We start from the raw sequence: 144,179 nt of genomic DNA on the forward strand, positions 1-144,179 counted from the left end.
GTGCAAATAATAATGGGGAACAAGGGAAAAAAACATAAGGTCAAAAAGCACAATGGGTGCATCTAGTGACCAAAACCCGGAACAACCCTGGCCAAATCCTGACAGAATCCCCCTAGGAACGGCTCCTGACGTTCCTACCAGCTCTCTCAGGGTGGAGGGCCCTGAACTGACGAATGAGGTCAGGATCCAGGATGTCTTTGGCAGGAACCCAGGAGCGCTCCTCGGGACCGTAGCCTTCCCAGTCCACCAGATACTGCCAGGACCGCTGCACCCGGCGGGAATCCAGTATCCGATGGACGGTATAAGCCGGCTGGCCTCCAATGACACGAGGCGGAGGGGAGGTCTGTCTGCCGGGACAAGGGGAGAAAAAACAACAGGTTTTAACAATGAAATGTGAAATGTGGGATTAATCTTAAGGGATCTGGGTAAGTGTAGGCGATAAGAAACTGGGTTAACTCTCCTGGCAACCTTGAAGGGACCGATGTATTTTGGGACAGCTTGCGAGACTCCACCCGTAGAGGTAAGTCTCTTGTGGAGAGCCAGACTCTCTGGCCGGGCGCAGGGTAGGCCCGGGACGGCGACGTCTGTTGGCTTGTTGTTGGTACCTCTGTGAGGAACGCATAAGATTAAGACGGGTCTTCCTCCACATAAGCCGACAGCGTCTGACGAACTTCAAGGCTGAAGGCACTCTGACTTCTGCCTCCTGGTCCGGGAACAATGGAGGAGCATAGCCAAACTGACACTCGTGCGGGGACATACCAGTGGAGGAGGAGCGCAAGGTGTTGTGCGCATATTCGGCCCAAACAATAAAGGATGACCATGTGGACGGGTTGTCACGAGTCATACATCGGAGGGTGGTTTCCAGCTCTTGATTCATCCTCTCTGTTTGGCCGTTGGACTCCGGATGGTACCCTGAAGATAGACTGGCAGAAGCCCCCATGAGTTGGCAGAAGGCCTTCCAAAACCTTGATAGGCAAACTGGGGACCTCTGTCAGAAACCATATCTTGAGGAATGCCAAGACTCGGAACACATGATTAATTACCAACTCAGCCGTTTCCTTGGCAGAAGGTAACTTAGTCAGAGGGACGAACCTGGCCGCCTTTGAAAACCTGTCGATTATGACTAGGATAGTAGTATTGCCATGGGATGGAGGAAGTCCAGTAATAAAGTCCAATGAGATATGGGACCAGGGTCTGTGGGGAACAGGTAAAGGGTGAAGGAGTCCTTGAGGGCGGAGGTGAGAAGATTTGCCCTGGCAGCACACGGGACAGGCATTGACGAAAGTGGCAACGTCTTCTCTTATGGTAGGCCACCAGAACTTACGCTGGATGAACTCCAAGGTGCGACCTACGCCCGGATGACAGGTGAGGCGAGAGGAGTTCCCCCACAGAAGGACCTGAGTCCTCACTGCCTTGGGGACAAACAACCGATTGGCAGGACCTCCTTTCGGGTCCGGTTCGCTAGCTTGAGCATGTCTCACGGTATCCTCAACTTGCCACGAGATCGGAGCCACAATCTTAGCAGCAGGAAGGACAGGCATGTCCGTGTCATCTCAAATGGCAGGAGCGTAGACTCGGGACAGGGCATCCGGTTTGAGATTCTTCGACCCGGGCCGATAGGTGAGGATAAACTGGAATCGATTGAAGAAAAGAGACCATCTAGCTTGTCTAGAGTTCAACCGCTTCACCTGCTGGATATACTCCAGATTTTTGTGGTCCGTAAGCACTTGAAACGGGTGAGAAGCCCCCTCGAGCCAGTGTCTCCATTCCTTCAATGCCATCTTAACTGCTAGGAGTTCACGATCCCCCACATCGTAGTTCCTCTCAGTCGGGGTAAGCCGGTGTGAGAAGAAAGCGCACGGATGAAGCTTCTTGTCTTCACCCCTCTGAGACAGGACAGCTCCAACACCAACCTCTGATGCGTCTACCTCCACCACAAATGGTTCATCCGTAGTCGGTAGTATCAGGATGGGAGCAGAGAGAACGCGCTGCTTGAGTCCTTGGAAGGCCGTCTCAGCTTCTCTTCCCCACAAAAACCTTGCATTGCCACCCTTGGTTAAAGCTGAGAGAGGGGCTGCCACCAAGCTGAAGTTCTTGATGAACTTGCGGTAAAAGTTTGTGAAGCCCAGGAAACGCTGGACTTCCTTAACGGATTTGGGGGTGGGCCAATCCGCTACCGCCCCTACCTTCCTGGGGTCCATTTGGACTCGACAGGGTTCCACTACAAATCCCAGGAATTGTACTAGGGATGAATGGAATTCACATTTTTCCGGCTTAACGTACAGATGGCTGTCCAGGAGGCGTTTGAGTACTTGTCTGACATGCTTAGTGTGTTCTTGAAGGGAGCTCGAAAAGATGAGGATGTCATCCAAGTAAACGAACACAAATATGTTAAGCATATCCCTAAGCACATCGTTTATGAGCGCATGGAACACCGCTGGGGCGTTGGTCAGGCCGAAGGGCATCACCAAGTATTCATAGTGACCAGTAGGCGTGTTGAAAGCGGTCTTCCACTCGTCACCAGGTCTGATCCGCACAAGATGGTATGCGTTCCGCAGGTCAATTTTAGTGAAAACAACTGCTTCCTGGAGCAGCTCGAAGGCTGTGGCCATAAGGGGTAGCGGGTAACGGTTACGGACGGTTATGGCATTGAGTCCCCGGTAGTCGATGCAAGGACGTAATCCACCGTCTTTCTTGGCCACAAAGAAAAAAACCCTGCTCCCGCCGGGGAGGTGGATGGACGCATGAGGCCTGCTTCCAGAGCGTCCTTGATGTAGGTATCCATAGCAGCTCGTTCGGGTGGAGATAGGGAAAAGATCCGACCCCTGGGGGGCAAGTGCCCGGAAACAGGTCGATGGGGCAATCGTAAGGTCTATGGGGTGGTAGCATGGTGGCCCTCTGTTTGCTAAACACCAGTTTGAGGTCATGGTAACACTCGGGAACTCGGGTCAGGTCGATGGATTCTAAAGACTCGGGAGTAGAACTCGGGGAATTCTGGAAAATACAAGTAGCTTGGCACGTAGGACCCCACTGCTTGATAGTGCCCACAGACCAGTCGATGTGAGGGTTATGGCTGTGAAGCCAGGGGTATCCAAGGACGAGAGGGAACTCGGAACAGGAGATCAAATGAAAGTTCATCAATTCCTGGTGTTGTGAAACTGAAAGTCGCAAGGAGGTAGTGACATGAGTAACAAGTCCAGATCCCAAAGGGCTTCCATCCAATGTAGTGACCCTCATGGGTTCACTTAGAGGTTCAGAGGAACGCCATTCTCCTTCGCCCAGACACCATCCATGAAGTTACCTGCGGCTCCAGAGTCTACCAAGGCTTGAAGGTGAAGCTTGTGGTTGTCCCAGGAGAGGGTGACTGGAATGAGCAGACGGGAGTTGGACGGATGGGAGGAGGTTATGTTTCCCGTTACAGTTCCCCCGGTCTGTACGGGACAGAGCGTTTCCCTGGAGCCCGGGACACGTGGAACGGAAATGGCCCGGTTTGCCGCAATATAGACAGCGTCGCTCCCTCATCCGGCGGTCTCTCTCCGCCTGGGAGATGCGTCCAATCTGCATGGGTTCCGATGGAGCCAGCGAGGATAAAGGTGGGGACTCGGAGCTGGGACTTATAGGGGCTAGAGGTCTACGGTTGAGTTCTCTCTCTCTCAGACGCTGGTCAATGCGTGAGGCCAACTTGATCAGGGACTCGAGATTGTCCGGTGGTTCCCGAGTGGCCAGTTCATCTTGGATAGTGTCGGAAAGGCCTTTCAGAAAGCACACCGTGAGCGCCTCGTTGTTCCAGCCACTTACTGCTGCCACCGTGCGGAACTGGATGGCATAGTCCGTCACGCTGCGCCAACCTTGGTGGAGAGTCAGGAGCTGTTTGGCTGAGTCAGAACCACTGCTTGGGCCTTGAAACACTCGTTTGAATTCCTCAGCAAAGGCAGAGTAGCTGGCACAGCAGGAACTATGGGCATCCCACACAGCAGTAGCCCAGGCCAGGGCTTTTTCCGACAACAGGGTGATGATATAAGCGATCTTAGACCGGTCGGTGGGAAACGACGAGGGTTGTAGCTCAAAGGAGAGAGAACATTGGGTGAGAAACCCTTTACAAGCACTTGGATCACCTGAGAACCGTTGGGGAGGTGGAAGACGAGGTTCAGCCAGGAGGTTAACTGCCATGGGTACGTGAATCTGAGGTACTGGGACGGGGTAAGACGATCAGATATTTGCTTAATGGAAGTCAGCATCTCCGACAGAAGATGAGAATGTCTAGCCATTAAGGCCTCTTGCTGAACCAGGGCGGCTTCGTGGCGTTGGACAGTCTCCTGGTGGTGGGACAGCATGGCAAAAAGGTCCTGGGAACTGGCTGCCTCTGGGTTCATTTTTGGCTCTGTGTTTCTGTCAGGACCCGGTTACGAACCTGGGTCTCCAGAGTGAGAAACAGTCACTTAACCAACTGAGCCACGAATAGTCAGCAGAACCCAGAAGATGAGGCAGACACAGCAGTACTTAAGACGGTGTATTTAATAAAGTAAAAAAAGGAGAAGTCCTTAAATACAAAAATGGCAAATCCAAAAGGTGGTAGGAATAGCACAAAAAGCCTCAAGAGATACTCAAAAACAAAAACAGAATTCCACAAGAGCATCCACCGGAATCGACAAGAAAACACAGAACACTAGGGCTGGGTGCTAACATACAAACACAGAGCACAGAACTGAGGGAAACTAAGGGTTTAAATACAATCAGGGGAAACGAGGTACAGGTGCAAATAATAATGGGGAACAAGGGAAAAAACATAAGGTCAAAAAGCACAATGGGTGCATCTAGTGACCAAAACCCGGAACAACCCTGGCCAAATCCTGACAGAGGATTGATTCCAAACAACGTTTGCCATGTTTGTCGATATTATGTAGTTAATCCGGAAAAAGTTTTACGTTGTAGGTGACTGAATTTTCGGTTCGTTTTTAGCCAGACGCAATGTAGAAAACGGAACGATTTCTCCTACACACAGACGCTTTCAGGAAAAACTGCGCATTTGGTATGTAACTGAGAGTCTCCTCATTGAAAACATCAGAAGCTCTTCAAAGGTAAATGATTTTATTTATTTGGTTATCTGGTTTTTGTGAAAATGTTGCGTGCTAAATGCTACTCAAAATGCTATGCTAGCTTTGCATACTCTTACACAAATTAGTCAATTTCTATGGTTCAAAAGCATATTTTGAAAATCTGAGATGACAGTGTTGTTAAGAAAAGGCTAAGCTTGAGAGCAGACATTATTTTCATTTTATTTGCGATTTTCAGAAATCGTTAACGTTGCGTTATGCTAATGAGCCTGAGGCTTTAGTCACAAACCCGGTTCCGGGATGGGGAGTTTCAAGAAGTTAAAGGCCAAGCTATAATTTGTATTTTTTTATTTCACCTTTATTTAACCAGGTAGGCTAGTTGAGAACAAGTTCTCATTTGCAACTGCGACCTGGCCAAGATAAAGCATAGCAGTGTGAACAGACAACACAGAGTTACACATGGAGTAAACGATAAACAAGTCAATAACACAGTAGAAAAAAGGGTCTATATACATTGTGTGCAAAAGGCATGAGGAGGTAGGCGAATAATTACAATTTTGCAGATTAACACTGGAGTGATAAATGATCAGATGGTCATGTACAGGTATTGGTGTATTGGTGTGCAAAAGAGCAGAAAAGTAAATAAATATAAACAGAATGGGGATGAGGTATGTAAATTTGGGCGGGCTATTTACCGATAGACTATGTACAGCTGCAGCGATCGGTTAGCTTCTCAGATAGCAGATGTTTGAAGTTGGTGAGGGAGATAAAAGTCTCCAACTTCAGCGATTTTGCAATTCGTTCCAGTCACAGGCAGCAGAGAACTGGAATGAAAGGCGGCCAAATGAGGTGTTGGCTTTAGGGATGATCAGTGAGATACACCTGCTGGAGCGCGTGCTACGGGTGGGTGTTGCCATCGTGACCAGTGAACTGAGATAAGGCGGAGCTTTACCTAGCATGGACTTGTAGATGACCTGGAACCAGTGGGTCTGGCGACTAATATGTAGCGAGGGTCAGCCGACTAGAGCATACAGGTCGTAGTGGTGGGTGGTATAAGGTGCTTTAGTAACAAAACGGATGGCACTGTGATAAACTGCATCCAGTTTGCTGAGTAGAGTATTGGAAGATATTTTGTAGATGACATCGCCGAAGTCGAGGAATGGTAGGATAGTCAGTTTTACTAGGGTAAGTTTGGCGGCGTGAGTGAAGGAGGCTTTGTTGCGGAATAGAAACCCGACTCTAGATTTGATTTTAGATTGGAGATGTTTTATATGAGTCTGGAAGGAGAGTTTACAGTCTAGCCAGACACCTAGGTACTTAGTCTGGTTGACACCTAGGCTGGTTGAATAGGATTTTAACTACGGGATCGGTGTCCCTGTTACTTGACGGTTGAGCTAACGTAGGCTAAGGGAGGTTGTAAGTAACAAGAACATTTCCCAGGACATAGACATATCTGATTTTGGCAGAAAGCTTAAATTCTTCTTACTCTAACTGCACTGTCCAATGTACAGTAGCTATTACAGTGAAAGAATACCATGCTATTGTTTGAGGTGAGTGCACAGTTATGAACATGGGAAGTTATTAACTTCTTAGGTCGGGATCCTATTTATAGCCTCAAGCTCATTAGCATAACGCAACGTTAACTATTCATAAAAATCGCAAATGTAATGAAATAAATATATTTGCTCTCAGGCTTAGACTTTTGTTAACAACACTGTCATCTCAGATTTTCAAAATATGCTTTTCAACCATAGCTAAACAAGAATTTGTGTATTGATAGCTAGCATAGCTAGCATAGCTATAAGCCTAGAATTCAGCCAGCAACATTTTCACAAAAACAAGAAAATCATTCAAATAAAATCATTTACCTTTGAAGAACTTTAGATGTTTTCAATGAGGAGACTCTCAGTTAGATAGCAAATGTTCAGTTTTTCAAAAAATATTATTTGTGTAGGACAAATCGCTCCGTTTTGTTCACGTTTGGCTATGAAAAAAACCTGTATCCAGTTATAGCCTCAAGCTCATTAGCTTAACGTAACATTAACTATTTATGAAAATCGCAAATGAAATGAAATGAATGTGCTAGCTCTCAAGCTTAGCCTTTTCTTAACAACACTGTCATCTCAGATTTTCAAAATATGCTTTTGAACCATAGCAAAACAAGCATTTGTGTAAGAGTATTGATAGCTAGCGTAGCATTTAGCGGGCAACATTTGCACAAAAACCAGAAAAGGATTCAAATAAAATCATTTACCTTTGAAGAACTTCCGATGTTTTCAATGAGGAGACTCTCAGTTACATAGCAAATGTTCAGTTTTTCCTGAAAGATTCTTTGTGTAGGAGAAATCGCTCCGTTTTGTACATCACCTTTGGGTACCAAAAAAAAACGAAAATTCAGTCATCAAAATGGCGAACTGTTTTCCAAATTAATTCCATAATATCGACTGAAACACGGCAAACGCTGTTTAGAATCAATCCTCAAGGTGTTTGTCACATATTTCTTCATTGATATATCGTTCGTGGATGTCTACTTTCTCCTGTGAATCGCTTGGAAAAAGACGTTCAGTTGAAGATGACGCACCAATTTCGACGGAGGACACCGGGCGGACACCTGGCAAATGTAGTCTCTTATGGTCAATCTTCCAATGATATGCCTACAAATACGTCACAATGCTGCAGACACCTTGGGGAAACGATAGATCGGGCAGGCTCATTCCTTGCGCATTCACATCCATATAAGGAGACAATGAAAAACAGAGCCTCAAAAATCCTTCTCATTTCCTGTTTGAAGTTTCATCTTGGTTTCGCCTGTAGCATCAGTTCTGGGGCATTCACAGACAATATCTTTGCAGTTTTGGAAACGTCAGAGTGTTCTCTTTCCAAAGCTGTCAATTATATGCATAGTCGAGCATCTTTTTGTGACAAAATATTGCGCTTAAAACGGGCACGTTTTTATACAAAAATGAAATAGCTCCCCCATAGATGTAACAGGTTAAAAAACAAACAGAAATGCAATGGTTCATTGGATCAGTCACTTTGCACATACACTGCTGCCATTTAGTGGCCAAAATGTACATTTCACCTGGGCTGGAATAATACATTACGGCCTTTCTCTTGCATTTCAAAGATGATAATACAATAAAAATACAGAATCTAATCTGTTATGTTCTACTACATTCCTTTCACATTTCCACACACTTCAGTGTTTCCTTTCAAGTGGTACCAAGAGTATGCATATCATTGGTTCAGGGCCTGAGCTACAAGCAGTTAGATTTGAGTATGTCATTTTAGGGGAAAATTTAATAAAAGGGGTGGATCCTCCTTAAGAGAAGGTTAGGGTTGTTTTATTGGATTAATTAGGATCCCCATTAGCCAATGGCGACAGCTAGTATTGTTGAGGGTTGAATATAAACATCATTTGACATGTTTCTATGAACTTTGCGGATACAATTTGGATTTTTTGTCTGCCTGTTGTGACTGTGTTTGAGCCTGTGGATTACTGAAGAAAATGCGCGAACAAAATGGAGGTTTTCGGATATAAAGAGAGACTTTATCGAACAAAAGGAACATTTATTGAATAAATGAATGACTTCTGAGTGCAAACATATGAAGATCATCAAAGGTAAGGGATCAATTTTATTTATATTTCTGACTTGTGTAACTCTTCTACTTTGCTGGTTACTGTTTGTTCTCAAATAATTGTAAGGTATGTTTTCGCGTAAAGCATTTTTGAAATCTGACACATGGTTGGATTCACAAGAAGTTAATCTTTAAACCTATGTTTTATAGTTGTATTTTTTTCAGAATTTTTATAATGATTATTTCTGTATTTGAATTTGGCGCTCTGCAATCTCACTGGGTGTTGGCCAGGTGGGACGCTAGCGTCCACATACCCTAGTGGGGTTAACTGACTTGCCTAGTTAAATAAAGGTAAAAATAAATAAATAACAACCATTGAATCTATATGTTTTGACAGTTTAGTTTCCTCAACTTGTTCAACAGCCACACCATTTATTACCAGATTCAGCTGAGGTCTAGCACTTAAGGAATGATTTGGAATGATGCTCTTAGTTTTAGAGATGTTCAGGAACAGTTTATTACTGACCACCTCTTCCAAAACAGACTGCAACTCTTTGTCAAAACCTCTTACAGCTCCCCCCTACTTTGTGCAATTTCCGCCTGAAGAAATACCCAAATCTAACAGCCTGTAGCTGAGGCACAGAACCAAGGATATGCATATTCTTGGTACCATTTGAAAGAACACACTCTGACGTTTGTGTACATGTGAATTGAATGTTGGAGAATATAACACAATAGATCTGGTTTAGATAAAACAATGAAAAAAACATACATTTTTATTTTTATTTTTGTATCATCATCTTTAAAATGAACAAGATAAACAAACATTCAGATTGGATGATGGGGACAATTTCAGTGAAACATATAAGAGGGCAACAGTACTTGTGCAAAGTTTCAGAATGATAACTTCCAAAATGAGTGTGCTACATGACATTTATCCAAATGTACCCAAGTGGCCAAATTGGTGAAGGTATACATTTTGAAACAAATAACTATATACAAAATACCAAAATGGTATTCTAACACACCCCCCCAAACAATTGAGAAAAATAAATGAAAAAAAAAATCATTTGAAAAAAAAAATAGAATTATTGATTAAAAAACTATATTAAAAAATATGTATATACATTTACAAAATAACATGGGTAACGGGTGGAGATCACAGTGGTTGTAGACGGGTGCAACAGGACAGCACCTCAAGAGTAAAAATGAACAGTTTAGGGTTCCATAGCCGCAGGCAGAACAGTTGAAACTGGAACAGCAGCAAGGCCAGGTGGACTGGGGACAGCAAGGAGTCATCATGCCAGGTAGTCCTGACACATGGTCCTAGGGAGAGAGAGAAAGAAAGAATTAGAGAGAACATACTTAAATTCACACAGGACACCGGATAAGACTCCCATTCGGAGTCAGTGTCACTGTGAAAGAAAATGTTCAGTTAGAATAGTTTCACATATGAGCCCTGTATAAACAGGTATAATAAACAGATATATAGAGAGAGTACAGAGAACATGAGGTTGAATATATTATTATGATCTGCTTGATCTACTGTCTCTATGATATTATGACATTTCAGCTAGATCTACTGTCTCTATGATATTATGACAGACCAGCTAGATCTACTGTCTCTATTATATTATGACAGACCAGCTAGATCTACTGGCTCTATTATATTATGACAGACCAGCTAGATCTACTGTCTCTATTATATTATGACAGACCAGCTGTATCTACTGTCTCCATTTCACTTTGGCCATTGATGTGGTCCTGCCCTCTCCTCAACAGCCTCAAATAGGCTATTTCATGTGGGTTGGGGTGGGGCGGCAGACCCACGCATCTCACATTTCATGACATTACATGTTTATATGTTGCTTCTAAAATTTAAAAAAAATCACAAATAATATTTTATATTATTAATTTCAAACAAGGGCATTAGCAGGGAGTACCAGTACATATACAGGGAGTGCCAGGTAATAACATGGCTATATTATAGGGAGTGCCAGGTAATAACATGGCTATATTATAGGGAGTACCAGGTAATAACATGGCTATATTATAGGGAGTACCAGGTAATAACATGGCTATATGCAGGGAGTACCAGGTAATAACATGGCTATATGCAGGGAGTACCAGGTAATAACATGGATATATGCAGGGAGTACCAGTACTCAGTCGATGTGAAGGGGTACAAGGTAATTGAGGTGGATATGTACTGTACATGTCCTGGGAATATCTTGGAAGCTTATCGTTGACATAATATGAAGAAAGGAAACACACAAGGCATGACTACAACATTGTTTGGCTAATAGAGTCAGTCAAATCAGGCACTTGTGAGTGTCAGTGATGTAGTGACGTAGATCAATAAGTCACCCTGAGTGGCGCAGCGTTCTTAGGCACTGCATCTCAGTGCAAGAAGTGTCACTACAGTCCCTGGTTCAAATCCAGGCTGTATCACATCCTGCCATGATTGGAAGTCCCATAGGGCGGCGCACAATTGTCCCAGCGTCGTCTGGGTTTGGTCGGTGTAAGCCGTCATTGTAAATAAGAATTTGCTCTTAACTGACTTGCCTAGTTAAATAAGAAAAACACTGTGATTACCTTTGTGCAAAGGAAGTGAAGTCTCCTCCCTGAAAATGGAAACTCTAAGCCAAAAAAAGTACATTTTTTGTTTTCCTAAATTTTTTACGATATATTTTTTAGTCTGCACACAGGCTTGAAAGTCAATGCACCAGTTTAAGCATCGCCTTTGCATAATCCTGATTTGTCCAAATCAATGAGGTAAACCCAAAACCAGGAACTACTGCTGCATGTAATCACACAAATCTACATGAGCAGTGACAGATGTTCACCGTTTCAACTGTCCACGAGAAGTGTTTAGCTACACCTGCAATAATATGTGATTTGACTTCGATATCTTACATTGGAAAACAGGACAATTTACTATTCAAATCTTCGGGTTCAAATTTCATGAAGATTTACAAAATGACAGAATAATGGCAGTTAGTTTAATCTGAAACAAAAAATACTAATGAATAATCAAATTGTCTCATCAGGGAGAGACAGCTGAGTGGCTGTGGTTCACTCGGAATGTCCCCATGGGCCCTGGTCAAGAGCTTAGTGTCCCCATGGGCCCTGGTCAATAGCTTAGTGTCCCCATGGGCCCTGGTCAAGAGTAATGACTGTCCCCATGGGCCCTGGTCAAGAGCTTAGTGTCCCCATGGGCCCTGGTCAAGAGCTTAGTTTCCCCATGGGCCCTGGTCAAGAGTAATGACTGTCCCCATGGGCCCTGGTCAAGAGCTTAGTGTCCCCATGGGCCCTGGTCAAGAGCTTAGTGTCCCCATGGGCCCTGGTCAAGAGTAATGACTGTCCCCATGGGCCCTGGTCAAGAGTAATGACTGTCCCTATGGGCCCTGGTCAAGAGTAATGACTGTCCCCATGGGCCCTGGTCAAGAGTAATGACTGTCCCCATGGGCCCTGGTCAAGAGCTTAGTGTCCCCATGGGCCCTGGTCAAGAGTAATGACTGTCCCCATGGGCCCTGGTCAAGAGCTTAGTGTCCCCATGGGCCCTGGTCAAGAGTAATGACTGTCCCCATGGGCCCTGGTCAAGAGTAATGACTGTCCCCATGGGCCCTGGTCAAGTGTAATGACTGTCCCTATGGGCACTGGTCAAGAGTAATGACTGTCCCTATGGGCCCTGGTCAAGAGTAATGACTGTCCCTATGGAGCCTAGTCAAGAGTAATGACTGTCCCCATGGGCCCTGGTCAAGAGTAATGACTGTCCCCATGGGCCCTGGTCAAGAGTAATGACTGTCCCTATGGGCCCTGGTCAAGAGTAATGACTGTCCCTATGGGCCCTTGTCAAGAGTAATGACTGTCCCTATGGGCCCTGGTCAAGAGTAATGACTGTCCCCATGGGCCCTGGTCAAGAGTAATGACTGTCCCTATGGGCCCTGGTCAAGAGTAATGACTGTCCCTATGGGCCCTGGTCAAGAGTAATGACTGTCCCTATGGAGCCTAGTCAAGAGTAATGACTGTCCCCATGGGCCCTGGTCAAGAGTAATGACTGTCCCCATGGGCCCTGGTCAAGAGTAATGTACTATATCATGAATAGGTTGTAATTTGTGATGTCTCCTCTAACAGAATGCAGAAGCAGCATAATGAGGTTTTCAGCAAGTACCTTCATTCAGGGTGATTTAGCCAGTCAGCCGACCTACGTTTAGAGCATATTGACTGTTTAGAGAAAAACTTGATATGAGTAGAAACGCAATAGTCTGATGGAGGAGCAGCTTAGTGATCACACCAGAGCCAATGGACACATCCCTAATAGTACCCTATTCCCTACATAGTGCCCCAAGTTTGACCAGAGCCCTATTCGACAAGGGCCCTATAAATGGAATAGGCTGCCATTTGGGATTCCTTCCAATATGTATCCCTGAGACGGCCAGAAATCTGAGGATGATAGGTTTAATGTACATTATGTATCTGCTCTACTCAGCACCACGGTCAGCAATCTGGACAGAGAACCCTGTGGCCAAGTGTCAAACCAGTCAGCAGTGTGTCTGATCCCTCCGTATTGATACACATGAAACATGAGACAAGTGACACATTGTCTTTTCAGTGGCAGAAGGTTGTTTTCCTTTTGTTACTGTAAATACAGTATAGACTACTGATCTACATAGAAGCAGACAATAAGTTTGAATCTTAAGTAACCTGCATACACATTGTTTGAAGTACAAGAGACCAACATACTGTAGGTACTGTATTAGGTCAAAGCTGTGTGCTGTAAAACCGTGGTAGAGCGTGGGTGGAATAGGCATTGTGATGCTCATGTGAATTTCCTTTCTTTTCTTTGGCTGAAAAATATGTTATCATTGTCAGAAATGTTAGAAAAGATAGTTCCGTAATGGACAGAAATGGGCATGTGAGAGCGACTACATTTTTTTTTTTAACTGTTCCATCTACAAGCTCAGTCAAGAAATCTGACATGTTTTAATTCCAATGGTCACTTTATGGAAGCTATAGTCTTGTTTTAATCTGACGTCTAGAATTTGATCTAGGTGGACACAATGACCCTGAACTTAGGGCTAGGCCCCTTTTTTCTCAATTTCTTGTCTGAATGGCGTGCCCAAAGTAAACTGCCTGTAGCTCAGGCCCTGAAGGTAGGATATGCATATAGTTTGTACCATTGGAAAGAAAACACTTTGACGTTTGTAGAAAAGTTCAAATAATGTAGGATAATATAACACAATAGATGTGGTAGGAGAAAATCCAAAGAAAAAACAACCAGATTTTTTTTGAGAGAGAGACCATCCTCTTAGAAATGCAAGAGAAAGGTCATATTGAAAGTTGCTCCCTGGATGCAATTCCTTTGGCTTCCACAGGGTGTCAGCAGTCTATGTTCAAGGTTTCAGACTTGTAACTTCAAAAACAAATAAGAAATACCAGTTTTAGTGGAAGGACACATTCTTGGAAATGTGTGTATGCTCGCTAGATGAAGACAGAAAGCATCTGCTAAAATTGGTTTCCTATTGAACATACTTGTTTCCGTCTGAAATATTATAGTTTGATTACATTTTAGGGGATCTGAGGAGTCAATAGAAACATATTTTGACTTGTTTAAACAAAGTTCAGGGGTAGATTTTTGGATTCCTATCTGCTGAACGAGTGGATTACTCAAACTCAGAACAACAGACCTTGTCAGCTCGGGGATTTGAACTAGCAACCTTTCGGTTACTAGTCCAACGCTCTAACCACTAAGCTACCCGCCACCCCAACAGTGCATTAGAATTTCAACAAATTACGCAATCTTATACTAGACGTTAAGAATATTTTTGGAGGTTAAAACAAACTTCAACAAATTACACAATCATATACTAGACGTTAAGAATATTTTTGGAAGTGAAAACAAGCTTTATTCACCGATCCTAAGGATTTTAAAATAAAGGTTCTGCGCCCGGTTCCCCAAAAGTATCCTAAGGCTAACTTCATCGTTAGAACCTTCATAGAAGCATCGTTAAAGCATCATAGAAACCGTGTTTCCCAAAACCATTGTTTCTGAAGTTGCACTTGAAAAAGCTTGTTATTTACCAACTGCCTCAGACTAGTCAAAGAACAGCGAGTTCGTTGTCAGCATTGCCGTGGGACGATGTTTAGGGGTGCTGCGATCTTTTCGGCGGGTGCTGAGATTTCTTTGTCATCGGGTGCAGAATTATTATTTTTAGCCTGTGTCGGTCCACTAATACAGGACTTGTAAAGGCCCAGTGCACTATTTCTGGGATTGTTTTATTTTATTTTTGTTTTATTATAATTACTTTTTTATATTTTTTATTCAGCGGCTATGGTAGTTAGATTAGTATTTTCTTTACAGTGTAAAAAGATCTCTGTTAAACATAGAATCAAGATGTTTATCTGTCTCTTTGTGACCGCCGATAACTTCACAATGAAGTTGACGACAAATACAAAGTTGGCATCAGACTTGCCTCTGCCGAGAGCCTCCAAATCACTAAGTCTGCCCCTGCTTGGAAAGAAATGAATGGAATGGTATCAAAAACATTGTGTGTTGGACACCATTCCATTCACTCCATTCCAGACATTATTAAGAGCCATCCTCCCCTCCCATCTCTGCTGTCAGTGGAAGGGCCTTGAATACCAGCAAGTCCAACAGGCTACCACTTGGCTGAGTTTGACATTTAACAGAGACAGAGGCTCAGCCCAAGAGAAGAGACAGAAGAGGTTCAACTCTCCCTTTGTGTTCTAGTATAAAGCTGTGGTATCCAGTGATATGAGGTAACTGGGGCAGTACACTATAACACAATCATCCTGGGCTTCAAACCTCAATTACCATGGAGGGATGTAATGTCCCTAGAGAGGAGACACCAGAGAGATGTAGTGTCCCTAGAGAGGAGACACCAGAGAGATGTAGTGTCCCTAGAGAGGAGACACCAGAGAGATGTAGTGTCCCTAGATAGGAGACACCAGAGAGATGTAGTGCCCCTAGAGAGGAGACACCAGAGAGATGTAGTGCCCCTAGAGAGGAGACACCAGAGAGATGTAGTGTCCCTAGAGAGGAGACACCAGAGAGATGTAGTGTCCCTAGAGAGGAGACTCCAGAGAGATGTAGTGCCCCTAGAGAGGAGACACCAGAGAGATGTAGTGTCCCTAGAGAGGAGACACCAGAGAGATGTAGTGTCCCTAGAGAGGAGACACCAGAGAGATGTAGTGTCCCTAGAGAGGAGACACCAGAGAGATGTAGTGTCCCTAGAGAGGAGACACCAGAGAGATGTAGTGCCCCTAGAGAGGAGACACCAGAGAGATGTAGTGCCCCTAGAGAGGAGACACCAGAGAGATGTAGTGTCCCTAGAGAGGAGACACCAGAGCGATGTAGTGACCCTAGAGAGGAGACACCAGAGAGATGTAGTGCCCCTAGAGAGGAGACACCAGAGAGATGTAGTGCCCCTAGAGAGGAGACACCAGAGAGATGTAGTGTCCCTAGAGAGGAGACACCAGAGCGATGTAGTGACCCTAGAGAGGAGACACCAGAGAGATGTAGTGTCCCTAGAGAGGAGACACCAGAGAGATGTAGTGCCCCTAGAGAGGAGACACCAGAGAGATGTAGTGCCCCTAGAGAGGAGACACCAGAGAGATGTAGTGTCCCTAGAGAGGAGACACCAGAGAGATGTAGTGTCCCTAGAGAGGAAACACCAGAGAGATGTAGTGTCCCTAGAGAGGAGACACCAGAGAGATGTAGTGTCCCTAGAGAGGAAACACCAGAGAGATGTAGTGTCCCTAGAGAGGAGACACCAGAGAGATGTAGTGTCCCTAGAGAGGAGACACCAGAGAGCTGTAGTGCCCCTAGAGAGGAGACACCAGAGAGATGTAGTGTCCCTAGAGAGGAGACACCAGAGCGATGTAGTGACCCTAGAGAGGAGACACCAGAGAATCCCGGCAGACAGAAAGAGACGGCAGTTTAACAACTGTAGTAGAATCCCCGTCTATCCTCTTTCCACTATCCTGACTATTGAGAAATTAACCAGCTGACAAACATATAAACAACTGACTAACACAGCCTCAAATGTAATTCCTAAATGTATTACAAAAAGGGTTCAGAGATGTGTGCCAAGTGTTACACATGAATGACAGTAGCTGATGGTGTCAGCTTAGCTATAAAGGCTGTAGGGACACCATCAGCTTAAAGGACTGTAGGGACACCATCAGCTATAAAGACAGTAGGGACACCATCAGCTTTGAAGGCTGTAGGGACACCATCAGCTTTAAAGGCTGTAGGGACACCATCAGCTATAAACACTGTAGGGACACCATCAGCTATAAAGTCTGTAGGGACACCATCAGCTTTAAAGGCTGTAGGGACACCATCTGCTATAAAGGCTGTAGGGACACCATCAGCTATAAAGACGGAAGGGACACCATCAGCTTTAAAGGCTGAAGGGACACCATCAGCTATAAAGGCTGTAGGGACACCATCAGCTATAAAGACTGTAGGGACACCATCAGCTTTAAAGGCAATAGGGACACCATCAGCTTTAAAGGCTGTAGGGACACCATCAGCTATAAAGACTGTAGGGACACCATCAGCTATAAAGTCTGTAGGGACACCATCAGCTTTAAAGGCTGTAGGGGCATCATCAGCTATAAAGGCTGTAGGGACACCATCAGCTATAAAGGCTGTAGGGACACCATCAGCTTTAAAGGCTGTAGGGACACCATCAGCTATAAACACTGTAGGGTCACCATCAGCTATAAAGGATGTAGGGACACCATCAGCTTTAAAGACTGCAGGGAAACCATCAGCTATAAAGGTTGTAGGGACACCGTCAGCTTTATAGGCTGTAAGGACACCATCAGCTATAAAGGCTGTAGGGACACCATCAGCTATAAAGACTGTAGGGACACCATAAGCTATAAAGGCTGCTAGGACACCATCAGCTATAAAGACTGTAGGGACACCATAAGCTATAAAGGCTGCAGGGACACCATCAGCTATAAAGACTGTAGGGACACCATAAGCTATAAGGCTGCAGGGACACCATCAGCTATAAAGGCTGTAGGGACACCATCACCTATAAAGACTGTAGGGACACCATCAGCTATAAAGACTGTAGGGACACCATCAGCTATAAAGACTGTAGGGACACCATAAGCTATAAAGGCTGCAGGGACACCATCAGCTATAAAGGCTGCAGGGACACCATCAGCTATAAAGACTGCAGGGACACCATCAGCTATAAAGACTGTAGGGACACCATAAGCTATAAAGGCTGCAGGGACAACATCAGCTATAAAGGCTGTAGGGACACCATTAGCTATAAAGGCTGCAGGGACACCATCAGCTATAAAGACTGTAGGGACACCATCAGCTATAAAGGCTGTAGGGACACCATCAGCTATAAAGACTGTAGGGACAACATTAGCTATAAAGGCTGCAGGGACACCATCAGCTATAAAGGCTGTAGGGACACCATCAGCTATAAAGACTGTAGGGACAACATTAGCTATAAAGGCTGCAGGGACACCATCAGCTATAAAGACTGTAGGGACACCATCAGCTATAAAGACTGTAGGGACACCATAAGCTATAAAGGCTGCAGGGACACCATCAGCTATAAAGGCTGTAGGGACACCATCAGCTATAAAAGCTGTAGGGACACCATTAGCTATAAAGACTGTCGGGACACCATCAGCTATAAAGACTGTAGGGACACCATCAGCTATAAAGGCTGCAGGGACACCATCAGCTTTAAAGACTGTAGGGACACCATCAGCTATAAAGACAAGGGACACCATAAGCTATAAGGCTGCAGGGACACCATCACCATTGAGGCTGTAGGGACACCATCACCCATCAAAACTGTAGGGACACCATCAGCTATAAAGACTGTAGGGACACCATCAGCTATAAACCACTGTAGGAGACACCATAAACTATAAAGGCTGCAGGGAATACATCAGCTATAAAGGCTGTAGGGACACCATTAGATTTAAAGGCTGCAGGGACACCATCAGCTATAAAGACTGTCAGAAGGGACACCATTTGCTATAAAGGCTGTGGGACACCATCAGCTATAAAGACTTAAATGTAAATGTAAATATAAAGGCTGCAGGGACACCATCAGCTATAAAGGCTGTAGGGACACCATCACCTATAAAGACTGTAGGGACAACACCAGCTTATAAAGGCTGCAGGGACACCATCAGCTATAAAGACTGTAGGGACACCATCAGCTATAAAGACTGTAGGGACACCATAAGCTATAAAGGCTGCAGGGACACCATCAGCTATAAAGGCTGTAGGGACACCATCAGCTATAAAAGCTGTAGGGACACCATTAGCTATAAAGACTGTAGGGACACCATCAGCTATAAAGACTGTAGGGACACCATCAGCTATAAAGGCTGCAGGGACACCATCAGCTATAAAGGCTGCAGGGACACCATCAGCTTTAAAGACTGTAGGGACACTGATCAGGCCCTACACCCAAACAAGGGCAGGTACATCCACCTCTAAAGGCCTGCTCGTGACACCCTACCATTGAGGAAGTAGGGACACCATCAGCCTATAAAACTGTTCGACTGCTCATCCCTTTAATGGTGGAACAAACCATCACCTATAAAGACAGTAGGTACATCATCACCTATAAAGACAGGGAAACCCCAGCTTTAAAAGGAATACCTAGGACAGGATCAGCTATAAAGACTGTAGGTACACCATCACCTATAAATGATTTAGATGACACCATAGCTTGTAAAGTGGCTGTTCCACTGGATGTCAGAAGGTGAATTCACCAAGACTGTAGAGACACCATCAGGATAAGAGCGTAGGGACACCATCAGACTTAAATGTAAATGTAAATGTAAAGGCTGTAGGGACACCATCAGCTATAGAGACTGTAGGGACACCATCACCTATAAAGACTGTAGGGACACCACCAGCTTAAAAGGGCTGTAGGGACATCATCAGCTATAAACATCAGCTATAAAGACTGTAGGGACACCATCAGCTATAAAGGCTGTAGGGACACCATCACATATAAAGACTACAGGGACACCACCAGCTTAAAAGGGCTATAGGGACACCATCAGCTTTAAAGACTGTAGGGACACGATCACCTATAAAGACTCTAGGGACACCACCAGCTTAAAAGGGCTGCAGGGACACCATCAGCTTTAAAAGGCTATAGGGACACCATCAGCTATAAAGACTGTAGGGACACCATCACCTATAAGGACTGTAGTGACACCATCAGCTATAAAGACTGTAGGTACACCATCACCTATAAAGGCTGTAGGGACACCATAAGCTTTAAAAGGCTATAGGGACACCATCAGCTATAAAGACTGTAGGTACACCATCACCTATAAAGACTGTAGTGACACCATCAGCTATAAAGACTGTAGGGACACCATCACCTATAAAGACTGTAGGGACACCATCAGCTTTAAAGGCTGTATGGACACCATCACCTATAAAGACTGTAGGTACACCATCACCTATAAAGGCTGTAGGGACACCATCAGCTTTAAAAGGCTATAGGGACACCATCAGCTATAAAGACTGTAGGTACACCATCACCTATAAAGACTGTAGTGACACCATCAGCTATAAAGACTGTAGGGACACCATCAGCCATAAAGACTGTAGAGACACCATCAGCTTTAAAAGGCTGTAGGGACACCATCAGCTATAAAGACTGTAGGGAACCCATCAGCTATAAAGACTGTAGGGACACCATCAGCTATAAAGACTGTAGGGACACCACCAGCTTAAAAGGGCTGTAGGGACAACATCAGCTATAAAGACTGTAGGGACACCATCAGCTATAAAGGCTGTAGGGACACCATCAGCTTTAAAGGCTGTAGGGACACCATCAGCTATAAAGGCTGTAGGGACACCATCAGCTATAAAGGCTGTAGGGACACCATCAGTTATAAAGACTGTAGGGACACCATCACCTATAAAGACTGTAGGAACACCATCAGCTTTAAATGGCTGTAGGGACACCATCGGCTATAAAGACTGTAGGGACACCATCAGCTTTAAAAGCTGAAGGGACACCATCACAATTGATGTATGGATGACTCATAATGAAGACTGGGTTCGTGTAGATAACCAACAATTTACGACGTTTGAAATGAGACTAACGTGAGGTAAAATATATAAATCATTAATCAGAAGACTATTGATCTGATATGAAAATATCTGAAAGGTTATATTGGGAAATTATAACTTTGTAATCTGAATACTTTCCTTGGTGCCCTGACGTCCTAGCTAATTGGGGCGGCAGGGTAGCCTAGTGGTTAGAGCGTTGGACTAGTAACTTGAAAGTTTGCAAGTTCTAATCACCGAGCTGACAAGGTACAAATCTGTCGTTCTGCCCCTGAACAGGCAGTTAACCCACTGTTCCTAGGCTGTAATTGAAAATAAGAATTTGTTCTAAACTGAAATAAAAAATTAAATAATTATATAATTATAGTTACATGATTCATCAGTTTAATTGAGTAACTAATTACAGAGAATCTTTGATAAAAACATAGTCTTCAGTTCAATGATAGTAAAGACATGACACAGGTCTATAGTGTCAGGATTTGGCCAGGGTTGTTCCGGGCTTTGGTCACTAGATGCCCCCATTGTGCTTTTTGACCTTATGTTTTTTCCCTTGTTCCCCATTATTATTTGCACCTGTGCCTCGTTTCCCCTGATTGTATTTAAACCCTTAGTTTCCCTCAGTTCTGGGCTCTGTGTTTGTATGTTAGCACCCAGCCCTAGTGTTCTGTGTATTCTTGTCGATTCCGGTGGATGCTCTTGTGGAATTCTGTTTTTGTTTTTTGAGTATCTCTTGAGGCTTTTTTGTGCTATTCCTACCACCTTTTGGATTTGCCATTTTGTATTGAAGGACTTCTCCTTTTTACTTTATTAAATTCACCGTCTTAAGTACTGCTGTGTCTGCCTCATCTTCTGGGTTCTGCTGACTATTCGTGGCTCAGTTGGTTAAGTGACTGTTTCTCACTCCGGAGACCCAGGTTCGTAACCGGGTCCTGACATATAGAAACCTGATATGAAGAAAATGCAGTTTATTTCAGAAGAACAGAATAGCATACTCTGACTTGTCCTTATGCTAGGTCCTGATCTGACTATGCCATGTGGCTGTGGGTTACACTCGTTCATTTAGCAGACTAGATTTGCTTAGAATTCTATGGCATTATTTTATCTTAATGAAGAATACAATTGAACAAAGCCGAATAAAATAGAAAGGATATTTTCTCCAAATGATTTCTGAGGGAGTTCTGCTATTCTGTGTTGATCGGATAACAAAAAAACAGGTACAACTATATGCTTCATTAAGAGCTTTTTATTCAACTTTAGTAGTGATACAAATGTTGGGCTGTATGTTTGATGTTTAATACATTGTAAGGCTGCATGATGCAACTCTAATGGTGATTTGAAAAAAGGGGCATGAAAGTCATGAGCTCTGCTTTGTTTTTTGGGCAGGCTGTACACACCTCATCAGTCTCTCATTTACTATTTGACAAAGGCTGTAATTATCGGTGGCATTCACTTTGTGGGGCCATGCCTTTAGTGGCCAGTGGATGTTGTGTCCTTGGGATGAATCTAATAATTATAATTCCCTTCTCCATGCTGCGTGCTCCGATGCACCTCTTACTCACATGGCTCTCACAGATATCTCAATTCTTATTAGACAGTGCCCATTTCGTGATTGGGTCCTGGGTTCTCACTCCTGGGCTACAAGTGAAGACAGACACATCGGGGACCCAACTGTGGGCGTTCCGAGGCACATATTGATAAAGATATTGATAAACGTATTGATAAACGTATTGATAAACATATTGATAAACCTGCAAGATGAGTATTCCTACTCAATAGCAAAAGCACTAGCCAATCAATTTGTCAATCTCCTTTCCCCCATAGTACAAAGTTGTCCTTATTCTATTCTGTGCTAGAAATAAATTTTCCAATCATAGTCTGGGACAGTTGTGAGATGCGATAGATCCCAAATGAATATAACCATTAACATTAAAAAAAACTTTTAAAGGCAATGAGGATGACAACAGCGCTGAACGTTTAGCTTAAAATGTTGATAAACTATTAGGCTAATTCCTTCACATTAGAAGCAGAGCAGCGCAGACACAGCAGTAGGCCATAAGCGCACATTTTTCAAAATGCTATCAATTAGCGGACAAACAACATTATCAAAAGTGACCGCAAATGTGATTATGCATGTAATGCTTTTATTATAAAGGTGCATTGAACTTCCAAAAAACGTCAAAATCACGCGCTGCCTATGTATACCAGTTTGGCTCTACAAAGCGAACTAATGTGCTTAAAAAAATGTAAGTTAATTGACCACTTTAGTTGTTAAACAAACCTTATTAAAACATATAGGCTAGGCTACAAACGGTGTGAGACTATGATTTGAAAAAAAGGAATGCAATGTTTCTTGCCTTATTGCACACAAGGATAATATATAATTCACTGGTGATATTATTGTCACCCATCAGACAATCCTTGATTTAATCTTCTCTTTACATACCGTATGCTAAATAACATATTTGTGAAGTTTGTTTTCATTTAGAATGGACCATTGTCATGCCCCTGTCTCGAAACAGGGACATGGGGAAGACACATGTCCTCTATGCACTTAAATAGCTAAAAGAGGACACTTTTCCCCTTGTTTACTTTCATGCCAGTGAGGTAGGCTATACTCCTGTTGTAAAGAGAAGCAATGTACTTAATATTAGGAAAGTTAAGAAATAAGTACAGTAGGCCTAGCCTATAGAAAGCTGATGGGATCTTTCTCTTTTATTAGATGCCATCAAAACTGGGTGGCTACACAATAATCTAAAATCTAAAATATATTTGGATTTGTTTAACACTTTTTTGGTTTCATCATGATTCCATATGTGTTATTTCATAGTTTTGATGTCTTCACTGTTATTCTACAATGTAGAAAATAGTAAGAATGCAGAAAAACCCTTGATTTAGTGGGTGTGTCCAAACTTTTGACTGGTACTGTACATATCCCAACCAGAAGGCATGGATTACAGGCAACATCCGCACTGAGCTAAAAGCTAGAGCTGCTGCTTTCAAGGAACGGGACACTAATCTGGACGCTTATCAGAAATCCCGCTATGTCCTCAGACGAACCATCAAACAGGCAAAGCGTCAATACAGGACTAAGAATCCTACTACACCGACTCTGACGCTCGTCGACTGTGGCGGGGCTTGAAAATTATTACGGACTTCAAAAGGAGAACCCAGCCGCGAGCTGCCTGGACCCTTGTCGGACACTATCAGAGCCTCCCAGGATGGTGATAACCAATCAGATTAGCCATCTCAACCCCCGCTGACTCTCTTTACAGATGATTGTGAATCCAAAATGGCACCCTATTCACTATACAGTGAACTAGTTTTGACTAGAGTCCAGGTTCTGGTCAAAAGAAGTGCACTATGTAGGGAATAGGGAATAGGGTACCATTTCTTTGGCGCGCTTCAGACTCCCAGTGTTGTGTTAATATGATGATGGTTTGTTTTATTGTGTCCCAGAGTAGCTAATCATGCTACAGCAATGAGGTACTGAAGCCCTGTACACAGTCTACTTATACAACATTTGACACTGGTTGTATTACAACAGAGAGTTTAGCTGAACAAAAATAATTACAATAGTGTTATGGAGACACCACACTATATACAGTATAATCTGCAGTCTGTTCTATCTGATATATCCATATACAGTATAATCTACTGTCTATTCTGTTCTGTTCAATTCGGTTCAAATCTATTCTGTTTTATTCCGTTCTATTCTATATTCATCTTCAGTCTATTGCATCAAAACTGGAGTGTGTACCATGATCACTGAACAGGGGAAGATAGAACATGATCACTGAACAGGGGAAGTGTTAATACTAGTCCTAAATCCTCTTCTCTACCTGGCGCTAGTCTAAATCCTCTTCTCTACCTGGCGCTAGTCTAAATCCTCTTCTATACCTGGCGCTAGTCTAAATCCTCTTCTCTACCTGACGCTAGTCTAAATCGTCTTCTATGCCTGGCGCTAGTCTAAATTCTCTTCTATACCTGGCGCTAGTCTAAATCCTCTTCTATACCTGGCGCTAGTCTAAATCCTCGTCTATACCTGACGTTAGTCTAAATCCTCTTCTCTACCTGGCGCTAGTCTAAATCCTCTTCTCTACCTGGCGCTAGTCTAAATCCTCTTCTATACCTGGCGCTAGTCTAAATTCTCTTCTATACCTGGCGCTAGTCTAAATCCTCTTCTATACCTGGCGCTAGTCTAAATCCTATTCTATACCTGACGCTAGTCTAACTCCTCTTCTCTACCTGGCGCTAGTCTAAATCCTCTTCTATAACTGGCACTAGTCTAAAACCTCTTCTATACCTGATGCTAGTCTAAATCCTCTTCTACACCTGGTGCGAGTCTAAATCCTCTTCTATACCTGGCGCTAGTCTAAATCCTCTTCTCTACCTGACGCTAGTCTAACTCCTCTTCTATACCTGGCGCTAGTCTAAATTCTCTTCTATACCTGGCGCTAGTCTAAATCCTCTTCTATACCTGGCGCTAGTCTAAATCCTCTTCTATACCTGACGCTAGTCTAAATCCTCTTCTCTACCTGGCGCTAGTCTAAATCCTCTTCTCTACCTGGCGCTAGTCTAAATCCTCTTCTCTACCTGGCGCTAGTCTAAATCCTCTTCTCTACCTAGTCTAAATCCTCTTCTATACCTGCGCTAGTCTAAATCCTCTTCTATACCTGACGCTAGTCTAAATCCTCTTCTATACCTGGCGCTAGTCTAAATCCTCTTCTATACCTGGCGCTAGTCTAAATCCTCTTCTATACCTCGCTAGTCTAAATCCTCTTCTCTACCTGACGCTAGTCTAAATCCTCTTCTAAAGCTGGCGCTAGTCTAACTCCTCTTCTCTACCTGGCGCTAGTCTAAAGCCTCTTCTACATCTACGCTCTAACAGACATTGTGGTCTTGTCCATTCATATCACTTTCAGCCATGCGTCTAAATTGTGTCCCGTTGTCCGTCCACTGTGTCCTCATTGTGACAAGATTTCCTGGTCCCTGCCTGTATTCAAATGATTTGACCTACTGTGTATTCTTTAAAAAAAAAGTTTGAATTTTTATTCACATTTTGATGCCTTACGACAGGATATTGATGATTTAAATGGTTTTACTGTTCATCTTCAAAAAACGCTTTATCCAATCCTAATGTGGAATATAGTAACTTTCAGTCAGATCTCATGTTGACTTTCAGTCAGATCTCAAGGTGACTTTCAGTCAGATCTCAAGGTGACTTTCAGTCAGATCTCATGTTGACTTTCAGTCAGATCTCATGTTGACTTTCAGTCAGATCTCATGGAGACTTTCAGTCAGATCTCATGGTGACTTTCAGTCAGATCTCATAGTGACTTTCAGTCAGATCTCATAGTGACTTTCAGTCAGATCTCATGGTGACTTTCAGTCAGATCTCATGGTGACTTTCAGTCAGATCTCATAGTGACTTTCAGTCAGATCTCATAGTGACTTTCAGTCAGATCTCATGGTGACTTTCAGTCAGATCTCATGGTGACTTTCAGTCAGATCTCATAGTGACTTTCAGTCAGATCTCATAGTGACTTTCAGTCAGATCTCATGGTGACTTTCAGTCAGATCTCATGTTGACTTTCAGTCAGATCTCATGGTGACTTTCAGTCAGATCTCATAGTGACTTTCAGTCAGATCTCATAGTGACTTTCAGTCAGATCTCATGTTGACTTTCAGTCAGATCTCATGGTGACTTTCAGTCAGATCTCATGTTGACTTTCAGTCAGATCTCATAGTGACTTTCAGTCAGATCTCATGGTGACTTTCAGTCAGATCTCATGTTGACTTTCAGTCAGATCTCATGTTGACTTTCAGTCAGATCTCATAGTGACTTTCAGTCAGATCTCATAGTGACTTTCAGTCAGATCTCATAGTGACTTTCAGTCAGATCTCATGTTGACTTTCAGTCAGATCTCATAGTGACTTTCAGTCAGATCTCATAGTGACTTTCAGTCAAAAATCTCATAGTGACTTTCAGTCAGATCTCATGTTGACTTTCAGTCAGATCTCATAGTGACTTTCAGTCAGATCTCATAGTGACTTTCAGTCAGATCTCATAGTGACTTTCAGTCAGATCTCATAGTGACTTTCAGTCAGATCTCATAGTGACTTTCAGTCAGATCTCATGTTGACTTTCAGTCAGATCTCATGGTGACTTTCAGTCAGATCTCATAGTGACTTTCAGTCAGATCTCATAGTGACTTTCAGTCAGATCTCATAGTGACTTTCAGTCAGATCTCATAGTGACTTTCAGTCAGATCTCATGGTGACTTTCAGTCAGATCTCAAGGTGACTTTCAGTCAGATCTCATGGTGACTTTCAGTCAGATCTCATAGTGACTTTCAGTCAGATCTCATAGTGACTTTCAGTCAGATCTCATGGTGACTTTCAGTCAGATCTCATGGTGACTTTCAGTCAGATCTCATAGTGACTTTCAGTCAGATCTCATAGTGACTTTCAGTCAGATCTCATGGTGACTTTCAGTCAGATCTCATGGTGACTTTCAGTCAGATCTCATAGTGACTTTCAGTCAGATCTCATAGTGACTTTCAGTCAGATCTCATGGTGACTTTCAGTCAGATCTCATGTTGACTTTCAGTCAGATCTCATGGTGACTTTCAGTCAGATCTCATAGTGACTTTCAGTCAGATCTCATAGTGACTTTCAGTCAGATCTCATAGTGACTTTCAGTCAGATCTCATGGTGACTTTCAGTCAGATCTCATGTTGACTTTCAGTCAGATCTCATAGTGACTTTCAGTCAGATCTCATGGTGACTTTCAGTCAGATCTCATGTTGACTTTCAGTCAGATCTCATGTTGACTTTCAGTCAGATCTCATAGTGACTTTCAGTCAGATCTCATAGTGACTTTCAGTCAGATCTCATAGTGACTTTCAGTCAGATCTCATGTTGACTTTCAGTCAGATCTCATAGTGACTTTCAGTCAGATCTCATAGTGACTTTCAGTCAAAAATCTCATAGTGACTTTCAGTCAGATCTCATGTTGACTTTCAGTCAGATCTCATAGTGACTTTCAGTCAGATCTCATAGTGACTTTCAGTCAGATCTCATAGTGACTTTCAGTCAGATCTCATAGTGACTTTCAGTCAGATCTCATAGTGACTTTCAGTCAGATCTCATGTTGACTTTCAGTCAGATCTCATGGTGACTTTCAGTCAGATCTCATAGTGACTTTCAGTCAGATCTCATTGACTTTCAGTCAGATCTCATAGTGACTTTCAGTCAGATCTCATAGTGACTTTCAGTCAGATCTCATGTTGACTTTCAGTCAGATCTCATGTTGACTTTCAGTCAGATCTCATAGTGACTTTCAGTCAGATCTCATGTTGACTTTCAGTCAGATCTCATAGTGACTTTCAGTCAGATCTCATAGTGACTTTCAGTCAAAAATCTCATAGTGACTTTCAGTCAGATCTCATGTTGACTTTCAGTCAGATCTCATAGTGACTTTCAGTCAGATCTCATAGTGACTTTCAGTCAGATCTCATAGTGACTTTCAGTCAGATCTCATAGTGACTTTCAGTCAGATCTCATAGTGACTTTCAGTCAGATCTCATGTTGACTTTCAGTCAGATCTCATGGTGACTTTCAGTCAGATCTCATAGTGACTTTCAGTCAGATCTCATAGTGACTTTCAGTCAGATCTCATAGTGACTTTCAGTCAGATCTCATAGTGACTTTCAGTCAGATCTCATGGTGACTTTCAGTCAGATCTCAAGGTGACTTTCAGTCAGATCTCATAGTGACTTTCAGTCAGATCTCATGGTGACTTTCAGTCAGATCTCATGGTGACTTTCAGTCAGATCTCATGGTGACTTTCAGTCAGATCTCATGGTGACTTTCAGTCAGATCTCATAGTGACTTTCAGTCAGATCTCAAGGTGACTTTCAGTCAGATCTCATGGTGACTTTCAGTCAGATCTCATGGTGACTTTCAGTCAGATCTCATGGTGACTTTCAGTCAGATCTCATAGTGACTTTCAGTCAGATCTCAAGGTGACTTTCAGTCAGATCTCATAGTGACTCGGCAGTATTTACATTGTTAACTTTATTAACTGTATTTACAGTATGAACAGTAGCCTAGTGGTTAGAGCGTTGGACTAGTAACCGGAAGGTTGCGAGTTCAAACCCCGAGCTGACAAGGTACAAATCTGTCGTTCTGCCCCCTGAACAGGCAGTTAACCCACTGTTCGCAGGCCGTCATTGAAAATAAGAATTTGTTCTTAACTGACTTGCCTGGTTAAATAAAGGTAAAATTAAAAAAAATGTAAAAAAAATTAAATAGTGACTTTCAGTCAGATCTCATGGTGATTTTCAGGCTTCCGGTATAGCTAGAAGCGAGGCCGAGCCAGTACTGGGGGTGACTGAATGTATAAGTGAACAGCCAGTGGCTGTCTGGATCTGAATGTGAAGACTAAAAGGGTTTCTGTACATTTGCTGGTGTTTCTCCCTCACTCCCTACTTTTGTCCCTATCTCCATCCCCAGCCCCCTGTCGGTCTGCCTCTCTCTCTCCAGACCAATCTCTTCATACCACTAGTTGTTAAAGTCCCCTGTATGTCTGCCTCTCCCCTCTCTGCCCTCCAGACCAATCTCTTCATACCACTACCTGTTACTTATCTGATTGCAGAGACCCTCTTTAAGCAGTGAATGCTGCTCTGCACAGATCATACTGTATATCATATTACAGTCTCTACCACTATCTCCTCTCTCCGAGCCTTAACTCATACTGCAGAACATAGCTTCAACTCCTACAGTACTGTAGCAGAACACAGCCTCAACCCCTACAGTACTGTAGCAGGCAGAACACAGCCTCAACCCCTAAAGTACTGTAGCAGAACACAGCCTCAACCCCTACAGTACTGTAGCTAGTAGAACACAGCCTCAACCCCTACAGTACTGTAGCTAGCAGAACACAGCCTCAACCCCTACAGTACTGTAGCTAGTAGAACACAGCCTCAACCCCTACAGTACTGTACCTAACAGAACACAGCCTCAACCCCTACAGTACTGTAGCAGAACACAGCATCAACCCCTACAGTACAGTAGCTAGCAGAACACAGCCTCAACCCCTACAGTACTGTAGCTAGTAGAACACAGCCTCAACCCCTACAGTACTGTAGCTAGTAGAACACAGCCTCAACCCCTACAGTACTGTACCTAACAGAACACAGCCTCAACCCCTACAGTACTGTAGCAGAACACAGCATCAACCCCTACAGTACTGTAGCTAGCAGAACACAACCTCATCGCCTACAGTACTGTAGCTAGCAGAACACAGCCTCAACCCCTACAGTACTGTAGCTAACAGAACACAGCCTCGTCCCCCTAAAGTACTGTAGCAGAACACAGCCTCAACCCCTACAGTACTGTAGCTAGCAGAACACAGCCTCAACCCCTACAGTACTGTAGCTAGCAGAACACAGCCTCAACCCCTACAGTACTGTAGCTAACAGAACACAGCCTCAACCCCTACAGTACTGTAGCTAACAGAACACAGCCTCACCCCCTACAGTACTGTAGCTAACAGAACACAGCCTCAATCCCTACAGTACTGTAGCTAGCAGAACACAGCCTCAACCCCTACAGTACTGTAGCTAGCAGAACACAGCCTCAACTCCTACAGTACTGTAGCTAGTAGAACACAGCCTCAACTCCTACAGTACTGTAGCTAGCAGAACACAGCCTCAACCCTTACAGTACTGTAGCAGAACACAGCCTCATCCCCTACAGTACTGTAGCTAACAGAACACAGCCTCACCCCCTACAGTACTGTAGCTAGCAGAACACAGCCTCAACCCCTACAGTACTGTAGCTAGCAGAACACAGCATCAACTCCTACAGTACTGTAGCTAGCAGAACACAGCATCAACTCCTACAGTACTGTAGCGGAACACAGCATCAACCCCTACAGTACTGTAGCTTGCAGAACACAGCCTCAACCCCTACAGTACTGTAGCTTGCAGAACACAGTCTCAACCCCTACAGTACTGTAGCTAGCAGAACACAGCCTCAACCCCTACAGTACTGTAGCTTGCAGAACACAGTCTCAACCCCTACAGTACTGTAGCTTGCAGAACACAGCCTCAACCCCTACAGTACTGTAGCTAGCAGAACACAGCCTCAACCCCTACAGTACTGTAGCTAGCAGAACACAGCCTCAACCACTACAGTACTGTAGCTAACAGAACACAGCCTCAACCCTACAGTACTGTAGCTAACAGAACACAGCCTCAACCCCTACAGTACTGTAGCAGAACACAGCCTCAACCCCTACAGTACTGTAGCTAGCAGAACACAGCCTCAACCCCTACAGTACTGTAGCTAGCAGAACACAGCCTCAACCCCTACAGTACTGTAGCTAGCAGAACACAACCTCAACCCCTACAGTACTGTAGCTAGCAGAACACAGCCTTAACCCCTACAGTACTGTAGCTAGCAGAACACAGCCTCAACCCCTACAGTACTGTAGCAGAACACAGCCTCAACCCCTACAGTACTGTAGATCGTAGAACACAACCTCAACCCCTACAGTACTGTAGCTAGCAGAACACAGCCTCAACCCCTACAGTACTGTAGCTAGCAGAACACAGCCTCAACCCCTACAGTACTGTAGCAGAACACAGCCTCAACCCCTACAGTACTGTAGATCGTAGAACACAACCTCAACCCCTACAGTACTGTAGCTAGCAGAACACAACCTCAACCCCTACAGTACTGTAGCTAGCAGAACACAACCTCAACCTCTACAGTACTGTAGCTAGCAGAACACAGCCTCAACCCCTACAGTACTGTAGTAGATAGTAGAACACACAGCAGCAGTGAAGGCTGGCAGACTTTGCTCAGTGAACGACCCGGCTTGAATGTCAGACACAACTTGTTGACAGCTCCAGTATTTAGCTGTTGTCTTGTCCAGGGTGGTAGGTATTGGAAGGGACAGGATACTGTCACTGGGAACAGCAGCACACTGCTTTAACCCTTTCAGTGGCAATGAGGAGCAACAGTAATGGCTGGCAGGCAGTGCCTATTGAAAGACCCTTTCTATCAGGGAATTTCTGTCAGACTGCAGTTCCACACCTGCTGTTTGTATTCAGTACAGGCTGGATCCCAAATGGCACCCTAATCCCTATAGTGCGCATAACTTTTGACAGGTCTTGTTTAAAGTAGTACACTACAGTGCCTTCAGAAAGTATTCACACCCTTTGATTTTTTCCACATGCTGTTGTGTTACAGCCTGAATTTAAAATGGATTACATTGAGTTATTGTGTCACTGATCTACACACACATGAAATATCTTCAGTCAATATATTCAACCCCTTTGTTATGGCAATCCTAAATAAATTCAGGAGTAAAATGTGCTTAGCAAGTCACATAATAAGTTGCATGGACTAATTCCATGTTCAATAATAGTGGTTTAAATGATTTCTGTACCCCACACATACAATTATTAGTAAGGTCCCTCTATCGAGTAGTAAATTAAAACATCTTCAACTACAAAGACCAGGGAGTGTTTTAATGCTTGGCAAAGAAGGGCGCCTATTTTTACCTGTGTAGAAAATTATAGAACATCCCTTTTGGCAAGTTATTAACTTTGGATGGTGTATCAGTACACAGTCACTACAAAGACACAGGCATCCTTCCTAACTCAATTGCCGGAGAGGAAGGAAACTGCCCAGGAATTTCACTATAAGCCCATTGGTGATTTTAAAACTGGTACAGAGTTTAAGGGTTGTGATATGAGAAAACTGAGTATGGATCAACAACATTGTAGCTACTTCACTAAACTAACCTAATTGACGGTGAAAAGAAGGAAGCCTGTACAGATTTCTTTTTAAATCAAAAACATGCGTCCTGTTTGCAACAAGGCACTCCATTAATGCTATAAAATGTGTCAAAGACATGAACTTTCTGTCCTGAATACAAAGAGTTATGTTTGGGGCAAATCCAATACAACACATCACTGAGTACCACTTCATATGTTCAAGCATGGTGGTGGCTGCATCATGTTATGTGTATGCTTGTCATCGGCAAGGACTAAGGAGTTTTTGTTTAAATAAACAAAAACTGAAAACAGCTATAAGTACAGGCAAAATCCTTGAGGAAAATTTGGTTCAGTCTGCACTACACCAGACACTCGGATACAAATTCCCCTTTCAGCAGGACAATAACCTTAAACACAAGGCCAGCTCTACACTGGAGTTGTTTACCAAGACAACATTGAATGTTCCTGAGTGACTGAGTAACACTTTTGACTTAAAGTGGCTTAAAAATCTATGGCAAGACTTGAAAATGGCTGTCTAGCAATGACCAACAACCATCTTGACAGAGCTTGAATAATAAAAATAACTGATAATGGGTAAATATTGTACATATAAATATTGTAAATATTGTACAATCCAGGTGTCCAGAAGCTCTAAAGACTCAGTAATCGCCACCAAAGGTGATTCTAACATGTATTGAATGAGGGATGTGAATACTCATGTAAATCAGATATTTCTGAATTTCATTTGCAAACATTTCTAAAATCCTGTTTTTACTTTGTTATTGTGAGGTATTGAGTGTAGATGGGTGAGAAAAAACTAACATATTTAATACATTTTCAATTCAGGCTGTAACATGGTGAAATGTGAAATATGTGGCGGCAGGGTAGCCTAGTGGTTTGAGCGTTGGGCCAGTAACCGAAAGGTTGCTGGATCAAATCCCGATCTGACAAGGTAAAAACATGTTGTTCTGCCCCCTCACTAGGTTATATCATTGTGAATAATAATTTGATCTTAACTGACTTGCCTAGTTAAATAAAGATTGCATTTAAAAAATATAAAGGGTGTGAATACTATCTAAAGGGGTGTGAATACTATCTAAAGGGGAGTGAATACTATCTAAAGGGGTGTGAATACTATCTAAAGGGGGTGAATACTATCTAAAGGGGGTGTAAATACTATCTAAAGGGGTGTGAATACTATCTAAAGGGGTGGAGATAGTGTGGTGGAGAAATCAGAATTAGATCATTAAGATGTCTTATCTGCAGAATATGCTCATGTGATTCAACTGTTGAACTCTCGTTATTAGAATGTTTCCTTTCGGACCCTTGTGATGATGGCTGTACTTCCACCCTCATATGGGCCTGTCACCTTGGGCCCAGAGAGTGGAGCTGTCAGGCTTCTCCATCGCATGTCCCTGTTGCTATGCCGAATATCAGAAATAGAATAGGGCAAAGGAGGTCAGAATGTTGCCTTCTGTGAATACGTGTCTATACCTATTGCAAATCATGTGAAGGGATGGCGTGAGTACTAATGGGAACCGGGCACTTGTCTCCACAATGTCTGTACGTCAGTCACACCCTTCTTGGGCCTTGGGGGAGATTGTCCTCTACCCTGGTTCATTTTTAACAAGGTGGAAACTAAGTAACAACAAATTCACTTTTAAGATCTTAGTACTGAAAAAAATATATATCTTTCTTCCTGGAGCCTAAGGTCTGGCACAGGATGTGTGGGTTTAGTGTCTGGAGCCAGTGTACGTCATCTCTGAGGTTGCACCTATCCTGAGGTAGTAGATAACCCAGAGGCTCCACTCCACTCAGTGGGCTCTGACTCTATCCACTCTGTGTGCATATTGTGACGGCTCCCGTACTAATAAGTACAATAAAGATTTTTGATCAGGTATAATTGGTGATTGGTTCTGGCTCACCTCATTTGGTAGTTAAGATACTATCTAAAGGTGTGTGAATACTTTGCAAATACTCTCTAAAGGGGTGTGAATACTGTCTAAAGGGGTGTGAATACTACCTAAATGGGTGTGAATACTATCTAAAGGGGTGTGAATACTATCTAAAGGGGTGTGAATACTCCCTAAAGGGGTGTGAATACTGTCTAAAGGGGTGTGAATACTATCTAAAGGGGTGTGAATACTATCTAAAGGGGTGTGAATACTCCCTAAAGGGGTGTGAATACTATTTAAACAGGTGTAAAAAAATCTAAAGGGGTGTGAATACTCTCTAAAGGGGTGTGAATACTCTCTAATGGGGTGTGAATACTCTCTAAAGGGGTGTGAATACTCTCTAAAGGGGTGTGAATACTCTCTAAAGGGGTGTGAATACTCTCTAAAGGGGTGTGAATACTCTCTAAAGGGGTGTGAATACTCTCTAAAGGGTCGTGAAAACTACCTAAAGGGGTGAGAATACTTTCTAAATGGGTGTGAATACTATCTAAAGGGGTGAGCATACTCTCTAAAGGCGTGTGAATACTATCTAAAAGGGTGTGAATACTATCTAAAGGGGTGTGAATACTATAGAAAGGGGTGTGAATACTCTCTAAAGGGGTGTGAATACTCTCTAAAGGGTCATGAAAACTACCTAAAGGGGTGAGAATACTTTCTAAATGGGTCTGAATACTATCTAAAGGGGTGTGAATACTATCTAAAGGGGTGTGAATACTATAGAAAGGGGTGTGAATACTCTCTAAAGGGGTGTGAATACTATCAAAAGGGGTGTGAATACTCTCGAAAGGGGTGTGAATACTCTCTAAAGGGGTGTGAATACTATCTAAAGGGGTGTGAATACTCTCTAAAGGGGTGTGAATACTATTTAATCGGGTGTAAAAATGTTCTAAAGGGGTGTGAATACTCTCTAAAGGGGTGTGTATACTATTTACACGGTTGTAAAAAATGTTCTAAAGGGGTGTGAATACTATCTAAAGGGGTGTGAATACTCTCTAATGGGGTGTGAATGCTCTCTAAAGGGGTGTGAATACTATAGAAAGGGGTGTGAATACTCTCTAAAGGGGTGTGAATACTATCGAAAGAGGTGTGAATACTATCGAAAGGGGTGTGAATACTCTCGAAAGGGGTGTGAATACTATTTAATCAGGTGTAAAAATGTTCTAAAGGGGTGTGAATACTCTCTAAAGGGGTGTGAATACTATTTACACGGTTGTAAAAAATGTTCTAAAGGGGTGTGAATACTATCTAAAGGGGTGTGAATACTCTCTAATGGGGTGTGAATACTCTCGAAAGGGGTGTGAATACTATAGAAAGGGGTGTGAATACTCTCTAAAGGGGTGTGAATACTATCTAAAGGGGTGTGAAAAGAGGTGTGAATACTATTGAAAGGGGTGTGAATACTCTCGAAAGGGGTGTGAATACTATCGAAAGGGGTGTGAATACTATCGAAAGGGGTGTGAATACTCTCTAAAGGGTGTGAAAACTACCTAAAGGGGTGAGAATACTTTCTAAATGGGTGTGAATACTATCTAAAGGGTGTGAATACTCTCTAAAGGGGTGTGAATACTATCGAAAGGGGTGTGAATACTATCGAAAGGGGTGTGAATACTCTCTAAAGGGTCGTGAAAACTACCTAAAGGGTGAGAATACTTTCTAAATGGGTGTGAATACTATAGAAAGGGGTGTGAATACTATCGAAAGGGGTGTGAATACTCTCGAAAGGGGTGTGAATACTCTCTAAAGGGGTGTGAATACTATCGAAAGGGGTGTGAATACTATCGAAAAGGGTGTGAATACTATCAAAAGGGGTGTGAATACTCTCTAAAGGGGTGTGAATACTCTCTAAAGGGTCGTGAAAACTACCTAAAGGGGTGAGAATACTTTCTAAATGGGTGTGAATACTATCTAAAGGGGTGTGAATACTATCTAAAGGGGTGTGAATACTATCTAAAGGGGTGTGAATACTATCTAAAGGGGTGTGAATACTTTCTAAAGGTGGGGGGGTACTAATGCTTACATATTGACACACACACACACACAAGCAGACAGACAGACAGACAGAGAGGCAGGGGTATGTTGGGGTGCTGGACGAGTAGCCCTGTCAATAGAGGGATTGTGTCGCTGCAGCCAAGAGAATCCCAATACCACATGAAACTGCGGAGACTCAACTAGCAGGATTTGGATCATCTCGCTGTGGTTCCCTGACACTTGTAGGTTGATGGGGTGGTATGGTGGGTGACCCGGCCTATAGAGCGCCTCGCCCAATGCTTCAACATCCATGGGAATGGAGAAGGGATGAGTGGGGATGCCCAGCCCGACGCCAGGGTAACGTCCATAAGACTCACATCGGCCCCCGATTCGATGAGCACCTGGAGAGACTTGGACTGGTCACCCCACAGCAGGGTAGCATGGAGAGGGGGCGAGCAAGGGGAGAAGAACAATTATCTTTATCTTTTGTCTTCTCTCCTCTTGATTTGGCTTGTCTTTCTCTTATCTTTCTCTTGGATTATCTTCTCTTGTTTTCTCTTGTCTCTCTCTTCTTTTTTCTCATCTCCTCTATTGGCTTCTTTTCTCTTCTCTATCTTGACTTGGCTTGTTATCTCTTCGCTCCTCTCGACTTTTCTCTGCTCTTCACTTGGCTTCTCTCCTCTCCTCTTCTCTCCTCTCCTTTCCTCTAGGCTTATCTTCTCTCTTTTCCTCTAGGCTTGCCTTCTCTCTTTTCCTCTAGGCTTGTCTTCTCTCTTTTCCTATAGGCTTGTCTTCTCTCTTTTCCTCTAGACTTGGTTTCTCTCCTTTCCTCTGGACTTGGCTTGTCTCCTCTCCTCTCCTCTTGTCTCCAGTGTTATCATAATGAAGCAAAATTTGAAATTGTGTTTTTTTACATTGGGTAAAAGTAGAGACTCAGCTAGAAAATTATATATCATACACCACAGTTGAGGAACAATGGGAGCGTAATTCTGCTTTGAAAGTTGCTAAACTTGTACCCTCACTTTTGAGAAAATGGCCCTTGAATGTTTTGGCACAGCAGCTCACTGTGACCATTTTACTCCCCCTAGCAGAGCTGGTTAGGCTGTTTTAATGTTACCCAGAAGGCATTTCTGCACTTCTGTGAGATAGTGATGAGCGATATATGCCTAGTTTCCTGAAACGAGTCACATACAGTTACAATGTGCCATATGATATACATATAATCTGATCTAAGACATTTTCTGAAGGGCCCTTAGAAGTTGTATTGGGATATGCATCTTTTGATCACCTGGGTTTGTCTTTGTAATGCTGTAACTCGAGCCCCTCCCAGTAGGCTATGGGTGGTGTTAGCAGAGGATCAATCCCAGAGGTACTGTCTGAGGTACTGACTGTCAGACAGAGAGAAAGACAGCGGTAGTGGCAGTGGTGGCAGTGGTGGTCTACCTTTTGGGAGAAATCTAAGAGGAAGGAAACATAAACCAAACTGACAGTACATTCCTGTGGCGTGTGGATAGTACACTGGGATTCATCCCAGATGACACCTACTGTACAACCTTTATAGAGTACTGCTCCCCTTTATAGAGTACTGCGTCCCCTTTATAGAGTACTGCTCCCCTTTATAGAGTACTGCTTGCCTTTATAGAGTACTGCTCCCCTTTATAGAGTACTGCTCCCCTTTTATAGAGTACTGCTCCCCTTTATAGAGTACTGCTCCCCTTTATAGAGTACTGCTCCCCTTTATAGAGTACTGTACAACCTTTATAGAGTACTGCTCCCCTTTATAGAGTACTGCTCCCCTTTATAGAGTACTGCTCCCCTTTATAGAGTACTGCTCCCCTTTATAGAGTACTGTTCCCCTTTATAGAGTACTGCTTCCCCTTTATAGAGTACTGCTTCCTTTATAGAGTACCCTTTATAGAGTACTGCTTCCGCTTTATAGAGTACTGCTCGCCTTTATAGAGTACTGCTCCCCTTTATAGAGTACTGCTCCCCTTTATAGAGTACTGCTCCCCTTTATAGAGTACTGCTCCCCTTTATAGAGTACTGCTCCCCTTTATAGAGTACTGCTCCCCTTTATAGAGTACTGCTCGCCTTTATAGAGTACTGCTTCCCCTTTATAGAGTACTGCTCGCCTTTATAGAGTACTGCTCCCCTTTGTAGAGTACTGCCCTTTTATAGAGTACTGCTCCCCTTTTTATATAGAGTACTGCTCCCCTTTATAGAGTACTGCTCCCCTTTATAGAGTACTGCTCGCCTTTATAGAGTACTGCTTCCCCTTTATAGAGTACTGCTCCCCTTTATAGAGTACTGCTCCCCTTTATAGAGTACTGCTCCCCTTTATAGAGTACTGCTCCCCTTTATAGAGTACTGCTCCCCTTTATAGAGTACTGCTTCCCCTTTATAGAGTACTGTTCCCCTTTATAGAGTACTGTTCCCCTTTATAGAGTACTGCTCCCCTTTATAGAGTACTGCTCCCCTTTATAGAGTACTGCTCCCCTTTATAGAGTACTGCTTCCCTTTGTAGAGTACTGTTCCCCTTTATAGAGTACTGTTCCCCTTTATAGAGTACTGCTTCCCCTTTATAGAGTACTGCTCGCCTTTATAGAGTACTGCTCCCCTTTATAGAGTACTGCTCCCCTTTATAGAGTACTGCTCCCCTTTATAGAGTACTGCTCCCCTTTATAGAGTACTGCTCCCCTTTATAGAGTACTGCTCCCCTTTATAGAGTACTGCTTCCCCTTTATAGAGTACTGCTCCCCTTTATAGAGTACTGCTTCCCCTTTATAGAGTACTGCTCCCCTTTATAGAGTACTGCTTCCCCTTTATAGAGTACTGCTTCCCCTTTATAGAGTACTGCTTCCCCTTTATAGAGTACTGCTTCCCCTTTATAGAGTACTGCTCCCCTTTATAGAGTACTGCTTCCCCGTTATAGAGTACTGCTCGCCTTTATAGAGTACTGCTCCCCTTTATAGAGTACTGCTCCCCTTTATAGAGTACTGCTCCCCTTTATAGAGTACTGCTCCCCTTTATAGAGTACTGCTCCCCTTTATAGAGTACTGCTTCCCTTTCTAGTACTAGTGTGTACCATTAAGGACACAACATGGGTTCTTATAGTGAATGTCTCTGACTTGTTTTCCAATGCAGAGTAAGAGAGACATGGCTTGGTCATCTTTACCTTAGAGACAGCCAGAGAGACAGAGATCCAAACAGACAGTCAGACAGACGTCACTGTGTTCGTGGTCCCCCGACATGATTATCAGTCCTCTGCCTGTACCTGTCTGTCCCTGCCTGTTACGCCCTGTCTGACCCTGTCTGTCCCAGAGGGCATCGGGCCAGCCTCACCATGGCACAAAGACACCAGAGAAACATGAATGGTTGAGTTGATAACAAAGGAGACAGAATTACTCAGGCAATCAGATGTCACTTCTTCAAAGGAATCATTAAAATAAACTTAGAGTGGTATCTGGACAAAAACATAACCCTCCAAGACTCTGAGAATTATGGTAATATGATGGCTATGAATATGTCCTGGATGATCCACACACACACACACACACACACACACACACACACACACACACACACACACACACACACACACACACACACACACACACACACACACGCACACACACACACACAGTCTACAACATGTTAATCACTGAAGAGGAATTATCAACAGAGACGTAGTCTGAAGTTGAGCTGTGCTGTTATAATTCAGTCATTTTATATCAGTATATATTTGACCCGCTTCTATTTTTCTCTTCACATCAACATCAAGAATCCTAATTGGGTCCAAGCTTTGAACAGTGAACTATAAAGCCCTAATTGACCTGCTACGGAGCTGTATCTACAAAATAAAGAAAGGAAACCGTTGCAAACTGCTACTCATGTTCCCAGGGGATTCTATTATAACAACAGTACATTCCTAACAACGTTTCCACCCTTAGGTCTTCATCCATAACCCACCCGTAGGTCTTCATCCATAACCAACCCGTAGGTCGTCATCAGGCATCTACATCCCACCCGTAGGTCTTCATCCATATCCCACCCGTAGGTCTTCATCCATAACCCACCCGTAGGTTTTCATCCATATTCCTCCCTTAGGTCTTCATCCATATCCCACCCTTAGGTCTTCATCCATAACCCACCCATAGGTCTTCATCCATAACCCACCCGTAGGTCTTCATCCATAACCCACCCGTAGGTCGTCATCAGGCATCTACATCCCACCCGTAGGTCTTCATCCATATCCCACCCTTAGGTTTTCATCCATATTCCTCCCTTAGGTCTTCATCCATAACCCACCCTTAGGTCTTCATCCATAACCCACCCTTAGGTCTTCATCCATAACCCACCCTTAGGTCTTCATCCACATCCCACCCTTAGGTCTTCATCCACATCCCACCCGTAGGTCTTCATCCATATCCCACCCTTAGGTCTTCATCCATAACCCACCCTTAGGTTTTCATCCATATTCCTCCCTTAGGTCTTAATCCATAACCCACCCGTAGGTCGTCATCAGGCATCTACATCCCACCCGTAGGTCTTCATCCATATCCCACCCTTAGGTTTTCATCCATATTCCTCCCTTAGGTCTTCATCCATAACCCACCCTTAGGTCTTCATCCATAACCCACCCTTAGGTCTTCATCCATAACCCACCCTTAGGTCTTCATCCACATCCCACCCTTAGGTCTTCATCCACATCCCACCCGTAGGTCTTCATCCATATCCCACCCTTAGGTTTTCATCCATATTCCTCCCTTAGGTCTTCATCCATAACCCACCCTTAGGTATTCATCCATAAGTTGATACCCTTAGGTCTTCATCCATAACCCACCCTTAGGTCTTCATCCATAACCCACCCATAGGTCTTCATCCATAACCCACCCGTAGGTCTTCATCCATAACCCACCCTTAGGTTTTCATCCATATTCCTCCCTTAGGTCTTCATCCATAACCCACCCGTAGGTCGTCATCAGGCATCTACATCCCACCCGTAGGTCTTCATCCATATCCCACCCTTAGGTTTTCATCCATATTCCTCCCTTAGGTCTTCATCCATAACCCACCCTTAGGTCTTCATCCATAACCCACCCTTAGGTCTTCATCCATAACCCACCCTTAGGTCTTCATCCACATCCCACCCTTAGGTCTTCATCCACATCCCACCCGTAGGTCTTCATCCATATCCCACCCTTAGGTCTTCATCCATAACCCACCCTTAGGTTTTCATCCATATTCCTCCCTTAGGTCTTAATCCATAACCCACCCGTAGGTCGTCATCAGGCATCTACATCCCACCCGTAGGTCTTCATCCATATCCCACCCTTAGGTTTTCATCCATATTCCTCCCTTAGGTCTTCATCCATAACCCACCCTTAGGTCTTCATCCATAACCCACCCTTAGGTCTTCATCCATATCCCACCCTTAGGTCTTCATCCACATCCCACCCGTAGGTCTTCATCCATATCCCACCCTTAGGTTTTCATCCATATTCCTCCCTTAGGTCTTCATCCATAACCCACCCTTAGGTCTTCATCCATAACCCACCCTTAGGTCTTCATCCATAACCCACCCTTAGGTCTTCATCCATATCCCACCCTTAGGTCTTCATCCATAACCCACCCTTAGGTCTTCATCCATAACCCACCCTTAGGTCTTCATCCATAACCCACCCTTAGGTCTTCATCCACATCCCACCCTTAGGTCTTCATCCACATCCCACCCGTAGGTCTTCATCCATATCCCACCCTTAGGTCTTCATCCATAACCCACCCTTAGGTCTTCATCCATAACCCACCCTTAGGTCTTCATCCACAACCCACCCTTAGGTCTTCATCCACAACCCACCCTTAGGCCTTCATCCACATCCCACCCGTAGGTTGTCATCCATATTCCTCCATTAGGTCTTCATCCATAACCCACCCTTAGGTCTTCATCCACAACCCACCCTTAGGTCTTCATCCACATCCCACCCGTAGGTTTTCATCCATATTCCTCCCTTAGGTCTTCATCCATAACCCACCCTTAGGTCTTCATCAGGCATCCACATCCCACCCTTAGGTCTTCATCCACAACCCACCCTTTGGTCTTCATCCATAATCCACACTTCGGCCTTGGATAGGGAGCGTTGCTGCACAGCTATTTTCAGGTCTCTGCAGAGATGTTCAATCGGGTTCAAGTCCGGGCTGGGCCACTCAAGGACATTCAGAGACTTGTCCCAAAGCCAATCCTGCGTTTTCTTAGCTGACGGTCGTTATAGTGTTGGAATGTGAAGCTTCTCTCTAGAGCAGGTTATCATCAAGGATCTCTCTGTACTTTGCTCTGATCATCTTTCCCTCGATCCTGACTAGTCTCCCAGTCCCTGCCGCTGATAAACATCCCCACAGCATGATGTTGCTACCACTATGCTTCACCATAGGGGTGGTGCCAGGTTTCCACCAGACATGACGCTTGACATTCCGGCCAAAGAGTTCAATCTTGGTTTCATCAGACCAGAGAATCTTGTTTCTCATGGTTTGAGAGTCTTTAGGTGGCTTCTGTCTGGCCACTCTACCATAAAGGCCTAATTGGTGGAGTGCTGCAGAGATGGTTGTCCTTCTGGAAGGTTCTCCCATCTCCACAGAGGAACTCTAGAGCTCCGTCAGAGTGACCATCGGGTTCTTGGTCACCTCCCTAACCAAGGCACTTCTCCCCCAATTGTTCAGTTTGGCCGGGCGGCCTTGGCGGTTCCAAATTTCTTCCATTTAAGAATGATGGAGGCCACTTTGTTCTTGGGGACCTTCAATGCTGCAGAAATGTTTTGGTGCCCTTCCCCAGATCTGTGCCTCAACACAATCCTGTCTCGTAGCTCTAGGGACAATTCCTTCAACCTCATCGCTTGGTTTTGCTCTGACATGCACTGTCAACTGTGGGACCTTATATAGACAGGTGTATGCCTTTCCAAATCATGTCCAATCAATTAAATCTACCACAGGTAGAAACATTTCAAGGATGATCAATGGATACAGGATACACCTGAGCTCAATTTCGAATCTCATAAGCAAAGGGTCTGAGTACTTATGTAAATAAGGTAGTTGTTTTTTATTTTTTATACAATTGCAAAAATGTCTAAAAACCTGTTTTCGCTTTGTGACTATGGGGTATTGTGTGTAGATTGCTGAGGAAATGTTTTAATTTAATATATTTTAGAATAAGGCTTTGACGTAACAAAATGTGAAAAAGTCAACATGTCTGAGTACTTCCCGAAGGCACTGTATATAGGGGCTCAGTGACATCACTTCCTGAAACGGGAGATACAAATATATACAACAGGTTCAAAATATCTGTCACAATTACACATGGAACCAGGAAGCAGGTGCAGAAGGAGAGTTTAATAACAATGATGAAAGGCAAATTAACAAACAGGAGATGTGTACTGAACATGAAAACAAACCAATACTGTGTGATGACTGAGGCTTCTGAGGGCCAAATAAAGGGAAGGTGATCAAGGTGATGATGAAGGTGTGCGTAATAATGGAGAGGAGGACCGGTACTTTGTGGTCCGTGTCATCGAGTGCTGGAGAGGGGGAGCGGGTGTAGGCGTGACAATATCAACATTCAATATATCACAATATATGATCATACACAAGGAATGTGAACAATATTTAAAGTAATATACAATATTCAATTTGGGTTAAAAAAATAAAAAATTGCACAATCATGTTGACATTTTGGAACCATAAAAACGGTTTGAGGTCAAAATGAAATAAATAAATAAATGTAAAAAATCTTGGTTAAGGCCAAGAGGAGAAAGCGTGTTACATTTACATTTACATTTAAGTCATTTAGCAGACGCTCTTATCCAGAGCGACTTACAACAGCCTGTGGATCCAGAAAGATTCCCTTTGAAGAAGTTTCCCCCCAATACCCCCCCACCTGCATGACATCTTGACCATTCCTATTCCAGTGTATCTCTGAGAGCTAATAGAATGTCCAGCTGGTACAAAATGAACCAGATATTTTGTCTCCCCTGTCTGTATATTGCTGCGATGCTCACTGATCTGTGTCTTAAGGCTTCTACTTCTATTTCAACTTACGTTTGTACCCTGGTGTACATTTATTTTGCAACGCTCGCAAATGCAATGCAAGCGGTGTGGTCAGCATGTTAGACTTGCTTTGAATGAAAATGACAGATCTACAACTCAGATGTGTGGATTTTTTTAGGTCGCCCAAAAAAAGTTCCACATTGCAGTTTTAAATAACTAAAACATAGTCTTTGCATCTTCATGCCGCGTTGTTTAGACATTCCTAAAATCAGTTCAGGAGAAAAATGTGTTTTAACATATCACATAAAAGTAGGGGTTGACATGATTTTTAAATGACTAACCCTTCGTATGTCCTCCATACACACAACATCTGTAAGGTCCCTCAGTCAACTGTTGCATTTCAAGCACAGATTCAAGTACAAAGACCAGGAAGCTTTTTTTGAAAGCCTCAAGAAGATGGGCAGTGATTGATAGATGGGTAACAATAACAAATCAGACATTGGATATCTCTAGTTAAAGGTACTGTCATCCATCTAAACTGAGCTACAGGACAGGAATGAAACTGCTCAGGGTTGTTATCATCAGGCCATTGGTGATTTTAAAATGACTACAGAGTTCAATGGCCATGATGGGACTGAAGATGGATCAACAACATTGTAGTTACTGTGAAAAGAACACAAAATATTCTAAAAATACATACCTGGTATGCAACAAGGCACTAAAGTAAAACTTCCAAAAAGATACATGATAAAGGAATACACGTTTTGGCCTAAATGCAAAGCCTTCTGTTTGGGGCAATCCAGCACATCACATCACTGAGTAACTGCCTCCTCGTTGTCAAGCATGGTGGTGGCTGCATCATGGTATGGGTATTCTTGACATCGGCAAATACAAGGGAGTTTTTCAGGATAAAAAGAAACAGGATATTACTAAGCACTGGCAAAACCTACAGCAAAACCTGCTACACCAAACGGGTGATTGTGGAGGCCATGTCATCTGATGAAGCGCTCCATCACTCTCCTTCCTGGTCAAATAGCTCTTACACAACCTGGAGGTGTGTTTGGTCATTGTCCTGTTGAAAAACAAATTATAGTCCCACGAATCCCAAACCAGATGGGATGGCGTATCACTGCAGAATGCTGTTGTCACGTTCTGACCTTAGTTCCTTTGTTTTTGTCTGTGTTTTAGTATGGTCAGGGCGTGACTTAGGTGGGCAGTCTATGATTGTTTTTCTATGTTGGTTTTTGAGTTTGGCCTAGTATGGTTCTCAATCAGAGGCAGCTGTCAATTGTTGTCCCTGATTGAGAATCATACTTTGGTAGCCTGGGTTTCACTTTTGGTTTGTGGGTGTTTGTTTCCGTGTGAGTGTTTGGGCACCACGGTACTGTTTTGTTTTGTTCACATATAGTTTATTGTTTTGTTCCAGTGTTCAGTTTATTTATTAAAAAGACATGAACACTTACCACGCTGCACCTTGGCCCACCTCTCTATCTCCAGACGACATCCGTTACAGCTGTGGTAGCCATACTGGCTAAGTGTGCCTTGAATCTGTTAATTACTCCATCAATCTGCATCATATGTCAGGTTTATCTAAATCAGGGTAATCTCACTCAGATTTATCTACAAAATAATTTAAATGTTCAAATCGGTTTACCAGTGCAGTTAGATTAACAAGAATTTAAGCTTTCTGCCAATATCAGATATGTCTATGTCCTGGGAAATGTTCTTGTTACTTACAACCTCATGCTAATCGCATTAGCTTACATTATCTTAACCATCCCGTGGAAGAGTGTGCAAAGCTGTCATCAAGGCAAATGGTGGCTTCTTTGTAGAATCTCAAACATAAAATATATTTAGATTTGTTTTATACTTTTTTGGTTACTACATGATTCCATATGTGTTATTTAATAGTTTTGATGTCTTCTCTATTATTCTACAATGTAGAAAATAGTACAAATAAAGTAAAACCTTGGAATGAGTAGGTGTGTCCAAACCTTTGACTGGTACTGTACATCTTTTTTTTTATAGTACAACTGATCAGTAGCACTTGAAGTCCCCAGAAGACGGGGACATTTTGTTTGTCCCGGCAAGGTCAAATGCTATTTCTAGGAGGTTTAGGGTTAAAGTTAGAATTAGTGTCACGGTTAGAATAAGGTTTAGGGTCAGGGTTAGGAGTAATGGTTAGGGTTAGGGGTTAGGGAAAATAGTATTTTGAATAGGACTGAATTGTGTCCCCACAAGGTTAGTTGTACAAGACTGTGTGTGTGTTTGTGTGCAAGGAAATCGAAAGATGTTGACTCACCCTACTTGCAGACACCAATACTATCCTCCTCTCTTTCATGTTGGCAAAACGGTCTATGTCTCTGACATGCAGTACACTTTTAGTTTTTGTTGCCATAGGCTACCTAGCTAAAATTCTTGCTAGCCTAACTTCCTCAAGTGGGCAACAATGAACCAGCTAAGTTAGTTAGCTAGCTAGTTAATGTGAGCCTACTGGGCTACATCTTGGCTACATATTGAACTTCAATCTCAGGCCAGTGGCACAATATATTCATTAATGGCTAGATCAGAATCGCCATCATAATCATTGGCCTGGACAGATAAGGAAGTCAAAACCACAAGTCCAAATCCCCATATCCATCCATGGTTTAGGAAAGGGACGATTTAGCCAGCTAGCTACTGCAGGACATCAACACAAGCAGACCAAACAAACACGTTTTTCTGACAATGATGTTTTGCTTAGGATGTGATTTGATTGGTCTGGTCTCCCTTGGGGGGGTGTTTTGCTGCGCTAGGACAACCCATAGCTGAGCTCAACTGATTGGCTAATTATTGTATTTATTTTTTATCAAGGGAGACCAAATGCTTACTGGCATCAATCGATCAAATGCTTCAGCGGTAACATGTCATACTCTTTTGGTCCAGACAACATCATATACATGGGCTACACATATTGAGACAGAGGGGCGCTGTTTCCCTTGCTAAGATGATTTCTCTGGTGATGTTCCTGCCAGTTGCGAATTAATGGAAAACTATGAAAACACAAAGATAGAGATGAAAGCATTGAGCTAAAGGCTGCTGATTTAAAGGAGGCTAATCTGGGCGCTTATAAGAAATCCCACTATGGCCTCAGACAAACCATCAAACAAGCAAAGCGTCAATACAGGATTAAGATTAAATCGTACTAGACCGACTCTGAAGCTCGCCGGATGTGGCAGGGCTTGAAAACTATTACGGACTACAATGGGAAACACAGCCACGAGCTGGCCAGTAATGTGAGCCGACCAGACGAGCTAAATGCCTTTTATGCTTGCCTCGTGGGACTTATGTTGGTAGCCATGAAGTGCATTGAAAGGTGGTCATGGCTCACATCAGCAGCATCCTCCTGGACACCCTAGACCCACTCCAATTCGCATACCGCCCCAACAGATCCACAGATGATGCAATCTCAATCACACTCCACACTGCTCTTCCTCACCTGGGCAAAAGGAACACCTCTGTGAGAATGCTATTCATTGACTACAGCTCAGCTTTCAACACCAACAATTGGGAACAACACATCTGAAATGCTGATCCTTAACACTGGGGCCCCTCATGGGTGTATACTTAGTCCCCTCCTGTATTCCCTGTTCACACACGACTGCGTGGCCAAACATGACTCCAACACCATCATTAAGTTTGCTGACGACACAACAGTGGTAGGCCTGATCACTGACAACGATGAGATGGCCTATAGGGAGGAGGTCAGAATACTGGCAGTGTGGTGTCAGGACAACAACCTCTCCCTCAATGTTAGCAAGACTAATGAACTGAGCGTGGACTACAGGAAAAGGCAGGTTGAACAGGCCCCCATTAACATTGACGGGGCTGTAGTGGATCGGGTCGAGAGTTTCAAGTTCCTTGGTGTCCACATCACCAACAAACTATCATGGTCCAAACATACCAAGACAGTCGTGAAGAGGGCACGACAAAACCCCTCCCCCTCAGGAGACCACCATGGCATGGGTCCCCAGATCCTCAAAAGATTCTACAGCTGCACCATCAAGAGCACCCTGACCGGTTGCATCACCACCTGGTATGACAACTGCTCGGCATCTGATCGTAAGGCGCTACAGAGGGTAGTGCGAACGGTCCAGTACATCACTGGGGCCAATATTTTCTGAAATATTCCAAGCTGTTTAAAGGCACAGTCATCTTAGTGTAGGTAAACTTCTGACTCACTGGAATTGTGATACAGTGAATTATAAATTAATTATAAATGATAAATTAAATAATCTGTCTGTAAACAATTGTTGGAAAAATGACTTGTGTCATGCACAAAGTAGATGTCCTAACCGACTTGCCAAAACTATAGTTCGTTAACAAGACATTTGTGGAGTGGTTGTAAAACGAGTTTTAATGACTCCAACCTAAGTGTATGTCAACGTCCGACTTCAACTGTAAACCTCATTATTGTTTTTCTTATTGTGTTACTTTTTTATTATTACTTTCTTTTTACTAAATATTTTCTAAACTCTTCTTGAACTGCATTGTTGGTTAATTAAGGGCTTGTACATTATTTAATCATTTTAATTAATTTATTGGTTAAATATTTGGGGAAGCCTGATTCCATTTGGCATCCGTGAATACACACCACTGCTAATGATATTGATACCTTATTTTTTCGCAAACCCCTTAAAAGCTCTCGGGGGAAAATAAACACACACATACACACAATTCACTATTGTAATTCACTATGTGGTTGGTTCCTTGAAGCTCACTGCTTTCTGACGAGGGAGTGTCACTGGTCAACGAGACCAAATTGGAGTTTTGTCTTTTTTCAGCTGCAATTTTACCAAAACGTGAAATGTTTTTTTTTTTTTCAGTACAAGTGGCAGGAAAGGTAAACCCGCGGGCGCCTGCGTTAGTGGATTTTTTTAGCAGACATTTGGAGAGTGTCTAGTGGATGAAAGAAGAAAGAGAATAGCGGATGTTTTTTTCCAGATCAAATGGATGTTAATGGAATTTATTTTTGGAAGTTAACGTATTTTACAGAAAATGAGATGGAACCTAAATATAACTTCTGAATAATACCCAGACTGTAACGACGTGTTGATCCCCAATCTGCATTGTTTTTCTTATTATGTTATTTTTCATTGGCCTGCAAACCAAACGGAAACTCAATCATTTTCTTATATAAATGCATTTATTTATAATATTTTTAGTTGAAAAGCTGCAGGTTTGGCCAATATTTTTGTGTGCGTGAGTTATGGCCGCGCTCCCTCCTGTTGGTGTCTGACCGAGATCATTACATGGGAGACTGAGAGATCTAACCGGTGCGGCGCTGGGACATCAAGAGGGGCAGGGGAACGAGTGGAGATCCGTTTTTCGGTGTGATCGGAGGTCCCTGTTGCGTGATGACGGGGATCAGGATTTGGGTTGTCAGGTTTGTGCTGCTCCCTTTGCTCGCACCATGCACCTTGCTGTTGTGCGTTCTGATTCCAGTGTGTCTCTCCCACCCGCAGCCTTGTCAAATCCTCAATCGGATTGGGCACACGGTGCGCGTGGGGGCCCTGCAACTGCAGCCGCGGCTCTTCAGCCACGTTTCCACCTTCAGAGGCGGTAAAGAAGCCCCTGTCCCGGTTGATGAATGGGATATACACGGCGGCACGAGGGAAGCAGTGGAAAGACAGTTGGAAAATATTACCAAAAGTGTCAATGAACACGATTTACGCAGCCTAGGGACTAGGGCGTCGATAAACAGCCAACACAAGGACAGGGGGGGTAAAAGTAAGAACATGTACAAACAGAACGAGAGTGAGAGAAGTGTGTTCATGCCGAGGGACTCGATCCTATTAGCCACGGAGACGTTGAATCGCATGGCCGGTCTGTTACCATATAACCTCTCACTGGAGGTAGTGATGGCTGTGGACGCGGGGCTCGGGGAATTACCCACGTTCTCCTCCTCTACCCCGGTCTGTGAAGACCCCATGTCGTTTCTGCAGAGTGTTTGTCATACTGTTATAGTCCAAGGAGTTTCTGCTATGGTGGCTTTCCCTCAGACCAGGGACGACATGGTGAAGTTGGAATTCATCGCGTCAACGCTTCAGATTCCTGTCATCAGTGTTGTCCAGAACGTATTCAAACGGCAGAGTAAGGTAAGGCAGATAATGTCTGTTGGTTTAACCACTGATGTAATATTAGCATAATATTGTCTTTGTCGTGTGTGGTGTATGAACAGAGCTCTCAAGTTTAGAAAGTACAACCATGGACAGTTGAAGAAGGAACGGTGTGCGTTTGTTAATTCAGCATCACGGACAGCACTCCTCGTGCTGCTTTTGGAATTTCAACTCAACGAGTAAATGTTTGTATTTTTTTATCAACTTGTCATGTGTAACGTGGGCAGCTAAATTCACACTCTATAAACAATCTATCCCACAAATATCACGGCATCTACACACACACACACACACACACACACACACACACACACACACACACACACACACACACACACACACACACACACACACACACACACCTTTTATTTTTTGCACTAGCACTACACAGCTGTATAAAATAATCAAAGCTTGAAGATGGACTAGTTATTTGAATGAGCTGTGTAGTGCTAGGGGCAAAAACCCTGGGGTCTCTCTATCAGTCTCTATCGCAGCATCATGGCAGCATAGTGGTGAGATCTACACCCCCTGGGATCTCTCTATCAGTCTCTATCGCAGCATCATGGCAGCATAGTGGTTAGATCTACACCCCCTGGGATATCTCTATTAGTCTCTACCCCAGCATCATGGCAGCATAGTGGTTAGATCTACACCCCCTGGGATCTCTCTATCAGTCTCTATCGCAGCATCATGGCAGCATAGTGGTTAGATCTACACCCCATCTGGGATGAGATCTCTGTTAGTCTCTACCCCAGCATCATGGCAGCATAGTGGTTAGATCTACACCCCCTGGGATCTCTCTGTTAGTCTCTACCCCAGCATCATGGCAGCATAGTGGTGAGATCTACACCCCCTGGGATCTCTCTGTTAGTCTCTACCCCAGCATCATGGCAGCATAGTGGTGAGATCTACACCCCCTGGGATCTCTCTGTTAGTCTCTACCCCAGCATCATGGCAGCATAGTGGTTAGATCTACACCCCCTGGGATCTCTCTGTTAGTCTCTACCCCAGCATCATGGCAGCATAGTGGTTAGATCTACACCCCCTGGGATCTCTCTCCCAGTACCTGCTCATGATGCTCGGGTAGAGACAAACGGAGAGAGGCATTTTAATAGCTATACACTGCCACCTGCTATGTTTCAACAGCACAGCAAAACACTACCTGCTCATTAGGCATTTTAATAGCCTTTTACTGCATGTCAATGAACATTGAACAACAACTAGAACAGTGGTCTGTTGTTTGATGTGTCCCACATGGCACCCTATTCCCTACATAGTGAACTCCTGACCAGGGCCCATATCTACATTGTGAACGACTGACCAGGGCCCATATCTACATAGTGAACGACTGACCAGGGCCCATATCTACATAGTGAACCACTGACCAGGGCCCATAGCTACATAGTGAACTACTGACCAGGGCCCATAGCTATATAGTGAACTACTGACCAGGGCCCATAGCTACATAGTGAACTACTGACCAGGGCCCATAGCTACATCGTGAATTACTGGCCAGGGCCCATAGCTACATAGTGAACGACATAGTGACTGACCAGGGCCCATAGAATAGTACTGACCAGGGCCCATAGCTACTGACCAGGGCCCATATCTACATAGTGAATGACTGACCAGGGCCCATAGCTACATAGTGAACTACTGACCAGGGCCCATAGCTACATAGTGAACTACTGACCAGGGCCCATAGCTACATAGTGAACTACTGACCAGGGCCCATAGCTACATAGTGAACTACTGACCAGGGCCCATAGCTACATAGTGAACTACTGACCAGGGCCATAGCTACATAGTGAACTACTACATAGTGAACTACTGACCAACTACATAGTGAACTACTGACCAGGGCCCATAGCTACATAGTGAACTACTGACCATCATAGTGAGTGAACTACTGACCAGGGCCCATAGCTACATAGTGAACTACTGACCAGGGCTCATAGCTACATAGTGAACTACTGACCAGGACTCATAGCTACATAGTGAATTACTGACCAGGACTCATAGCTACATAGTGAACTACTGACCAGGACTCATAGCTACATAGTGAACTACTGACCAGGACTCATAGCTACATAGTGAACTACTCTTTCATTGGTTTTTCTTTATTTGTACTATTTTCCACATTGTAGAATAATAGTGAAACCATCCAAACTATAAGATAACACACATGGAATCAGGTAGTAGCCCCAAAAGTGTTCAAAATAAATGTTTTATTTGAGACTCTTCAAAGTAGCCACTCTTTGCCTTATTGACAGCTTTGCACACCCTTGGCATTCTCTCAACCAACTTCATGAGGAATGTTCTTCCAACAGTCTTGAAAGAGTTCCCACATATGCTGAGCACTTGTTGGCTGCTTTTCCTTCATTCTGCGGTCCAACTCATCCCAAACCATCTCAAATGGTTTGAGGTCGGGTGATTGTGGAGGCCAGGTCATCTGATGCAGACCTCCATCACTCTCCTTGGTCAAATAGACCTTACACAGCCTGGAGGTGTGTTTTGGGTCATTGTCCTGTTGAAAAACAAATGATAGTCCCACTAAGCGCAAACCAGATGGGATGGTATATCGCTGCAGAGTACTGTGGTAGGCATGCTAGTTAAGTGTGCCTTGAATCCTTTCAGCAATTCAACCATGAAGGCCTGATTCACACAGTCTCCTCTGAACAGTTGATGTTGAAATGTGTCTGTTACTTGAACTCTGTGAAGCATTCATTTGGGCTACAATTTCTAATGCTGGTAACTCTAATGAACTCATCCTCTGCAGCAGAGGTAACTCTGAGTCTTCCATTCCTGTGGCGGTCCTCATTAGAGCCAGTTTCATCACAGCGCTTGATGGTTTTTGCAACTGTACTTGAGGAAACTTTCAAAGTTCTTGAAATTATCCGCATTGACTGACCTTCATGTCTTAAAGTAATGATGGACTGCACTTTTCCCTTTGCCTATATGAGCTGTTCTTGCCATAATATGGACTTGGTCTTTTACCAAATATGCCTATCTTCTGTATACCACCCCTACCTTATCACAACAAAGCTCAAATGCATTCAGATGGATAGAAATTCCACAAATTAACTTTTAACAAGGCACACGTCTTAATTAAAATGCATTCCAGGTGACTACCTCATGAAGCTGGTTCAGAGAATGCCAAGAGTGTGCAAAGCTGTTATCAAGGCAAAGAGTGGTTACTTTGAAGAGTCATAGTTTGATGTGTTCACTATTATTCTGGGTTGTAGAAAATAGTAAAAATCAATAAAAACCCTGTAATGAGTAGGTGCGTCAAAACTTTTGACTGGTATGGTAAGTAAAGTAATTCATGTCCTGCCATATGGTTCACACTGTAGGGTGTGAGACAGCTTCATGTACGTATCAGTACGCCTTCTGGATAGGACACTAGTCTGTCTCAGGGTTTTACCCCTAATCCAGCTAATTCATTCTGAGTGCCAAATGGCGCTTTTAGAGTCCTTGTTACGACTTGACCTGGATCAAAGACTGGTCATACCCACACTTTCAGGGCGGACACTAACCACATGGATACTATGTTGGTCTTAATGCACTTCCAACTGACAAGACTGTAATACTCACGACAGGGCTAATATTCTGGTTACAGACTGTCAGACTGTAATACTCACTGCAGGGCTAATATTAGATCATTGTCAATCTGTCAGACAATTGTCAAATCATTCAACGGGACAGGAAGGAGCAAACACTTGCTTTTGGGGGACATTTACCCTGGTCCCAGATCTGTTGTCTCCTTCTATAGCCTGGTCCCAGATCTGTTGTCTCCTTCTATAGCCTGGTCCCAGATCTGTTGTCTCCTTCTATACCCAGGTCCCAGATCTGTTGTCTCCTTCTATAGCCTGGTCCCAGATCTGTTGTCTCCTTCTATACCCAGGTCCCAGATCTGTTGTCTCCTTCTATAGCCAGGTCCCAGATCTGTTGTCTCCTTCTATAGCCAGGTCCCAGATCTGTTGTCTCCTTCTATACCCAGGTCCCAGATCTGTTGTCTCCTTCTATACCCAGGTCCCAGATCTGTTGTCTCCTTCTATAGCCTGGTCCCAGATCTGTTGTCTCCTTCTATACCCAGGTCCCAGATCTGTTGTCTCCTTCTATACCCAGGTCCCAGGTCTGGTCCCAGATCTGTTGTCTCCTTCTATACCCAGGTCCCAGATCTGTTGTCTCCTTCTATACCCAGGTCCCAGATCTGTTGTCTCCTTCTATAGCCTGGTCCCAGATCTGTTGTCTCCTTCTATACCCAGGTCCCAGATCTGTTGTCTCCTTCTATAGCCTGGTCCCAGATCTGTTGTCTCCTTCTATACCCAGGTCCCAGATCTGTTGTCTCCTTCTATACCCAGGTCCCAGATCTGTTGTCTCCTTCTATAGCCTGGTCCCAGATCTGTTGTCTCCTTCTATAGCCTGGTCCCAGATCTGTTGTCTCCTTCTATAGCCTGGTCCCAGATCTGTTGTCTCCTTCTACACCCTGATTCGAGATCTGTCTGTGCTCCTATCAACTCCATTGCTGTCATTGTCATGCCAAACAATCCATAAGGGGTTGGCAAGAAAGCACAAACAGATCTGGGACCCAGGCTAGAAAAAAGTCCTCTTGAAGTTTACTTTCCATCGTGGTTCCATTACGTTGATGCTGGCTGAACAGCGCCATGAGTTAATGCAGGTTTATGGTAATTCTGGATTCTGTGTTGGCCATACAGTATTGGCTGTGATGCGGCCTCTGCAGACAGACGTTCACACTTCTTGTGCTTCACAGATTGGAGTTGTTGTGAAGGAAGTTGTCAAGGAAATGATTTTTTGTCTATACAGGACATACCGAGCCAACCCTAACGTCAAACAATTATGTCAATGTGGAGCTATATACGAAGCCCTCCACAATGTTACAAAATTTCGGGGTCGCATGGTGATGCGGTAGGGAGCTTGATTTGACCTCCGCAAGCCTCCCCGTGCTACACAGTTGTATCACACACTCCGTACGGAGCCTCTGACCGCATTTCTGGATCAAGCATAAATCGACTTTTATCTGGGTCATATTCATCAGGGCACACCATAGCAAAACATTTTGCAACGGAAAACCAAAATGAGCACTTCTTTGACAATTTGCGTACACTCCCTCCCTGTTTCAGTCCTTTTTCTTCCATTTAACAACTACTGTAATGAACATCAGGACCTATCAGGTCATTTAGAACTCTACTGTAATGAACATCAGGACCTATCAGGTCATTTAGAACTCTACTGTAATGAACATCAGGACCTATCAGGTCATTTAGAACTCTACTGTAATGAACATCAGGACCTATCAGGTCATTTAGAACTCTACTGTAATGAACATCAGGACCTATCAGGTCATTTAGAACTCTACTGTAATGAACATCAGGACCTATCAGGTCATTTAGAACTCTACTGTAATGAACATCAGGACCTATCAGGTCATTTAGAACTCTACTGTAATGAACATCAGGACCTATCAGGTCATTTAGAACTCTACTGTAATGAACATCAGGACCTATCAGGTCATTTAGAACTCTACTGTAATGAACATCAGGACCTATCAGGTCATTTAGAACTCTACTGTAATGAACATCAGGACCTATCAGGTCATTTAGAACTCTACTGTAATGAACATCAGGACCTATCAGGTCATTTAGAACTCTACTGTAATGAACATCAGGACCTATCAGGTCATTTAGAACTCTACTGTAATGAACATCAGGACCTATCAGGTCATTTAGAACTCTACTGTAATGAACATCAGGACCTATCAGGTCATTTAGAACTCTACTGTAATGAACATCAGGACCTATCAGGTCATTTAGAACTCTACTGTAATGAACATCAGGACCTATCAGGTCATTTAGAACTCTACTGTAATGAACATCAGGACCTATCAGGTCATTTAGAACTCTACTGTAATGAACATCAGGACCTATCAGGTCATTTAGAACTCTACTGTAATGAACATCAGGACCTATCAGGTCATTTAGAACTCTACTGTAATGAACATCAGGACCTATCAGGTCATTTAGAACTCTACTGTAATGAACATCAGGACCTATCAGGTCATTTAGAACTCTACTGTAATGAACATCAGGACCTATCAGGTCATTTAGAACTCTACTGTAATGAACATCAGGACCTATCAGGTCATTTAGAACTCTACTGTAATGAACATCAGGACCTATCAGGTCATTTAGAACTCTACTGTAATGGACATCAGGACCTATCAGGTCATTTAGAACTCTACTGTAATGAACATCAGGACCTATCAGGTCATTTAGAACTCTACTGTAATGAACATCAGGACCTATCAGGTCATTTAGAACTCTACTGTAATGAACATCAGGACCTATCAGGTCATTTAGAACTCTACTGTAATGAACATCAGGACCTATCAGGTCATTTAGAACTCTACTGTAATGAACATCAGGACCTATCAGGTCATTTAGAACTCTACTGTAATGAACATCAGGACCTATCAGGTCATTTAGAACTCTACTGTAATGAACATCAGGACCTATCAGGTCATTTAGAACTCTACTGTAATGGACATCAGGACCTATCAGGTCATTTAGAACTCTAAACTGGCAAGACGTCCTGTCTTTGTTTTGCCGTTTGGAGATGAATCCATGAAGAGATGAAGAGCTTCTTCTTTAGTGTGAGTAGATTAGTCTGTTTTCTGTCTGTCATTTACAAGAAGTAGACTTCACTATAGACCCGGCACCCTGGGGAGATTATTCAGCCTCACTAAGCATCTCATCCTGCCCCTCTGGAGAGATCTGGGGCCTAGTTTATAAATGTTGCTTAGGCACATTTCTAAGTAAACTTTGGGATTTATGAAAAACAACCTTTACGTGAGAATGGGCGGTCCTCCACGGACACTTTCGTCCCTGCTGTACGTACTGTACATAAACTGGAGAAACGAGAAACTGCAACTCCGATGGCAGAAGGATGAACCTCGACAAACGCTTTGAAATTGATACCATTGTGTAAAATAAATCAAAATATGACCTCTTACGTATAATATATGAAGAGTTCCCTGGAGTGCACACAAAAGAAAAACACCAGGACCCAGGTATATATATATATATATTTATTTTTATTTTCCTGACCTTTCTTAAAAGTCTATTAACCGAAAGGTTGCAAGTTCAATTCCCCGAGCTGACAAGGTACAAAATCTGTCGCTCTGCCCCTGAACAAGGCAGTTAACCCACTGTTCCTAGGCCGTCATTGAAAATAAGAATTTGTTCTTGACTGACTTGCCTAGTTAAATAAAGGTAAAAAAATAAAAAAAATACTTCAGACATATAGGACATCATTCAATGTGTTTCTATGGGCTAATAGCAGTAAGGCCAAATTCAATGTGTTTCTATGGGCTAATAGCAGTAAGGCCAAATTCAATGTGTTTCTATGGGCTAATAGCAGTAAGGCCAAATTCAATGTGTTTCTATGGGCTAATAGCAGTAAGGCCAAATTCAATGTGTTTCTATGGGCTAATAGCAGTAAGGCCAAATTCAATGTGTTTCTATGGGCTAATAGCAGTAAGGCCAAATTCAATGTGTTTCTATGGGCTAATAGCAGTAAGGCCAAATTCAATGTGTTTCTATGGGCTAATAGCAGTAAGGCCAAATTCAATGTGTTTCTATGGGCTAATAGCAGTAAGGCCAAATTCAATGTGTTTCTATGGGCTAATAGCAGTAAGGCCAAATTCAATGTGTTTCTATGGGCTAATAGCAGTAAGGCCAAATTCAATGTGTTTCTATGGGCTAATAGCAGTAAGGCCAAATTCAATGTGTTTCTATGGGCTAATAGCAGTAAGGCCAAATTCAATGTGTTTCTATGGGCTAATAGCAGTAAGGCCAAATTCAATGTGTTTCTATGGGCTAATAGCAGTAAGGCCAAATTCAATGTGTTTCTATGGGCTAATAGCAGTAAGGCCAAATTCAATGTGTTTCTATGGGCTAATAGCAGTAAGGCCAAATTCAATGTGTTTCTATGGGCTAATAGCAGTAAGGCCAAATTCAATGTGTTTCTATGGGCTAATAGCAGTAAGGCCAAATTCAATGTGTTTCTATGGGCTAATAGCAGTAAGGCCAAATTCAATGTGTTTCTATGGGCTAATAGCAGTAAGGCCAAATTCAATGTGTTTCTATGGGCTAATAGCAGTAAGGCCAAATTCAATGTGTTTCTATGGGCTAATAGCAGTAAGGCCAAATTCAATGTGTTTCTATGGGCTAATAGCAGTAAGGCCAAATTCAATGTGTTTCTATGGGCTAATAGCAGTAAGGCCAAATTCAATGTGTTTCTATGGGCTAATAGCAGTAAGGCCAAATTCAATGTGTTTCTATGGGCTAATAGCAGTAAGGCCAAATTCAATGTGTTTCTATGGGCTAATAGCAGTAAGGCCAAATTCAATGTGTTTCTATGGGCTAATAGCAGTAAGGCCAAATTCAATGTGTTTCTATGGGCTAATAGCAGTAAGGCCAAATTCAATGTGTTTCTATGGGCTAATAGCAGTAAGGCCAAATTCAATGTGTTTCTATGGGCTAATAGCAGTAAGGCCAAATTCAATGTGTTTCTATGGGCTAATAGCAGTAAGGCCAAATTCAATGTGTTTCTATGGGCTAATAGCAGTAAGGCCAAAATCAATGTGTTTCTATGGGCTAATAGCAATAAGGCCAAATTCAATGTGTTTCTATGGGCTAATAGCAATAAGGCCAAATTCAATGTGTTTCTATGGCCTAATAGCAGTAAGGCCAAAGATAATTCTTAAAAATCCAAATTACTTCACAGATCTTCATTGTAAAGAGTTTAAACAATGTTTCCATTGCTTGTTCAATAAACAATTAATGAACATGCACTAGTGGAACGGTCGTTAAGACACTAACAGCTTACAGACGGTAGGCAATTAAGGTCACAGTTATGAAAACTTAGGACACTAAAGAGGCCTTTCTACTGACTCCAAAAGAAAGATGCCCAGGGTCCGTGCTCATCTGCGTGAACGTGCCTTTGGCATGCTGCATGGAGGCATGAGGATTGCAGATGTGGCCAGGGCAATAAATTGCAATGTCCGTACTGTGAGACGCCTAAGACAGTCTACAGGGAGACAGGACAGACAGCTGATCATCCTTGCAGTGGCAGACCACGTGTAACAACACCTGCACAGGATCGGTACATCCAAACACCACACCTGCGGGACAGGTACAAGATGGCAACAACAACTGCCTGAGTTACACCAGGAACGCACAATCCCTCCATCAGTGCTCAGACTGTCCGCAATAGGCTGAGAGAGGCTGGACTGAGGGCTTGTTGGCCTGTTGTAAGGCAGGTCATCACCAGACATCACCGGCAACACCGTCGCCTATGGGCACAAACCCACCGTCACTGGACCAGACAGGACTGGCAAAAAGTGCTCTTCACTGGCAAGTCATGGTTTTGTCTCACCAGGGGTGATGGTCAGATTTCTGTTTATCGTTGAAGGAATGAGCATTACATCGAGGCCTGTACTCTGGAGCGGGATCGATTTGGAGGTTTGAGGGTCCGTCATGGTCTGGGGCGGTGTGTCACAGCACCATCGGACTGAGCTTGTTGTCATTGCAGGCAATCTCAACGCAGTGCGTTACAGGGAAGACATCCTCCTCCCTCATGTGGTACCCTTCCTGCAGGCTCATCCTGACATGACCCTCCAGCATGACAATGCCACCAGCCACACTGCTTGTTCTGTGTGTGGTTTTCTGCAAGACAGGAATGTCAGTGTTCAGCCATGGCCAGCGAAGAGCCCGGATCTCAATCCCTTTGAGGACGTCTGGGACCTGTTGGATCAGAGGGTGAGGACTAGGGCCATTCCCCCCCAGAAATATCCGGGAACTTGCAGGTGCCTTGGTGGAAGAGTGGGGTAACATCTCACAGCAAGAACTGGCAAATCTGGTGCAGTCCATGAGGAGGAGATGCACTGCAGTACTTAATGCAGCTGGTGGCCACACCAGATACTGATTGTTACTTTTGATTTTGACCCCCCCTTTGTTCAGGGACAAATTATTCAATTTCTGTTAGTCACATCATGTCTGTGGAACTTGTTCAGTTTATGTCTCAGTTGTTGAATCTTGTTATGTTCATACAAATATTTACACATGTTAAGTTTGCTGAAATATAACTCAGTTGACAGTGTGAGGACATACTTTTTTGCAGAGTTTACAAAATAAATAATTATACCTTAAACTCCTAAAACTCAAATCAAATAGCTAAATGATCCTTGGTATGACCATTGTAAAACAATTCCATATGTTAGCTTAGCATAACCCTCCCCCAAAGTCCTCTACATTGTTAAATGCAAGAATATCTAGCCTGAGTGCCAGTCTGGTCGTGCTATCATGCTAACTCCTTGTCACTAATTGCCATGTCAATAACATCATCAGATTTGGCAAGAGCACTAACAGACATGGACCCACGTTAAGGAATCTCCCCTTTCTGGAGACACTGGAGGAAGTGTTACTTGGACATAGGGGTTTTGGGGAAAGTTAGTTTTATAGTGGGGTTTAGCATCATCAGGGCTGGTGATGGAGGCTAAGGATATAACGTTTAGTTGGAGACGGAATCTGCAGCTGCCAGTATACAGAGGCAATCCATCCATTTGCTTTTAGAATGTTAATTGCTGACAGGTTCTGGAACCATCTCTTTTGTCAGATCATTTATTGAGTTTGTTTATTGCTGACAGGTTCTGGAACCATCTCCTTTGTCAGATCATTCAATGCTTCTGCTAGTATTTCTGTCACACTCTACGGGACCCATTTAGGCTTTGTAGTAAATTATGCAGATGAATAAGTATTGTTGAATTTCCATGTTAATAATGGAGAAGGATTAAACCAATTGAGGCAATTAGACAAATCTTGATCATTTAGTGATTTTGAATTAGGCAGAATTTAGGATCAATTAGCCTAATATAAAACTTGCTGACCTCTGGAAGGAAACTAACCACAGCATTGATCTTTTGGCTCCTTTACAAACTACTGCCAAAGTCAGTGCTAGAAGTACAGACATCAGAGGACAACAAGTACAGACATCAGAGGACAACAAGTACAGACATCCGAGGGCAACAAGTACAGACACCAGAGGACTACAAGTACAGACATCAGAGGACAACAAGTACAGACATCAGAGGACAACAAGTACAGACATCAGAGGGCAACAAGTACAGACATCAGAGGGCAACAAGTACAGACACCAGAGGACTACAAGTGCAGACATCAGAGGACAACAAGTACAGACACCAGAGGACAACAAGTACAGACATCAGATGACTACAAGTACAGACACCAGAGGACTACAAGTACAGACACCAGAGGACAACAAGTACAGACACCAGAGGGCAACAAGTACAGACATCAGAGGGCAACAAGTACAGACACCAGAGGACTACAAGTACAGACACCAGAGGACAACAAGTACAGACACCAGAGGACAACAAGTACAGACACCAGATGACTACAAGTACAGACACCAGAGGACTACAAGTACAGACACCAGAGGACAACAAGTACAGACACCAGAGGACAACAAGTACAGACACCAGAGGACAACAAGTACAGACACCAGAGGACAACAAGTACAGACACCAGAGGACAAGTACAGACACCAGAGGACAACAAGTACAGACACCAGAGGACAACAAGTACAGACACCAGAGGACTACAAGTACAGACATCAGAGGACTACAAGTACAGACATCAGAGGACTACAAGTACAGACACCAGAGGACAACAAGTACAGACATCAGAGGACAACAAGTACAGACACCAGAGGACTACAAGTACAGACACCAGAGGACAACAAGTACAGACACCAGAGGACAACAAGTACAGACACCAGAGGACAACAAGTACAGAAACCAGAGGACAACAAGTACAGACACCAGAGGACAACAAGTACAGACACCAGAGGACAACAAGTACAGACACCAGAGGACAACAAGTACAGACATCATATGACTACAAGTACAGACATCAGATGACAACAAGTACAGACACCAGAGGACTACAAGTACAGACATCCGAGGACAACAAGTACAGACATCAGAGGACTACAAGTACAGACATCAGATGACTACAAGTACAGACATCAGAGGACAACAAGTACAGACATCAGAGGACTACAGCTACAGACATCAGAGAACTACAAGCACAGACATCAGAACTACAAACATCAGTCTCTGTATTATTATTTATTTATTTGGACAATGTACAACAGGAACATACAGTACCAGTCAACAGTTTGGACACACCTACTGGACACACCTACTCATTCAAGTGTGATTCCTTATTTGTTCTATTTTCTACATTGTAGAATAATAGTGAAGACATCACAACTATGAATTAACACATATGGAATCATGTAGTAACCAAAAGAGTGTAAAACAAATCAAAATACATTTGATATTTGATATTATTTAACGTAGCCACCTTTTGCTTTGATGACAGCTTTGCACACTCGTGGCATTCTCTCAACCAGCTTCATGAGGAAGTCACCTGGAATGCATTTCAATTAACAGGTGTGCCTTGTTAACATTTATTTTGTAGAATTCTGTCGTCCTTAATGCGTTTGAGCCAATCAGTTGTGTTGTGATAAGGTAGGGGTGGTATACAGAAGATAGCCATATTTGGTAAAAGACCAAGTCCATATTATGGCAAGAACAGCTTATATAAGCAAAGAGAAATGACAGTCCATCATTACTTTAAGACATGAAGGTCAGTCAATGCGGATAATTTCAAGAACTTTGAAAGTTTCCTCAAGTACAGTTGCAAAAACCATCAAGCGCTATGATGAAACTGACTCTAATGAGGACCGCCACAGGAAAGGAAGACCCAGAGTTACCTCTGCTACAGAGGATAAGTTCATTAGATTTACCAGCCTCAGAAATGCCACCCAAATAAATGTTTGAGTGTTCAAGTAACAGACACATCTCAACATCAGCTGTTCAGAGCAGATTGTGTGAATCAGGTCTTCATGGTCGAATTGCTGAAAATAAACCACTACTAAAAGGACACCAATAAGAAGAAGAGACTTGCTTGGGCCAAGAAACACAAGCAATGGACATTAGACCGGTGGAAATCTGTCCTTTAGTCTGAAAAGTCCAAATGTGAGATTTTTGGTTCCAACCGCCCTGTCTTTGTGAGATGCAGAGTAGGTGAACAGATGATCTCAGAATGTATGGTTCCCATCATAAAGCATGGAGGAGGAGGTGTGATGTTGTGTGGGTGCTTTGTTGGTGACACTGTCAGTGATTTATTTAGGATTCAAGGCACACTTAACCAGAATGACTACCACAGCATTCTCCAGCGATACACCATCACATCTGGTTTGCACTTAGTGGGGCTATCATTTGTTTTTCAACATGACAATGACCCAAAATACACCTCCAGGCTGTGTAAGGGCTGTTTGACCAAGAAGGAGAGTGATGGACCTATGCATCAGATGACCTGGCCTCCACATTCACCCGACCGCAACCCAATTGTGGTGGTTTGGGATTAGTTGGACCACAGAGTGGAGGAAAAGCAGCCAACAAGTGCTCAGCATATGTGGGAACTCCTTCAAGACTGTTGGAAAAGCATTCCAGGTGAAGTTGGTAGAGAGAATGCGAAGAGTGTTCAAAATAGTCATCAAGGCAAAGGGTGGTTACTTTGAAGAATCTAAAATATATTTTGATTTGTTTAACTATTTTTTTGGTTACTACATAACTCCATGTGTGTTATTTCATAGTTTTGATGTCTTCACTATTATTCTACAATGTGGAAAATAGTAAAAATAAAGAAAACCCTTAAATGAGTAGGTGTGTACAAACTTTTGACTGGTACTGTAAGTCTCAGTAAACAGAGAAATTATACATTGCACCAGATTTAGCAAAGTGAAAGAGAGTGAGAGAGAGACAGAAAGAGGGAGAGGATGAATAAGGGGGTGGAGGAAGAGAGGATAGTAGCAGTAGCAGTATGATGACTCAGACATCTACTGTGATAATGACATGTTTTAAATCAATACAAAAGGTTTCAGTCCAAGTCCAGCTACTTCTCTGGAGCCATAAAATATATGGCATATGGTAGCTGTAACTAGGAATGGACAATAAGTGTTTTTGTGTAGATGAATGACTGACTGAAGACAGGGTGGTCTGACATTTGTGTAGTTGAGTTTGTTTCTGCGGCTACATGTACTCTTAACAAGGTGATGAAACTTTGTTGCTCCTTGCTGAAAAAATGGTGTTGTAGCAAACGAGTCTTCGGTTGCCTAGCTACTGCCCCCCTCCCGGTAGCAGCAGTACACAGAAAAATAGAATGAATTGAACAGGAACCTCTAACCCTGGTAACATGACTGGTAAATAGAATGAATAGAACCTGTAACCCTGGTAATATGACTGGTAAATAGAATGAATAGAACCTGTAACCCTGGTAATATGACTGGTAAATAGAATGAATAGAACCTCTAACCCTGGTAATATGACTGGTAAATAGAATGAATAGAACCTCTAACCCTGGTAATATGACTGGTAAATAGAATGAATAGAACCTCTAACCCTGGTAATATGACTGGTAAATAGAATGAATAGAACCTGTAACCCTGGTAACATGACTGGTAAATAGAATGAATAGAACCTGTAACCCTGGTAACATGACTGGTAAATAGAATGAATAGAACCTCTCACCCTGGTAAATAGAATGAATAGAACCTCTAACCCTGGTAATATGACTGGTAAATAGAATGAATAGAACCTCTAACTCTGGTACTATGACTGGTAAATAGAATGAATAGAACCTGTAACCCTGTTAATATGACTGGTAAATAGAATGAATAGAACCTCTAACCCTCGTAATATGACTGGTAAATAGAATGAATAGAACCTCTAACCCTGATAACATCACTGGTAAATAGAATGAATAGAACCTCTAACCCTGGTAATATGACTGGTAAATAGAATGAATAGAACCTCTAACCCTGGTAAATAGAATGAATAGAACCTCTAACCCTGGTAATATGACTGGTAAATAGAATGAATAGAACCTCTAACCCTGGTAATATGACTGGTAAATATAATGAATAGAACCTCTAACCCTGGTAATATGACTGGTAAATAGAATGAATAGAACCTCTAACCCTGGTAAATAGAATGAATAGAACCTCTAACCCTGGTAATATGACTGGTAAATAGAATGAATAGAACCTCTAACCCTGGTAAATAGAATGAATAGAACCTCTAACCCTGGTAATATGACTGGTAAATAGAATGAATAGAACCTGTAACCCTCGTAATATGACTGGTAAATAGAATGAATAGAACCTCTAACCCTGGTAACATGACTGGTAAATAGAATGAATAGAACCTCTAACCCTGGTAACATGACTGGTAAATAGAATGAATAGAACCTCTAACCCTGGTAATATGACTGGTAAATAGAATGAATAGAACCTCTAACCCTGGTAAATAGAATGAATAGAACCTCTAACCCTGGTAATATGACTGGTAAATACAATGAATAGAACCTCTAACCCTCGTAAAATATGACTGGTAAATAGAATGAATAGAACCTCTAACCCTGGTAATATGACTGGTAAATAGAATGAATAGAACCTCTAACCCTGGTAATATGACTGGTAAATAGAATGAATAGAACCTCTAACCCTGGTAAATAGAATGAATAGAACCTCTAACCCTGGTAATATGACTGGTAAATACAATGAATAGAACCTCTAACCCTCGTAATATGACTGGTAAATAGAATGAATAGAACCTCTAACCCTGGTAAATAGAATGAATAGAACCTGTAACCCTGGTAATATGACTGGTAAATACAATGAATAGAACCTCTAACCCTCGTAATATGACTGGTAAATAGAATGAATAGAACCTCTAACCCTGGTAATATGACTGGTAAATAGAATGAATAGAACCTCTAACCCTGTTAATATGACTGGTAAATAGAATGAATAGAACCTCTAACCCTGGTAATATGACTGGTAAATAGAATGAATAGAACCTCTAACCCTGGTAATATGACTGGTAAATAGAATGAATAGAACCTCTAACCCTAGTAATATGACTGGTAAATAGAATGAATAGAACCTCTAACCCTGGTAAATAGAATGAATAGAACCTCTAACCCTCGTAATATGACTGGTAAATAGAATGAATAGAACCTCTAACCCTGGTAATATGACTGGTAAATAGAATGAATAGAACCTCTAACCCTGGTAAATAGAATGAATAGAACCTCTAACCCTGGTAATATGACTGGTAAATAGAATGAATAGAACCTCTAACCCTGGTAATATGACTGGTAAATAGAATGAATAGAACCTCTAACCCTGGTAATATGACTGGTAAATAGAATGAATAGAACCTCTAACCCTGGTAATATGACTGGTAAATAGAATGAATAGAACCTCTAACCCTGGTAATATGACTGGTAAATACAATGAATAGAACCTCTAACCCTCGTAATATGACTGGTAAATAGAATGAATAGAACCTCTAACCCTGGTAATATGACTGGTAAATAGAATGAATAGAACCTCTAACCCTGGTAAATAGAATGAATAGAACCTGTAACCCTGGTAATATGACTGGTAAATAGAATGAATAGAACCTCTAACCCTGATAACATCACTGGTAAATAGAATGAATAGAACCTCTAACCCTGGTAATATGACTGGTAAATAGAATGAATAGAACCTCTAACCCTGGTAAATAGAATGAATAGAACCTATAACCCTGGTAATATGACTGGTAAATAGAATGAATAGAACCTCTAACCCTGGTAAATAGAATGAATAGAACCTGTAACCCTGGTAATATGACTGGTAAATAGAATGAATAGAACCTCTAACCCTGGTAATATGACTGGTAAATAGAATGAATAGAACCTCTAACCCTGGTAATATGACTGGTAAATAGAATGAATAGAACCTCTAACCCTGGTAATATGACTGGTAAATAGAATGAATAGAACCTCTAACCCTGGTAATATGACTGGTAAATAGAATGAATAGAACCTCTAACCCTGGTAATATGACTGGTAAATAGAATGAATAGAACCTCTAACCCTGGTAATATGACTGGTAAATAGAATGAATAGAACCTCTAACCCTGGTAATATGACTGGTAAATAGAATGAATAGAACCTCTAACCCTGGTAATATGACTGGTAAATATAATGAATAGAACCTGTAACCCTGGTGATATGACTGGTAAATAGAACCTCTAACCCTGGTAATATGACTGGTAAATAGAATGAATAGAACCTCTAACCCTGGTAATATGACTGGTAAATATAATGAATAGAACCTGTAACCCTGGTGATATGACTGGTAAATAGAACCTCTAACCCTGGTAATATGACTGGTAAATAGAATGAATAGAACCTGTAACTCTGGTAATATGACTGGTAAATAGAATGAATAGAACCTCTAACCCTGGTAATATGACTGGTAAATAGAATGAATAGAACCTCTAACCCTGGTAATATGACTGGTAAATAGAATGAATAGAACCTCTAACCCTGGAAATATGACTGGTGAATAGAACCTGTAACCCTGGTAATATGACTGGTAAATAGAATGAATAGAACCTCTAACCCTGGTAATATGACTGGTAAATAGAATGAATAGAACCTCTAACCCTGGTAATATGACTGGTAAATAGAATGAATAGAACCTCTAACCCTGGTAATATGACTGGTAAATAGAATGAATAGAACCTCTAACCCTGGTAATATGACTGGTAAATAGAATGAATAGAACCTCTAACCCTGGTAAATAGAATGAATAGAACCTCTAACCCTGGTAATATGACTGGTAAATAGAATGAATAGAACCTCTAACCCTGGTAATATGACTGGTAAATAGAATGAATAGAACCTCTAACCCTCGTAATATGACTGGTAAATAGAATGAATAGAACCTCTAACCCTCGTAATATGACTGGTAAATAGAATGAATAGAACCTCTAACCCTGGTAATATGACTGGTAAATAGAATGAATAGAACCTCTAACCCTGGTAAATAGAATGAATAGAACCTCTAACCCTGGTAATATGACTGGTAAATAGAATGAATAGAACCTCTAACCCTGGTAATATGACTGGTAAATAGAATGAATAGAACCTCTAACCCTGGTAAATGACTGGTAAATGAATGAATAGAACCTCTAACCCTGGTAATATGACTGGTAAATAGAATGAATAGAACCTCTAACCCTGGTAATATGACTGGTAAATAGAATGAATAGAACCTCTAACCCTGGTAATATGACTGGTAAATAGAATGAATAGAACCTCTAACCCTGGTAATGAATACTGGTAAATAGAATGAATAGAACCTCTAACCCTGGTAATATGACTGGTAAATGAATGAATAGAACCTCTAACCCTGGTAATATGACTGGTAAATAGAATGAATAGAACCTCTAACCCTGGTAATATGACTGGTAAATAGAATGAATAGAACCTCTAACTGGTAAATAGAATGAATAGAACCTCTAACCCTGGTAATGAATGAACCTCTAACCCTGGTAAATAGAAAGAACCTCTAACCTGTAATGACTGGTAAATAGAATGAATAGAACCTCTAACCCTGGTAATATGACTGGTAAATAGAATGAATAGAACCTCTAACCCTGGTAATATGACTGGTAAATAGAATGAATAGAACCTCTAACCCTGGTAATATGACTGGTAAATAGAATGAATAGAACCTCTAACCCTGGTAATATGACTGGTAAATAGAATGAATAGAACCTCTAACCCTGGTAAATACTGGAGAATGAATAGAACCTCTAACCCTGGTAATATGACTGGTAAATAGAATGAATAGAACCTCTAACCCTGGTAATATGACTGGTAAATAGAATGAATAGAACCTCTAACCCTGGTAATATGACTGGTAAATAGAATGAATAGAACCTCTAACCCTGGTAATATGACTGGTAAATAGAATGAATAGAACCTCTAACCCTGGTAATATGACTGGTAAATAGAATGAATAGAACCTCTAACCCTGGTAATATGACTGGTAAATAGAATGAATAGAACCTCTAACCCTGGTAATATGACTGGTAAATAGAATGAATAGAACCTCTAACCCTGGTAATATGACTGGTAAATAGAATGAATAGAACCTCTAACCCTGGTAATATGACTGGTAAATAGAATGAATAGAACCTCTAACCCTGGTAATATGACTGGTAAATAGAATGAATAGAACCTCTAACCCTGGTAAATAGAATGAATAGAACCTCTAACCTGGTAATATGACTGGTAAATAGAATGAATAGAACCTCTAACCCTGGTAATAGAATGAATAGAACCTCTAACCCTGGTAAATAGAATGAATAGAACCTCTAACCCTGGTAATATGACTGGTAAATAGAATGAATAGAACCTCTAACCCTGGTAAATAGAATGAATAGAACCTCTAACCCTGGTAATATGACTGGTAAATAGAATGAATAGAACCTCTAACCTGGTAATATGACTGGTAAATAGAATGAATAGAACCTCTAACCCTGGTAATATGACTGGTAAATAGAATGAATAGAACCTCTAACCCTGGTAATATGACTGGTAAATAGAATGAATAGAACCTCTAACCCTGGTAATATGACTGGTAAATAGAATGAATAGAACCTCTAACCCTGGTAATATGACTGGTAAATAGAATGAATAGAACCTCTAACCCTGGTAATATGACTGGTAAATAGAATGAATAGAACCTCTAACCCTGGTAATATGACTGGTAAATAGAATGAATAGAACCTCTAACCCTGGTAATATGACTGGTAAATAGAATGAATAGAACCTCTAACCCTGGTAATATGACTGGTAAATAGAATGAATAGAACCTCTAACCCTGGTAATATGACTGGTAAATAGAATGAATAGAACCTCTAACCCTGGTAATATGACTGGTAAATAGAATGAATAGAACCTCTAACCCTGGTAATATGACTGGTAAATAGAATGAATAGAACCTCTAACCCTGGTAAATAGAATGAATAGAACCTCTAACCCTGGTAATATGACTGGTAAATAGAATGAATAGAACCTCTAACCCTGGTAGAATGAATAGAACCTCTAACCCTGGTAATATGACTGGTAAATAGAATGAATAGAACCTCTAACCCTGGTAATATGACTGGTAAATAGAATGAATAGAACCTGTAACCCTGGTAATATGACTGGTAAATAGAATGAATAGAACCTCTAACCCTGGTAATATGACTGGTAAATAGAATGAATAGAACCTCTAACCCTGGTAATATGACTGGTAAATAGAATGAATAGAACCTCTAACCCTGGTAATATGACTGGTAAATAGAATGAATAGAACCTCTAACCCTGGTAATATGACTGGTAAATAGAATGAATAGAACCTCTAACCCTGGTAATATGACTGGTAAATAGAATGAATAGAACCTCTAACCCTGGTAATATGACTGGTAAATACAATGAATAGAACCTCTAACCCTCGTAATATGACTGGTAAATAGAATGAATAGAACCTCTAACCCTGGTAATATGACTGGTAAATACAATGAATAGAACCTCTAACCCTTGTAATATGACTGGTAAATAGAATGAATAGAACCTCTAACCCTGGTAATATGACTGGTAAATAGAATGAATAGAACCTCTAACCCTGGGAATAATAGAATGTAACCCTGGTAATATGACTGGTAAATAGAATGAATAGAACCTGTAACCCTGGTAATATGACTGGTAAATAGAATGAATAGAACCTCTAACCCTGGTAATATGACTGGTAAATAGAATGAATAGAACTCTAACCCTGGTAATATGACTGGTAAATAGAATGAATAGAACCTCTAACCCTGGTAATATGACTGGTAAAGAATGAATAGAACCTCTAACCCTGGTAATATGACTGGTAAATAGAATGAATAGAACCTCTAACCCTGGTAATATGACTGGTAAATAGAATGAATAGAACCTCTAACCCTGGTAATATGACTGGTAAATAGAATGAATAGAACCTCTAACCCTGGTAATATGACTGGTAAATAGAATGAATAGAACCTCTAACCCTGGTAATATGACTGGTAAATAGAATGAATAGAACCTCTAACCCTGGTAATATGACTGGTAAATAGAATGAATAGAACCTCTAACCCTGGTAATATGACTGGTAAATAGAATGAATAGAACCTCTAACCCTGGTAATATGACTGGTAAATAGAATGAATAGAACCTCTAACCCTGGTAATATGACTGGTAAATAGAATGAATAGAACCTCTAACCCTGGTAATATGACTGGTAAATAGAATGAATAGAACCTCTAACCCTGGTAATATGACTGGTAAATAGAATGAATAGAACCTCTAACCCTGGTAATATGACTGGTAAATAGAATGAATAGAACCTCTAACCCTGGTAATATGACTGGTAAATAGAATGAATAGAACCTCTAACCCTGGTAATATGACTGGTAAATAGAATGAATAGAACCTCTAACCCCTGACTGGTAATAGAATGAATAGAACCTCTAACTGGTAAATAGAATGAATAGAACCTCTAACCCTGGTAATATGACTGGTAAATAGAATGAATAGAACCTCTAACCCTGGTAATATGACTGGTAAATAGAATGAATAGAACCTCTAACCCTGGTAATATGACTGGTAAATAGAATGAATAGAACCTCTATAACCCTGGTAATATGACTGGTAAATAGAATGAATAGAACCTCTAACCCTGGTAATATGACTGGTAAATAGAATGAATAGAACCTCTAACCCTGGTAATATGACTGGTAAATAGAATGAATAGAACCTCTAACCCTGGTAATATGACTGGTAAATAGAATGAATAGAACCTCTAACCCTGGTAATATGACTGGTAAATAGAATGAATAGAACCTCTAACCCTGGTAATATGACTGGTAAATAGAATGAATAGAACCTCTAACCCTGGTAATATGACTGGTAAATAGAATGAATAGAACCTGGTAACCCTGGTAATATGACTGGTAAATAGAATGAATAGAACCTCTAACCCTGGTAATATGACTGGTAAATAGAATGAATAGAACCTCTAACCCTGGTAATATGACTGGTAAATAGAATGAATAGAACCTCTAACCCTGGTAAATAGAATGAATAGAACCTCTAACCCTGGTAATATGACTGGTAAATAGAATGAATAGAACCTCTAACCCTGGTAATATGACTGGTAAATAGAATGAATAGAACCTCTAACCCTGGTAATATGACTGGTAAATAGAATGAATAGAACCTCTAACCCTGGTAATATGACTGGTAAATAGAATGAATAGAACCTCTAACCCTGGTAATATGACTGGTAAATAGAATGAATAGAACCTCTAACCCTGGTAATATGACTGGTAAATAGAATGAATAGAACCTCTAACCCTGGTAATATGACTGGTAAATAGAATGAATAGAACCTCTAACCCCTGGTAAATAGAATGAATAGAACCTCTAACCCTGGTAATATGACTGGTAAATAGAATGAATAGAACCTCTAACCCTGGTAATATGACTGGTAAATAGAATGAATAGAACCTCTAACCCTGGTAATATGACTGGTAAATAGAATGAATAGAACCTCTAACCCTGGTAATATGACTGGTAAATGAATGAATAAATAAGAATGAAGAATGAATAGAACCTCTAACCCTGGTAATATGACTGGTAAATAGAATGAATAGAACCTCTAACCCTGGTATGACTGGTAAATAGAATGAATAGAACCTCTAACCCTGGTAATATGACTGGTAAATAGAATGAATAGAACCTGTAACCCTGGTAATATGACTGGTAAATAGAATGAATAGAACCTCTAACCCTGGTAATATGACTGGTAAATAGAATGAATAGAACCTCTAACCCTGGTAATATGACTGGTAAATAGAATGAATAGAACCTCTAACCCTGGTAATATGACTGTTAAATAGAATGAATAGAACCTCTAACCCTGTAATATGACTGGTAAATAGAATGAATAGAACCTCTAACCCTGGTAATATGACTGGTAAATAGAATGAATAGAACCTCTAACCCTGGTAATATGACTGGTAAATAGAATGAATAGAACCTCTAACCCTGGTAATATGACTGGTAAATAGAATGAATAGAACCTCTAACCCTGGTAATATGACTGGTAAATAGAATGAATAGAACCTCTAACCCTGGTAATATGACTGGTAAATAGAATGAATAGAACCTCTAACCCTGGTAATATGACTGGTAAATAGAATGAATATGAATAGAACCTCTAACCCTGGTAATATGACTGGTAAATAGAATGAATAGAACCTCTAACCCTGGTAATATGACTGGTAAATAGAATGAATAGAACCTCTAACCCTGGTAATATGACTGGTAAATAGAATGAATAGAACCTCTAACCCTGGTAATATGACTGGTAAATAGAATGAATAGAACCTCTAACCCTGGTAATATGACTGGTAAATAGAATGAATAGAACCTGACTGGTAAATAGAATGAATAACCTCTAACCCTGGTAATATGACTGGTAAATAGAATGAATAGAACCTCTAACCCTGGTAATATGACTGGTAAATAGAATGAATAGAACCTCTAACCCTGGTAATATGACTGGTAAATAGAATGAATAGAACCTCTAACCCTGGTAATATGACTGGTAAATAGAATGAATAGAACCTCTAACCCTGGTAATATGACTGGTAAATAGAATGAATAGAACCTGGTAAATAGAATGAATAGAACCTGTAACCCTGGTAATATGACTGGTAAATAGAATGAATAGAACCTCTAACCCTGGTAATATGACTGGTAAATAGAATGAATAGAACCTCTAACCCTGGTAATATGACTGGTAAATAGAATGAATAGAACCTCTAACCCTGGTAATATGACTGAATGTAAATAACCCTGGTAAATGAATAGAACCTCTAACCCTGGTAATATGACTGGTAAATAGAATGAATAGAACCTCTAACCTGGTAAATAGAATGAATAGTAATATGACTGGTAAATAGAATGAATAGAACCTGTAACCCTGGTAATATGACTGGTAAATAGAATGAATAGAACCTCTAACCTAGTAATATGACTGGTAAATAGAATGAATAGAACCTGTAACCCTGGTAATATGACTGGTAAATAGAATGAATAGAACCTCTAACCCCTTCAATGTAAATAGAATGAATAGAACCTCTAACCCTGGTAATATGACTGGTAAATAGAATGAATAGAACCTCTAACCCTAGTAATATGACTGGTAAATAGAATGAATAGAACCTCTAACCCCTGGTAAATAGAATGAATGAACCTCTAACTGGTAATATGACTGGTAAATAGAATGAATAGAACCTCTAACCCTGGTAATATGACTGGTAAATAGAATGAATAGAACCTCTAACCCTGGTAATATGACTGGTAAATAGAATGAATAGAACCTCTAACCTGGTAATATGACTGGTAAATAGAATGAATAGAACCTCTAACCCTGGTAATATGACTGGTAAATAGAATGAATAGAACCTCTAACCCTGGTAATATGACTGGTAAATAGAATGAATAGAACCTCTAACCCTGGTAATATGACTGGTAAATAGAATGAATAGAACCTCTAACCTGGTAATATGACTGGTAAATAGAATGAATAGAACCTCTAACCCTGGTAATATGACTGGTAAATAGAATGAATAGAACCTCTAACCCTGGTAAACCCTGGTAATATGAACCTCTAACTGGTAAATAGAATGAATAGAACCTCTAACCCTGGTAATATGACTGGTAAATAGAATGAATAGAACCTCTAACCCTGGTAATATGACTGGTAAATAGAATGAATAGAACCTCTAACCCTGGTAATATGACTGGTAAATAGAATGAATAGAACCTCTAACCCTGGTAATATGACTGGTAAATAGAATGAATAGAACCCTCTAACCCTGGTAAATAGAATGAATAGAACCTCTAACCCTGGTAATATGACTGGTAAATAGAATGAATAGTCCTGGTAATATGACTGGTAAATAGAATGAATACCTCTAACCCTGAATGTAATATGACTGGTAAATAGAATGAATAGAACCTCTAACCCTGGTAATATGACTGGTAAATAGAATGAATAGAACCTCTAACCCTGGTAATATGACTGGTAAATAGAATGAATAGAACCTCTAACCCTGGTAATATAACTGGTAAATAGAATGAATAGAACCTCTAACCCTGGTAATATGACTGGTAAATAGAATGAATAGAACCTCTAACCCTAATATGACTGGTAAATAGAATGAATAGAACCTCTAACCCTAGAATAATAGAATAACTGGTAAATAGAATGAATAGAACCTGTAACCCTGGTAATATGACTGGTAAATAGAATGAATAGAACCTCTAACCCTGGTAATATGACTGGTAAATAGAATGAATAGAACCTCTAACCCTGGTAATATGACTGGTAAATAGAATGAATAGAACCTCTAACCCTGGTAAATAGAATGAATAGAACCTCTAACCCTGGTAAATAGAATGAATAGAACCTGTAACCCTGGTAATATGACTGGTAAATAGAATGAATAGAACCTCTAACCCTGGTAATATGACTGGTAAATAGAATGAATAGAACCTCTAACCCTGGTAATATGACTGGTAAATAGAATGAATAGAACCTCTAACCCTGGTAATATGACTGGTAAATAGAATGAATAGAACCTCTAACCCTGGTAATATGACTGGTAAATAGAATGAATAGAACCTCTAACCCTGGTAATATGACTGGTAAATAGAATGAATAGAACCTCTAACCCTGGTAATATGACTGGTAAATAGAATGAATAGAACCTCTAACCCTGGTAATATGACTGGTAAATAGAATGAATAGAACCTCTAACCCTGGTAATATGACTGGTAAATAGAATGAATAGAACCTCTAACCCTGGTAATATGACTGGTAAATAGAATGAATAGAACCTCTAACCCTGGTAATATGACTGGTAAATAGAATGAATAGAACCTCTAACCCTGGTAATATGACTGGTAAATAGAATGAATAGAACCTCTAACCCTGGTAATATGACTGGTAAATAGAATGAATAGAACCTCTAACCCTGGTAAATAGAATGAATAGAACCTCTAACCCTGGTAATATGACTGGTAAATAGAATGAATAGAACCTCTAACCCTGGTAATATGACTGGTAAATAGAATGAATAGAACCTCTAACCCTGGTAATATGACTGGTAAATAGAATGAATAGAACCTCTAACCCTGGTAATATGACTGGTAAATAGAATGAATAGAACCTCTAACCCCTGGTAAATAGAATGAATAGAACCTCTAACCCTGGTAATATGACTGGTAAATAGAATGAATAGAACCTCTAACCCTGGTAATATGACTGGTAAATAGAATGAATAGAACCTCTAACCCTGATAATATGACTGGTAAATAGAATGAATAGAACCTGTAACCCTGGTAATATGACTGGTAAATAGAATGAATAGAACCTCTAACCCTGGTAATATGACTGGTAAATAGAATGAATAGAACCTCTAACCCTGGTAATATGACTGGTAAATAGAATGAATAGAACCTCTAACCCTGGTAATATGACTGGTAAATAGAATGAATAGAACCTCTAACCCTGGTAATATGACTGGTAAACTCTCAGGTACACTGGCAAAGGCTGCCTGGTATTGTGATGTAATAATTTCCATGGTAATTTTATAATGTTCAATCAAATGATGTTAACTGATGTTGCTCATGTAATGGCCACTAGTCCACTTCCTGCTTTTACTTCCTACTTTGCTCTTTGTAGTGGCCACTAGTCCACCCATTATGCCATCATTGACTTGAATGGAGACGCCCGTTCTATTGATTCCATTTCTATGGCAGCACATGTAGTGAGGAGTGAAGGAGAGTTGAGAGAAGGCCAAGATTGTGCAAAGCTGTCATCAAGGCAAAGGGTGGCTACTTTGAAGAATCTCCCATTCTAAAATGATTGTTTTATTTAAAAAAAATCTTTTTTGGTTAATACATGATTCCATATGTGTTATTTCATTGTTTTGATGTCTTCACTATTATTCTACAATGAAGAAAATAGTGAAACTTTTCCCCCTCTCTCCTTTCAGAACCCTCTCCATTTCCAGATGCCGATGCAGAACCCGGCCCTGCCCCAGGTGGAGCTGCTCTACTCCCTGCTGGTGATCAACAGCTGGTATGACGTCAGCCTCCTGCTCTGTCAGGAATGGAACATTTCTAGCTTCCTGGTTCGTCTCCGTAACAACACCAAGTTCCACCTGGGTTCTGTGGTCAACATCACAACCTACACTACCTCCTCTGGATCTCACCCCAACAGCTCTGTCTCCAAGGCCGACTTCCAGACCTCTCTACGGGGATACCTGGAGTCCATCAAGGAGTCAACGTCTACAGTCGTAACATTCGGCTGCGACATCCGGGACATCAAGAGGATCTTTAACGTGGTGACCAAGCTGGGCCTGATGCTGCCAGAGTACCACTGGGTGTTGGGGGACACGCAGGACGTGGAGGAGCTGAGGACCGAGGGTCTGCCGGCGGGACTGCTGGCCCATGGCAGGATGGGGACTCCCTCCCTGGATCACTACGTACAGGATGGGCTGGAGCTGGTGGCCCGGGTGGTGGGGTCAGCTGCGTACCTCTCCCCTGAGCTCGCCCTCATCCCCTCCATCACCAACTGCATGGATACACAGAGCAGGCAGAACAGGAACATGACCTCAGGGAAATATCTGTCCAGGTGCAGTACTGATGCTGTTTCACTTCTCATATAAGCATTAATAAAGAAAATTGTGGTGATTTAATCCTAGTGGTTTAGGACAAACGCTCTGTATTGGTCAATACCTGTAAATATATAACCTAGAGGACATGCTGTAGGTCTCTTATAAAAATTCCACAACAACAAACTTGCCAAAACAGAGAGATCCCCCTTACTGTCTCAAGTCAGGTGTGGAGCATGTCCTTAACTGACTTGCCTAGTTAAATAAAGGTAAAAAGAAAAGAAAAGAAATGATAGACATATCTACCTGATAGAGAGAGTCTGACCCCCTGATAGTGATATTTATTTATTTTACCTTAAATTCTAAAATTCTTATTTTCAATGACGGCCTAGGAACAGTAGGTTGACTGCCTGTTCAGGGACAGATCGGGGATTTGAACTTGCAACCTTTTGGTTACCAGTCCAACACTCTAACCACTAGGCTACCCTGCCGCCCCATCTATCAGACATACAGTCTGACCCCCTGATAGGGATATCTATAGTCTGACCCCATGATAGAGATATCTATAGTCTGACCCCCTGATAGAGATATCTATAGTCTGACCCCATGATAGAGATATCTATAGTCTGACCCCATGATAGAGATATCTATAGTCTGACCCCATGATAGAGATATCTATAGTCTGACCCCATGATAGAGATATCTATAGTCTGACCCCCTGATAGAGATATCTATAGTCTGACCCCGTGATAGTGATATCTATAGTCTGACCCCCTGATAGTGATATCTATAGTCTGACCCCATGATAGAGATATCTATAGTCTGACCCCATGATAGTGATATCTATAGTCTGACCCCGTGATAGAGATATCTATAGTCTGACCCCATGATAGTGATATCTATAGTCTGACCCCATGATAGAGATATCTATAGTCTGACCCCCTGGTAGTGATATATATAGTCTGACCCCATGATAGAGATATCTATAGTCTGACCCCATGATAGAGATATCTATAGTCTGACCCCCTGGTAGTGATATCTATAGTCTGACCCCCTGATAGTGATATATATAGTCTGACCCCCTGATATTGATAACTATAGTCTGACCCCCTGATAGTGATATATATAGTCTTACCCCCTGATAGTGATATATATAGTCTGACCCCTGATAGTGATATCTATAGTCTGACCCCCTGATAGTGATATCTATAGTCTGACCCCTGATAGTGATATCTATAGTCTGACCCCTGATAGTGATATCTATAGTCTGACCCCCTGATAGTGATATATATAGTCTGACCCCATGATAGTGATATCTATAGTCTGACCCCCTGATAGTGATATATATAGTCTGACCCCCTGATAGTGATATATATAGTCTGACCCCATGATAGTGATATCTATAGTCTGACCCCCTGATAGTGATATCTATAGTCTGACCCCCTGATAGTGATAACTATAGTCTGACCCCTGATAGTGATATATATAGTCTTACCCCCTGATGGTTCTGTTTGACCAGCAGGTCACAGATACAACCCCCTCTTTGCCTTTCCTGGCATCAGGGCTCAGGCCCTGCCAAAAGGGCACATAATGAACCAGGCTTGTGCAGCTTAGAGCTCATCTCAGTAGCTAGGTTTAATAAGACGATGCTGTCTGCTGCAGTCGTTTAGTCACAGTGTCCTCCAGCTGCAAGCGCAGGAGTAAATAATTATATGAATTCATTGAGATTCATGAACAGAAGACAGTCCCATATCAGAATCACCTGAGTGGTTTTCTGTTCTGGCCTTTAACCCCTGAATTCTAAGCCTCAAATTTACCCTTATCCTATAACCTCATCTGTTTTTTCTGCCCCCCCCCTGCAGGTTTCTGTCCAACACGTCGTTTGAAGGTCTGAGTGGTTTCATCTCGTCCCAGGAGGAGACAGTGATCTCCTCTGAGAGCCATCACTTCATCTGGTCCCTGCAACACGACCCCATAGGGAAGCCCATGTGGACCAGACTGGGCCGATGGAAGCATGACAGGGTGCTACTGGACTACACTGCCTGGACCAACAAACAGGTGAGAGGGAGGAGGAGAGAGAGATGAGGGAGGGGGAGGGGCTCAGAGAAACATATGTTACAACTTCCCCCTGGTCTCCCCTTACTAATAGATATGTTACAACTTCCCCTGGTCTCCCCTCACTAATAGATATGCTACAACTTCCCCCTGGTCTCCCATTATTAATAGATATGTTACAACTTCCCCTGGTCTCCCCTTACTAATAGATATGTTACAACTTCCCCCTGGTCTCCCCTTACTAATAGATATGTTACAACTTCCCCTGGTCTCCCCTCACTAATAGATATGTTACAACTTCCCCTGGTCTCCCCTTACTAAAAGATATGTTACAACTTCCCCTGGTCTCCCCTCACTAATAGATATGTTACAACTTCCCCTGGTCTCCCCTCACTAATATATATGCTCCAACTACCCCTGGTCTCCCCTCACTAATATATATGTTACAACTTCCCCCTGGTCTCCCCTTACTAATAGATATGTTACAACTTCCCCCTGGTCTCCCCTTACTAATAGATATGTCCTCCCTTCCCCCTGGTCTCCCCTTACTAATAGATATGTTACAACTTCCCCTGGTCTCCCCTCACTAATAGATATGTTACAACTTCCCCTGGTCTCCCCTCACTAATAGATATGTTGCAACTTCCCCTGGTCTCCCCTTACTAATAGATATGTTACAACTTCCCCTGGTCTCCCCTTACTAATAGATATGTTACAACTTCCCCTGGTCTCCCCTTACTAATAGATATGTTAAAACTTCCCCCTGGTCTCCCCTTACTAATAGATATGTTACAACTTCCCCTGGTCTCCCCTTACTAATATATATGTTACAACTTCCCCTGGTCTCCCCTCACTAATAGATATGTTACAACTTCCCCTGGTCTCCACTTACTAATAGATATGTTACAACTTCCCCTGGTCTCCCCTCACTAATAGATATGTTACAACTTCCCCTGGTCTCCCCTCACTAATAGATATGTTACAACTTCCCTGGTCTCCCTCACTAATAGATATGTTACAACTTCCCCTGGTCTCCCTCACTAATAGATATGTTGCAACTTCCCTGGTCTCCCCTCACTAATAGATATGTTACAACTTCCCTGGTCTCCCTCACTAATAGATATGTTACAACTTCCCCTGGTCTCCCCTTACTAATAGATATGTTACAACTTCCCCCTGGTCTCCCCTTACTAATAGATATGTTACAACTTCCCCTGGTCTCCCATTACTAATAGATATGTTACAACTTCCCCTGGTCTCCCCTTACTAATATACATGTTACAACTTCCCCTGGTCTCCCATTATTAATAGATATGTTACAACTTCCCCTGGTCTCCCCTTACTAATAGATATGTTACAACTTCCCCTGGTCTCCCCTCACTAATAGATATGTTACAACTTCCCCTGGTCTCCCCTCACTAAAAGATATGTTACAACTTCCCCTGGTCTCCCCTCACTAATAGATATGTTACAACTTCCCCTGGTCTCCCCTCACTAATATATATGCTACAACTACCCCTGGTCTCCCCTCACTAATAGATATGTTACAACTTCCCCCTGGTCTCCCCTTACTAATAGATATGTTACAACGTCCCCCTGGTCTCCCCTTACTAATAGATATGTCCTCCCTTCCCCCTGGTCTCCCCTTACTAATAGATATGTTACAACTTCCCCTGGTCTCCCCTTACTAATAGATATGTTACAACTTCCCCTGGTCTCCCCTTACTAATAGATATGTTACAACTTCCCCTGGTCTCCCCTTACTAATAGATATGTAACAACTTCCCCTGGTCTCCCCTTACTAATAGATATGTTACAACTTCCCCTGGTCTCCCCTTACTAATAGATATGTTACAACTTCCCCCTGGTCTCCCTCACTAATAGATATGTTACAACTTCCCCCTGGTCTCCCATCACTAATAGATATGTTACAACTTCCCCCTGGTCTCCCCTTACTAATAGATATGTTACAACTTCCCCCTGGTCTCCCCTCACTAATAGATATGTTACAACTTCCCCCTGGTCTCCCCTTACTAATAGATATGTCCTCCCTTCCCCCTGGTCTCCCCTTACTAATAGATATGTTACAACTTCCCCTGGTCTCCCCTTACTAATATTCATTTTACAACTTCCCCCTGGTCTCCCATTACTAATAGATATGTTACAACTTCCCCTGGTCTCCCCTTACTAATATACATGTTACAACTTCCCCCTGGTCTCCCCTTACTAATAGATATGTTACAACTTCCCCTGGTCTCCCCTTACTAATAGATATGTTACAACTTTCTCTGGTCTCCCCTTACTAATAGATATGTTACAACTTCCCCCTGGTCTCCCCTCACTAATAGATATGTTACAACTACCCCTGGTCTCCCCTTACTAATAGATATGTTAAAACTTCCCCCTGGTCTCCCCTTACTAATAGATATGTTGCAACTTCCCCTGGTCTCCCCTTACTAATAGATATGTTACAACTTCCCCTGGTCTCCCCTTACTAATAGATATGTTACATCTTCCCCCTGGTCTCCCCTCACTAATAGATATGTTACAACTTCCCCTATATGTTCCCTACCAGCAAATCAGCGATATTCTCCCTGTTCCCTACCAGCGAATCAAGGACATTCTCCCTGTTCCCTACCAGCGAATCAAGGACATTCTCCCTGTTCCCTACCAGCGAATCAAGGACATTCTCCCTCTTCCCTACCAGCGAATCAAGGACATTCTCCCTCTTCCCTACCAGCGAATCAAGGACATTCTCCCTGTTCCCTACTAGCGAATCACGGACATTCTCCCTGTTCCCTACCAGCAAATCAGCGATATTCTCCCTGTTCCCTACCAGCGAATCAAGGACATTCTCCCTGTTCCCTACCAGCGAATCAAGGACATTCTCCCTGTTCCCTACCAGCGAATCAAGGACATTCTCCCTCTTCCCTACCAGCGAATCAAGGACATTCTCCCTGTTCCCTACCAGCGAATCAAGGACATTCTCCCTGTTCCCTACCAGCGAATCAAGGACATTCTCCCTCTTCCCTACCAGCGAATCAAGGGCATTCTCCCTGTTCCCTACCAGCGAATCAAGGACATTCTCCCTGTTCCCTACCAGCGAATCAAGGACATTCTCCCTGTTCCCTACCAGCGAATCAAGGACATTCTCCCTGTTCCCTACCAGCGAATCAAGGACATTCTCCCTGTTCCCTACCAGCGAATCAAGGACATTCTCCCTGTTCCCTACCAGCGAATCAAGGACATTCTCCCTGTTCTCTACCAGCGAATCAAGGACATTCTCCCTGTTCCCTACCAGCGAATCAAGGACATTCTCCCTATTCCCTACCAGCGAATCAAGGACATTCTCCATATTCCCTACCAGCGAATCAAGGACATTCTCCTTATTCCCTACCAGCGAATCAAGAACATTCTCCCTATTCCCTACCAGCGAATCAAGGACATTCTCCCTGTTCCCTACCAGCGAATCAAGGACATTCTCCCTGTTCCCTACCAGCGAATCAAGGACATTCTCCCTGTTCCCTACCAGCGAATCAAGGACATTCTCCCTCCTCCCTACCAGCGAATCAAGGACATTTCCTCTTCCCTACCAGCGAATCAAGGACATTCTCCCTCTTCCCTACCAGCGAATCAAGGACATTCTCCCTCTTCCCTACCAGCGAATCAAGGACATTCTCCCTGTTCCCTACCAGCGAATCAAGGACATTCTCCCTGTTCCCTACCAGCGAATCAAGGACATTCTCCCTGTTCCCTACCAGCGAATCAAGGACTTCTCCCTCTTCCCTACCAGCGAATCAAGGACATTCTCCCTCTTCCCTACCAGCGAATCAAGGACATTATCCCTCTTCCCTACCAGCGAATCAAGGACATTCTCCCTCTTCCCTACCAGCGAATGAAGGACATTCTCCCTCTTCCCTACCAGCGAATCAAGGACATTCTCCCTGTTCCCTACCAGCGAATCAAGGACATTCTCCCTGTTCCCTACCAGCGAATCAAGGACATTCTCCCTGTTCCCTACCAGCGAATCAAGGACATTCTCCCTGTTCCCTACCAGCGAATCAAGGACATTCTCCCTGTTCCCTACCAGCGAATCAAGGACATTCTCCCTGTTCCCTACCAGCGAATCAAGGACATTCTCCCTGTTCCCTACCAGCGAATCAAGGACATTCTCCCTGTTCCCTACCAGCGAATCAAGGACATTCTCCTTATTCCCTACCAGCGAATCAAGGACATTCTCTCCCTGTTCCCTACCAGCGAATCAAGGACATTCTCCCTGTTCCCTACCAGCGAATCAAGGACATTCTCCCTGTTCCCTACCAGCGAATCAAGGACATTCTCCCTGTTCCCTACCAGCGAATCAAGGACATTCTCCCTCTTCCCTACCAGCGAATCAAGGACATTCTCCCTCTTCCCTACCAGCGAATCAAGGACATTCTCCCTCTTCCCTACCAGCGAATCAAGGACATTCTCCTCTTCCCTACCAGCGAATCAAGGACATTCTCCCTCTTCCCTACCAGCGAATCAAGGACATTCTCCCCCTACCAGCGAATCAAGGACATTCCCTGTTACCAGCGAATCAAGGACATTCTCCTCTTCCCTACCAGCGAATCAAGGACATTCTCCCTGTTCCCTACCAGCGAATCAAGGACATTATCCCTCTTCCCTACCAGCGAATCAAGGACATTCTCCCTCTTCCCTACCAGCGAATGAAGGACATTCTCCCTCTTCCCTACCAGCGAATCAAGGACATTCTCCCTCTTCCCTACCAGCGAATCAAGGACATTCTCCCTCTTCCCTACCAGCGAATCAAGGACATTCTCCTCCTTCCCTACCAGCGAATCAAGGACATTCTCCCTCTTCCCTACCAGCGAATCAAGGACATTCTCCCTCTTCCCTACCAGCGAATCAAGGACATTCTCCCTGTTCCCTACCAGCGAATCAAGGACATTCTCCCTGTTCCCTACCAGCGAATCAAGGACATTCTCCCTCTTCCCTACCAGCGAATCAAGGACATTCTCCCTCAGGACATTTCCCTACCAGCGAATCAAGGACATTCTCCCTGTTCCCTACCAGCGAATCAAGGACATTCTCCCTGTTCCCTACCAGCGAATCAAGGACATTCTCCCTCTTCCCTACCAGCGAATCAAGGACATTCTCCCTCTTCCCTACCAGCGAATCAAGGACATTCTCCCTGTTCCCTACCAGCGAATCAAGGACATTCTCCCTGTTCCCTACCAGCGAATCAAGGACATTCTCCCTCTTCCCTACCAGCGAATCAAGGACATTCTCCCTCTTCCCTACCAGCGAATCAAGGACATTCTCCCTCTTCCCTACCAGCGAATCAAGGACATTCTCCCTCTTCCCTACCAGCGAATCAAGGACATTCTCCCTCTTCCCTACCAGCGAATCAAGGACATTCTCCCTCTTCCCTACCAGCGAATCAAGGACATTCTCCCTCTTCCCTACCAGCGAATCAAGGACATTCTCCCTCTTCCCTACCAGCGAATCAAGGACATTCTCCCTCTTCCCTACCAGCGAATCAAGGACATTCTCCCTCTTCCCTACCAGCGAATCAAGGACATTCTCCCTCTTCCCTACCAGCGAATCAAGGACATTCTCCCTCTTCCCTACCAGCGAATCAAGGACATTCTCCCTGTTCCCTACCAGCGAATCAAGGACATTCTCCCTCTTCCCTACCAGCGAATCAAGGACATTCTCCCTCCCTACCAGCGAATCAAGGACATTCTCCCTCTTCCCTACCAGCGAATCAAGGACATTCTCCCTCTTCCCTACCAGCGAATCAAGGACATTCTCCCTCTTCCCTACCAGCGAATCAAGGACAATACCAGCGAATCAAGGACATTCTCCCTCTTCCCTACCAGCGAATCAAGGACATTCTCCCTCTTCCCTACCAGCGAATCAAGGACATTCTCCCTCTTCCCTACCAGCGAATCAAGGACATTCTCCCTCTTCCCTACCAGCGAATCAAGGACATTCTCCCTCTTCCCTACCAGCGAATCAAGGACATTCTCCCTCTTCCCTACCAGCGAATCAAGGACATTCTGATAAGCGTGACAAAGTTTGATGTAATGTTACAAGTAAAGTAGGAAGACCAGGTTTTAAAAGGCAACAGGATATTAATGTGACATCAAGGAGGTGTTTCCATGTGGTCTGGAGAAGCGGTTTAATGCTCTGACTGAATGGAAGCTGATAATTATTAGTTTTTTACTCTGCTGGTCTCAGCAGGTCCCAGGAAGAAATGAGTCCTCGCTTTCCGAGACCTGAGTCAAAACCGAGTACCAATGTATCCTACACCGAGACAAGACCGAGACACTCAATATGACTCCAGTACTTCAACACTAGCTCATGGACTATGGGTACCAGACCTGTTTGTGCTATTATTCCTTTCCTTTCCACCTCGTCAGATGCCAAACATGTAAATGCTGCTGCTGCTACGGTTAACCTCTCTTTTCCACCTTCCTCATGTTTTCTTTCTCTCTCTCTCTTTCCTTATCCCTCTCTCCTTCCACCCCTCCCTTCCTCCCTCCCTGATGGACTATGTTGCCTGGTCTAACAAATAGGCATCAAATCAGGGCGGGGACTGGAGGTACCTGTCGCGGCTCCATCTCCGGGTGGTGACGTTGGTGGAGCACCCCTTCGTCTTCACCCGGGAGGTGGATGAGGACGGTCTCTGTCCCGCTGGTCAGCTCTGCCTGAACCCCCTCACCAACAACACAGCCCTTCTCCAGTCTCTCTTCCTCCAGATGCGGGGGCCTAACGACAGCATTCCCATGGAGTATAAGAAGTGTTGCTACGGCTACTGCGTCGATCTACTGGAGAAACTGGCGGAGGACATGGGGTTTGACTTCGACCTGTATATTGTAGGCGACGGCAAGTACGGTGGGTTTAAGAACGGACGCTGGACAGGGCTGGTGGGGGATCTTCTCAGCGGAGCGGCCCACCTGGCCGTCACATCTTTCAGTATCAACTCGGCCCGGAGCAGGGTTATAGACTTCACCTCCCCGTTCTTCTCCACCTCTCTGGGCATCCTGGTACGGACCCGGGATACGGCCGCGCCCATCGGGGCATTCATGTGGCCCCTGCACTGGTCCATGTGGCTGGGGATATTCGTCTCGCTACACGTTACTGCCGTGTTCCTGACCATCTACGAGTGGAACAGCCCGTTTGGGATGACGCCGCGAGGCAGGAACAGAGATAAGGTGTTCTCCTTCTCCTCGGCTCTGAACGTCTGCTATGCCATCCTGTTTGGCCGTACAGCTGCCATTAAACCTCCTAAGTGCTGGACGGGGCGGTTCCTCATGAATCTCTGGGCTATCTTCTGCCTGTTCTGTCTGTCCACCTACACAGCCAATCTGGCTGCCGTCATGGTGGGGGAGAAAACCTTCCAGCAACTCTCAGGAATACACGATCCAAAGGTAGGAAAACTCAGCCGTATTAAGTCCTGTCCAGTACTACAACACGTGCATAAATAGTGCACCGTAGGGTGTTGTGGGGCTGAGGCCTGAAGCTAGGTAGAAGGGCAGAGGGGGGGGGGGGTGGGAAGAGTGGCCTGGAGAGAGGGGCTATGGAGAGGGTCTGGGGAGAGGGGTTAGGGAGAGGGCCTGGGGAGAGGGGTTAGGGAGAGAGGGGTTAGGGAGAGGGCCCTGGGAGAGTGGTTAGGGAGAGGGCCCTGGGAGAGAGCCTGGGGAGAGGGGTTAGGGAGAGGGCCCTGGGAGAGAGCCTGGGGAGAGGGGTTAGGGAGAGGGCCCTGGGAGAGAGCCTGGGGAGAGGGGTTAGGGAGAGGGCCCTGGGCGAGAGTCTTGGGGAGAGGGGTTAGGGAGAGGGCCCTGGGAGAGAGTCTTGGGGAGAGGGGTTAGGGAGAGGGCCCTGGGAGAGAGCCTGGGGAGAGGGGTTAGGGAGAGGGCCCTGGGAGAGAGCCTGGGGAGAGGGGTTAGGGAGAGGGCCCTGGGAGAGAGCCAGGGGAGAGGGGTTAGGGAGAGAGCCTGGGGAGAGGGCCCTGGGAGAGAGTCTTGGGGAGAGGGGTTAGGGAGAGGGCCCTGGAAGAGAGCCTGGGGAGAGGGGTTAGGGAGAGGGCCCTGGGAGAGAGCCAGGGGAGAGGGGTTAGGGAGAGGGCCCTGGAAGAGAGCCTGGGGAGAGGGGTTAGGGAGAGGGCCCTGGGAGAGAGCCAGGGGAGAGGGGTTAGGGGAGAGAGCCTGGGGAGAGGGTCCCTGGGGGAGAGAGTCTTGGGGAGAGGGGTTAGGGAGAGGGCCCTGGAAGAGAGCCTGGGGAGAGGGGTTAGGGAGAGGGCCCTGGGAGAGAGCCTGGGGAGAGGGGTTAGGGAGAGGGCCCTGGGAGAGAACCTGGGGAGAGGGGAGAGGGCCCTGGGAGAGAGCCTGGGGAGAGGGGTTAGGGAGAGGGCCCTGAGAGAGTGCCTGGGGAGAGGGGTTAGGGAGAGGGCCTGGGGAGAGGGGTTAGGGAGAGGGCCTGGGGAGAGGGGTTAGGGAGAGGGCCTGGGAAGAGGGGTTAGGGAGAGGGCCTGGGAAGAGGGGTTAGGGAGAGGGCCTGGGAGAGGGGTTAGGGAGAGGGCCCTGGGAGAGGGGTTAGGGAGAGGGCCCTGGAGAGGGGTTAAGGAGAGGGCCCTGGGAGAGGGGTTAGAGACAGGGGTTAGGGAGAGGGGTTAGGGAGAGGGCCCTGGGAGAGGGGTTAAGGAGAGGGCCCTGGGAGAGGGGTTAGGGAGAGGGGTTAGGGAGAGGGCCCTGGGAGAGGGGTTAGGGAGAGGGCCCTTGGAGAGGGGTTAGGGAGAGGGGTTAGAGACAGGGGTTGGGGAGGGGTTAGTGGGGAGAGGGGTTAGGGAGAGGGCCCTGGGGAGAGGGGGGAGAGGGCCCTGGGAGGGGTTAGGGGAGGGCCTGGGAGGGGTTAGGGAGAGGGGTTAGGGAGAGGGAGTTAGGGAGAGGGCCCTGGGAGAGGGGTTAGGGAGAGGGGTTAGGAGAGGGGTTAGGGAGAGGGGTTAGTGAGAGGGGTTAGGGAGAGGAGTTAGGGAGAGGGCCCTGGGAGAGGGGTTAGGGAGAGGGGTTAGGGAGAGGGGTTAGTGAGAGGGGTTGGGGGGGAGGGGGAGAGGGAGTTAGGGAGAGGGCCCTGGGAGAGGGGTTAGGGAGAGGGGTTAGGGAGAGGGGTTAGGGAGAGGGGTTAGTTGAGAGGGGTTAGGCCCTGGGAGAGGGAGTTAGGGAGAGGGCCCTGGGAGAGGGGTTAGGGAGAGGGGTTAGAGACAGGGGTTAGGGAGAGGGGTTAGTGAGAGGGGTTAGGGAGAGGGCCCTGGGAGAGGGGTTAGGGAGAGGGGTTAGGGAGAGGAGTTAGGGCCCTGGGGAGAGGGCCCTGAGGGGAGAGGGGTTAGGGAGAGGGGTTAGGAGAGTGTTGGGAGAGGGGTTAGGGAGAGGGCCCTGGGAGAGGGGTTAGGGAGAGGGGTTAGGGAGAGGAGTTAGGGAGAGGGCCCTGGGAGAGGGGTTAGGGAGAGGGGTTAGAGACAGGGGTTAGGGAGAGGGGTTAGAGACAGGGGTTAGGGAGAGGAGTTAGGGAGAGGGCCCTGGGAGAGGGGTTAGAGACAGGGGTTAGGGAGAGGGGTTAGAGACAGGGGTTAGGGAGAGGAGTTAGGGAGAGGGCCCTGGGAGAGGGGTTAGGGAGAGGGGTTAGAGACAGGGGTTAGGGAGAGGGGTTAGAGACAGGGGTTAGGGAGAGGAGTTAGGGAGAGGGCCCTGGGAGAGGGGTTAGAGACAGGGGTTAGGGAGAGGGGTTAGAGACAGGGGTTAGGGAGAGGGTTAGGGGAGAGGGCCCTGGGAGAGGGGTTAGGGAGAGGGGTTAGAGACAGGGGTTAGGGAGAGGGGTTAGAGACAGGGGTTAGGGAGAGGAGTTAGGGAGAGGGCCCTGGGAGAGGGGTTAGGGAGAGGGGTTAGTGAGAGGGTTTAGGGAGAGGGGTTAGGGAGAGGGGTTAGGGAGAGGGCCTGGGGAGAGGGGAGAGGGCCCTGAGAGAGTGGCTGGGGTATGGGGCTGGATGAGGCATAAGGTTCAAGAGGTTATGGATTTTACAATGAAGAGGAGTTGAAGTTAAAAGGTATTTTTGAAAAGAGTCCAGTAGATCTATGAGGGTTGCAGTGTTATGGAGAGTTCCAGTTTAAAGTGCAGTATCATCACAATTAATCAGTGGTCTGTCTGGGACAGCCCGACTGGTCTAAGCAACTGCCTCCAGAATAGGTCATATAATGTATCAGTGTGAATGTGGGATCAAATCCACCCCACTGCTATTCTAGATTACCCTCTCATCCTATCTTTCCTGTCAAGCTTTCACTGTCCTGTCTAAACAATACATGCAAAATGGTTGGACAGCCTAACTCCTTTAAAATAAAATAAATAACAATCACAGTTTAAAGGTAACAGGAGCTAAGAGAGCTCTGTAACAGGTAAGCTGTGATGAGGAAGTAATAGACCACAGTTACAGGAGGTTACAGACCACAGTTACAGGAGGTTACAGACCACAGTTACAGGAGGTTATAGACTACAGTTACAGGAGGTTACAGACCACAGTTACAGGAGGTTACAGACCACAGTTACAGGAGGTTACAGACCACAGTTACAGGAGGTTACAGACCACAGTTACAGGAGGTTACAGACCAGTTACAAGAGGTTACAGACCACAGTTACAGGAGGTTACAGACTACAGTTACAGGAGGTTACAGACTACAGTTACAGGAGGTTACAGACCACAGTTACAGGAGGTTACAGACTACAGTTACAGGAGGTTACAGACTAGAGTTACAGGAGGTTACAGACCACAGTTACAGGAGGTTATAGACTACAGTTACAGGAGGTTACAGACCACAGTTACAGGAGGTTACAGACCACAGTTACAGGAGGTTACAGACCACAGTTACAGGAGGTTACAGACCAGTTACAAGACGTTACAGACCACAGTTACAGGAGCTTACAGACCAGTTACAGGAGGTTACAGACTACAGTTACAGGAGGTACTAGACCACACTAACAGTTACAGGGGGTGATAGACCACACTAACAGTTACAGGAGGTACTAGACCACACTAACAGTTACAGGGGTTGATAGATCACACTAACAGTTACAGGAGGTACTAGACCACTAACAGTTACAGGGGGTGATAGACCACACTAACAGTTACAGGGGGTGATAGACCACTAACAGTTACAGGGGGTGATAGACCACTAACAGTTACAGGGGGTGATAGACCACTAACAGTTACAGGAGGTACTAGACCACTAACAGTTACAGGGGGTGATAGACCACACTAACAGTTACAGGGGGTGATAGACCACTAACAGTTACAGGGGGTGATAGACCACTAACAGTTACAGGGGGTGATAGACCACACTAACAGTTACAGGGGGTCATAGACCACTAACAGTTACAGGAGGTACTAGTGATAGACCACACTAACAGTTACAGGAGGTACTAGAACACTAACAGTTACAGGGGGTGATAGACCACACTAACAGTTACAGGAGGTACTAGACAACTAACAGTTACAGGGGGTGATAGACCACACTAACAGTTACAGGGGGTGATAGACCACTAACAGTTACAGGGGGTGATAGACCACTAACAGTTACAGGGGGTGATAGACCACTAACAGTTACAGGGGGTGATAGACCACACTTACAGTTACAGGGGGTGATAGACCACTAACAGTTACAGGGGGTGATAGACCACACTAACAGTTACAGGGGGTGATAGACCACTAACAGTTACAGGGGGTGATAGACCACTAACAGTTACAGGGGGTGATAGACCACTAACAGTTACAGGGGGTGATAGACCACTAACAGTTACAGGAGGTACTAGAACACTAACAGTTACAGGGGGTGATAGACCACACTAACAGTTACAGGGGGTGATAGACCACTAACAGTTACAGGGGGTGATAGACCACTAACAGTTACAGGGGTGATAGACCACTAACAGTTACAGGGGGTGATAGACCACTAACAGTTACAGGGGGTGATAGACCACTAACAGTTACAGGGGGTGATAGACCACTAACAGTTACAGGGGGTGATAGACCACTAACAGTTGGTGATAGACCACTAACAGTTACAGGGGTGATAGACCACTAACAGTTACAGGGGTGATAGACCACACTAACAGTTACAGGGGTGATAGACCACTAACAGTTACAGGGGGTGATAGACCACTAACAGTTACAGGAGGTACTAGAACACTAACAGTTACAGGGGGTGATAGACCACTAACAGTTACAGGGGGTGATAGACCACACTAACAGTTACAGGAGGTGATAGACCACACTAACAGTTACAGGGGGTGATAGACCACACTAACAGTTACAGGGGGTGATAGACCACTAACAGTTACAGGGGGTGATAGACCACTAACAGTTACAGGGGGTGATAGACCACACTAACAGTTACAGGGGGTGATAGACCACTAACAGGGGGTGATAGACCACTACAGGGGGTGATAGACCACACTAACAGTTACAGGGGTGATAGACCACTAACAGTTACAGGGGGTGATAGATCACCACTAACAGTTACAGGGGTGATAGACACACTAACAGTTACAGGGGGTGATAGACCACTAACAGTTACAGGGGGTGATAGACACACTAACAGTTACAGGGGGTGATAGACCACACTAACAGTTACAGGGGGTGATAGACCCACTAACAGTTACAGGGGTGATAGACCACTAACAGTTACAGGGGGTGATAGACCACTAACAGTTACAGGGGTGATAGACCACTAACAGTTACAGGGGGTGATAGACCACTAACAGTTACAGGGGGTGATAGACCACACTAACAGTTACAGGGGGTGATAGACCACTAACAGTTACAGGGGGTGATAGACCACTAACAGTTACAGGGGGTGATAGAACACTAACAGTTACAGGGGGTGATAGACCACACTAACAGTTACAGGGGGTGATAGACCACTAACAGTTACAGGGGGTGATAGACCACTAACAGTTACAGGGGGTGATAGACCACACTAACAGTTACAGGGGGTGATAGACCACACTAACAGTTACAGGGGGTGATAGACCACTAACAGTTACAGGGGGTGATAGACCACTAACAGTTACAGGAGGTACTAGAACACTAACAGTTACAGGGGGTGATAGACCACTAACAGTTACAGGGGGTGATAGACCACACTAACAGTTACAGGGGGTGATAGACCACACTAACAGTTACAGGGGTGATAGACACACTAACAGTTACAGGGGGTGATAGACCACTAACAGTTACAGGGGGTGATAGACCACTAACAGTTACAGGGGGTGATAGACCACACTAACAGTTACAGGGGGTGATAGACCACTAACAGTTACAGGGGGTGATAGACCACACTAACAGTTACAGGGGGTGATAGACCACACTAACAGTTACAGGGGGTGATAGACCACTAACAGTTACAGGGGGTGATAGACCACTAACAGTTACAGGGGGTGATAGACCACTAACAGTTACAGGGGGTGATAGACCACTAACAGTTACAGGGGGTGATAGACCACTAACAGTTACAGGGGGTGATAGACCACTAACAGTTACAGGGGGTGATAGACCACTAACAGTTACAGGGGTGATAGACCACTAACAGTTACAGGGGTGATAGACCACTAACAGTTACAGGGGTGATAGACACACTAACAGTTACAGGGGGTGATAGACCACTAACAGTTACAGGGGTGATAGACCACTAACAGTTACAGGGGGTGATAGACCACTAACAGTTACAGGGGGTGATAGACCACTAACAGTTACAGGGGTGATAGACCACTAACAGTTACGGGGGGTGATAGACCACTAACAGTTACAGGGGGTGATAGACCACACTAACAGTTACAGGGGGTGATAGACCACACTAACAGTTACAGGGGGTGATAGACCACTAACAGTTACAGGGGGTGATAGACCACTAACAGTTACAGGAGGTACTAGAACACTAACAGTTACAGGGGGTGATAGACCACTAACAGTTACAGGGGGTGATAGACCACACTAACAGTTACAGGAGGTGATAGACCACACTAACAGTTACAGGGGGTGATAGACCACACTAACAGTTACAGGGGGTGATAGACCACTAACAGTTACAGGGGGTGATAGACCACTAACAGTTACAGGGGGTGATAGACCACTAACAGTTACAGGGGGTGATAGACCACTAACAGTTACAGGGGTGATAGACCACTAACAGTTACAGGGGGTGATAGACCACTAACAGTTACAGGGGGTGATAGACCCACTAACAGTTACAGGGGGTGATAGACACACTAACAGTTACAGGGGGTGATAGACCACTAACAGTTACAGGGGTGATAGACCACTAACAGTTACAGGGGGTGATAGACCACACTAACAGTTACAGGGGTGATAGACCACTAACAGTTACAGGGGGTGATAGACCACTAACAGTTACAGGGGGTGATAGACCACTAACAGTTACAGCGGGTGATAGACCACTAACAGTTACAGGGGGTGATAGACCACTAACAGTTACAGGGGGTGATAGACCACACTAACAGTTACAGGGGGTGATAGACCACACTAACAGTTACAGGGGGTGATAGACCACTAACAGTTACAGGGGGTGATAGACCACTAACAGTTACAACACTAACAGTTACAGGGGTGATAGACCACTAACAGTTACAGGGGGTGATAGACACACTAACAGTTACAGGGGGTGATAGACCACACTAACAGTTACAGGGGGTGATAGACCACACTAACAGTTACAGGGGGTGATAGACCACTAACAGTTACAGACCACTAACAGGGGTGATAGACCACTAACAGTTACAGGGGGTGATAGACCACACTAACAGTTACAGGGGGTGATAGACCACTAACAGTTACAGGGGGTGATAGACCACTAACAGTTACAGGGGGTGATAGACCACACTAACAGTTACAGGGGGTGATAGACCACTAACAGTTACAGGGGGTGATAGACCACTAACAGTTACAGGGGGTGATAGACCACTAACAGTTACAGGGGGTGATAGACCACTAACAGTTACAGGGGGTGATAGACCACACTAACAGTTACAGGGGGTGATAGACCACTAACAGTTACAGGGGGTGATAGACCACACTAACAGTTACAGGGGGTGATAGACCACTAACAGTTACAGGGGGTGATAGACCACTAACAGTTACAGGGGGTGATAGACCACTAACAGTTACAGGGGGTGATAGACCACTAACAGTTACAGGGGGTGATAGACCACTAACAGTTACAGGGGTGATAGACCACACTAACAGTTACAGGGGGTGATAGACCACTAACAGTTACAGGGGGTGATAGACCACACTAACAGTTACAGGGGGTGATAGACCACACTAACAGTTACAGGGGGTGATAGACCACTAACAGTTACAGGGGGTGATAGACCACACTAACAGTTACAGGGGTGATAGACCACACTAACAGTTACTAACAGTTACAGGGGGTGATAGACCACTAACAGTTACAGGGGTGATAGACCACTAACAGTTACAGGGGGTGATAGACCACTAACAGTTACAGGGGGTGATAGACCACTAACAGTTACAGGGGGTGATAGACCACTAACAGTTACAGGGGGTGATAGACCACACTAACAGTTACAGGGGGTGATAGACCACACTAACAGTTACAGGGGGTGATAGACACACTAACAGTTACAGGGGTGATAGACCACTAACAGTTACAGGGGGACCACTAACAGATAGACCACTAACAGTTACAGGGGGTGATAGACCACTAACAGTTACAGGGGGTGATAGACCACTAACAGTTACAGGGGGTGATAGACAGTTACAGGGGGTGATAGACCACTAACAGTTACAGGGGGTGATAGACCACTAACAGTTACAGGGGGTGATAGACCACTAACAGTTACAGGGGGTGATAGACCACTAACAGTTACAGGGGTGATAGACCACTAACAGTTACAGGGGGTGATAGACCACACTAACAGTTACAGGGGGGTAGAACACTAACAGTTAGAACACTAACAGTTACAGGGGGTGATAGACCACACTAACAGTTACAGGGGGTGATAGACCACTAACAGTTACAGGGGGTGATAGACCACTAACAGTTACAGGGGGTGATAGACCACTAACAGTTACAGGGGGTGATAGACCACTAACAGTTACAGGGGGTGATAGACCACTAACAGTTACAGGGGGTGATAGACCACACTAACAGTTACAGGGGTGATAGACCACACTAACAGTTACAGGGGGTGATAGACCACTAACAGTTACAGGGGGTGATAGACCACTAACAGTTACAGGAGGTACTAGAACACTAACAGTTACAGGGGGTGATAGACCACACTAACAGTTACAGGGGGTGATAGACCACTAACAGTTACAGGGGGTGATAGACCACACTAACAGTTACAGGGGTGATAGACCACTAACAGTTACAGGGGTGATAGACCACTAACAGTTACAGGGGGTGATAGACCACACTAACAGTTACAGGGGGTGATAGACCACACTAACAGTTACAGGGGGTGATAGACCACACTAACAGTTACAGGGGGTGATAGACCACTAACAGTTACAGGGGGGGGGTGATAGACCACTAACAGTTACAGGGGGTGATAGACCACACTAACAGTTACAGGAGGTGCTAGAACACTAACAGTTACAGGGGGTGATAGACCACTAACAGTTACAGGAGGTACTAGAACACTAACAGTTACAGGGGGTGATAGACCACTAACAGTTACAGGGGGTGATAGACCACTAACAGTTACAGGGGGTGATAGACCACTAACAGTTACAGGGGGTGATAGACCACACTAACAGTTACAGGGGGTGATAGACCACTAACAGTTACAGGGGTGATAGACCACTAACAGTTACAGGGGGTGATAGACCACTAACAGTTACAGGGGGTGATAGACCACACTAACAGTTACAGGGGGTGATAGACCACACTAACAGTTACAGGGGGTGATAGACCACTAACAGTTACAGGGGGTGATAGACCACTAACAGTTACAGGGGGTGATAGACCACTAACAGTTACAGGGGTGATAGACCACTAACAGTTACAGGGGGTGATAGACCACACTAACAGTTACAGGGGGTGATAGACCACTAACAGTTACAGGGGGTGATAGACACACTAACAGTTACAGGGGGTGATAGACCACTAACAGTTACAGGGGGTGATAGACACACTAACAGTTACAGGGGGTGATAGACCACACTAACAGTTACAGGGGTGATAGACCACACTAACAGTTACAGGGGGTGATAGACCACTAACAGTTACAGGGGGTGATAGACCACTAACAGTTACAGGGGGTGATAGACCACTAACAGTTACAGGGGTGATAGACCACTAACAGTTACAGGGGGTGATAGACCACTAACAGTTACAGGGGGTGATAGACCACTAACAGTTACAGGGGTGTAGACCCACTAACAGTTAGACCACTAACAGTTACAGGGGTGATAGACCACTAACAGTTACAGGGGGTGATAGACCACTAACAGTTACAGGGGGTGATAGACCACTAACAGTTAACAGGGGGTGATAGACCACTAACAGTTACAGGGGGTGATAGACCACTAACAGTTACAGAGGGTGATAGACCACTAACAGTTACAGGGGGTGATAGACCACACTAACAGTTACAGGGGGTGATAGACCACACTAACAGTTACAGGGGGTGATAGACCACTAACAGTTACAGGGGGTGATAGAACACTAACAGTTACAGGGGGTGATAGACCACTAACAGTTACAGGGGGTGATAGACCACTAACAGTTACAGGGGGTGATAGACCACTAACAGTTACAAGGGGTGATAGACCACTAACAGTTACAGGGGGTGATAGACCACTAACAGTTACAGGGGGTGATAGACCACTAACAGTTACAGGATAGACCACTAACAGTTACTAACACTAACAGTTACAGGGGGTGATAGACCACACTAACAGTTACAGGGGGTGATAGACCACTAACAGTTACAGGGGGTGATAGACACACTAACAGTTACAGGGGTGATAGACCACTACTACCACTAACAGTTACAGGGGGTGATAGACCACTAACAGTTACAGGATGTACTAGAACACTAACAGTTACAGGGGGTGATAGACCACACTAACAGTTACAGGGGGTGATAGACACACTAACAGTTACAGGGGGTGATAGACCACTAACAGTTACAGGGGGTGATAGACCACTAACAGTTACAGGGGGTGATAGACCACTAACAGTTACAGGGGGTGATAGACCACTAACAGTTACAGGGGGTGATAGACCACTAACAGTTACAGGGGGTGATAGACCACTAACAGTTACAGGGGGTGATAGACCACTAACAGTTACAGGGGGTGATAGACACACTAACAGTTACAGGGGGTGATAGACCACTAACAGTTACAGGGGGTGATAGACCACTAACAGTTACAGGGGGTGATAGAACACTAACAGTTACAGGGGGTGATAGACCACTAACAGTTACAGGGGGTGATAGACCACTAACAGTTACAGGGGGTGATAGACCACACTAACAGTTACAGGGGGTGATAGACCACTAACAGTTACAGGGGGTGATAGACCACTAACAGTTACAGGGGTGATAGACCACTAACAGTTACAGGAGGTAGACCACTAACAGTTAGAACACCAACAGTTACAGGGGTGATAGGGGGTGATAGACCACACTAACAGTTACAGGGGGTGATAGACCACACTAACAGTTACAGGGGGTGATAGACCACTAACAGTTACAGGGGGTGATAGACCACTAACAGTTACAGGGGGTGATAGACCACTAACAGTTACAGGGGGTGATAGACCACTAACAGTTACAGGGGTGATAGACCACTAACAGTTACAGGGGGTGATAGACCACACTAACAGTTACAGGGGTGATAGACCACACTAACAGTTACAGGGGTGATAGACCACACTAACAGTTACAGGGGTGATAGACCACACTAACAGTTACAGGGGGTGATAGACCACTAACAGTTACAGGGGGTGATAGACCACACTAACAGTTACAGGGGTGATAGACCACACTAACAGTTACAGGGGGTGATAGACACACTAACAGTTACAGGGGGTGATAGACCACACTAACAGTTACAGGGGTGATAGACCACTAACAGTTACAGGGGGTGATAGACCACACTAACAGTTACAGGGGTGATAGACCACTAACAGTTACAGGGGGTGATAGACCACTAACAGTTACAGGGGGTGATAGACCACTAACAGTTACAGGGGGGGGTGATAGACCACTAACAGTTAACAGTTACAGGGGTGATAGACCACTAACAGTTACAGGGGGTGATAGACCACTAACAGTTACAGGGGTTACTAACAGTTACAGGGGGTGATAGACCACAGGGGGTGATAGACCACTAACAGTTACAGGGGTGATAGACCACTAACAGTTACAGGGGTGATAGACCACTAACAGTTACAGGGGGTGATAGACCACTAACAGTTACAGGGGTGATAGACCACTAACAGTTACAGGGGGTGATAGACCACACTAACAGTTACAGGGGGTGATAGACCACACTAACAGTTACAGGGGTGATAGACCACTAACAGTTACAGGGGGTGATAGACCACTAACAGTTACAGGGGGTGATAGACCACACTAACAGTTACAGGGGGTGATAGACCACTAACAGTTACAGGGGGTGATAGACCACTAACAGTTACAGGGGGTGATAGACCACACTAACAGTTACAGGGGGTGATAGACCACTAACAGTTACAGGGGGTGATAGACCACTAACAGTTACAGGGGTGATAGACCACACTAACAGTTACAGGGGTGATAGACCACTAACAGTTACAGGGGGTGATAGACCACACTAACAGTTACAGGGGGTGATAGACCACTAACAGTTACAGGGGGTGATAGACCACTAACAGTTACAGGGGGTGATAGACCACTAACAGTTACAGGGGGTGATAGACCACTAACAGTTACAGGGGGTGATAGACCACACTAACAGTTACAGGGGGTGATAGACCACACTAACAGTTACAGGGGGTGATAGACCACACTAACAGTTACAGGGGGTGATAGACCACACTAACAGTTACAGGGGGTGATAGACCACTAACAGTTACAGGGGGTGATAGACCACACTAACAGTTACAGGGGGTGATAGACCACACTAACAGTTACAGGGGGTGATAGACCACACTAACAGTTACAGGGGGTGATAGACCACTAACAGTTACAGGGGGTGATAGACCACTAACAGTTACAGGGGGTGATAGACCACACTAACAGTTACAGGGGGTGATAGACCACTAACAGTTACAGGGGGTGATAGACCACTAACAGTTACAGGGGGTGATAGACCACTAACAGTTACAGGGAGGTGATAGACCACACTAACAGTTACAGGGGGTGATAGACCACTAACAGTTACAGGGGGTGATAGACCACACTAACAGTTACAGGGGTGATAGACCACTAACAGTTACAGACCACTAACAGGGGTGATAGACCACTAACAGTTACAGGGGGTGATAGACCACACTAACAGTTACAGGGGGTGATAGACACACTAACAGTTACAGGGGTGATAGACCACTAACAGTTACAGGGGGTGATAGACCACTAACAGTTACAGGGGTGATAGACCACTAACAGTTACAGGGGGTGATAGACCACACTAACAGTTACAGGGGGTGATAGACCACTAACAGTTACAGGGGGTGATAGACCACTAACAGTTACAGGGGTGATAGACCACTAACAGTTACAGGGGGTGATAGACCACTAACAGTTACAGGGGGTGATAGACCACTAACAGTTACAGGGGGTGATAGACCACTAACAGTTACAGGGGGTGATAGACACACTAACAGTTACAGGGGGTGATAGACCACTAACAGTTACAGGGGGTGATAGACCACTAACAGTTACAGGGGTGATAGACCACTAACAGTTACAGGGGGTGATAGACCACTAACAGTTACAGGGGGTAGACAGTTAGACCACACTAACAGTTACAGGGGGTGATAGACACACTAACAGTTACAGGGGTGATAGACCACTAACAGTTACAGGGGGTGATAGACCACTAACAGTTACAGGGGTGATAGACCACTAACAGTTACAGGGGGTGATAGACCACACTAACAGTTACAGGGGGTGATAGACCACACTAACAGTTACAGGGGTGATAGACCACACTAACAGTTACAGGGGGTGATAGACCACTAACAGTTACAGGGGGTGATAGACCCACTAACAGTTACAGGGGTGATAGACACTAACAGTTACAGGGGGTGATAGACCACTAACAGTTACAGGGGGTGATAGACCACTAACAGTTACAGGGGGTGATAGACCACACTAACAGTTACAGGGGTGATAGACCACTAACAGTTACAGGGGGTGATAGACCACTAACAGTTACAGGGGTGATAGACCACTAACAGTTACAGGGGGTGATAGACCACTAACAGTTACAGGGGGTGATAGACCACTAACAGTTACAGGGGGTGATAGACCACTAACAGTTACAGGGGGTGATAGACCACTAACAGTTACAGGGGGTGATAGACCACTAACAGTTACAGGGGGTGATAGACCACACTAACAGTTACAGGGGGTGATAGACCACTAACAGTTACAGGGGGTGATAGACCACTAACAGTTACAGGGGGTGATAGACCACTAACAGTTACAGGGGGTGATAGACCACTAACAGTTACAGGGGGTGATAGACCACACTAACAGTTACAGGGGGTGATAGACCACTAACAGTTACAGGGGGTGATAGACCACTAACAGTTACAGGGGGTGATAGACCACACTAACAGTTACAGGGGGTGATAGACCACACTAACAGTTACAGGGGGTGATAGACCACTAACAGTTACAGGGGGTGATAGACCAGGGGTGATAGACACTAACAGTTACAGGGGGTGATAGACACACTAACAGTTACAGGGGGTGATAGACACACAGTTAACAGTTACAGGGGGTGATAGACCACACTAACCACACTAACAGTTACAGGGGGTGATAGACCACTAACAGTTACAGGGGGTGATAGACCACTAACAGTTACAGGAGTGATAGACCACTAACAGTTAGAACACTAACAGTTACAGGGGGTGATAGACCACTAACAGTTACAGGGGGTGATAGACCACTAACAGTTACAGGAGGTACTAGACCACTAACAGTTACAGGGGGTGATAGACCACTCTAACAGTTCCTTGTTTTCTGTTCATCCAGCTCCATCACTAACAGTTACAGGGGTGATCCGCAGTTACGACCCTAACAGTTACGGGAGAGCAGTGCCGAGGATTACCTGAAGAAAAGCTTTCCAGAGATGCACGAATACATGAGACGGTACAACGTACCAGCAACCCCAGATGGAATAGAACATCTGAAGTGAGTCATGACTGTACAGTACTGACTCATCACAGCTTTACCATGGGTACCAACATGATACAATACTGACTCATCACAGCTTTACCATGGGTACCAACATGATACAATACTGACTCATCACAGCTTTAACATGGGTACCAACATGATACAATACTGACTCATCACAGCTTTAACATGGGTACCAAGATTATACAATACTGACTCATCACAGCTTTACCATGGGTACCAACATGATACAATACTGACTCATCACAGCTTTAACATGGGTACCAACATTATACAATACTGACTCATCACAGCTTTAACATGGGTACCAACATGATACAATACTGACTCATCACAGCTTTAACATGGGTACCAACATGATACAATACTGACTCATCACAGCTTTAACATGGGTACCAACATTATACAATACTGACTCATCACAGCTTTACCATGGGTACCAACATGATACAATACTGACTCATCACAGCTTTAACATGGGTACCAACATGATACAATACTGACTCATCACAGCTTTAACATGGGTACCAACATGATACAATACTGACTCATCACAGCTTTAACATGGGTACCAACATGATACAATACTGACTCATCACAGCTTTAACATGGGTACCAAGATTATACAATACTGACTCATCACAGCTTTAACATGGGTTTCAACATGATACAATACTGACTCATCACAGCTTTAACATGGGTACCAACATGATACAATTGTCACTCGTTGGTCTTAGTATTTTGTGTTTTAGTTTATTAGTTAGTCAGACCAGGGTGTGACATGGGTTTATGTTGTATTGTAGTTTCATATTGGGGTTTGTAGTAGTTGGGATTGTAGCTGATTAGGTTTGTTTAATAGGTTTGGCTGCCTGAGGCGGTTCTCAATCAGAGTCAGGTGATTCTCGTTGTCGCTGATTGGGAACCGTATTTAGGTAGCCTGGTTTTTGCTTTGTATTTCATGGGTGATTGTTCCTGTCTCTGTGTAGTGTGCACCAGTCAGGCTGTATTAGGTTTCACGTTCTGTTTGTTGTTTTTGTATTTATTAAGTTATTTCATGTATAGTTCGCTCGTTTGTCTTCACTAAATAAACATGAGTAACTTACACGCTGCATTTCGGTCCGACTCTCCTTCAACTAAAGAAGAACGCCGTTACAGATGTGTCAACAGGAAGGTGCAGCCCAAACAGGAGCAGCGTGTTAACAGGCAGCGACAGCTGGAGCAGCAAAGGGAGGAGGAATTATTCGGAGAATGGACATGGGGAGACGTGCTGGATGGTAAAGGTTGCTACACTTGGGAGGAGATATTGGCCGGAAGAGATCGACTCCCATGGCAACAGGTGGAGGCACTAAGGAAAGCAGAGGCAGCCGGAGATAGGAGCAGACGTTATGAGGGAACACGGTTGGCAAGGAATCCCGAAAAGCAGCCCCAAAAATTTCTTGGGGGGGGGCTATCAGGGAGTATGGCTGCGTCAGGTAGGAGACCTGCGCAATCTCCCTGTGCTTACCTGAGGGCTAGAGAGACCGGGCAGGCACCGTGTTATGCAGTGGTGCGTACGGTGTCCCCAGTGCGGGTGCATAGCCCGGTGCGATATATTTCAGCTCCGCGTATCGGCCGGGCTAGATTGAGCGTCGAGCCAAATGCTATGAAGCCGGCTCTACGCATCCGGTCTCCAGTGCGTCTCTTTGGGCTTTAACTTACATGGCACCAGCCTTGCGCTCGGTGTCTCCGGTTCGCCAGTTACATAGCCCAGTGCGGGCTATTTCTCCTCACAGCACTGGCAGGGCAACCGAGAGTATTCAACCAGGTAAGGTTGGGCAGGCTCGGTGCTCAAGAGCTCCAGTGCGCCTGCACGGTCCGGTCTATCCAGAACCACCTCCACACCCCAGCCCTCCAGTAGCAGCTCCCCGCACTAGGCTTCCTGTGCGCGTCCTCGGCCAAATACCACCAGTGCCAGCACCACGCATCAGGCCTTCAGTGCGCCTCGCCTGTTCAGCGCAGCCAGCGCTTTCTCCCTCTCCTGCGCTGTCGGAGTCTCCCGTCTGTTCAGCGGTTCTAGAGCCTTCCTCCTCTACAGCGCTGCCGGAGCCTCCTGCCTGTATAGAACAGCCTTAGCTGCCAGTCTACATGGAGCAGCCAGAGCTGTCAGTTTGTATAGAGCAGCCTGAGCTGCCAGTCTACATGGAGCAGCCAGAGCTGTCAGTTTGTATAGAGCAGCCTGAGCTGCCAGTCTACATGGGGCAGCCAGAGCTGTCAGTTTGCATAGAGCAGCCTGAGCTGCTAGTCTGCATGGAGCAGCCAGAGCTGCCAGTCTGCAAAGAGCTGCCAGTCTCCATGAAGCCGCCAGAGCTGCCAGTCTGCATGGAGCAGCTAGTCTGCATGGAGCAGCTAGAGCTGCCAGTCTGCAAGGAGCTGCCAGTCTCCATGAAGCCGCCAGAGCTGTCAGTCAGTATGGAGCAGCCAGAGCCGCCAGTCAGCATGGAGCAGCCAGAGCCGTCAGTCAGCATGAAGCAGCCAGATCTGCCAGTCAGCCAGACTCTTCCAGATCTGCCAGTCAGCCAGACTCTTCCAGATCTGCCAGTCAGCCAGACTCTTCCAGATCCGCCAGACAGCCAGACTCTTCCAGATCTGCCAGTCAGCCAGACTCTTCCAGATCTGCCAGTCAACCAGATTCTTCCAGATCTGCCAGTCAACCAGACTCTTCCAGATCTGCCAGTCAACCAGACTCTTACAGATCTGCCAGTCAGCCAGACTCTTCCAGATCTGCCAGTCAACCAGACTCTTCCAGATCTGCCAGTCAACCAGACTCTTCCAGATCTGCCAGTCAACCAGACTCTTCCAGATCTGCCAGTCAACCAGACTCTTCCAGATCTGCCAGTCAGCCAAGATCCGCTAGTCAGCCAGGATCCGCCAGTCAGCCAGGATCCGCCAGTCAGCCAGGATCTGCCGGATTCAACTGCCTGGCTGGGCTTTTTCTCAGTACTGGGCTGCCTCTCAGTGCTGGGCTGCCTCTCAGTGCTGAGCTGCCCCTCAGTCCCGAGCTGCCCATCAGTCCCGAGCTGCCCCTCAGTCCCGAGCTGCCCCTCAGTCACGAGCTGCCCATCAGTCCCGAGCTGCCCCTCAGTCCCGAGCTGCCCCTCAGTCACGAGCTGCTCCTCTGTTATGTAGGGTTCTGGGTGAGGACTATTCGGCCAGGGTCGGCGGTTAGGGTGGATTATCCCAGGACGCGAAGGGGAGGAACAATGACATTTATGAAGTGGGGTCCACGTCCGGAGCCGGAACCGCCACCATGGACAGACGCCCACCCGGACCCTCCTATGTTTTTGAGGTGCGTTATACGGGAGTCCGCACCTTAGGGGGGGGTTCTGTCACGCCTTGGTCTTAGTATTTTGTGTTTTAGTTTATTAGTTAGTCAGACCAGGGTGTGACATGGGTTTATGTTGTATTGTAGTTTCATATTGGGGTTTGTAGTTTCATATTGGGGTTTGTAGTAGTTGGGATTGTAGCTGATTAGGGGTGTGTTTGTTTAATAGGTTTAATAGGTTTGGCTGCCTGAGGCGGTTCTCAATCAGAGTCAGGTGATTCCCGTTGTCGCTGATTGGGAACCGTATTTAGGTAGCCTGGTTTTTGCTTTGTATTTCGTGGGTGATTGTTCCTGTCTCTGTGTCAGTCAGGCTGTATTAGGTTTCACGTTCTGTTTGTTGTTTTTGTATTTATTAAGTTATTTCATGTATAGTTCGTTCGTTTGTCTTCACTAAATAAACATGAGTAACTTACACGCTGCATTTCGGTCCGACTCTCCTTCAACTAAAGAAGAACGCCGTTACAACAATACTGACTCATCACAGCTTTAACATGGGAACCAACATGATACAATACTGACTCATCACAGCTTTAACATGGGTACCAACATGATACAATACTGACTCATCACAGCTTTAACATGGGTACCAACATGATACAATACTGACTCATCACAGCTTTAACATGGGTACCAACATGATACAATACTGACTCATTACAGCTTTAACATGGGTACCAACATGATACAATACTGACTCATCACAGCTTTAACATGGGTACCAACATGATACAATACTGACTCATCACAGCTTTAACATGGGTACCAACATGATACAATACTGACTCATCACAGCTTTAACATGGGTACCAACATGATACAATACTGACTCATCACAGCTTTAACATGGGTACCAACATGATACAATACTGACTCATCACAGCTTTAACATGGGTACCAACATGATACAATACTGACTCATTACAGCTTTAACATGGGTACCAACATGATACAATACTGACTCATCACAGCTTTAACATGGGTACCAACATGATACAATACTGACTCATCACAGCTTTAACATTAGTTCTGCAGTAAAACACCATAATACTTTAAGATGGGTAACATAATACTAGATTTAGCTTAATACTGCAGTAAAACACCATAATACTCTAGATTTAACACGTTTAGTTCTGCAGTAAAACACCATAATACTCTAGATTTAACACGTTTAGTTCTGCAGTAAAACACCATAATACTCTAGATTTAACACGTTTAGTTCTGCAGTAAAACACCATAATACTCTAGATTTAACACGTTTAGTTCTGCAGTAAAACACCATAATACTCTAGATTTAACACGTTTAGTTCTGCAGTAAAACACCATAATACTCTAGATTTAACACGTTTAGTTCTGCAGTAAAACACCATAATACTCTAGATTTAACACGTTTAGTTCTGCAGTAAAACACCATAATACTCTGCCACACAGGGCTCGTTTTAACACGGACAATAAGAGGTCAATAGGAATGTCTCCATCTATTGACGGTATGTGAGTGACATCGTTAGTGGCTCTGTGCTCTGCTCCATCCTCTCCAGTGATACATGTATTTGAAACCCAGGTCTACTGGAGGTGCTGGCTATGAATCTCGCTATGTGGCCTTTGATCCTCTCCTATATCTGCTACTCAATCTGAAACTGTTTCCCAAGTCATCTCACATCTTCTCTGGAGGAGAGCAGAGCTACTGGAACTGAGGGCAGATGGCTCGGGGCTGAGGGCAGGTTGGGTGTGGTGACATATACTGTACCAGTCAAAAGTTTGGACACCTACTCATTCAAGGGTTTTTCTTTATTTTTTACTATTTTCTACGTTGTAGAATAATGGTGAAGACAAAAAAAAACGATAACTTAATACATATGGAATCATGTAGTACCCAAAAAAGTGTTAAGCAAATCAAAATACACATAATAGCTGGTTGAGAGAATACCAAGATTGTGCAAAGCTGTCATCAAGGCAAACACTTGGCTACTTTGAAGAATCTAAAATCTATTTTGATTTGTTTAACACTATTTTTTTGGGTTACTACATGATTCCATATGTGTTATTTCATAGTTTTGATGTCGTCACTATTATTCTACAATGTAGAAAATAGTAAAAATAAAGAAACACCCTTGAATGAGTAGGTGTGTCCAAACTTTTGACTGGTACAGTACATACCTGTCCCTCTGTGTGGGGGAGGTGAGGAGATGACTGAAGACTTGCACCTGCTCGCCACTGATCAGATCCTTCTGGAACATATTCTGATAAGCAGGTGCATCCCATATCGGCTTGCCTGAGTTTCTTCCAGAGCCAGAGATAGCCCTCCCACCTCTTTACTATAGCCAGCAATATATATTAGTATGCACTGCATGAAAAAGGGCTTAACATGTGGACGCCTGGAAGTTATTAAAAAATAGAAGAGAAAAATAGCTAACGGCAGGCAGCTTATTGATTAAGAGCGTTGGGCCAGTTGCCAAAAGGTAGCTGGTTCGAATCCCCGAGCTGCCTAGGTGAAAAGTCTGTGCCCTTGAGCAAGGCACTTCACCCTAATTGCTCCAATAAGTCACTCTGGATATGTGTCTGCTAAATGGCAACAATGTAAAATGTTGCATGTCTAACATCAGTAAGACTCAATCACGGACACTCTTACTGACAGCTGTGGCTGCTTTGTGTGACGTATTGTTGTCTCTACCTTCTTGCTGTTTGTGCCTATAATCTTTGTACCCTGTTTTGTGCTGCTATCATGTTGTGTTGTCATGTTGTGTTGCCACCATGCTGTGTTGTCATGTTGTGTTGCTACCATGCTGTGTTGTCACGTTGTATTGCTACCATGCTGTGTTGTCATGTTGTGCTGCTACCATGCTGTGTTGTCGTGTTGGTTTTCTACCACGCTGTGTTGTTGTGTTGCTGCCATGCTGTGTTGTCATGTGTTGCTGCCATGCTGTGTTGTTGTCTTAGATCTGTTTTCATGTAGTGTTTTCTCTCTTGTCGTGATATGTGTATTCAGTAGCAAATTGTGTGTCTTTTCAGGCATGATCCACAGCAACTGGATGCTTTCATCATGGACAAGGCCTTACTAGACCACGAGGTGTCTATAGATGCAGAATGCAAGACACTCACTGTGGGGAAACCATTTGCAATTGAAGGCAAGTAGATTGGCATGAAATAAGGTGTTAATTCGGTATCCATAATGAAGAGGAACAAGACAGGTATGCCCTCTGTCCCCTCTCCTTTTTGTGCTAGCTACATAACCACTGGTAGAAAGGATAAGACAAGACATTATAATATAGAACCACTGGTAGAAAGGATAAGACAAGACATTATAATATAGAACCACTGGTAGAAAGGATAAGACAAGACATTATAATATAGAACCACTGGTAGAAAGGATAAGACAAGACATTATAATATAGAACCACTGGTAGAAAGGATAAGACATTATAATATAGAACCACTGGTAGAAAGGATAAGACAAGACATTATAATATAGAACCACTGGTAGAAAGGATAAGACACAACATTATAATATAGAACCACTGGTAGAAAGGATAAGACAAGACATTATAATATAGAACCACTGGTAGAAAGGATAAGACACGACATTATAATATAGAACCACTGGTAGAAAGGATAAGACACAACATTATAATATAGAACCACTGGTAGAAAGGATAAGACACAACATTATAATATAGAACCACTGGTAGAAAGGATAAGACAAGACATTATAATATAGAAGTCATTCTGTCTGTTCCCAGGTTACGGCATTGGCCTGCTGTGTTTTCTATCTGTTCCCAGGTTACGGCATCGGCCTGCTGTGTTTTCTCTCTGTTCCCAGGTTACGGCATTGGCCTGCTGTGTTTTCTCTCTGTTCCCAGGTTACGGCATCAGCCTGCTGTGTTTTCTATCTGTTCCCAGGTTACGGCATCGGCCTGCTGTGTTTTCTCTCTGTTCCCAGGTTACGGCATCGACCTGCTGTGTTTTCTATCTGTTCCCAGGTTACGGCATCGGCCTGCTGTGTTTTCTCTCTGTTCCCAGGTTACGGCATCGGCCTGCTGTGTTTTCTATCTGTTCCCAGGTTACGGCATCGGCCTGCTGTGTTTTCTCTCTGTTCCCAGGTTACGGCATCGGCCTGCTGTGTTTTCTCTCTGTTCCCAGGTTACGGCATTGGCCTGCTGTGTTTTCTATCTGTTCCCAGGTTACGGCATCGGCCTGCTGTGTTTTCTCTCTGTTCCCAGGTTACGGCATCAGCCTGCTGTGTTTTCTCTCTGTTCCCAGGTTACGGCATCGGCCTGCTGTGTTTTCTCTCTGTTCCCAGGTTACGGCATTGGCCTGCTGTGTTTTCTATCTGTTCCCAGGTTACGGCATCGGCCTGCTGTGTTTTCTATCTGTTCCCAGGTTACGGCATTGGCCTGCTGTGTTTTCTCTCTGTTCCCAGGTTACGGCATCGGCCTGCTGTGTTTTTCTCTCTGTTCCCAGGTTACGGCATCGGCCTGCTGTGTTTTCTCTCTGTTCCCAGGTTACGGCATCGGCCTGCTGTGTTTTCTCTCTGTTCCCAGGTTACGGCATCAGCCTGCTGTGTTTTCTCTCTGTTCCCAGGTTACGGCATCAGCCTGCTGTGTTTTCTCTCTGTTCCCAGGTTACGGCATCGGCCTGCTGTGTTTTCTCTCTGTTCCCAGGTTACGGCATTGGCCTGCTGTGTTTTCTATCTGTTCCCAGGTTACGGCATCAGCCTGCTGTGTTTTCTCTCTGTTCCCAGGTTACGGCATCGGCCTGCTGTGTTTTCTATCTGTTCCCAGGTTACGGCATCGGCCTGCTGTGTTTTCTCTCTGTTCCCAGGTTACGGCATCGGCCTGCTGTGTTTTCTATCTGTTCCCAGGTTACGGCATCGGCCTGCTGTGTTTTCTATCTGTTCCCAGGTTACGGCATCAGCCTGCTGTGTTTTCTATCTGTTCCCAGGTTACGGCATCGGCCTGCTGTGTTTTCTCTCTGTTCCCAGGTTACGGCATCAGCCTGCTGTGTTTTCTATCTGTTCCCAGGTTACGGCATCGGCCTGCTGTGTTTTCTATCTGTTCCCAGGTTACGGCATCGGCCTGCTGTGTTTTCTCTCTGTTCCCAGGTTACGGCATCAGCCTGCTGTGTTTTCTATCTGTTCCCAGGTTACGGCATCGGCCTGCTGTGTTTTCTATCTGTTCCCAGGTTACGGCATCGGCCTGCTGTGTTTTCTAAGTCATTCTGTCTGTTTCCAGGTTACGGCATCGGCCTGCGCCAGAACTCCCACCTGACCTCTAATATCTCAGAGCTGGTGAGCCAGTACAAGTCTGACGGCTTCATAGACATGCTACATGATAAGTGGTACAAGGTGGTGCCCTGTGGGAAACGGAGCTTCGCAGTCACAGAGGTAATGTAGAACATACTACTTCAATCAGTCACAGAGGTAATGTATATCATACTACTTCAACCAGTCACAGAGGTAATGTATATCATACTACTTCAACCAGTCACAGAGGTAATGTATATCATACTACTTCAACCAGTCACAGAGGTAATGTATATCATACTACTTCAACCAGTCAGAGGTAATGTATATCATACTACTTCAACCAGTCACAGAGGTAATGTATATCATACTACTTCAACCAGTCACAGAGGTAATGTATATCATACTACTTCAACCAGTCAGAGGTAATGTATATCATACTACTTCAACCAGTCACAGAGGTAATGTAGAACATACTACTTCAACCAGTCACAGAGGTAATGTATATCATACTACTTCAACCAGTCAGAGGTAATGTATATCATACTACTTCAACCAGTCACAGAGGTAATGCACATCACTCTACTTCAACCAGTCACAGAGGTAATGTACATCACTCTACTTCAACCAGTCACAGAGGTAATGTACATCACTCTACTTCTTTACAAATACTTGTTTACTACATCACAATGCTAAATTATCTCTATTCTGTGATTTCAAAAAGTCTTAATGATGTTCATTATAAATTACAGAAGCTTGTCGCTGCAACAGAATATAAAACTGCCCATTTGTTTTTTTCAATAATCTTCCATAAATAAGATGCTATTTGAAAAATGTGTGAAATATTTCAGTTTGATTCTTATGCAAGGGAAATGTACAAATGATGAATTTATTGATATGCTGAACTCACAGCATACAGTCCAAACTGTGTTTTATATTCTGTGTGTCTGTCTCTGCTCTCTCCAGACCCTACAGATGGGCATTAAGCATTTCTCAGGCCTGTTTTTGATGCTGTGTGTCGGGCTGGGTCTGTCTCTCCTCACCACCCTGGCTGAACACATAATCTACCACTTTGTCATACCCAGAGTCAAGGAGCCCAAGTTCAAGTACTGGCTGCATACTAGTCAGGTAACTAATTTAACTAACTTCATGAGTCAGGTATGTTTACTAGCTTCATTCTTGGCAGGTAACTAACGTAGCTATCAACTGTCTTTATTAGCTCCCAAGTGCCGCAGCGTTCTAAGGCACCGTAACAATGTTGTGTAACTTCCAGTGTTAACTGGCTGCATACTAGACAGGTCACTAACACAGCGTTCTAAGGCACCGTAACAATGTTGTGTAACTTCCAGTGTTAACTGGCTGCATACTAGACAGGTCACTAACGCAGCGTTCTAAGGCACCGTAACAATGTTGTGTAACTTCCAGTGTGCTTTTACTGTATACCTTGAGGTTGAACCTGCTTTAAGTTACAGTTTTAACAGTGTCCTTGTAGGCTACTGTGGCTATTTGATCATAATGTAGACCTACCAGAGAGGCCTACCATCAAAAACAATGGAGAAAATGTATCCCGTAACATTTTACCATGGAAAAAGCTGTTCTATCATTCAGCCTACAGTAGCAGCCAATGTGTGGTGTTCATTGTCGGCCTACATTCCACGAGATTTAAAACAAAAAACATGCAGGGCTTGACATTAACACGTTTATCCACTTGTCCATCAGAAAAGGAGGTGACTGAAAATGTTGTTGTTTGATGTAAGAAACCACTTTACAAAATAAAATTAGATTTTTCCCGTACCATTATTACAGAGAATGAGACAAATTATGCTAATCAAATCAAATGTATTTATATAGCCCTTCTTACATCAGCTGATATCTCAAAGTGCTGTACAGAAACCCAGCCTAAAACCCCAAACAGCAAGCAATGCAGGTGTAGAAGCACGGTGGATAGGAAAAACTCCCGGGAAAGGCCAGAACCTAGTAAGAAACCTAGAGAGGAACCAGGCTCTGAGGGGTGGTCAGTCCTCTTCTGGCTGTGCCGGGTGGAGATTATAAACCTAGAGAGGAACCAGGCTATGAGGGGTGGTCAGTCCTCTTCTGGCTGTGCCGGGTGGAGATTATAAACCTAGAGAAGAACCAGGCTATGAGGGGTGGTCAGTCCTCTTCTGGCTGTGCCGGGTGGAGATTATAAACCTAGAGAGGAACCAGGCTCTGAGGGGGGGCCAGTCCTCTTCTGGCTGTGCCGGGTGGAGATTATAAACCTAGAGAGGAACCAGGCTATGTGGGGTGGCCAGTCCTCTTCTGGCTGTGCCGGGTGGAGATTATAACAGAACATGACCAAGATGTTCAAATGTTCATAGATGACCAACATGGTCAAATAATAACAACCTTCTGCCTATTGGCTACTTAGCTGATTCAAGACTGTCTCAAAATACAACACTGCCCCTTTAAGAGAAAAAAACAAGCTATTTACCTGACTAGCTTTTCAAAGGTGTCTAGAAATGTACAGGTTTTGTGCTCTTGTAGGAAGCAATCACTCCCTTATCGTTGACAAGAAATGATCTATAACTGGACTAATAACTCACAAACTAGCAAATAATATGAACAAAATGTGCCGACGTGGCAACATGCAGCTCTCACTTCGATCTCAAAGCAAGTGCATCTACTCACGACTGCTCATGTTGTAAACACAGTCCAGTTCAAAGTGAATGGAACAGATCCATATATGGCAATGGACTACATGCATATAGGCTTCCTGCAGTTCTGATTGGATATGGGGCACCGGTCTGAGTCGAGTCCTGCATGTCAATGGAATAGAATCCTACTCAGATGCGCTCTGTCTACAAAAAAAATCTCTTGCATAGTTAGTTGTGCAAACTACGTTTTGTATAGTTTGTTTTGTTTCGGTATGTTGCGATCACAATTAGCACAGTAAAAGGAAATATTGATAGTGTTAATTAACAGGGAAACCTCTAGGAAGTTGAAGTATAATCTCGTGCTTCTCTCCGTGGGCTGATAGTGCTTCTCTCTGTGGGCTGATAGTGCTTCTCTCCGTGGGCTGATAGTGCTTCTCTCCGTGGGCTGATAGTGCTTCTCTCCGTGGGCTGATAGTGCTTCTCTCCGTGGGCTGATAGTGCTTCTCTCCGTGGGCTGATAGTGCTTCTCTCCGTGGGCTGATAGTGCTTCTCTCCATGGGCTGATAGTGCTTCTCTCCGTGGGCCGTGGGCTGATAGTGCTTCTCTCCATGGGCTGATAGTGCTTCTCTCCGTGGGCTAATAGTGCTTCTCTCCGTGGGCTAATAGTGCTTCTCTCCGTGGGCTGATAGTGCTTCTCTCCGTGGGCTGATAGTGCTTCTCTCCGTGGGCTGATAGTGCTTCTCTCTGTGGGCTGATAGTGCTTCTCTCTGTGGGCTGATAGTGCTTCTCTCTGTGGGCTGATAGTGCTTCTCTCTGTGGGCTGATAGTGCTTCTCTCCGTGGGCTGATAGTGCTTCTCTCCGTGGGCTGATAGTGCTTCTCTCCATGGGCTGATAGTGCATCTCTCCGTGGGCTGATAGTGCTTCTACTCTGGTATCTGTATAGTTTCTGTTTGACATATTATGTCTGTTCTGTCCCACAGAGGTTACATCGAGCAATGAACTCATCTTTCAATGACGATAAACTGAAGACTGTAGCCAAGCCAGAAGAAAGGTAACAATGTCCCGTCCCGTGTACCTTCACATAAAAGCCGCACAGAAAAAGACCGTTGATTGACTGGTGATTTAAAGGTGGCAGTTTGACAGCGTGTGTCACTGGTTTTAATCACAGGGAAATATAATTGTCAGTGATGATAGCAAAGACACTATTCCCTACTTGGTGAACTACTTTTGACCAGAACCCTATGGAATGAGGGGTCCATTCTTGGACACTTCGAAAACCTATTAGATGAATCCCCTTACTAACTGACCGTGGAAAAGATCCTATCCATGTCATGTACCATGTCCAGTAATAGATAGAGAATCTAATTTATAAAAATAACTTTTAATGTGAATAGATTACACACTATGAATTGAGTCAGTCTTTGTAATTGAGCATATCACTGTAAAATAAAGACCTGACAGACGCCTCACTTTATGTTGCGCTATTAGGTTAATGTATAGTCTTAGAAACGTGGCTCTCTGTCACAGGAGGCTGGTGGCATCTTATTTGGGAGGACGGGCTCATGATAACGGCTGGAGAATAATTAGTGGAATGGTGACAAATACATCCAACACATGGTTTCCATTTACTAATAGTATGATCCCTCCTCCCCTTAGCAGCCTCCACTGGTCTCTGTAGATTAGGTTCCCTGTTGGGCTTTTTATCAGCCACTGCCAAATGGACTGTGGAAAAGAACTACAGGGTGGCCAGTGGCATATAAAGAATACTGGAAAAAAACAAGATCACAACGCCACAAATAAAATCTGTGGGTTTTTTTCGAACCCAAGGTGCATCATGGGTAACAACCAACAACAACTGCAGCCATGTGTACCATGGCACAGCTCCAACTGCAACAGGAGGAAGATTCCACCTCAGGAGTCCCTGCTAAATGTTCTGGAGTCTCCCCCCTGTGATTGCTCTCCTCCTCCTCCTCCCTCAGCCCTTCCACCTCCTTCCTCTCCTCCTTCTCCTCAGGTAACATTGCCACCTCAAGCACTGAAGACATTTTTAAAACACCTGTAAGAGCTATTTACTGTATTCTAGAGCCTTAAGTAATTCAAATAAAGCTAGCCAATACCAGTAGTTACCATTTATTCATAATGGATTGATCAAGTAAGGTCATTTTAAAAATAAATACAATTATTTCTCTAATTTGCCTTCAGAAAGCATTCAACCCCCTTGATTTCTTCGACATTTTGTTGTTTTACAGACGGAATTTAAAATGGTTTAAATGTAGATTTGGTGTCACTAGTCTACAAACAATATCCCAAAATGTCAAAGTTAAATTTAGTTTTTAGGAATGTTTACAAATGTATAAAAAAATGAAAAGCTGAAATGAAGTGTCTCAATAAGTATTCAACCCCTTTGTTATGGCTAATAAATAAATAAGTTCAAGAGTAAGAATTTGCTTAACAACTCATATAAATTGCATTGACTCACTCTGTGTGAAATAATAGTGTTTAACATGATTTTTTAACATTGACCTCACCTCTGTACCCCACACATACAATCATATGTAAGGTCTCTCAGTCAATCAGTGAATGTCAAGCACAGATTCAACCAAAGTCCAGGGAGGTTTTCTGATGCCTGGCAAAGAAGGGCACCTATTGGTAGATGGGTAAAAAAAACCTGACAAAGGCGTATCCCTTTTTATTTTACTTTTATTTACCTTAATTTAACCCTTTGAGCATTGTGAAGTTATTAATTACCCTTTGAATGATGTATCACGACACCCAGTCACTACGAAGACACACTAACTCAGTTGCCGGAGAGGAAGGAGTTTAACGGCTGGGACAGGAGAAAACTGAAGATGGATCAACAACATAGTAGTTACTCCACAATACTAACCTAAATGAAAAGAAGGAAGCCCGTACAGAATACAATTATTCCAAAACATGCATCCTGTTTGAAACAAGGCACTAAATTAATACTGCAAAGAATGACATTTTTGTCCTGAATACAAAGCGTTATGTTTTGTGCAAATCCAACAACACACTCTTCATATTTTCAAGCATCGTGGTGGCTGCATCATGTTATGGGTATGCTTGTCATTTTTCTGCACAGGCAAAATCCTAGAGTAAAACTTCATTCTCCTTTTGAGCAGGATAATAACCTAAAACACAAGGCCAAATCTTGTGTAGAGACAGAGACAAATATTGATAGTGTTAACTAACAGGGAAACCTGTTAAAGACAAATCTACACTGCTTACCAAGAAAATATTGAATGTTCCTGAGTGGCCTAGTTACAATTTACTTAAACTGGCTTGAATCTATGGCAAGACTTGTCTAGCAAAGATTATCAACCAACTTGACAGAGCTTGAAGAATTTTTTAAAGATTGATGGGCAAATATTGTACAATCCAGGTGTGCAAAGCTCTTAGAGACTCACAGCTATAATTGCTGACAGGTGTTTCTAACATCAGGTGGTCTAATCAAGAGATCTTATTGTTTTATTTGTTATATTTTACACATTTTTTAAAAATTTCTTAAACTTTCACATTATTTTTCTATTTTTGTGTAGATTGTTTACATTTTTTATTTTATTAAATCCCACTTTGTAAAGTAACAAAATGTGGAAAAAGTCCAGGGGGTTGAATACTCTCTGAAGCACTGTAATTTATATTTTGATTGGGGGGATTGGGTGTCCAAATGTATCTTATTTTGTCCTCTTCCTCCACAGGTGAAGAGCCTGGTCCCCCGGCAGGCAACATCTAATGGGAGGACAGACCAGGTGGGTCTGCAGGCCAGGACCAACCCCATGCTGCAGGAGCTGTCAGAGCTGGAGACACACATCACCATCATCAAACAACAGCTGCACATCGCCATGATGAAGAAGAGGGACCTGGAGCAACCAGGAGAAACACATGACAGAGTAGAGACTGGTACCAGCAGAAGCACAACATGACAGAGTAGAGACTGATACCAGCAGAAACACAACATGACAGAGTAGAGACTGATACCAGCAGAAACACTACATGACAGAGTAGAGACTGATACTAGCAGAAACACAAAATGACAGAGTAGAGGATTGGTACCAGCAGAAACACAACATGACAGAGTAGAGACTGATACCAACAAAAACACAACATGACAGAGTAGAGACTGATACCAGCAGAAACACAACATGACAGAGTAGAGACTGATACCAGCAGAAACACAACATGACAGAGTAGAGACTGATACCAGCAGAAACACAACATGACAGAGTAGAGACTGATACCAGCAGAAACACAACATGACAGAGTAGAGACTGATACCAGCAGAAACACAACATGACAGAGTAGAGACTGATACCAGCAGAAACACAACATGACAGAGTAGAGACTGATACCAGCAGAAACACAACATGACAGAGTAGAGACTGATACCAGCAGAAACACAACATGACAGAGTAGAGACTGATACCAGCAGAAACACAACATGACAGAGTAGAGACTGATACCAGCAGAAACACAACATGACAGAGTAGAGACTGATACCAGCAGAAACACAACATGACAGAGTAGAGACTGATACCAACAGAAACACAACATGACAGAGTAGAGACTGATACCAACAAAAACACAACATGACAGAGTAGAGACTGATACCAACAGAAACACAACATGACAGAGTAGAGACTGATACCAACAGAAACACAACATGACAGAGTAGAGACTGATACCAACAGAAACACAACATGACAGAGTAGAGACTGATACTAGCAGAAACACAACATGACAGAGTAGAGACTGATACCAGCAGAAACACAACATGACAGAGTAGAGACTGATACCAACAGAAACACAACATGACAGAGTAGAGACTGATACCAACAGAAACACAACATGACAGAGTAGAGACTGATACCAGCAGAAACACAACATGACAGAGTAGAGACTGATACCAACAGAAACACAACATGACAGAGTAGAGACTGATACCAACAGAAACACAACATGACAGAGTAGAGACTGATACCAGCAGAAACACAACATGACAGAGTAGAGACTGATACCAACAGAAACACAACATGACAGAGTAGAGACTGATACCAGCAGAAACACAACATGACAGAGTAGAGACTGATACCAACAGAAACACAACATGACAGAGTAGAGACTGATACCAGCAGAAACACAACATGACAGAGTAGAGACTGATACCAACAGAAACACAACATGACAGAGTAGAGACTGGTACCAACAGATACACAACATGACAGAGTAGAGACTGATACCAACAGAAACACAACATGACAGAGTAGAGACTGATACCAACAGAAACACAACATGACAGAGTAGAGACTGATACCAGCAGAAACACAACATGACAGAGTAGAGACTGATACCAACAGAAACACAACATGACAGAGTAGAGACTGATACCAACAGAAACACAACATGACAGAGTAGAGATTGGTACCAACAGAAACACAACATGACAGAGTAGAGACTGATACCAACAGAAACACAACATGACAGAGTAGAGACTGGTACCAACAGATACACAACATGACAGAGTAGAGACTGATACCAGCAGAAACACAACATGACAGAGTAGAGACTGATACCAGCAGAAACACAACATGACAGAGTAGAGACTGGTACCAACAGAAACACAACATGACAGAGTAGAGACTGGTACCAGCAGAAACACAACATGACAGAGTAGAGACTGATACCAACAAAAACACAACATGACAGAGTAGAGACTGGTACCAGCAGAAACACAACATGACAGAGTAGAGACTGATACCAACAGAAACACAACATGACAGAGTAGAGGTTGCAAGTACCAACAGATACACAACATGACAGAGTAGAGACTGAACAGCAGAAACACAACATGACAGAGTAAGACTTGACTAGTAAAATAAATACAATTTAAATAAAAGAAACACAACATGACTGAGTAAGCTATAGAAAATAAACCAATTTGATAGCATGAGGGAAGATATTTTACCTGTTACAGTACCACAACATGACAGAGTAGAGACTGAGCAGCACAGAGAACCAGCCTGAGACCCAGAGACCAGCCTGGTCACCCAAAACCCAGGCCCACACAGACACCCAGATGAAACCCAAACCGGAAGAGCCCTGTATCCAGATACCAGACCCAAGGTACCCAGACCTGAACAGCAGTTAACACAGAGCCCTATACCCAGACACCCAGACAAGAGTTCTATACCCAGACTCTGCCCAGTACCCAGAATACCCTGACACCTCTTAGACATCAACCCAGAAACACAACATGACAGAGCCTATACCCAGACTCAGACCCAAATAAACCAATTTTCATGACCCAGATACACTATACCCAGACATGACACCCAGACAATCAGACCCAGAGACCCAGACACCCAGAGCCCTGTACCCAACACCTAGACCCAGAGCCCTGTACAGACACCTAGACCCAGAGCCCTATACCCAGACCCAGAGCCCTCTACCCAGATACCCAGAGCCCTATACCCAGACACCAAGAAAGCCCTATACCCAGACCCAAAGCCCTCTACCCAGACCCAGAGCCCTGTATGAGACAGAGCCCTGTACCAGACAAGAACACAGACACCTAGACAATCAGACCCAGAGTACCTAGACAATCAGACCCAGAGCCCTGTACCTAGACAATGAGACACAGCCCTGTATCAGACAATCAGACCCAGAGCCCTGTACCCAGACAATCAGACCCAGAGCCCCTCTACCCAGACAATCAGACCCAGAGCCCCTACCCAGACAATGAGACACAGAGCCCTGTATCCAGACAATGAGACACAGAGCCCTAAAACCAGACAATGAGACCCAGAGCCCTGTACCTAGACAATGAGACACAGAGCACTGTACCAGACAATCAGACCCAGAGCCCTGTACCTAGACAATGAGACACAGAGCCCTGTACCTAGACAATAGACCCAGAGCCCTGTACCTAGACAATGAGACACAGAGCCCTGTACCTAGACATCAGACCCAGAGCCCTGTACCTAGACAATGAGACCCAGAGCCCTATACCCTAGACAAAGACTTAGAGCCCTGTACCTAGACAATGAGACACAGAGCCCTGTACCTAGACCCAGAGCCCTGTACCTAGACAATGAGACACAGAGCCCTGTACCTAGACAATGAGACACAGAGTACCTAGACAATGAGACAGAGCCCTGTACCTAGACAATCAGACCCAGAGCCCTGTACCTAGACAATGAGACACAGAGCCCTGTACCTAGACAATGAGACACAGAGCCCTGTACCTAGACAATGAGACACAGAGCCCTGTACCTAGACAATCAGACCCAGAGCCCTGTACCTAGACAATGAGACACAGAGCCCTGTACCTAGACAATCAGACACAGAGCCCTGTACCTAGACAATGAGACCCAGAGCCCTGTACCTAGACAATGAGACACAGAGCCCTGTACCTAGACAATCAGACCCAGAGCCCTGTACCTAGACAATGAGACCCAGAGCCCTGTACCTAGACAATCAGACCCAGAGCCCTGTACCTAGACAATGAGACACAGAGCCCTGTACCTAGACAATCAGGCCCAGAGCCCTGTACCTAGACAATGAGACCCAGAGCCCTGTACCTAGACAATGAGACACAGAGCCCTGTACCTAGACAATGAGACACAGAGCCCTGTACCTAGACAATCAGACCCAGAGCCCTGTACCTAGACAATGAGACACAGAGCCCTGTACCTAGACAATGAGACCCAGAGCCCTGTACCTAGACAATGAGACACAGAGCCCTGTACCTAGACAATCAGACCCAGAGCCCTGTACCTAGACAATGAGACACAGAGCCCTGTACCTAGACAATCAGACCCAGAGCCCTGTACCTAGACAATGAGACACAGAGCCCTGTACCTAGACAATGAGACACAGAGCCCTGTACCTAGACAATGAGACACAGAGCCCTGTACCTAGACAATGAGACACAGAGCCCTGTACCTAGACAATGAGACACAGAGCCCTGTACCTAGACAATGAGACACAGAGCCCTGTAACTAGACAATGAGACACAGAGCCCTGTACCTAGACAATGAGACCCAGAGCCCCGTACCTAGACAATGAGACACAGAGCCCTGTACCTAGACAATGAGACACAGAGCCCTGTACCCTAGACAATGAGACCCAGAGCCCTGTACCTAGACAATCAGACCCAGAGCCCTGTACCTAGACAATGAGACCCAGAGCCCTGTACCTAGACAATCAGACCCAGAGCCCTGTACCTAGACAATGAGACACAGAGCCCTGTACCTAGACAATGAGACCCAGAGCCCTGTACCTAGACAATGAGACCCAGAGCCCTGTACCTAGACAATGAGACACAGAGCCCTGTACCTAGACAATCAGACACAGAGCCCTGTACCTAGACAATCAGACCCAGAGCCCTGTACCTAGACAATCAGACCCAGAGCCCTGTACCTAGACAATGAGACACAGAGCCCTGTAACTAGACAATGAGACACAGAGCCCTGTACCTAGACAATCAGACCCAGAGCCCTGTACCTAGACAATGAGACACAGAGCCCTGTACCTAGACAATGAGACCCAGAGCCCTGTACCTAGACAATGAGACACAGAGCCCTGTACCTAGACAATCAGACCCAGAGCCCTGTACCTAGACAATGAGACACAGAGCCCTGTACCTAGACAATGAGACACAGAGCCCTGTACCTAGACAATGAGACACAGAGCCCTGTACCTAGACAATGAGACACAGAGCCCTGTACCTAGACAATGAGACACAGAGCCCTGTACCTAGACAATGAGACACAGAGCCCTGTACCTAGACAATGAGACACAGAGCCCTGTACCTAGACAATGAGACCCAGAGCCCTGTACCTAGACAATGAGACACAGAGCCCTGTACCTAGACAATGAGACACAGAGCCCTGTACCTAGACAATGAGACACAGAGCCCTGTACCTAGACAATCAGACCCAGAGCCCTGTACCTAGACAATGAGACACAGAGCCCTGTACCTAGACAATGAGACACAGAGCCCTGTACCTAGACAATGAGACACAGAGCCCTGTACCTAGACAATGAGACACAGAGCCCTGTACCTAGACAATCAGACCAGAGCCCTGTACCTAGACAATGAGACACAGAGCCCTGTACCTAGACAATGAGACCCAGAGCCCTGTACCTAGACAATGAGACACAGAGCCCTGTACCTAGACAATCAGACCCAGAGCCCTGTACCTAGACAATGAGACACAGAGCCCTGTACCTAGACAATGAGACCCAGAGCCCTGTACCTAGACAATGAGACACAGAGCCCTGTACCTAGACAATGAGACACAGAGCCCTGTACCTAGACAATGAGACACAGAGCCCTGTACCTAGACAATGAGACACAGAGCCCTGTACCTAGACAATGAGACACAGAGCCCTGTACCTAGACAATGAGACACAGAGCCCTGTAGAGCCCAGAGCCCTGTACCTAGACAATGAGACACAGAGCCCTGTACCTAGACAATGAGACACAGAGCCCTGTACCTAGACAATCAGACCCAGAGCCCTGTACCTAGACAATGAGACACAGAGCCCTGTACCTAGACAATGAGACACAGAGCCCTGTACCTAGACAATGAGACACAGAGCCCTGTACCTAGACAATGAGACACAGAGCCCTGTACCTAGACAATCAGACCCAGAGCCCTGTACCTAGACAATGAGACACAGAGCCCTGTACCTAGACAATGAGACCCAGAGCCCTGTACCTAGACAATGAGACACAGAGCCCTGTACCTAGACAATGAGACACAGAGCCCTGTACCTAGACAATGAGACACAGAGCCCTGTACCTAGACAATGAGACACAGAGCCCTGTACCTAGACAATGAGACACAGAGCCCTGTACCTAGACAATGAGACACAGAGCCCTGTACCTAGACAATGAGACACAGAGCCCTGTACCTAGACAATGAGACACAGAGCCCTGTACCTAGACAATGAGACCCAGAGCCCTGTACCTAGACAATGAGACACAGAGCCCTGTACCTAGACAATGAGACACAGAGCCCTGTACCTAGACAATGAGACACAGAGCCCTGTACCTAGACAATGAGACACAGAGCCCTGTACCTAGACAATGAGACCCAGAGCCCTGTACCTAGACAATGAGACCCAGAGCCCTGTACCTAGACAATGAGACACAGAGCCCTGTACCTAGACAATGAGACACAGAGCCCTGTACCTAGACAATGAGACACAGAGCCCTGTACCTAGACAATGAGACCCAGAGCCCTGTACCTAGACAATGAGACCCAGAGCCCTGTACCTAGACAATGAGACACAGAGCCCTGTACCTAGACAATGAGACACAGAGCCCTGTACCTAGACAATGAGACCCAGAGCCCTGTACCTAGACAATGAGACACAGAGCCCTGTACCTAGACAATGAGACCCAGAGCCCTGTACCTAGACAATCAGACCCAGAGCCCTGTACCTAGACAATGAGACACAGAGCCCTGTACCTAGACAATGAGACACAGAGCCCTGTACCTAGACAATGAGACCCAGAGCCCTGTACCTAGACAATGAGACACAGAGCCCTGTACCTAGACAATGAGACACAGAGCCCTGTACCTAGACAATGAGACCCAGAGCCCTGTACCTAGACAATGAGACACAGAGCCCTGTACCTAGACAATGAGACCACAGAGCCCTGTACCTAGACAATGAGACACAGAGCCCTGTACCTAGACAATGAGACACAGAGCCCTGTACCTAGACAATGAGACACAGAGCCCTGTACCTAGACAATCAGACCCAGAGCCCTGTACCTAGACAATGAGACACAGAGCCCTGTACCTAGACAATGAGACCCAGAGCCCTGTACCTAGACAATGAGACACAGAGCCCTGTACCTAGACAATGAGACACAGAGCCCTGTACCTAGACAATGAGACACAGAGCCCTGTACCTAGACAATGAGACACAGAGCCCTGTACCTAGACAATGAGACACAGAGCCCTGTAACTAGACAATGAGACCCAGAGCCCTGTACCTAGACAATGAGACACAGAGCCCTGTACCTAGACAATGAGACACAGAGCCCTGTACCTAGACAATGAGACCCAGAGCCCTGTATCTAGACAATGAGACACAGAGCCCTGTATCAGAGGAACATGGTGTGTCCTGATCAATGGATCCGTCTGCTCTCCATCTCCAACCAACCTCCAAGCTCTCTCTGACAGGAGAGAGGACACTGTCTGTACCCAAAGCCTTGATCCCGGTCCTACGGTGGATTGTGTCAATAGATCTTCTAGTGGTCCCTTTTCTTTACTCTCTGAACATCATATCTCACGTCTTATTTGATGAAGAATGTGATCTTTTGGATGTTTTCCGACAGTACTGTTTGCTGTCTCAATACACCTAACATGAAGACAGAGGGTACTGAAGAACTGATGATATGATACTATATTGAATCAGAACTTTTCCTCATGAATGCATTTACAGACTTACAGTTCATTTAGATTTGTGAAAGATGTGGTTTTAGGGAGACAGAGTGTGACTGTGCCACAGAGGTGTGTTGGTATCAGGTGGTGGTGAACATTTGGAGAGCAGGGTAGAGGTGTCAGGGGGTGGTGAACATAGCTGTAAAAGTGTCAGGGTGATGTATGATAGCTGTAGAGGTGTCAGGATGATGTATGATAGCTGGAGAGGTGTCAGGATGTTGTATGATAGCTGTAGAGGTGTCAGGGTGATGTATGATAGCTGTAGAGGTGTCAGGATGATGTATGATAGCTGTAGAGGTGTCAGGATGATAGCTGTAGAGGTGTCAGGATGATTTATGATAGCTGTAGAGGTGTCAGGATGATAGCTGTAGAGGTGTCAGGATGTTGTATGGTAGCTGTAGAGGTGTCAGGATGTTGTATGATAGCTGTAGAGGTGTCAGGATGATAGCTGTAGAGGTGTCAGGATGATGTATGATAGCTGTAGAGGTGTCAGGATGATAGCTGTAGAGGTGTCAGGATGAAGTATGATAGCTGTAGAGGTGTCAGGGTGATGTATGATAGCTGTAGAGGTGTCAGGATGATGTATGGTAGCTGTAGAGGTGTCAGGAGGATGTGTGATAGCTGTAGAGGTGTCAGGATGATGTATGGTAGGTGTAGAGGTGTCAGGATGATTTATGATAGCTGTAGAGGTGTCAGGATGATGGATGATAGCTGTAGAGGTGTCAGGATGTTGTATGATAGCTGTAGAGGTGTCAGGATGATGTTTGGTAGCTGTAGAGGTGTCAGGATGATTTATGGTAGCTGTAGAGGTGTCAGGATGTTGTATGATAGCTGTAGAGGTGTCAGGGTGATGTATGATAGCTGTAGTGGTGTCATGATGATGTATGATAGCTGTAGTGGTGTCAGGATTATGTATGATAGCTGTAGAGGTGTCAGGAGATGATGATAGCTGTAGAGGTGTCAGGGTGATGTATGATAGCTGTAGAGGTGTCAGGATGATGTATGATAGCTGTAGAGGTGTCAGGGTGATGTATGATAGCTGTAGAGGTGTCAGGATGATGTATGATAGCTGTAGAGGTGTCAGGATGATTTATGATAGCTGTAGAGGTGTCAGGATGATAGCTGTAGAGGTGTCAGGGTGATGTATGATAGCTGTAGAGGTGTCAGGATGATGTATGATAGCTGTAGAGGTGTCAGGATGATTTATGATAGCTGTAGAGGTGTCAGGATGATAGCTGTAGAGGTGTCAGGATGATGTATGATAGCTGTAGAGGTGTCAGGATGTTGTATGATAGCTGTAGAGGTGTCAGGATGATAGCTGTAGAGGTGTCAGGGTGATGTATGATAGCTGTAGAGGTGTCAGGATGATGTATGATAGCTGTAGAGGTGTCAGGATGATTTATGATAGCTGTAGAGGTGTCAGGATGATAGCTGTAGAGGTGTCAGGATGATGTATGATAGCTGTAGAGGTGTCAGGATGTTGTATGATAGCTGTAGAGGTGTCAGGATGATAGCTGTAGAGGTGTCAGGGTGATGTATGATAGCTGTAGAGGTGTCAGGATGATGTATGATAGCTGTAGAGGTGTCAGGATGATTTATGATAGCTGTAGAGGTGTCAGGATGGATGATAGCTGTAGAGGTGTCAGGATTTATGAGCTGTAGAGGTGTATGATAGCTGTAGAGGTGTCAGGATGTTGTATGATAGCTGTAGAGGTGTCAGGATGATGTATGATAGCTGTAGAGGTGTCAGGATGATGTATGATAGCTGTAGAGGTGTCAGGATGATGTATGATAGCTGTAGAGGTGTCAGGATGATGTATGATAGCTGTAGAGGTGTCAGGATGATGTATGATAGCTGTAGAGGTGTCAGGATGATGTATGGTAGCTGTAGAGGTGTCAGGATGATGTATGATAGCTGTAGAGGTGTCAGGATGATAGCTGTAAAAGTGTCAGGATGATGTATGATAGCTGTAGAGGTGTCAGGATGATAGCTGTAGAGGTGTCAGGATGATGTATGATAGCTGTAGAGGTGTCAGGGTGATGTATGATAGCTGTAGAGGTGTCAGGATGATTTATGATAGCTGTAGAGGTGTCAGGGTGATGTATGATAGCTGTAGAGGTGTCAGGATGATAGCTGTAGAGGTGTCAGGATGATGTATGATAGCTGTAGAGGTGTCAGGATGATGTATGGTAGCTGTAGAGGTGTCAGGATGATGTATGATAGCTGTAGAGGTGTCAGGATGATGTATGATAGCTGTAGAGGTGTCAGGATGATGTATGGTAGCTGTAGAGGTGTCAGGATGATGTATGATAGCTGTAGAGGTGTCAGGATGATTTATGATAGCTGTAGAGGTGTCAGGATGATAGCTGTGAGGTGTATGATAGCTGTAGAGGTGTCAGGATGATGTTTGGTAGCTGTAGAGGTGTCAGGATGATTTATGATAGCTGTAGAGGTGTCAGGATGTGATGTATGTAGCTGTATGATAGTGTCAGGATGATGGATGATAGCTGTAGAGGTGTCAGGATGATGTATGATAGCTGTAGAGGTGTCAGGATGATTTATGATAGCTGGAGAGGTGTCAGGATGATGTATGGTAGCTGTAGAGGTGTCAGGATGATGTATGATAGCTGTAGAGGTGTCAGGATGATGTATGGTAGCTGTAGAGGTGTCAGGATGTTGTATGATAGCTGTAGAGGTGTCAGGATGATGTATGATAGCTGTAGAGGTGTCAGGATGATGTATGATAGCTGTAGAGGTGTCAGGATGATGTATGATAGCTGTAGAGGTGTCAGGATGATGTATGGTAGCTGTAGAGGTGTCAGGATAATGTATGATAGCTGTAGAGGTGTCGGGATGATAGCTGTAGAGGTGTCAGGATGATGTATGATAGCTGTAGAGGTGTCAGGATGATGTATGATAGCTGTAGAGGTGTCAGGATGATGTATGATAGCTGTAGAGGTGTCAGGATGATGTATGATAGCTGTAGAGGTGTCAGGATGATGTATGATAGCTGTAGAGGTGTCAGGATGATGTTGGTAGCTGTAGAGGTGTCAGGATGATGTATGATAGCTGTAGAGGTGTCAGGATGATGTATGATAGCTGTAGAGGTGTCAGGATGATGTATGATAGCTGTAGAGGTGTCAGGATGATGTTTGGTAGCTGTAGAGGTGTCAGGATGATGTTTGGTAGCTGTAGAGGTGTCAGGATGATAGCTGTAGAGGTGTCAGGATGATGTTTGGTAGCTGTAGAGGTGTCAGGATGATGTTTGGTAGCTGTAGAGGTGTCAGGATGATGTTTGGTAGCTGTAGAGGTGTCAGGATGATGTTTGGTAGCTGTAGAGGTGTCAGGATGATTGTATGATAGCTGTAGAGGTGTCAGGATGTTGTATGATGATGGCAGGATGATAGCTGTAGAGGTGTCAGGATGATTTATGATAGCTGTAGAGGTGTCAGGATGATAGCTGTAGAGTGTCAGGATGATTTATGATAGCTGTAGAGGTGTCAGGATGATAGCTGTAGATGTGTCAGGGTGATGTATGATAGCTGTAGAGGTGTCAGGATGATGTATGATAGCTGTAGAGGTGTCAGGATGATAGCTGTAGAGGTGTCAGGGTGATGTATGATAGCTGTAGAGGTGTCAGGATGATGTATGATAGCTGTAGAGGTGTCAGGATGATATGCTGTAGAGGTGTCAGGGTGATGTATGATAGCTGTAGAGGTGTCAGGATGATGTATGATAGCTGTAGAGGTGTCAGGATGATAGCTGTAGAGGTGTCAGGGTGATGTATGATAGCTGTAGGTGTCAGGATGATGTATGATAGCTGTAGAGGTGTCAGGGTGATGTATGATAGCTGTAGTGGTGTCAGGATGATGTATGGTAGCTGTAGAGGTGTCAGGATGATTTATGATAGCTGTAGAGATGTCAGGATGATAGCTGTAGAGGTGTCAGGGTGATGTATGATAGCTGTAGAGGTGTCAGGATGATGTATGATAGCTGTAGAGGTGTCAGGATGATTTATGATAGCTGTAGAGGTGTCAGGATGATAGCTGTAGAGGTGTCAGGGTGATGTATGATAGCTGTAGAGGTGTCAGGATGATTTATGATAGCTGTAGAGGTGTCAGGATGTTGTATGGTAGCTGTAGAGGTGTCAGGATGTTGTATGATAGCTGTAGAGGTGTCAGGATGATGTATGATAGCTGTAGAGGTGTCAGGATGATGTATGGTAGCTGTAAAAGTGTCAGGATGATGTATGATAGCTGTAGAGGTGTCAGGATGATAGCTGTAGAGGTGTCAGGGTGATGTATGATAGCTGTAGAGGTGTCAGGATGATAGCTGTAGAGGTGTCAGGATGATTTATGATAGCTGTAGAGGTGTCAGGGTGATGTATGATAGCTGTAGAGGTGTCAGGATGATAGCTGTAGAGGTGTCAGGGTGATGTATGATAGCTGTAGAGGTGTCAGGATGATTTATGATAGCTGTAGAGGTGTCAGGATGATAGCTGTAGAGGTGTCAGGGTGATGTATGATAGCTGTAGAGGTGTCAGGATGATTTATGATAGCTGTAGAGGTGTCAGGATGATTTATGATAGCTGTAGAGGTGTCAGGATGTTGTATGGTAGCTGTAGAGGTGTCAGGATGATTTATGATAGCTGAGAGGTGTCAGGATGATTTATGATAGCTGTAGAGGTGTCAGGATGATAGCTGTAGAGGTGTCAGGATGTTGTATGGTAGCTGTAGGTGGTGGCAGGGTGATAGCTGTAAGAGGTGTCAGGATGATTTATGCTGTAGAGGTGTCAGGATGATTTATGATAGCTGTAGAGGTGTCAGGATGATTTATGATAGCTGTAGAGGTGTCAGGATGATGTATGGTAGCTGTAGAGGTGTCAGGATGATGTATGATAGCTGTAGAGGTGTCAGGATGATGTATGGTAGCTGTAGAGGTGTCAGGATGATGTATGGTAGCTGTAGAGATGTCAGGATGTTGTATGGTAGCTGTAGAGGTGTCAGGATGATGTATGATAGCTGTAGAGGTGTCAGGATGATGTATGATAGCTGTAGAGGTGTCAGGATGATGTATGATAGCTGTAGAGGTGTCAGGATGATTTATGATAGCTGTAGAGGTGTCAGGATGATTTATGATAGCTGTACAGGTGTCAGGATGATGTATGATAGCTGGAGAGGTGTCAGGATGTTGTATGGTAGCTGTAGAGGTGTCAGGATAATGTATGATAGCTGTAGAGGTGTCGGGATGATGTATGATAGCTGTAGAGGTGTCAGGATGATGTATGATATCTGTAGAGGTGTCAGGAGGATGTTTGGTAGCTGTAGAGGTGTCAGGATGATGTATGATAGCTGTAGAGGTGTCAGGATGATGTATGATAGCTGTAGAGGTGTCAGGATGATGTTTGGTAGCTGTAGAGGTGTCAGGATGATGTTTGATAGCTGTAGAGGTGTCAGGATTATGTATGATAGCTGTAGAGGTGTCAGGATGATGTTTGGTAGCTGTAGAGGTGTCAGGATGATGTTTGGTAGCTGTAGAGGTGTCAGGATGATAGCTGTAGAGGTGTCAGGATGATGTTTGGTAGCTGTAGAGGTGTCAGGATGATGTTTGGTAGCTGTAGAGGTGTCAGGATGATTTATGATAGCTGTAGAGGTGTCAGGATGATAGCTGTAGAGGTGTCAGGATGTTGTATGGTAGCTGTAGAGGTGGCAGGATGATAGCTGTAGAGGTGTCAGGATGATTTATGATAGCTGTAGAGGTGTCAGGATGATAGCTGTAGAGATGTCAGGATGATTTATGATAGCTGTAGAGGTGTCAGGATGATAGCTGTAGAGGTGTCAGGGTGATGTATGATAGCTGTAAAAGTGTCAGGATGATGTATGATAGCTGTAGAGGTGTCCAGGATGATAGCTGTAGAGGTGTCAGGGTGATGTATGATAGCTGTAGAGGTGTCAGGATGATGTATGATAGCTGTAGAGGTGTCAGGATGATAGCTGTAGAGGTGTCAGGATGATGTATGATAGCTGTAAAAGTGTCAGGATGATGTATGATAGCTGTAGAGGTGTCAGGATGATAGCTGTAGAGGTGTCAGGGTGATGTATGATAGCTGTAGAGGTGTCAGGATGATGTATGATAGCTGTAGAGGTGTCAGGGTGATGTATGATAGCTGTAGTGGTGTCAGGATGATGTATGGTAGCTGTAGAGGTGTCAGGATGATTTATGATAGCTGTAGAGATGTCAGGATGATAGCTGTAGAGGTGTCAGGGTGATGTATGATAGCTGTAGAGGTGTCAGGATGATGTATGATAGCTGTAGAGGTGTCAGGATGATTTATGATAGCTGTAGAGGTGTCAGGATGATAGCTGTAGAGGTGTCAGGGTGATGTACGATAGCTGTAGAGGTGTCAGGATGATTTATGATAGCTGTAGAGGTGTCAGGATGTTGTATGGTAGCTGTAGAGGTGTCAGGATGTTGTATGATAGCTGTAGAGGTGTCAGGATGATGTATGGTAGCTGTAAAAGTGTCAGGATGATGTATGATAGCTGTAGAGGTGTCAGGATGATAGCTGTAGAGGTGTCAGGGTGATGTATGATAGCTGTAGAGGTGTCAGGATGATAGCTGTAGAGGTGTCAGGATGATTTATGATAGCTGTAGAGGTGTCAGGGTGATGTATGATAGCTGTAGAGGTGTCAGGAGGATGTTTGGTAGCTGTAGAGGTGTCAGGATGATGTATGATAGCTGTAGAGGTGTCAGGATGATGTATGATAGCTGTAGAGGTGTCAGGATGATGTTTGGTAGCTGTAGAGGTGTCAGGATGATGTTTGATAGCTGTAGAGGTGTCAGGATTATGTATGATAGCTGTAGAGGTGTCAGGATGATGTTTGGTAGCTGTAGAGGTGTCAGGATGATGTTTGGTAGCTGTAGAGGTGTCAGGATGATAGCTGTAGAGGTGTCAGGATGATGTTTGGTAGCTGTAGAGGTGTCAGGATGATGTTTGGTAGCTGTAGAGGTGTCAGGATGATTTATGATAGCTGTAGAGGTGTCAGGATGATAGCTGTAGAGGTGTCAGGATGTTGTATGGTAGCTGTAGAGGTGGCAGGATGATAGCTGTAGAGGTGTCAGGATGATTTATGATAGCTGTAGAGGTGTCAGGATGATAGCTGTAGAGATGTCAGGATGATTTATGATAGCTGTAGAGGTGTCAGGATGATAGCTGTAGAGGTGTCAGGGTGATGTATGATAGCTGTAAAAGTGTCAGGATGATGTATGATAGCTGTAGAGGTGTCAGGATGATAGCTGTAGAGGTGTCAGGGTGATGTATGATAGCTGTAGAGGTGTCAGGATGATGTATGATAGCTGTAGAGGTGTCAGGATGATAGCTGTAGAGGTGTCAGGATGATGTATGATAGCTGTAAAAGTGTCAGGATGATGTATGATAGCTGTAGAGGTGTCAGGATGATAGCTGTAGAGGTGTCAGGGTGATGTATGATAGCTGTAGAGGTGTCAGGATGATGTATGATAGCTGTAGAGGTGTCAGGGTGATGTATGATAGCTGTAGTGGTGTCAGGATGATGTATGGTAGCTGTAGAGGTGTCAGGATGATTTATGATAGCTGTAGAGATGTCAGGATGATAGCTGTAGAGGTGTCAGGGTGATGTATGATAGCTGTAGAGGTGTCAGGATGATGTATGATAGCTGTAGAGGTGTCAGGATGATTTATGATAGCTGTAGAGGTGTCAGGATGATAGCTGTAGAGGTGTCAGGGTGATGTACGATAGCTGTAGAGGTGTCAGGATGATTTATGATAGCTGTAGAGGTGTCAGGATGTTGTATGGTAGCTGTAGAGGTGTCAGGATGTTGTATGATAGCTGTAGAGGTGTCAGGATGATGTATGATAGCTGTAGAGGTGTCAGGATGATGTATGGTAGCTGTAAAAGTGTCAGGATGATGTATGATAGCTGTAGAGGTGTCAGGATGATAGCTGTAGAGGTGTCAGGGTGATGTATGATAGCTGTAGAGGTGTCAGGATGATAGCTGTAGAGGTGTCAGGATGATTTATGATAGCTGTAGAGGTGTCAGGGTGATGTATGATAGCTGTAGAGGTGTCAGGATGATAGCTGTAGAGGTGTCAGGATGATTTATGATAGCTGTAGAGGTGTCAGGATGATAGCTGTAGAGGTGTCAGGGTGATGTATGATAGCTGTAGAGGTGTCAGGATGATTTATGATAGCTGTAGAGGTGTCAGGATGATTTATGATAGCTGTAGAGGTGTCAGGATGTTGTATGGTAGCTGTAGAGGTGTCAGGATGATGTTTGGTAGCTGTAGAGGTGTCAGGATGATTTATGATAGCTGTAGAGGTGTCAGGATGATAGCTGTAGAGGTGTCAGGATGTTGTATGGTAGCTGTAGAGGTGGCAGGATGATAGCTGTAGAGGTGTCAGGATGATTTATGATAGCTGTAGAGGTGTCAGGATGATAGCTGTAGAGGTGTCAGGATGATGTATGATAGCTGTAGAGGTGTCAGGATGATTTATGATAGCTGGAGAGGTGTCAGGATGATGTATGGTAGCTGTAGAGGTGTCAGGATGATGTATGATAGCTGTAGAGGTGTCAGGATGATGTATGGTAGCTGTAGAGGTGTCAGGATGATGTATGGTAGCTGTAGAGATGTCAGGATGTTGTATGGTAGCTGTAGAGGTGTCAGGATGATGTATGATAGCTGTAGAGGTGTCAGGATGATGTATGATAGCTGTAGAGGTGTCAGGATGATTTATGATAGCTGTAGAGGTGTCAGGATGATTTATGATAGCTGTACAGGTGTCAGGATGATGTATGATAGCTGGAGAGGTGTCAGGATGTTGTATGGTAGCTGTAGAGGTGTCAGGATAATGTATGATAGCTGTAGAGGTGTCGGGATGATGTATGATAGCTGTAGAGGTGTCAGGATGATGTATGATATCTGTAGAGGTGTCAGGAGGATGTTTGGTAGCTGTAGAGGTGTCAGGATGATGTATGATAGCTGTAGAGGTGTCAGGATGATGTATGATAGCTGTAGAGGTGTCAGGATGATGTTTGGTAGCTGTAGAGGTGTCAGGATGATGTTTGATAGCTGTAGAGGTGTCAGGATTATGTATGATAGCTGTAGAGGTGTCAGGATGATGTTTGGTAGCTGTAGAGGTGTCAGGATGATGTTTGGTAGCTGTAGAGGTGTCAGGATGATAGCTGTAGAGGTGTCAGGATGATGTTTGGTAGCTGTAGAGGTGTCAGGATGATGTTTGGTAGCTGTAGAGGTGTCAGGATGATTTATGATAGCTGTAGAGGTGTCAGGATGATAGCTGTAGAGGTGTCAGGATGTTGTATGTTAGCTGTAGAGGTGGCAGGATGATAGCTGTAGAGGTGTCAGGATGATTTATGATAGCTGTAGAGGTGTCAGGATGATAGCTGTAGAGATGTCAGGATGATTTATGATAGCTGTAGAGGTGTCAGGATGATAGCTGTAGAGGTGTCAGGGTGATGTATGATAGCTGTAAAAGTGTCAGGATGATGTATGATAGCTGTAGAGGTGTCAGGATGATAGCTGTAGAGGTGTCAGGGTGATGTATGATAGCTGTAGAGGTGTCAGGATGATGTATGATAGCTGTAGAGGTGTCAGGATGATAGCTGTAGAGGTGTCAGGATGATGTATGATAGCTGTAAAAGTGTCAGGATGATGTATGATAGCTGTAGAGGTGTCAGGATGATAGCTGTAGAGGTGTCAGGGTGATGTATGATAGCTGTAGAGGTGTCAGGATGATTTATGATAGCTGTAGAGGTGTCAGGATGTTGTATGGTAGCTGTAGAGGTGTCAGGATGTTGTATGATAGCTGTAGAGGTGTCAGGATGATGTATGATAGCTGTAGAGGTGTCAGGATGATGTATGGTAGCTGTAAAAGTGTCAGGATGATGTATGATAGCTGTAGAGGTGTCAGGATGATAGCTGTAGAGGTGTCAGGGTGATGTATGATAGCTGTAGAGGTGTCAGGATGATAGCTGTAGAGGTGTCAGGATGATTTATGATAGCTGTAGAGGTGTCAGGGTGATGTATGATAGCTGTAGAGGTGTCAGGGTGATGTATGATAGCTGTAGAGGTGTCAGGGTGATGTATGATAGCTGTAGAGGTGTCAGGATGATTTATGATAGCTGTAGAGGTGTCAGGATGATAGCTGTAGAGGTGTCAGGGTGATGTATGATAGCTGTAGAGGTGTCAGGATGATTTATGATAGCTGTAGAGGTGTCAGGATGATTTATGATAGCTGTAGAGGTGTCAGGATGTTGTATGGTAGCTGTAGAGGTGTCAGGATGATGTTTGGTAGCTGTAGAGGTGTCAGGATGATTTATGATAGCTGTAGAGGTGTCAGGATGATAGCTGTAGAGGTGTCAGGATGTTGTATGGTAGCTGTAGAGGTGGCAGGATGATAGCTGTAGAGGTGTCAGGATGATTTATGATAGCTGTAGAGGTGTCAGGATGATTTATGATAGCTGTAGAGGTGTCAGGATGATTTATGATAGCTGTAGAGGTGTCAGGATGATTCATGGTAGCTGTAAAAGTGTCAGGATGATTTATGATAGCTGTAGAGGTGTCAGGAGGATGTTTGGTAGCTGTAGTGGTGTCAGGATGATTTATGATAGCTGTAGAGGTGTCAGGATGATAGCTGTAGAGGTGTCAGGATGATGTTTGGTAGCTGTAGAGGTGTCAGGATGATGTTTGGTAGCTGTAGAGGTGTCAGGATGATTTATGATAGCTGTAGAGGTGTCAGGATGATAGCTATAGAGGTGTCAGGATGTTGTATGGTAGCTGTAGAGGTGGCAGGATGATAGCTGTAGAGGTGTCAGGATGATTTATGATAGCTGTAGAGGTGTCAGGATGATAGCTGTAGAGGTGTCAGGATGATTTATGATAGCTGTAGAGGTGTCAGGATGATAGCTGTAGAGGTGTCAGTGTGATGTATGATAGCTGTAGTGGTGTCAGGATGATTTATGATAGCTGGAGAGGTGTCAGGATGATGTATGGTAGCTGTAGAGGTGTCAGGATGATGTATGGTAGCTGTAGAGGTGTCAGGATGATGTATGATAGCTGTAGAGGTGTCAGGATGATGTATGGTAGCTGTAGAGGTGTCAGGATGATGTATGGTAGCTGTAGAGATGTCAGGATGTTGTATGGTAGCTGTAGAGGTGTCAGGATGATGTATGATAGCTGTAGAGGTGTCAGGATGATGTATGATAGCTGTAGAGGTGTCAGGATGATGTATGATAGCTGTAGAGGTGTCAGGATGATGTATGATAGCTGTAGAGGTGTCAGGATGATAGCTGTAGAGGTGTCAGGATGTTGTATGGTAGCTGTAGAGGTGGCAGGATGATAGCTGTAGAGGTGTGAGGATGATTTATGATAGCTGTAGAGGTGTCAGGATGATGTTTGGTAGCTGTAGAGGTGTCAGGATGATGTTTGGTAGCTGTAGAGGTGTCAGGATGATTTATGATAGCTGTAGAGGTGTCAGGATGATAGCTGTAGAGGTGTCAGGATGTTGTATGGTAGCTGTAGAGGTGGCAGGATGATAGCTGTAGAGGTGTGAGGATGATTTATGATAGCTGTAGAGGTGTCAGGATGATAGCTGTCGAGATGTCAGGATGATTTATGATAGCTGTAGAGGTGTCAGGATGATAGCTGTAGAGGTGTCAGGGTGATGTATGATAGCTGTAAAAGTGTCAGGATGATGTATGATAGCGGTAGAGGTGTCAGGATGATAGCTGTAGAGGTGTCAGGGTGATGTATGATAGCTGTAGAGGTGTCAGGATGATGTATGATAGCTGTAGAGGTGTCAGGATGATAGCTGTAGAGGTGTCAGGATGATGTATGATAGCTGTAAAAGTGTCAGGATGATGTATGATAGCTGTAGAGGTGTCAGGATGATAGCTGTAGAGGTGTCAGGGTGATGTATGATAGCTGTAGAGGTGTCAGGATGATGTATGATAGCTGTAGAAATGTCAGGGTGATGTATGATAGCTGTAGTGGTGTCAGGATGATGTATGGTAGCTGTAGAGGTGTCAGGATGATTTATGATAGCTGTAGAGATGTCAGGATGATAGCTGTAGAGGTGTCAGGGTGATGTATGATAGCTGTAGAGGTGTCAGGATGATGTATGATAGCTGTAGAGGTGTCAGGATGATTTATGATAGCTGTAGAGGTGTCAGGATGATAGCTGTAGAGGTGTCAGGGTGATGTATGATAGCTGTAGAGGTGTCAGGATGATTTATGATAGCTGTAGAGGTGTCAGGATGTTGTATGGTAGCTGTAGAGGTGTCAGGATGTTGTATGATAGCTGTAGAGGTGTCAGGATGATGTATGATAGCTGTGGAGGTGTCAGGATCATGTATGGTAGCTGTAAAAGTGTCAGGATGATGTATGATAGCTGTAGAGGTGTCAGGATGATAGCTGTAGAGGTGTCAGGGTGATGTATGATAGCTGTAGAGGTGTCAGGATGATAGCTGTAGAGGTGTCAGGATGATTTATGATAGCTGTAGAGGTGTCAGGGTGATGTATGATAGCTGTAGAGGTGTCAGGATGATAGCTGTAGAGGTGTCAGGGTGATGTATGATAGCTGTAGAGGTGTCAGGATGATAGCTGTAGAGGTGTCAGGGTGATGTATGATAGCTGTAGAGGTGTCAGGATGTTGTATGGTAGCTGTAGAGGTGTCAGGATGATGTATGATAGCTGTAGAGGTGTCAGGATGATGTTTGGTAGCTGTAGAGGTGTCAGGATAATGTATGATAGCTGTAAAAGTGTCAGGGTGATGTATGATAGCTGTAGAAGTGTCAGGATGATGTATGATAGCTGTAGATGTGTCAGGATGATGTATGATAGCTGTAGAGGGTGTCAGGATGATGTATGATAGCTGTAGAGGTGTCAGGATGATGTATGATAGCTGTAGAGGTGTCAGGATGATTTATGATAGCTGTAGAGGTGTCGGGATGATAGCTGTAGTGGTGTCAGGATGATGTATGATAGCTGTAGAGGTGTCAGGATGATGTATGATAGCTGTAGAGGTGTCAGGATGATGTATGATAGCTGTAGTGGTGTCAGGATGATGTATGATAGCTGTAGAGGTGTCAGGATGATTTATGATAGCTGTAGAGGTGTCGGATGATGATAGCTGTAGAGGTGTCAGGGATGTATGATAGCTGTGAGGTGTCAGCGTGATGTATGATAGCTGTAGAGGTGTCAGGATGATGTATGGTAGCTGTAGAGGTGTCAGGATGATGTATGATAGCTGTAGAGGTGTCAGGATGATGTATGATAGCTGTAGAGGTGTCAGGATGATGTATGATAGCTGTAGAGGTGTCGGGATGATGTATGATAGCTGTAGAGGTGTCAGGATGATGTATGATAGCTGTAGAGGTGTCAGGATGATGTATGATAGCTGTAGAGGTGTCAGGATGATGTATGATAGCTGTAGAGGTGTCAGGATGATGTATGATAGCTGTAGAGGTGTCAGGATGATGTTTGGTAGCTGTAGAGGTGTCAGGATGATGTTTGGTAGCTGTAGAGGTGTCAGGATGATGTATGATAGCTGTAGAGGTGTCGGGATGATTTATGATAGCTGTAGAGGTGTCAGGATGATGTATGATAGCTGTAGTGGTGTCAGGATGATGTATGATAGCTGTAGAGGTGTCGGGATTATGTATGATGATGTATGGTAGCTGTAGAGGTGTCAGGATGATGTATGATAGCTGTAGAGGTGTCAGGGTGATGTATGATAGCTGTAGAGGTGTCAGGATGATGATAGCTGTAGAGGTGTCATGGATGATAGCTGTATCAGGGATAGCTGTAGAGTGTCAGGATGATGTATGATAGCTGTATGATGTATGATAGCTGTAAAGGCTCTGATCAGGCCCTACACCCAAGCAAGGGCACTGCGTTCATCCACCTCTGGCCTGCTCGCCTCCCTACCACTGAGGAAGTACAGTTCCCGCTCAGCCCAGTCAAAACTGGCTGCTCTGGCCCCCCAATGGTGGAACAAACTCCCTGTCAATCACCACCTTCCGGAGACACCTGAAACCCCACCTCTTCAAGGAATACCTAGGATAGGATAAGTAATCCTTCTCACCCCCCTTAATGATTTAGATGCACTATTGTAAAGTGGCTGTTCCACTGGATGTCAGAAGGTGTCAATTTGTAAGTCGCTCTGGATGATTTCTAAATGACTTAAATGTAAATGTAAAAGTGTCAGGATGATGTTTGGTAGCTGTAGAGGTGTCAGGATGATGTTTGGTAGCTGTAGAGGTGTCAGGATGATTTATGATAGCTGTAGAGGTGTCAGGGTGATGTATGATAGCTGTAGAGGTGTCAGGATGAGTAGCTGTAGAGGTGTCAGGGTGATGTATGATACCTGTAGAGGTGTCAGGATGATTTATGATAGCTGTAGAGGTGCCAGTTGTGATGATGTATGATAGCTGTAGAGGTGTCAGGATGATGTATGATAGCTGTAGAGGTGTCAGGAGATGTATGATGCCAGGTGTCAGGATGATGTATGGTAGCTGTAGAGGTGCCATGATGATGTATGGTAGCTGTAGAGGTGTCAGGTCATCTATGGTAGCTGTAGAGGTGTCAGGGTGATGTATGACAGCTCTAATCACTGCATCTGACAACCTTCAACTAGAGAAGGATACTCTGCCACCAGTCGACCCAGCACACCAGTCCATTCAGCAGTCTGCCCAGGTCAGCAATGCCCATTTGTCCCTCCCGGATAAATATGACGGAGTCGAGGATTGGTACCAGCACGGAACCCCATCTCAGTGGCTTCCTACTCAATTGCTCCCTCTATTTTGCACAACAGATGGGACCGAGAGGTCCCAGGTTGCCATGGTTATTTCTCTGCTGACTAGGTGGGGGTTGGAGAGGGCTTCAGCCATATGGGAGAGAGGAGAGGAGAAGCTGGCTTCGTATGAGGGGTTCATGGCTCTGTTCAGATGTATCTTCGATCATCCGCCATAGGGCAGAGAGGGGAGTGCGCTCCTATTCCAACTACGGCAAGATGAACAAACCGCTGCCGAGTACGCGCTCACCTTCCAGACAGTAGCAGTATCCAGTGGATGGAATGAGCCGGCACTCCGTACGTTATTCAGAAGAGGACTGTGCAGGGAGGTCCAGACGCAACTGGCATGTTGAGACGACAACCTCTCCTTGGAGCCTGAACGACGCAGACGGAGACAGCTGAGGTTCTGTCCCTATTGTGGTCAAGGGGGGCACCAGCTTCAGCAGTGTCTGGTACATCCCAACTCGGTATCCCTGGTCACATCTGTCCATTGATTTTGTCACTGATCTCTGATGCTTTCACCACCATTTTGGTTTCTCTAAATCCTGCCGTTTTATCCCCCTCTGGTCTCCAGGTCGCTGAGGCAGTGTTCCAGCAGGTCTTCTGGCATTATGGCCTTCCGGAGGACATCGTCTCCGACCGTTGCCCCCAATTCGCATCACGGACATGAAGAGCCTTCATGGAGAAGCTTGAGGTCACGGTCAGCATCAGTCTAAAGGGCAGGTGGAGAGGATGAACCAGGAGCTGGGGAAGTTCCTGAGGAGCCACTGCCAGGACCGGCAGGGGGAGTGGGCCCAATTCCTTCCAGAGTACGCCCAGAACTTGTTACGTCACTCCTCCACCAGGCTGACTCAGTGTGTTCTGGGTTGTCAGCCGGTCCTGGCTCTGTGGACCCCGGGCCAGACCGAAGCTCCTGCGGTGGTTTAGGCACACAGAAAAAGTGTGGAGCGATACTCACGTCAGACTAAAGCGCACTGTCCAATGTCTGGAGTAGGAGGATCGCCACTGCAGTTAAACTCCCGTGTTCCATCATGTTCTACCAGGAACCTCCCACTCCCTGCAAGAAGCTGATCCCCGGTTTGTGGGGCCGTTCAAGGTTCTCCGAAGGGTCAACGAGGTGACGTATATATTACATCTACCCAGTGACTACCGTATCTCACCTTCCTTTCATGTCTCCCTTCTCAGGCCGGTGGTTTCTGGTCCCCTGGCTAAAGCTGTGACCCCTCGTGGGGGGGGGGGGATTCTGTCACGTCTACTCCCACGCTCCTTCGGCGCTCGACGTTGCCGATTTACAAATCACTGCCTCTGACAACCATCATTACGTTCACCTGGCAAAATCGACGTTGCCGATTTACAAATCACTGCCTCTGACAACCATCATTACGTACACCTGGCACCATCGTTACCCGCACTAGCACCTCATTATGAGACTCACCTGGACTCCATCCCTTCCCTGATTGTCGCTCCCTTTGATTCATTCCCCAGGCAGTATTTGTTATGTGTTTATGTCCAGACGCTACTCTTGTTTTGTATCGTTCCATGTTCATCGTATTATTAAACTCACCACCTGCACCTGCTTCTCGACTCCCAGTGTCTACGTTAGTCTTGTCCAGAGTAAAGCTGTTCTCTTCCCTGGGGGCTGTCAGGATATATTAGGAGTTATTTTCATGGGTTTGAATTTGTTCTTATTTATTAACAAAGATAATCAAGTTTCATCTCCTGTGTGTGTGTGTGTGTGTGTGTGTGTGTGTGTGTGTGTGTGTGTGTGTGTGTGTGTGTGTGTGTGTGTGTGTGTGTGTGTGTGTGTGTGTGTGTGTGGCTAATCTCTTTACAATGACATATTACTGCCAAACACATCTAGTTGATTTTGTTGTGATTATAATTACATAGTCACCAAAACACACACAAAACATGGAGCGCTGATTATTTCTACCAAGGGAGGATCATATCTACCACAGAGCAGCCTATTCCCTTTATACACTACTTTTGACCATTGGGACTATAAGGAATAGGGTGTCATTTGGGACACGTGCAGGAGATGACTGGAATGACCATTAAGATCCAGTCTAGGAGCCACTGAACAAGATGAGTTACAAGTGAACATGATTCCGAAGTAAACATTACTAAACACTTGTGAAAGACTACTCAGTCAGATTATATTGTCACTTGCAGAATAATCTTTGGGAATGCAGGCAATTTAATTAAATGATGACTGCTAAATTTATGCTAAATACTACCATTAAGTGTTAATGCCTTCGAAGCTGGTGTTTGGAGGATATATTGACACAGATGTTTGTTAGGCCCGACACGAAGTTGAACACCGGCTTTGAGGCCATTAACACTTTTATACAAACGGGTTTCCAAAATAATGATTCATATAATATACAAATAATAAAATGATTGACATATTTTCATTAAAAACATTTTCATACATTTATTTATACCATTTCATCCTTTTCACAACATCCTAACACCAATCTATGGTTTGCTACCCAAGCCGGCTTGTCGTTCAAATCAAATCAAACTTTGTCACATGAACCGAATACAACAGGGTACCGTGAAATGCTTACAAGCCCTTAACCAACAGTGCAGTTCAAGAAAGATTTAAGAAAATATTTACAGAATAAACTAAAGTAAACAATTATAAAAAGTAACAATAAAATAAGAATAACGAGGCTATTTCGGATGCGGTACCGGTACCGAGTCAATGTGCGGGGGTACAAGTTGAGGTAAGTCAATGTAAATAGTCCAGGTGGCCATTTGATAATTGTTCTTATGGCTTGAGGGTAGAAGCTGCTAAGGAGCATTTTGGACCTAGACTTGGCGCTCTGGTACCGCTTGTGGTGCGGTAGCAGAGAGAACAGTATATGACTGGGGTGACTGACACATTTTTGGGCCTTGGATGGCAGGAAGCTTGGATGGCAAGAAGCTTGCCCCCAGTGATGTACTGGGCCGTACGCACTACTCTTCGTATCGCATTACAGTAAGATGATGAGCAGTTGCCGTACCAGGTAGTAGTGCAACCAGTCAGGATGCTCTCGATGGTGCAGCTGTATAACTTTGAGGATCTGGGGACCCATGCCAAAGGATAAGGCATTGTTGTGCCCTCTTCACAACTATCTTGGTGTGTTTGGACCATGATAGATCGTTGGTGATGTGGACACCAAGGAACTTGAAACTCTCAACCCGCTCCACTACAGCCCTGTTGATGTTATTGGGGGCCTGTACGGCCTGCCTGTTCCTGTAGTCCACGATCAGCTCATTTATATTGCTCACGTTGAGGGAGACGTTGTTGTCCTGTCACCAAACTGCCAGGTCTCTGACCTCCTCCCTAAAGGCTGTCTCATTGTTGTTGGTGATCAGGCCTATCACTGTTGTGTCGTCAGCAAACTGATGGTGTTGGAGTCGTGTTTGGCCATGCAGTCGTGGGTGAACAGGGAGTACAGGAGGGGACTGAGCACGCACCCCTGATGGGCCCCTGTGCTGAGGATCAGCGTGGCAGATGTGTTGTTGCCTACCCTCACCACCTGGGGGGCAGCCCGTCAGGAAGTCCAGGATCCAGTTGCAGAAGGTGTTTAGTGCCAGGGTCCTTAGCTTAGTGATCAGCTTTGAGGACACTATGGTGTTGAACGCTGAGCTGTAGTCAATGAATAGCATTCTCACATA

General features: G+C 44.2%; 1 protein-coding gene across 1 annotated transcript; it reads left to right on the forward strand.

Annotated features, from left to right (window-relative positions):
- The first annotated feature begins 47,709 nt into the window (after nucleotides 1-47,709).
- Nucleotides 47,710-118,124, forward strand: LOC135517090 (glutamate receptor ionotropic, NMDA 3A-like). The gene is made up of 13 exons (XM_064941112.1): nucleotides 47,710-47,775; nucleotides 50,005-50,637; nucleotides 77,813-78,453; nucleotides 80,296-80,491; nucleotides 87,073-87,943; nucleotides 98,128-98,147; nucleotides 102,834-102,943; nucleotides 109,317-109,432; nucleotides 111,536-111,687; nucleotides 112,513-112,674; nucleotides 115,161-115,231; nucleotides 116,008-116,194; nucleotides 117,900-118,124. The coding sequence occupies exons 1-13, from the start codon at nucleotides 47,710-47,712 to the stop codon at nucleotides 118,122-118,124; spliced, it is 3,450 nt and encodes a 1,149-aa protein (XP_064797184.1).
- Nucleotides 118,125-144,179: the final 26,055 nt, after the last annotated feature.

The sequence above is a fragment of the Oncorhynchus masou genome, chromosome 28 (assembly GCF_036934945.1).
Source record: "Oncorhynchus masou masou isolate Uvic2021 chromosome 28, UVic_Omas_1.1, whole genome shotgun sequence".
Lineage (NCBI taxonomy): Eukaryota > Metazoa > Chordata > Actinopteri > Salmoniformes > Salmonidae > Oncorhynchus > Oncorhynchus masou.

Bases quoted from the DNA above. Each gene is read 5' to 3' on its own strand.
- LOC135517090 (XM_064941112.1), top strand. From the start codon at position 47,710: ATGTGGCAGGGCTTGAAAACTATTACGGACTACAATGGGAAACACAGC. The intron at 50,638-77,812 runs GTAAGGCAGATA...CTCTCCTTTCAG, and splicing joins TATTCAAACGGCAGAGTAAG to AACCCTCTCCATTTCCAGAT. The intron at 102,944-109,316 runs GTGAGTCATGAC...GTGTCTTTTCAG, and splicing joins GATGGAATAGAACATCTGAA to GCATGATCCACAGCAACTGG.